The following is a 144,179-nucleotide window of genomic DNA, read 5'->3' on the forward strand; positions in this document are numbered from 1 at the left end:
AGCTCCCAAATATATTTCAGTGCCTGTAATTATCTTCACACATCATCACACTTCTTAAGTTTGTCTATCTTCCCTGCACCACGAGTGTGTTAAAGGCAAAGGTTATAGTTTATTCATCTCTGGCTTAGCCCTTCCCACAGGGCTTCATAACAATATTTATTTTGTTAAAAAAACAATTCTCCATGAAATGCATAGTAGTTTTATAGAATTCCATTCTAAAAGACAAAAGAAAAAAAGCATGATGTTTTATTTGCTTTGTAAAGCTTTACTGCTGATAACAGAATTTCAGATTAGACTTTTATAAATATTAAAAACAGCTCCCAGATCCCCATTATTATCCTTGTAAAAGTCTCTGTGAAATACCCCTGACAATGCCACGGAATGCCTGGGTGTTTCAGCTCCAGCAAAGCTCTGCTTAGGCCTCTGTAATGCAGCACTCTGCAAGATCCACAAGGGAGGCAGCGCTGATGGGGAGGATGGGAACCAGGGGACCATGGAGGCTGCAAAGACAGACATTAGGGGATTCTTTTTCAAGATGTGGGTAGTCAGTGAAAGAGACACATGAAACCAATAAAGATATGTAACGATGAAGATCTATCTATTATCTATCTTTATTTATCATCTATCTATCTATCTATCTATCTATCTATCTATCTATCTATCTATCTATCTATCGCACATGTGTGTGTGTGTGTGTGTGTGTTTTCATAGGCACTGTAAGATAGGTATTTTTAGTCCCACACATTAGGTTTCCACCACTGTGACAAAAGGTCCGAGACTCTCAAGAAGAAACAATTCTTTTGATTATCCTGTTCAGAGGTTTCAATCTGCAGTCCCTGGCCCTATCTCCTTTGGCCCATTGGTGGTGCAGGAGTGTGTGGCTGAGAAGGTCTTTTTACCTGGTGGCAACTGGGAAGTAGGATGAGGAAGAGAGAGGAGTTAAAGAGCCAGTCTCCACCAAACCTCCAGCCACCCAACTTTCTTCTGCTATGCCTCAGCCCATAGAGAGGTTCCAGAACAGCAGACAGAGCTGGTGAGCAGAGCTGTGTGAGCCTTCAGGGGGCCTTTACAACCCAAACCCAGCAGCTGGTTATCAGAACAATGCAAAGACAACCCGCAGTGTGTTGTTGAAGAAAGGGCTGCTCTGTTTTGTTTTCTAGAGTTTTAGATATACCTAGCCTATGTAGAAGCCACAAGGGTTCAGTCTACAGCTCCCTCCCAGATTTCATGCCCCGTATACTGCATTTTCATTTTTCACCAGCAGGATTCCACATTGGACCATTCTTCAGATGAGAAATGGGTGAGATGAGGTGACGTCAGAGACTTTTCTAATTTAGTATAGTTTAGGTCCATAACTCTATACATTTGCTTAACAAGAGGGCTCCGATTGGCACTGTATAAGCCATGAGGGTGAAGGGATGAGGAGCAGAGCACACACAAGGAAACCATGGCTAGGGAGGTAAATAGAAGAATAATGTTTTTCTTTATGAAATAAATTTCCAAAATATATACTCAGGTTTCTTCACACATTAATTAAGAGTAGTTGAGCTTCACCTGTCTCCAGTCCTGATAGGTTTTTGGCACCCAGGTAGAGTAACTATTTTTCCTCTTTCCTGGTTGCAGTTGGGAACATCTCTCTTCTAGTTTTTGTTTGTTTGTTTGTTGCTGCTGTGAGAAAATGCTCTGACCAAAGGCAACTTAGGGGCAGGAAGGGCTCATAAAGGCTTATACTTCCAGGTCACAATCCATCAAGGAGGAACATCAGAGCAGGAACTGAAGCACAAACCAGGGAGGGATGGCGCACAATGGCTGATGTTCAGCTAGCTTTCTTATGCTTGCCTGGACCCAGTTGCCTAGGGGTAGCACCTCCCACAGTGGGCCGGGGAGCCCTCGAATTTTAATAACTAATGAAGACAATCTCTCTCAGACATGGCCACAGGCCAGCCTAATGGGGACAATTTGTCCACTGAGGTTCTCTCTTCCTAAGTGACTTTAGGTTGTATCAAGTTGACAATGAAAACTAACTAGGACAGTTCCCTTTGTGTTTCCTCTCAAGAGCACACAGAGGACCTGACAGAGTTACTGGATCAGACTACTCATTGTGCCATGCTCAGAAAAGCTTGTTCTCATTCTCCACTTCTTCATCCCTCCATCTTGGGCTAAATGCTTGCTTCTCTCTTCTTGAAACAGTTACTTAAGTTCTCATCATACCTCAACTGTATGGTTTCTAGTCCCAAACCACACACATGCTCAACTGCATGCATATATGGACACACACACACACACAAACATGTCCAAACATAACAAAAAAATTAACAAAAAGTCAAATAATATTGAAAATAGAAATATTTTTATTGTGTTCATATTGGGTGTAATGAAGAGGCCCAGTGGCCCCTCCAAGTCCAGCTTTGGGGTTCCAATATAAGTTTTAGGGTTTTTCTGTTTTCTTTTGTCTGTTTTGGTTTTTGGAGATAGGGTTTCTCTGCGTAGCCTTGGCTGACCTGGACTAGCTTTGTAGACCAGGCTGACCTCGAACTCACAGAGATCCACCTGCCTCTGCCTCCCCAACTACTGGAATTACAGGCATGCGCCACCATACCTGGCTAAGTTTTAGGAACTTAGCAAGCGTTAGGAACAGTCCTAATGGTCAAGTCCCATCCATCGTCTCTATTCCTGTTTGTCTGCAAAGTTGCCATAGCAGAAATCTTTTCCTAGGATACAAGTTTCTCTTCTGGCTTCAGCCTTCTCCTTCTCCCAATGTAAGATTTCTGGAAAAAAATTCTGCTTTCTTGGGGTTCAGTGTTTCAATAGTCTCATAGTCAAAGGGAGGGCAGTGTCTCTCTAGACCTTCAGGCCTCCCAGTGTCATTAGGCATCAGTGCGGTTGTCTTCTGCCGGTGCGCTAACACAAGTGCCACAAGGTTGTCCTGCTCCTTCAGATCTTCTGGTAAGTTTTTCTCCTAGTAACTTCTCATTTATGTAAAAATTCTACTTTAATTGTGTGTGCATATGTGTGTGTGTGTGTGCAGACAGCACAGCTTCTGTGTAGAAGTCAGAGGACAACTTTCAGGAGTAGGCTCTCACTTTCTGCTTTGTTGAGACAGGGGTCTTTCATGGTGGGCTTGCTGTTTGACAGACCCAGGATTATCCTCTAGGTGAGCTTGGGGCACATTCTCCTGTCTCTGTTGTCCATCTCACCCTGGGTCTGCTGAGCTTATAGACTGCATGTGGCTGTTTGTTTTGTTTTATTTTTCTATTTTTTTTCTGAGTTTCTCAGTGTAGCCCTGGCTATTCTGGAACTTACTCTGTAGACCAGGATGGCCTTTAACTCAGAGATCTGCATGCCTCTGCCTCCTTTTTTTTTTTTTATTTTTTTTTACATTGATTCTGGGGATTGAATTCAGGTCATTAGGCTTGTGTGCAAAGAGCCTTTACCCTCTGGGCCATCTTCCTGGCCAAAAGCTCTTTCGTGATTTCACTGTGTTGCACTAGAAGTGTGTTTGTGTTCTATTTGTAAGACCTTGCCCGTGTAGATTCTTCCTCTTCGAAGACTTAGGAAGCAAAGAAGATGAAAAACAACAACAAAGTAACAGCAGCAACAACATGAGAGCCCAGGAAGGGACATTGTGATCCAAAGATTGCCCCAGTGCCGCAGTTTGGTTTGCTTACACGGAGCCCAGCTGCCCCTCTGACCCCGCTCTTTTTCTTTGAAATTGGAAGCACATGGGTTGTATTCTCGTTTCCCCCGGCCAGTGGTCTTTTAGAACATTGAAAATAGAAGGTGGTGGTTTGGAGAGGCCATTAGTCAACTTAGCTTTCTTGGCAGCATCTCCGCGCTGAGCCATTGCGCTCGCTTCCTCAGTGTCCTCTGACCTGCTTCGAAAAGGCAGCTGATGGACCAGGCTCTCTGTTCTTTCCCCGCCGTTCAGACACTTATTCTGGGTCAAACAGGAAATATAGCAAGGTTGTTCATATGCTTGCTGGTGTAATTCCTAATATTCCTTTGTCTACCTCAGCATGTAGAACTCATAATGGCTGATTTTATTAGTACACACACACACACATGCACGTGTGCTTGCATATGAATATTACAGACTTGCTTCCCAAATTTATATATTGAATTCCTAGCTCCTAGTATACCTTAGTATGTGATTGTGGATTAGAGCCTCTAAACAGCTTCAGTAGTTCTCAATATGTGGGTCATGACCCCTTTGGGGATCACATAGCAGAAATTTACATTACGATTCATAACAGCAGCAAAATTACAGTTATGACGAAATAATTTTATGGTTGGGAGTCATCACGACATGAGGAACTGTATGAAAAGGCCACAGCATTAGGAAGGTTGAGAACCACTGGGTTAAATGTTGTCATATATGTGTGGCCCCTAACCCAGGATGGCTGACATTCTCATAAGAGTGAGAGCCAGGTAGGGTAGCACATGCATGGAATTTTCATCCCGGAGAGGCTTAAGCAGTAGGGTCTTGAGTTCAAGGCCAGCCTGAGCTAACCATGAGACATAATCTAAGACAACAGGTAGGGAGAGGGATCAAGGATGTGCCTAGACAGAGAAAATGCCTTCACAGTGAGAAGGCAGGAGCAGCAAAAGAGAGACCTTCCTGATGTCCTGATCTTGAACTTCTTTCTATCCTCTGCAACTCTGCAAAAACATATTTCTGCTGTTGAAACCACCTACTTTACTTGGCAGACTGCGCACAAGAGGTCAAGGAGGCTGTGGAATCTTTACGCAGAATATACCTTGCTGTGTGTATCCTCACCCACTACAGGGGTCCCTAGAGAATCAGAGTCTTGCAGGCTCACTGAGAACCCCTTTGTGAACCTGGAGAGAGCCGGGCATGATCCTCGGATCAGTGGTGCCTCCTTTAGGGAGAGAAGCCCTCTTTTCTTTCTCTCAATTAAGAAAGATTTAATGGCCAGGTGGTGGTGGTGTTGCATGCCTCTGATCCCAGCACTCGGCATGCAGAGGCAAGTAGATCTCTGTGTGTTGGAGGCCAGCCTGGTCTACAGAGCTAGTTCCAGGACAGCTCTACACAGTAAAGCTACACAGTAAAATCCTGTCTCAACAAACAAACAAACAAAAATTAACATACAGAGTTTTGGGCTTCATTTTGGTGTTTTCCATGTACAATCTGTTAGGAGCCCGGGAGAGATGGCTCCATAGTTAAGAGCTCAGGCTGCCTTGGCAGAGGACCAGGATTTGATTTTCAGTGCCTACATCAGGCTCACAGCAGCCTCCAATTCCAGGTAATCCGACACCCTCTTCTAGCTTCCACAGCCTCTCTTACATACTCACGCATGCACTCATACACATAACATTTAAATAAAGAAAGAAAGACAATAACCCAGAATCTGTTTTTGTCGGTTCTTTTTCTACCCTCACACCTACCGCTCCCCATAGCCTCTTTTCTACTTCAATGTTATATGCGCCCTTTTGTCCTTCCCACCTTTCTTAACAGTTCTTTCTCTTTCTCATGGTCTCTAATCTAGTCTCACAGTCTACACTCACTCTCACACCCCTATCATATCACTTATATATATAAACATTAAAGGTTGTATTGTTGGGAGTAATGATACACGCCTTTAATTCCAGCGCTGGGGAGGCAGAAGCAGGCAGTTCTCTGTGAGTTTGAGGCCAGCCTGGTCTACAGATTGAGTTTCAGGACAGCCAGGGCTATGTATAGAGATCCTGTCTCAAAAAAAAAAAAAAGTCTTTTACTAGTGTAATTGTGTGTGTGTGTGTGTGTGTGTGTATGCGCATGTATGTGTGTTCCCCAAATTTATCTATCTTAAATCAAGTGCCATGACTGTTTCCCCTGATAGAAACAGGCTAGACTGGCATAAGCCTGGAGGAATTTCCATGTACCTAGACCGGGACCCTCAGCCCACACAGACTCCCACCCTTTCCCACTTAGGCAGCTAACATTCATGGAAGGCCTGTTATCTGTGGGCGGTGTTAATCTTTAGAAGGTGTCCTCTAGCTTTTTCATCTGTGTCTCTGTTTTCACCTTCTGTGACAGACCAGACAGACAGCAGTGTGGAGAATGTATATTTAATAATTCCTTTGAATGGTCTCAAGCTCTCTGTAACAATATGTAATACAGATACGGTTATCCAAAGTCCAGGGAGGCAGTGTCCAACCATACTTGAGGGTGGGGAGGAAGATGGTGAGAGAGTGTCCTTTGCCATCCAAACTTCATTCTTCAAGGCTTCATTTTAAAGGACATTGTTCCATTGTCTTTAGACATCTCTGTGTGGGCTGGGATGTAACTCAGTTGGTAGAACATTTGACAAACATATATGAGCATCCTAGAAATAAACAGAACCCCGGAATCCCAGAAGTCTTTGCACATTTCAATGAAGATTTGTTCTTGTTGCCTTAACTTGTGTTTTACCCAGACACGGTCTTGAGATCTAAAATCTAAAGCCTGAGAACTTGGAATGGAAATCAGGCAGCATTTAAGCCAAAGTTACTGTGTGCACAGAATGAAGGGAGAGGACCTCAGAAGTACAGTGAGCTGAAGACAATGCCGTGGAGAATTTCCCACATGGCTTCCTTGAAGAATGTCACACGAGGCAGAGACCTAGTTCTCTGAACTGAGGCAGTAGCTAGAGACAGAAATTGGTACTCACTGTCAGGAAGCAAGTGGGCTCGTTCACGCTCACCTCCTTCTGGATTTGCTAATCTCAAGGTGGTTAGCATTTGGAGTTGGATAAATTCTTCTCAGCGGGACATGTCCTGTCTATTGCAAGGTGTTGGATATAATCACTGAGCCCTTTCCTCTAGATACCATGAACCCTGTTCTCCCTCTTCCTTTAGTTGTGACAATTAAGTCTCTCTACATTGCCAGCCGTCCCAGGAAAACTAAGAAGGAGGAAAATCACCCCAGTTTACTGCCAGTGCTCTGGAGGTTGGAAGCTGAGGTCACAGCTATCCATGCAGAAACTTTCACACCTTATGATGACACAGGCCACAAGGCAGGATGAGAGATAAAGTGGCATTTGTTTGCCTAAGAGAGAACTTATTTGGAAAATCAGCATCACTCAACTATTTTGTTTGCCCTAAAATTATGATCACCCTCCCTACATCTTGGGCATTTGTCAGGTGGGAGGAGAAGCCAAAGTACTTTTGAAAGCATCCTAATGAGAAGCGAATCACTGGGCCTGTCACTCAAACGCCGCCACCCTTGAGTCGTGAAGTGGCGGCTGATTAGCAGCTCTTCACGACGAACCCTATGGTTTAATGTGCTGAATATGAAACAAGTATATGGCAATCGAAACCATCCAGGGACTTTTAGGGCATCATCATAGCAAGCCCATCCTTGGGAGCTGGTAGGCAAGGGACGGTTCCTGAGATGGGGAAAAACATCCATCTCTACACACATTTTAACAGCACTTTTACTGTCCTCTAGTTCAGTTGAATTATCTAGGTCCATCTTGTCCCTATTGGAGGCGTCCGAGGGTTGCTTTTGTTTTCTTTTCTTTTCCTTTTTTTTTTTTCTTTTTAACATCTTGTTCCTATCTGTTCATTCCAGACTTTCAGACACGAATTCATTTTCTCCCAGAAATATAAAACTAGGTCACGTCTTGTGGAAAATATTTCTGTAGATCCCTGGGATTCTGAAAACAACCGCAATAAGATATCATGATAGGACTCAGCTAATGTTTGCCCAGAGCCCAGCCTCCCTCCCCTTGCCTCTGCGTGAGTGAACCTGCTGTTTCAAAATGGGCTTATTTTTCTGTATTCTGCCATTCTACCGTGGTCCAAGGTCTATGGGCTGCTGGGGAAAGGTGATGGCTTAAATTCTATACTAAAGGAAGACCACCCAGCTCTCTGCACACAGGACTTAATAAAGTTAACCCTCAGTCAAGAGGCAGAGCAAGAGACCAGCTGACAGGGATTAAAGACTAGGAGGGACATTGAGCTGAGGGGAATATTAAAACAGTGTGTGAAAGTAGAAGGGGCTTTAGCTCTTTGGCTGTAGCTTTCTAGCTCTCTGGCTTTGTGGGCCTTTTGAGCTTTGAGCTAGCAAGCTTCTGGCCTTGGGTTTTTTGGCCTTTTCCTCCTAGGTTGTCAGCTGAGCTAGTAAGCCTTTTGGGTTATTTTGGGTTATCCAGACCTGAGCTGAGAAGAAAGGTCAGCTGGGTACTTTCTCTGCCTCTCTGAGCTAGCAGGTTTCCAAACCAGTGTCTGGCTCCTGAGTCTTCACTGGTAAACTAGAACGCTTGGGATTTTCACTTTTTAAAACTGAAGTGGTTTTAAAGCACTTTTAAAGCAGAAGTGGTTCCTCAATGCTGTAGAAACTGAGAGATGGAGGAAAGGCAGGTGTCTGTGGTGAGGTCGGAAGACACTGTCTATCTCTGTCTCCTAGCCAGAGAGTATATGGCCTAACACGCCATGTATTGCCAGTAACAGTGTATGTCTCCAGTAATGAGCTGTCCCTTTGCTTTACAAATCTTAAAGAAGAATAAAAACAAAACAAAAATCTCCTTAAGAAAAAAATCTATTTGGTTTAAAGTTATTCTATAGGGAAAATTACTTCTTATGTAGAACAAAGTAGTAGCTAAGTATGTCCGCAACTTTGTGTGTATAGTGTTTGATTGTTTTCATTCTGGCACCTAGTTTCCTTTCACCTGTGACAGAGAGAGAGGAAGGCACAGGCACACAAGGTATTAGAACTGGAGAGATCACTTGGTGGTTGAGAGCACTGGTTGCTCTTCCAGAGGATCCGGGTGCGATTCCTAGGGCTCACACGGTAGCTCACAACTGTCTGTAGCTCCAGTTCCAGAAAATCTGATACACTTTTCTGCTCTATCTGGGTACCAGGTACACGTCACCATATAGACACACATATTGCAAAACACCCTTGTACATAAAATAATAAAATAAAAACCTTAAAACTAGAGTTAGTTTGGATACAAGATTATAAAACAAAAACAGAACAACAACGACAAAATGATTGGGATCAGTCTGAATGACAACCAGGAGGAAATGCTGTAGGGTCCAGACAACAACTGACATGAAGGACAGAAGACAGTCAGGAGACCCCCTGGGACTGTGAGCCTCAGGCCTCTTCGGGATGCCTCAGAGTTCACGTGGGAGTGCTGACTGGAACCTCACAGCTCAGTTTTGAGCAATATTTACTTGCAGTAGAATATTTAGATGGAAATGTCCTACCAGTAATTGGAGCTAGAGAATACATCTCAGCGGGAGGGCTAGCTGGTGAGTCACACAGGCCCAAGGTGGACAGACTAGGGGTAGGGAAAAGTTCGCTTACCCAGCAGTGGCATGCCTTTCATTATGTCTTGTGAATAACATTGAAGCCCAGGGTAATTAGTCAAGGCTAAACAGAGCTTTGAAAAGGTAATTTTGCATCCACTAATGACTCAGCAAATGAACAGGTGTTTGAATTTACACAAATAGTTGGACTGTGTGGAGTTGGCTTTAATATCTGTCAGTCAGGACTGGGCTCTTGCTTAGTCCCTGGCCTAGCATCAATGCATATTCCTCCCTGTGGCTGGTCTGGAAGGGAGCTTGACGCTTGTTTCCTAACAATTAGTCTAGGGCTGGAGAAATGGCTCGACTGTCAGGAGTGCCGGCTGCGAGCCACCCGGCACACTGTCTGTGCTTTATCTCACCTGTTGTACCAGCAACTTTGCATGCTTTTGTATGGCCAAGGCCCCTCATCTTAGCATCAGGCAGGTGGAGAGGGACAAGAGTGTCCAGCCGGCTGCAAAGACTGAAGAAACCCACAGGGAAGGTCCTGAGTTGAGCAGCTGCAGTTGACTCCGCCTTTTGACCTCTGAATCTGTAAAAGCAGAGAGAAAAATAAAAAGCTCAGAATCACAGAGAGATGACGGATGGTCCCTTAGTATGACTAGGAAAGAGCACCTGAAAAAAAAAAGCAATTTGTTTCTACTGGGCAGTTCTCTTCCTCCCTCTCCACCCTTCCAGAATCGACCCAGAGGTTTCCCTTTCTACGGAGCAAGGCCCGTTCTGTGGTTCAACTCAGTGAGGACACAGTCCAGTGAAAAACTATACCAATGAAGCACCTCTTACAGTTACTATGTGGAAAAGGGAGCTAACAAAATGGCCCGAGCCAGTTCCTTGATTTTGGACATACTTTTTCCCTAGGCAGTGGCTTTTACAGGTTTTGTGTCATCAGATTTTATCACACCTCTATAAAATGATATGGAATTATCAATTTCATCTCCTACTCTTTTCTTCCTAGACAATCCAATTTCATGCAGCTATTTCAGTGCTGACACTCATTAGGTGTGTAACTTCAGTAAGTAACTCAATATACATTTGCTCCAATTTCTTTCTCTGCAAAAAAAAAAAAAAAAAAAAAAAAAAAAAAAAAAAAAACTAAAGTAAAAATGGCCTACTTCACAGGGTTATTAAAAGAATTCTTGAGTGACTTAGAACAGTGCTTGGCATACAGTCACTCAATAAATGTTGCCTGCAAACACTACAAATACAGTAAAATATAGTAGACCCACTCAAGCTCAATAGCCATTTTTCCATACCCTCATTTACAAATGTATTTTTTTCTTTTCTTTCTTCTTCTTTTTTTTTTGAGACAGGTTTTCTTTGTGTAGTCTTGGCTGTCCTGGACTTATTTTATAGACCAGGCTGGCCTCAAATCCCATAGATTCTCCTGTTCTCCTGCCTCTGTCTCCCTGAGTGCTGGCATCAAAGGCATGCACCCCACGCCCTGCTTATAAATGTATTTCTTTAGCTTACCTTTGTTTTAAGTTTTACATCTGGATTTATTGTTGCTATCAAATATGTCTGTTAAAAACATAATTATTCAGTAAGTATTTTCTGTTGCTGTTTACATTTTTTTTTCAAGCTGAGTCTGGCTTTTCTCTGAACTGGCCTCCTCCTAGGGTTGGCACAGCCTAAAGCACTGTGGGTGCTTTAGGTAGGTAAAGGGGATTCTCGGACAGGCTGTTAGGACTGGTAAGAGGATGCTTTAACCTAAGCTTTTCAGATAGTGGTCAATATTAGTGAGATCAGCATTCAGTCTCTCAATGGCCAAGTAAGACTGAGTCAGAGAGTACACCTTTGATCTTAAGATTCAAATCCTTCTCAAGGGCTAGTTGGGATCTAGTGAGTTGGGGGGAATTTAGGACATTAGTGTATCGGTTAAATATGTCACAGCTGTCAAATCATCATAGCGTCTCTGCACTACACCAAATTACTCCCACTGAGTTAGAAAGAGCCTCCAAATCCTTAAGCTCTCCAGAAAGCCAAGGAGAAGGCATGTGAGATAAAGTCAGCTGATGCCTTTTTTGGAGTGAGGAAGTTGAGACAGGGTCTCACTCTGTAGTTCTGACTAGCCTTGACCTCACTTTGTAGATCAGGCTAGCCTCCAACGCACAGAGATCCATCTACCTTCCAAGGACTGGGATTAAAGGCGTCACCATGCCAGGCTCAGTCACCCTCTTTAACCAATATGCTATAGGTATTGTGCTATGTTGGGTTTTCAGTTACATTAATCAGTGCCAACTAGAATCATGATCAAAATCTGTAGATCAGTGTTCTCAACCTTCCTAATGCTGTGACCCTTTAATGCAGTTCCTCATATAATTATTTTTATTGTTACCTCATAAGTGCTATTTTGCTACTGTTATAAATTGTAATGTAATGCAGATATGCACGCTGTCTGACATGTGACCTCTGTGAATGGGGTCACAACCCACAGGTTGAGAACCACTGCCCTAGAGGCTCTAGAGCTTTGTTTGTTTATTTGTTTTGAGACAAGGTTTCTCTGTGTAGCCTTGGCTGTCCTGGACTTGCTTTGTAGACCAGGCTGGCCTCGAATTCACAGAGACCTGCCTGCCTCTGCCTACCTGAATGCTGGGATTGCAGGTGTGCACCACCACACCTAGCTAAGACTGGGGATTTTTATGCCTGGGTACATATTAGATAAATTCAGTTTTAATCGACATACTATTTTCTCTCTGATAATACATGTGAAAAGCACAGAGAGGCATGCGGACGTGTTTAGGAATAGCCTGTTTGAGTGGCATGCCCCAGGTTTCATCTCCAGCAACACGGGAGGTGGGAGGCCTCAGGAAACCCACCTGTCACTTTGATATCCCCTGTGGCTTTGGCAATGTTGTTTTCGATCATACAGGAGTACGTGTTGTTGATCGTGACATTGTAGAGCACAGACACAACCTTCATAGTCACATTCTCAGAGTTCAACTCAAAGCTCGTGTTGGAGACTTCTGAGAAGTTGGCTCCTTGGTCAACCTGAGATGCCCAGGCCACTGTGGGCTGAGGAAACCACCGAGGGGCCTCACAGCGCAAGCTCTCGGAACTGGCATTATAGTCCACATTTAGCTCTGGCACACTGAAGGCTGCAGGGTCAAAGGCCAAAAAGGACACGTGTAAGTGCTGTAAATGCTAGGTCTTTTTCTTTCCCTGAGACAGGGTTTCTCTGTGTAGCCCTCGCTGTCCTGGAACTCACTCTGTAGACCAGCAGACCAGGATGGCCCCGAACTCACAAAGATCCACCTGCCTCTGCCGCTGCCTCCTGAGTGCTAAGATCAAAGGCGTGCATCACCACCTCCCGGCTAAAGTACTAGGTCTTAAAAAATATGAGCAATCACTTCTATCACTGAAGTGACTCGGTGCTTCCCCATGGTGATGTTTGTGTGTGGTCCATTATGCTGTGAGTGTAAATAAGGATTTGCTCAGAGCATCACTATGCACTGTAACCCTTTGGCCAATACTACAAACTCCAGGGCCCTGTGTTTCATGTATACCAGTGTTGACTAGATAATGTTCTTCATGTAAAAGGAGCTCTGTGAATGAAGGAGGAGAAAGAGAAGAAGAAGAAGAGAAGGAAGAAAAAAGAAGAAAAAGAAGAGTCTATTCCCTTTGGACCTTAGAGCCCTGGAAGGCTTCTGAGTCTCCTGTTTTCAGGCAAACAAGAAGGAGGAAGAAAGAACAGAATTCACCTTTCACCACAGAAGGCCTATTCACAGGCCTTGTGACCCTGGGGATTTGGAGTTTGCTTGGGTAGAGACAACAGAGTGGTAGGTATTTGTTTTATTCTAAGAAATGCTACTCACTGAATTAACATCTGGAAATTAGGACTTTCTTTCTCTTTTATATAGGTAGAGTGACACTTGCAAAAAGTGTTAAGGATAAGGGCTTATTATTATGCCAAAAACGCAGTCCACAATTAATATTTTAAAAAACTTTTGATGGTGGTGGTGGTGGTGATGGTGGTAGTGGTGGTGGTGGTGGTGGTGGTGGTGGTGGTGGTGGTGGTAAAGCTGCCACAACACACCCGTGAGGCTTGGAGGGTAGTTTTGAAGAGCTGGTTCTCCACTTACATGACATGGTCGTTTGAATGAGAATGGCTCATAAGCTCACATGCTTGAATACTTGGTTGGTGGAACTGTTTGGGAAGGACTGAAATGTGTAGCCTTCTTGGAGGAGCTGTGTCACTGGGGGTGGGCTCTGAGGTTTCAAATATTCACATCATTCCAAGATCCCTCTCTCTCTCTCTCTCTCTCTCTCTCTCTCTCTCTCTCTCTCTGTCTCTCTCTCTCTCCCCGTGCTTGTGAATCAGACCCAAGCTCTCAGCTACTGCTCTAGCTCCATGCCTGCCTGGCTGCTGCCATACTCCTACCATGATGGTCACAGACTCGCCCCTCTGAAAATGTAAGCCCCAAATAAACTCTTTCTTCTCTGGTTGCCTCGGTCACGGTGTTTCTTTAGAGCAACTGAAAAGCAACCAAGACACATAGGTTCCAGGTATCAAACTCGGGTTGACAGGGTTGAATGTCAAGCACCTTTACCTACTGAGCCGTCTCACCAGCCCCCAGGCAGTCAGCAATTGATTAAGCCATGTAGCTGCTTCTTCCTCGGGGTTAGGCTGGTGCTGAGTGAGAATGAGAGGAAATCTCTCCCGCACTGTTGTTTACTTGTGTCTGACACATTCTCGTGTAGCCCACACTGGCCTTGAACTCCCCATGGAACAGAGGATAGCATGGAATTCCTCATCCTCTTGTCTTCAGTGCCATGTACTAAAGATATAGGCATGTGCTGCCATGCCCTGCTCTTTACCTTACTCCCAGCAAGCCTGTTGCACAGCAAGGGAGATGAGATGTCTGTGTTTGGAGGAGGGAGGAAACAAGTCCCTAGGCAGGGATGTGTGAAACTAAGTCTGGAGAGTGCAGCTTGTGTTAGAAGTCTGTCCCAGATATTACTTCATTTTGATGCTCCCACCAATGCTGTGGATATCTATTATTATACCTTTGTTAAAACTTTCAAATGTTAGAGTTAATTTTACTTTCTTTAAAAGATGCATTTGTTTTTATTTTATGTATTTGAGTGTTTGCCTGCGTGTATGTGAACCCCCTGTATGCAGTCCCTACAGAGGCCAGAAGAGGGCATCAGATTCCCAGGAGCTGGAATTACAGGTGTTTGTGAGCTGCCATGTGCATGGCAGTGCATGTTGGGAACCAAACCCCAGTCCTCTGGAAGAACAGCCAGTGCTGTTGACCATTGAGCCATCTTTCCAGGCTGTCCTGTTTTACTAATTTTTTTAAGTTAGCATACAAATAGATTTCATTACATGAACAACTTTAGATTTACATAAAAGTTCCAAACACAGAATTCTGTAAGAGAGAATTCCTGTAGATTTCCCGGTCTGTTTCCTCTAATGTAGCATCTTAAATAGTCATTGTACTTATGTCAAAATCGAGAAACCAGCATTCCTGTTAACTAAACTCTAGGCTTTATTTGTATTTTACCCATTTTCCCATTCATGTTGTCTCTCCTATTGTTCTAGAATCTTATCTTGTATAGTTATCCTAGTCATTGTTGTCACCTCAGGTCCTTATGGACTGTGACATTTTGTCAATCATTTTACTTCTTATGGCTCTAACAGTTTCAAGGACTGGTCAGGTAGAGTGTAGGGTGCCTTTCTGTTGGGATTTACGTGATGTTCTTCTCCTGGTTACAGTTGGAGAAGGAAACAGTGCCAGGGTAAAGTTCTCCCGTCAACATGGCATGCTGCAAGGCGCTTGCTCTCCACACACCATTGCGGAGGGAGGGAGCGTCTGTTTGGTGTCTTTGGAAGTTGACAGTTAACTTCACTACTCCAACATACACTGAAGGAGCAGAGTGAGAAGACTGCTAAATGATGCTTCCACCTCCTAGAGAAGGGGAGACAGAAGTAAATCATTTGGAATTAACAGAATTGGTTTCATCTTCCTCCTTGTGTGCGCTTTAAACCCTGAGTCATAATTCAGTCCTGTACTTTCTTGTTTCACTGTTGTAGGTTTTTCGCTCAAGTTCATTCTGTTGGTCTGACCCTCTGACATTGCCCCACTAAGTCTCCATCTTCAGATGCTGAGGCTCACAGAGCTTGTGTTGTGTGAGCCACTGTCCTCATCTGGGCCTGACTCTAGGGCTGTACTTTGTACAATTACACATACACAGGAGGTGTTCAAGAAAGCCCACAAAGGCTAGATTAGACTAGGGGAGCACAGGCTATTTGCTGCCCGCCTCAAAGGCCTCCTTCACCTTCTCCATGGGGTCTGCTTATTCTTTTGCTTACATGCACTTGGGTGTGATCTTTTCCTTCCTGTGAACCCCTCAATTGTTTTATTTCTGCTCTCTTAAGGTGTTGCTTGTTATACTTTGTTATTTGTTACCCCTGTGCAGACCTTTAATTCTGTGAGAGCTGTACTAGAAGCACTGTGAAAAGAGGGACAATCATTTTTGTTATTAATCAGCTTCAGATCCTTCATTGTATCTCTCTGAATCCCTTGTATATAAATTTAGGAAACATTTGTTAGACGGGGTTGGCACAGAAGTGTTGGCTTAACTGAGGGGGCATTACTGAGATTGTATAACAGTGTTATTTTGCTTTGTCCCTTGTGGATCTCTCCTAAAATTTCCCTCATTGTCAGGAGTCTCTGGGGACACTCATTTAAGATGTGGACTTGGGCCTAATTAGTATAGAAACATTCCAGGACAGATTGTAGGTTTTTATTACCAGCAATGGCAAGGGCCTACCTCAAAAAGACTGCATCTGTTAGCTAGGAGTGCTGTTTCACGCCTTTAGTCCCAGTAGTTGGGAGACAGAGGCAGGCAGATCTCTGTGAGTTCAAGGTTAAACTGATCTACTGAGTGAGTTGCAGGCCAGCTCTACATTGGCTACATTGGGAGCCCTTGGAGGGGGGAGGGAAAAGAGAGGGAGAGAGAAGGGAAATAGAGAGATTATGTCTTTGAGAATACACCTGGAAATTCAAAGATGGTGATAGATTAGAAGAAAATAATTGAAGTCCTAATATTATTGTAGGCCACTCCGGAAGTTGTATGGTCTTGAGCATAACAACAAGAGGACACTCACAGAACTGAGAGAATTTTGGTCATTCATGAGCACAGGATAATATTTTATCAGCAACTCATGCCCTCAGACATTCTCAGGCATCTCAGGGGGTGCTCCCACCAGAAGCAACTCACCTCCAGTCTTATACTCAAGGTTTGCATTCCCCTTGCCTTTTGAGGTGCGGATGTAACACGTGTAGGTGCCCGCATCTGTGAGCTGCACGTTTCTCAGCCTCAGGGAAGCATTGCCAACCACCACTTGATCAGCAAACACTGCTGTCCGGCCTCTGAACATTTCGTGCTGTTGTGACAGGTCATCTTTGCCTTCTTTGAACTCATGGACCAAGCCTTTGAGACCTTCTTTCAGCCACTGGATGACAATCCCGTTGAGTTTGATGTCAGGCTCAAAAGTGCAGCTCAGGATCCCATCCTCACCGATGTTCCCCGCTGAGGTGAAGGTCGTGACTGTGATGAAGTGCTTGCCTGCGGTGCAGGAAGGACCAATGCTGGTGAAGCCCTGGCACTTTGACAGTCATGTTCTTCGTTAATGTAAGCTGGACAGAGACGTCCAGATAAATCACAGGTAGAGAAGGACACAAAAAGAAAAGACTAGCAAGAGCAGGAAGAAATGTTAATGTCGACAGCACATCTGCCACGCACAATATAGCTTTGATAAACAACAATCTGCCCAAACCCTCAGAAGCAGCAGAGTTGAGGGTTTGAACTTGAGTGTTCACATCCTGGCTTTGTTCCTTAACAGCTGTATGACCTTAAGTAAGTCATGTGACCCCTCTGACTCACAGGGAAATGGAGTTAATGGTATCTGTCTTATGTACCTTGAGAGGTTATTGTGAAGAACAAATCAAATGAGTGCAAACTTGATTTGGTAGATGGCAGTTACACAGGAAAGGTATCATCCTTAGCTAGTCAGAAGTGACACAAAGCGGAACTTCGTGTTAATTAATATGGCTAGTAATTCTGAAGAGAGTTAAATTCTACCACAGGGGGACTTTATCCTCCCCGTGATGATAAAGAAACACAGGCACTGAGGGAAAGGGTGTGGCTGAAGTTATAGTGTTATCTACATCATAATGAGGAGTGGTTCTTAGTGATGTTGCTTTGGTCCAAAATAGAAACTACTCTCCTCATCTCTTTGAGCCCACCACCGGAAGGGTCATTGACTCGGTTCTACCACCTTTCCTTTGGTTGTCCAGCCTATAGCCCACCCAGCTGGGGCTTCTTTGTGCCAGCTGTTCTGACCGAAGGCACCCTAAGATAATTCGACTAACTGAATATTTTTAGAGGGTCCCATGACACGCATGTGAAGCTAAGGAGATGGCCGTGGAGCCCGAGAGGATTATGGAGCAGATACAAGGAACTGTGGGGGTTAGACCGTAGGGAGTCTGATCCTAAGAGCCACACTGGCTGCTGAGGGTAGTCAAGGGGGGAAGGAGGTGCTCTCCAGACCTCTACAAATTCTTCACACACACATGGCTTAAGCATTCAAGATGGTCTTCACAAGCCTTTACGACATGCCCAGACATCACCATGGTGGGTCTTAGACATTCCTCAACTGTGTTGGCTTCCGTATTGGTTTTCCTACAGTGCCTGTCAGCCTCCACCCAACACGGTTTAAATGCATCCGTCGTGCAGGCAGCCTTCTTAGAGCACAACCCAAATACATCTGTCACCTAGCCACTAATTTCCCGTGGTTACTAAAAGGCTCTGGAATGAGTGGTAGACTTCCCAGCCTGGCCTTCAGTGCCAAGCACTGCCTGGCACACAGTGAATGCCTCTTGTTTCTGCCTGGCAGTTTCCTCTCCCGCTGTCTCCTGTCATCGCCTGTTTTGTCTGTGTCCAATGGTTTGTTGATTTTCTTTCTTCAATTTAAAGATTCATGAACAAATAGTACATGTTTCCTTTCAAATACAGAAGCAAGCCTTCTAGACAGAAGGGTGTCCTTGGCACTTCTAGCTCATTAAGGCTTGGGGTTGTCTAATCGACTCCAAGACCTTTGTAAAAGAGATGAGGGTAATGGATGGGAAATAGAGCCAAAGACTGAGCTGGAGAGATCTGCATAACAAAGAACAGAGGGCTAGGGATACAAGAATGAGTACAGCTTGAAAAAAAAAAAAAAAGCTGAAGAAACAAGGATGCCTAGGATGGACTGGAAGATATTTTAAAGGCTTGACCCTGGTAGAAAAGGGATTTGGGGAGCAGCTGCCAGGCGTGGCCTTTAGTGAGAGACATTTGGAAAGCTAGCTAGTAAATATAGTAAAAGGAGGTCTGACTGTGTGATAAAAATTCTGCACCCGTCTCCTGCCAAGCTTTTTCTTGAACACCACTTTAAAGATTCGGGTTATTTTCAATCGTCTTTGTTTTTATGAGGGCCCAAGCTCTCATGGGCTGCATGGTTACACTCTACACCCTCATTGCCCTGCTCATCTTCCTCCTATACAGTTTCCGGCTCTCCTGTGCCTGCTCACCCACATTCTATTCAAGTCAGTCGGCCTGGCAGTCCTTCTGGGAATTTCAGTCTGCCCAGGTGGAATAGGTAGGTACTTCCCCACCCCCACAACTCTTCTCTTAACTATGGCAACCACCTTCCTCTTTCTTGACTCATGTCTGGGCTTTTGCACTCATCTGTAAACTTTGTCCAAGGGGGAAACAGTTTCAGGAATAAGTACAGGTCTGATAGTGTTTATTGTTCTGTTTTTCAGAGAAATAATGTGTCATGGGTTTGTGAATAAGTGCAAATCAAAGCACTCCTTATGTAATCTATGTATTGCGAGAGTAAACCGCACCTGCCAAGGTCACCACATTCAAATCTGGGAGAAATGTTAACCTTAAAAAAAAAAACAAAATATTAACAGAACCAAAAATCCTGGGCCCTGGGGGCCCTGCAGAGACTGATACCCCAACCAAGGACCATGCATGGAGAGGACCTAGACCCCCTGCTTAGATGCAGCCCATAGACTCAGTATCCAAATGGGTACCCTAGTAAGGGGAGCAGGGGCTGTCTCTGACATGAACTCAGTGGCTGGCTCTTTGATCACCTCCTCCGGGTGTGTGTGTGTGTGTGTGTGTGTGTGTGTGTGTGTGTGCAGCCTTACCAGAGGAAGACAATGCAGGCAGTCCTGATGAGACCTGATAGGCTAGGGTCGGAAGGAAGGGGAAGAAAACCTCCCCTGTCAGTGGACTTGGGGAAGTGCATGAGAGGAGATGAGGGAGGGAGGGTGGGATTGGGAGGAGAGGGGGGAGGAGGCTACAGCTAGGATACAAAGTGAATGAATTGTAATAAATAAATAAAATTTAAAATAAAAATACATATGGCTTCTCAATGAAATCATAGAACAACTGGGACTCAGTCAGAGCTAGAGTGAAGGTGACTGTACTTGAGAAAGTGTCATTGAAGTTAATCTGGAAAATTACTTTTGAGAAAAAAAACCCCACATTATTAGCACAATTATGGAGGAAATGAGATGATAATGACATATCGCAGTTTGGCAATTGTGTTACGGATTTCATTTTAATGTGTTGGCCTTGAGCCCACAGGTAGGGAATCCACTCACACGTCTCCTAGAGAACTTGGTAATTAAAAATAGGCAGCTTCCGTGTGCCTGGGGATCTGCTGCAGCTTCAGGTCATTTGTGGTCCTGTTGGTGATGAGGCAGATGGGATGAGCATCACATTGATTGGATACTCATCCACAGGAAATAAAGAGGAGAAAGAAAAGCCACCGAGAACTTCAGAAATCACAGAGGTAGGCTTGCTTTGCATCCAGCTGGCAGTCGAGAAATACTTTGTTACATGTGTAAATGAAGATTCAAAGTGGTTAAATGGAAGTTAATGCACAAAAACAGTCTGCACTCAAATAGGCAAGCCCATCCTGGCCTAAGGAACATCATGTGGCCCGGTGTGATGCAGCTCTCCAGGCATTCTGACCACCAGAGGGTCCTGGTGTGAATTGGGGTGTCCTATAGAGATGGGTTAGAAGCCACTGTCTATTGTCAGAGAATCCCTGTGGCTGACACAAATTTAAATAGTCGCACTGGTCTCTAAGGTTGCCCCGAACTTGCCAGAAATTGGAAGACAGAAGAATTTACCAAAAATAAACAATTAGCTCATGAAGGTATCCTAGTTTGGTTTCTATTGCTATAATAAAAGTGTCCAGAAGCGACTTGGAGGAGGGAGGGGTTATTGAGCTTTGCTTCCGTATCACATTCCAGCCAGAGCAAGGCTGGGCAGGAATCTAGAGGCAGGAACGACAGAGACCATAGAGCGGCGGTTCTCAACCTTCCTAAGGCTGCAACCCTTAAACAGTTCCTCATGCGGTGATGTTCCCCAGCCATAAAATTATTTTGTTGCTACTTGGTAGCTGTAAGTTTGTTACGTTACGAATCATAATGTAAATATCTGTGTTTTCCAATGGTCTTATGTGACCCCTGTGAAAGGATTATTTGACCCCCAAAGGGTCATGACCCACAGGTTGAGAACTGCTGCCGTAGAGGAATGCTGCTTACTGGTTCACTTGGTCTGCTTGCTCAGCTAGTTTTCTTTGTCTTTTCTAATTAAATACACTCACATATATGTATTTATATATTCATATTGTGTTTATTTTAAATATATATGTATTTAATTATATTTATTTTTAGTGAATATGAGTATTTGTGTACGTTTGTTATATGGTGCTCCAGGAGGCCAGAAGAAGGCATCAGATCCCCTGGAGCTAGAGTTCCAGGCGGTTGTGATGCACTCTGTGGGTTCTGGCAACCAAAGTTAGATTCTCTGCAAGAACAGCAAGTGCTCTTAACTGGTAAGCCATATCCCCAGCCCCTCAGCTGCCTTTGTTATATAGTTCAGGCCCACCTGCCCCTGGATGGCACCACTCAGGGTGGGCTGAGCCCACTACATCAAGAAGCACTTAAGGAAATGCCTCATGGACACAGGCTAATGCCAGTCTGACCTGGGTAATACTTAAGTTGAAGTTCCCTCTTTCTGTGTGACTCTAGGTCTGTGTCAAGTTGACAGGTAAAGCTATGATCTGGGAGCAATTCCTACCATAGCTCTGGTCATGGGAGGAAAAGTGTGGGCAGCATCATGGGCGAGCAAGCTGAAACCTGGTCTCAGGTTTCACACAGGCAAGTAATGCTCAATTGATTGGTTGTCCTCTGTAGGAGCAGGAATAGTTGGGAATGGGAGTACAGGGAGCATGAGTGAGCATTCCATAGAAATTGTGATTGGGGGAGGGCTTGCTGGCTCAAACTTAGAAAATGAACTGTCCTTTGATACAGTTCAGTACGGGTTCAATACATTTCAGCGGCATAGAACAGAGTGGAAGCCTGTAGCAGAGGGTCCTTTAGTAGCTGCTGGAGCACAGCTGTGCAGAATGCATCACAGCACATGGCTTAGAGATAGAACCACACAGCCTCCTCCGGGCTGGGACGATCTTTGGCTAGGCACCATGCTAGCCAAAGAGGAAAAATAGGTGTGTGGCAGTTGCTCTTATGAAGAAATTAGGAAAGATCCTGGGTCGAAGGAAGTAAAGGGAAGATGTAGAGACGTGGCAGAGTGTGGGTGTGTGGGAACAGGGCAAAGATATCACACTGTCTGGGTCCTAGTTCTGTCACTTTCTGGATATGTGACGCTGGGCAGTATTTCCTTTATGTGAAAATGATGGTACACCCACGTGGAGTCCCTAAAAGGACTACATGATACAATGCAAATAAGAGCTTAACAGTGTACCCAACCTGTCATGCTAAACCTTAAATCACAGATATTGAAAGCATTAACTCCAACGATTTAGAAAGGCAGCGGATCAGGGCCTCAGGAGATTTTAAGAAAGGAAGGTCTCATTAAATGCTTTATCCTTAGTGGCTCATTTTAAGCCACAAGAGGCAAGAATGAGCACCAGACCCGTTCTATGAATGAGCATCTAGAAGCTCTGAGTCCTTCTACTCCCCCACTCTTTCCCATGACTCCCTGTCTCTGCTTATTTTTTGCAGTTTGGGTAGAGCACAGGTTTTTGCACATTGGGTACATGCTCTTGCTACAGAGGTCCATCCTCAGCCCTTGATTTTGTTTGTTTTTCCTTTTATTCATTAACCTATGTTAATTAGTGACATAGGATAATGGGTTTCATTATTTTCACACATGCATGTAAATAATTTTGATTATATTCACGCCATGATTCCGTTCTTGTCCCTCTACCACTCCTGAGACACCCTTCCACTTTCTTTTTTTCTCTGTGACCCAGTATCTTAACTAGGACTTCTTACAGGAGCATGGCTCAGAGATTATCCACAGAAGCACAGGTGACCTGGCAGTGGCTACACCACTAAGGAAAGAGTCTCCCCTCCCCCCAGAAACCATTAACTGTCAGTAGCTTCTTGTGGGAGGGGTGGGCTCACCAGCCCCTCACCTCTCGCAATTGTTAGCTGCATACAAATTCTCATGGAGGGAGAAGAGAAGAGATCACTTAAGGTTTAGGGATAGAAAAAAAGAGATGAAGTCACATAAATCAAAAAGGAATACAGAGGCTCTCTAATGGTGGTTCAGTTTGTAATTACTAAACTTCATGGTTGTGCAAAAATAATATGTATTTAGTGAAAAATATACTTCAAATTTTGACATTCTACAATGTTCCTGTGCTGGTGACAGATGGTAAGACACACTGTCTCAATGCTAGCACTAGTGATGACTTGTAGTTGGCTACATGATCATAGACCCAATGGCCTCACTCTCCAGTGTGCTGTGTGACAAGTATGGTGTTTGAAAAGCTGAGTGAGTTAAACTTTTGCACTGAGCTTGCAATGTTTTCAACATACAATTGGTACACTGGAATGTAGCCCCATGTTAAATCAAGGACCATCTGTATCAGAATGAAACAGATTGGCAAGTTCAGTGTATCACACATGAAAACACATGGTGTTCAGTGATGGAGGCATTAGAGGGAAGACTACATTTTCCATAAATGGTGCTCGGTCTTCAGGAGAGCCACATGGAAATGTTGAACCTTAACCCATATGCCATAAAATTCACCATAGATGGTTTTTAAGCATCCAGGCCAGAGGTGAAACAACAGAGCTTCTAGAAAATTAGATCTTCATGACCTCAAGGAAGATGAAAACATTTTTGTTGTTTTAATTGATTAGATTAAGGCCCACATATGAAGGGAAAAATTGATGAATTTGGTTATAAAATAAAGATCATTTGTTCATTGAAATCTATTAAGAAAATAAAAAGCCATAGATCAGGAGAAATCTGGTAACACACATAGCCAATACAAGTCAAAAGAAAACAAGGGCTGGGGACATGACTCCCTGGTTAAGAATGCATACTGCTCTTTCAGAGGACCTGAGTTTGGCTCCCCAGCTACACCAGACAGTTCACAACAGCCTGTAATCCAGTTCTCTGGGATCTAATGCCCTCTTCTGGCCTCCTTGGGCACTGCACTCATGTGCGCAAGAACTCTCAAACACATATCTACATAATTAAAAGTAAAACCAAAATCTTTAAAAAATAAAAATGGAGAATCTCAATTTTAAAATAAGTAGACTCTATTTTTGATGACAAGGAAAGTAGGTAGGAATGTTGATGACTCTCCAAGCAAACACACATATAGCAAGTCTTTCTCAGGGCAGGCCTGTGGCCACTATTTAACAATCACACACTGGAGGATAGTAATAGAGCAGCCGCTGAAAATATAAAGACTAAAATCATGAAGTGGCAGCTTGGTCATAGACAAAGGTAAAATAAGCATGTTGGCCCTAGTCAGGTGGTTTATGGGAAGCAGCAAATAACCAGCTTCAGAGAGGACAGCAGCTGGCCTAACTTTATTGTAATTAAAGCATTCATGATAGATGTTCTAGAGAATCAGCCTATCAGAAGAGGGCTTCCTGCAATGGCCATGAGCTAACTGCCTTTGAAGAGTGGTATCTGCTTCCTCCATGGTACAGCAGACATGGCCAGTTATCCCTTTACCAAAGGCTCCTGCTTAGAAAGGGCTGACGTCTAAGGAGTTAAATGTCTAAGGCCAAGAGGACACAGAGCATACAGCAAGTGCTCAACTTAGAAGTTTTCTGAGGAGAAATCCTGTTCTCCTTACATGTCATGAAGAGTAAGAAGAGGGAGGTAAGTTTAAGGGAGGTGGGCGCAGCATAAACTGTGTTTAGGTAGCACGTACCTGAAATGCCAAAGCCAATGATGAGTGCAATTGCTCCAGCCAGGATGATGATGATGTTAATAACACTATGGACGGAGATAGAGAAACAGGAAGTTACTTCTTTGTCCCATCTGACACCCTGCCTCACAACTGTCCCATATAAGACATGCTGTATAAGGAGTCTCAGGCCTTTTTCCCACAGAAGCTCTTCCTACAAATAGGTACTTTAGAAAGAAGTCTTAGCAGTCCCATCGGAATACCACTGAAGACCGGGGACTGGTGAAGAAACTTCCCTTTTCTCTGATAGCGCCATCGCACTTTCCTACTTCCAGATCAGAGGAACTTGTGTCCTGCTCGGCTTTGCCCTTAGCAACACTGCCCACCTCCCTGCATCACTGTTTTCCTTTCTTGCTTCTTTCTGGAGACTTTTACCTCCGCTTGGCCATGCCTTCTCGACTTTGCATGCACTCATACCTGGCCTTCCATGCCCGTAGGTTCAGTGACTATCTTCTGTCCCTTACTTTAAAGAAATGGTCTGGGATGTAGCAATAAAGCACATACTTAGCTCTGTACATCTAGGTGCAGGCCTGGGGTCCCTCTAGCTCTTTAATTCCTTTCTCTCCACAGCCTGCCTGCAGGAGCCCCACTTTCCACCCTACCTCCATTCCCTGAGGACTCCACCTCTTGGTGCAGACCCAGGGTCCCCTTAACTCTTTCCCACTGACCCCCTCATCCTTCCCTTCTAGGCCACCTCCATTTCTTGGTGTCAGCTGCTGATCTGCAGGAACACTTTCTACAAGAAAAACTGCAATGGTGGGAACTCAGCATCCTTCTTATCCCCGACTCCAGCCTCTATAGACTTAACTCTTAGCATGCCTTTAGGAGTCCCTCTTCCACCCTCTCTCCCCCCTCCCCCCACTCAAGAGGGCACTCTGCCTCTTGCTGTGGACCCTCCCTCTCCCTAGCTATTTCCTTCTGTCTCTTGCCACCTTTCCTCTTAGCCCATATTTGTATCTTTGTGTTACCTACCAACTGACAGAAACTTGAGACTCCCCTCAGCCGCCATACTTTCCTAGGATCTAGAGTAGGCAGGAGCAACCAAAGAATAGAACTATCCACTCAAAAAATACCAAATATCTATGCCAAGAAACACCCCCAGGCATTGTAACTACAGATGTCTACATCCCAGTGCAAAAATAAACATGAAGAGCCAAGACAATACCTTCTCTAAAAGTCGGTAAAGGTATTTCAAGAAGCCCCGAGAAATGCAGTTTACCTGACAAGACAGGGACTTCAAAAATAGCAATTATGGATATGTTTGAAGACATTAAAGAGGATATGAACCAATGCCCTAATGAAAATTGTGAAAACAAAAACAGCTAAATGAAATAGTGAAAACATCTTAAGACTTCATGACATGAAACTAGAAATAAAACACTAAAGAAAAACAAAGCTAAAATAAAACTGGAAATGAAAATGAAAAAACGTTGGAAGTCCAACAAAAACCACAGAGGTTAGCAGACTATAAGACATGGGAAAGAGAATTTCAGGCCTTGAAGACAAGGTAGAAGAAATGGACACCTCAGTTGAAGAAAATGTTAAATCTAAAAAAGTTGAGGCACAAAACATCCAGGAAATCTGGTACGTTATGAAAAGACCAAGCTGATAGTAGAAATAGAGGAAGGAGAAGAACCCCAGATTAAAGTCGCAACGAATTTTCAACAAAATCCTAGAAGAAAATTTCCCCAATTTAAAGAAGATTCCTCCAAAATGCACACAGAACACCAAATAGTCAAGATCAGAAAAGAAATTCCCCATGAAATATAATAATCAAAATACTTAATATACAAAACAAAGGAAAGATATTAAAAGCTGCAAGTGGAAAAAAAAAAAAAAAAGTAAAGCAGACTCAGTAGAATGACCCTGGACTTTTCACTGGAGACTTTGAAAGCCAGAAAGGCCTGGACAAAGATCTGAGAGACTGCAGAAGGCAACCTAGACTACTATAGCCAACAAAACTATCAATTATAATAAATGGAGAAAGAAAAACATTCCATGATCAAAGCAAATTTAAGCAGCATCCAACTATAAATCCAGCTCCACAGAAGACATAAGAAGGAAAACTTAGGTCAAAAGAGGCTAACAACATCCAAGAAAACACAGGGTATAAATACTCTCAGAACATTGCGACAGAAGGAAGGAGGGCAGGGACCCTCACAGCCACAACTGGTAACTCAATTTTAGTAGTATCAAGTCCCTAATAAAAAGACACATACAGATTAGATTAGAAAACAGGATCCACATTTCTGCTGTATCCAAGAGACACACCATCAAGGATAAACATCACCTCGGGGTAAAAGGATGGGAAAAGCTATTCCAAGCACATGACCCCAAGAAGCAGACAGAAGAAGCTATTTAAAAAAAATAGCTTCAAAGCTATTTTGAAATATAGTTTCTGACAAAATAAACTTCAAAGCAAAAACAGAAGAGACAGGGAAGGATACATGTGCAGCATTAAAGAAAAACTCAAGAAGACATTGCAATTCTAAACATTTATGCACCAATCACAAGGTCACTGTGTGTTTGAATGACAGTGGCCTCCATGGGTTCATATATTTGAATAGTTAGTCACCAGGGAGTGGGACTACCTGAGAAGGAATAGGAGGTATGGCCTTGTTGGAGAAAATGGTGTCCCTGGCGGTGGGCTTTGAGGTTTCAAATGCTCAGGCCAGCCCAGTGTGTCTCTTTCTGCTGTGGATTCAGATTAGACTTCTCAACTACTTCTCCAGTACCATGCCTGCCTGGGTGCTGCCAGGCTCCCTGCCGTGATAATGAGCTAAGCCTCTGAAACTGTAAGCAGGTTCCCAGTAAAATGTTTTCCAGTTGCCTTGGTCATGGTGTCTCTTTACAGCAATAGCACACTGACTAAGTCAGAAGTTGGTACCAGGGAGTGGGGTATTGCTGTGACAGGCCTCTCCATGCTGCTTGTTGGCAGAATATGGACTTTGGGACTTTGGACTAGGAAGGCAGTGGAATGCTTTAAGTGGCCATTCTAGTAGGAGCATGGAAGTCAGTGGGGCTGAAGGTGACTTGAGCTGTGGGGACTTTGCTCAAGAGGTTTCAGAGGGGAAGAAGATTAATAATTGTTCATGTGCTATTTTGAGGAAAATGTGGCTGCTTTCTGCCGCTGTTCAAAAAAGAAAAAAAAAATCTGCCTGAGGCTAAATAGAAGAGTTTTAGATTAATGGTGTTGGCAGAGGAAATTTCAAAACAGCCTAGTTTCAACTATGTTTTATAGTTATTAATGTCCACTCTTATCCAGACCTATAATTAAAAGGACTAAGCTGAGCAAGGAAAAATACAAAGTCTACGGTTTGAGGAGAAAAGGAGTACCAGGAAGTGTAATGGAGCTAAAGCCAGTTCTTGATATTAAACAATACAGGGAGTGGTGACCTCAGGGCAAGACCCCACCCAGAAAAGCCTCCAGTTTGTGAAGAGGAATTAAAGAAAGTCTGGAGCAGTGAAATTCTTAAAGAAACACAACTCCAGCTAAAATCACAGCTTGTCCCTCACACAGTGAGAGTGACTTCGAGACCCCACTTTTGCCAAAATGGACAGTTCATCCAGACAAAAACTAAACAGAAATGCTGTAGTTAAATAAGGTTGAGAAATCAAATGGACTTAGGAGGCATCTACAGAAAATTCCAACACTGACACCATATGAGGTCACAAAGTGAGGCTCAACAAAGATAAGAAAATCAAATGAGACCCTGCATCCTGTCTGACCAGCATGGATTAAAGCTGGATATCAACAACAAAACCAGCAGAAAATGTATAAATTCATGAAAACTGAACAACTCACTAATGAATAAAAAACAGGTCAATGTAGAAACGAAGAACGTTAAAACCTTTTTAGGACTGAATGAAAACGAAAAGACAACACACCCAACCTGTAGGACACATGAAAGCAGCTCTAAAAGGCAGGTTCATAGCACTAAGTGCCTCCATCAGAAACCTGGGGAGATTGCATATTTGTAACTTAGTGATGTGCTAGAAAGCTCTAGAACAACAGGAATAAGTAACACCACAAAAGAGCAGATGGCAAGAACCAACAAAACTCAGAGCTGAAATCAAAGAAATAGAAACAAGCAAACTAAAACAATACAAAGAATCAACAAAACTAAGGGTTAGTTCTTTGAGAAAACCAACAAGATTGAGAAACCCGTAGCCAAATTAACCAAAAGGCAGAGAGAGAAGATCCAAATTAATAAAAATTAGAGATGACAAATGCAGAGACTGTGGCTTCACAAGCTGTGAACAGGCTCAAGCCAGAGGGAGTCCTAGCACTGAGCAGGGAGTGGACATGGGACCCACCCTGACCAAGAAACTATCTGCAATTGGTAGCTGATGGAAAATCAGTTTCCTTCAATGGCATCTTGCTGGGTGTGTATAACCACACTTCCAAGCAGGCCACATGGCCAGCAGTAGAATGTCAACATAAAACAAATTCAGTAGTATTTTTGTAGAATTTTTGTTTCATTTTGGGCAGTTTTGTTATTAGCCTTCTGACTGTTTTTGTGGGGTTTGGGGGTTTTTGTTCTTTAAGAGAGAAAAAGAACATAAAGTTAGGTGGTTGGGGAGGATTTGGGAAGAATTGGAAGAGAGGAAAACATGATCAAAATATATTGTATGAAAAATGTTTTTCAATTAAAAAAAATACACGTTTTGCTTGCTCAAGGCTCTAGGTTCCAACCCCAACACTAAAGTTTTAAAAAGACATATGTGTGTATGTATATGTATGTGTTTGCTAAACAAAGTTTAGAATCTTAAATAATCAATCAAAAACAGGACAATAAAATGTCCACAGTTCCATCATCCAGATACAAACTCTGCTCGACTTTGACGTGTATCCTCACAGCTGTTAATTAACAGATTAACAAGTGACACTTGCGAAAAAAAATGCTAAGCAAGAGAGGGTTGCTTCCACTTACTGACTGCTTGAATCGTGTGATAGACAAGTTGTCCCACACAGCCCTCAGGGCTGACATCATCTACGCATTCAGTAAGTTTATGAGGCAAACAAGTGCGTTGCCTCCACTTTACGACCGACACGGAGCTTAGGCGTCTTCCCTGAAGTCACTTAGCAAGTGGCAGAGCCGAGGTTAGACTCTGTCTCTCAGATCTAGTGCTCCTCAGAGGAGACTGGAGATGAATCTCTTTTCTTTATGCCTAAGCAGTGGTTCTCATGACGTGGGGCATGATCCCTCTGAGGGGGTCAAATGACCCTTTCACAGGGGTCGCTTAGCACCATGGGAAAACACAGGTATTTACAGTCTGGCTCATAACTATCGAAGTTACAGTTAGGAAGTAGCAATGCCTCTAATTTTGTGGTTGGGGGTCACTGCAATACGAAAACTTATATTAAAGGGCTGCAGTGTTAGGAAGGTTGAGAACCACTGGCTTAGGGGAACTTGAGCTCCAGGAGGGAACTGGGTTTACCGGGCAAGTGAAGCAGGCAGAGCAAGAAGGTACAGGTCAAAGGGTGCATTGGCAAAGCCATTTCTGAGAAGCTCGCCCCCTGCTGCCTGTCCCTCCGTGTACATCATTGGGAGTGGGCACTGCCTGACTCAGCGGCTGGCGACTCACACACGCCCCACGCCCACACTGCGGTCACTCAACAGCTGGACAAAAGAGAGCACAGGGAAGCAAAGAATGATGTTACAGATCGCAAGAGGAGGCACACCGCGTTTTATTTTCTGGGCTGAATGAGCTCGTTGTTCCCGCCTCCTTTTGGCTCAGAGAGAGCTGATGTGCAAGGAAAAAACTTGAGTCAACAGTTGCCTTAGAGTGCAAGTCCTGCTGAGGTTCAGCCACAGGAAGGCAAGTGGTGCTCTTTAAAAATGGGACATCTGCTAACCTGCTTCCGTAAGACCTCGGTGGCCATGTCTTTTCTCCCTCTCTTTCTCCCGGGGCCTGAGAATAGCCCAGCAAATTGAGGGCAACTTGTGGCTCATCCTGACTGCAGCCACTTAATATTTGTGACATGATTTTTCACTTCCTTGGAATACCTGATAACCTTCTGAGGCTCGTTCCTTTTTATCTATCTATCTATCTATCTACCTATCTATCATAATTTATTCACTTTGTATTCTGGCTGTAGCCCTTTCCCTTGTCTCCTCCCGCCCTACCACCCTCTTCTTCTCCCATGCCCCTCCCCAAGTCCACTGATAGGGGCTGCACCTCCCCCCCCCAGGGAGAGGTGATTAAAGAGTCAGCCACTGAGTAAGTCAGAGACAATCCCTGTTCCCCTTACTAGGGCACCCACTTGGAAACTGAGTAGCCTATGGGCTTCCTCTAAGCAGGGGGTCTAGGTTGGGGCTCAGTTCTTTATAAAATGGGACATAAACAATTCTCGATTTACTTACTAGAAACACGTCACAGTTTGCATATATTCCCCCACTCCCAAATCCTTAGGCAGGTACCACAGAATGTGACTCTGCTTACAAACGGGCCCATTACCAATGCAATGAGTTCACATGGGATAAGATTGGAGTGGGTGTCCTTTCAAAAAGGGAAACAAGGCTGGCACATATTACCCCAGCTAGTCAGAGGCTGAAGCATGGAGCATCCCATTTTGCCCAGGACCAGGGCAGGGAACATAATCAGATAGTTTCAACAAGTAAATTAAGTTAAAAATAAAAAACTGCCAAAACATCCATGCACACATACACAGAGAGAGAATGATGAAAGCACGGAGGTAGGAATTGAGGAAAGCATGTTGGCAATCTCCAGGGTCTAGGGCAGAGGGAATGAATGCATTCTCTCTCCTGCCTCTCAGAAGTGGATAACCTTGAAGCCCAGACTGTGCGACAATGCACTGTTGTATAAGCCATGCATTTGGTATCACTTTGCTGTGACTCCCCCCATAAACTAACAGAACCATTGTTTGGGGACCAACACAGTTCATAATCAGCAAAGGGCTATCCATACATTACTTCTTGCTACATATAATTTTCACTTGTAGCTATTTACTATAAGTTCATTCTTTTAAGTTTTGTTTATTTTACTTATTTTATTATTTATTACTATTAAATTATGCGTGTGCAGACGCATATATGTGTACGTATATGTGTGTATACTCAGTGCTGGAGGAGGTGAGAAGAGGGTGTTGGAGCCCCTGGAACTGGAGCTACAGGCAGCTATGAGCCATCTGTTGTAGGGCAGTGCATACACTTTCTTTCTGAGCTATCTCTCCAGTCCTGTCAGTTCCTTTTTAGGATTTTATTTTATCCATTCTTAAGGATTCAGAGGTGGCCGGGCAGCAGCCAGTGCGCTGAGTCCTGCGTACTCACTGTCCTAGTTAGCTTTAACTGTTTGCGTCACACCGTCTGGAGTCATCCGAGGAGGGAGTCTCAACGGAGAAATTGCCCAGATCAGTCTGGCCTGTAGACATGTTTGTGAGGAATTGCACTGATGAAGTGATGGAGGAGGGCCTAGCCCACCATGGGCAGCACCGTTCCCTTGGCTGTATAAATAAACTGGCTAAGCATGAACCTGAGTGAGCCTGCTAGCAAGCAGCATTTGTCCACGGTTTCTGCTTTAAGTTCTTGCTTGAGTTCCAACCCTGCCGTTCCTCTAATGGACTATGCCCAGTAAAGTGAAATAGGCCCTTTCCTCTCCTAAGCTGTTTTTGATCGGTGCTTTATCACAGCGGCAGACTGAAACTGGAACACTTACCGAGAACAGGGGCCAATGGAGGTTGTGTATTTCAGTTAAAGGAGGTGAGCCCATCCCCATGCCTCCAGGCCTACACGTTTCCCTGGATAGCAGCACAGGGCCTTGCCATCTGTCTGTCAGCTAGTGTTCTGTCTAAGGACTCATCTGGAGGATTTTTTTTCTAAACTTGTAGTCTCTTGGGAAATTGGTCAGCCTCCAGAGTCTTGGAAAGAGAAGCAGGAACTGCCATAGCAGCCAAGCTAAATAATTCCTGTCTGTTGCTTATTAATTAAAAAAAATATACATTTTTCCTTAGGCCACTGTACTGGCTGGTCTTGTGTGTCAACTTGGCACAAGCTAGAGTCTTTAGAAAGGAGCCTGAGTTGAGGAAATGCCTCCATGAGATCCAGCTGGAAGGCATTTTCTCAATTAGTGATCAATGGGGAAGGGCCCAGCCCATTGTGGGTGGTGCCATCCCTGGGCTGGTGGTCCTGGGTTCTATAACATAGCAGGCTGAGCAAGCCATGTGAAGCTTGTGGGCAGCACCCTCCATGGCCTCTTCATCAGCTCCTGTCTCCAGATTCCTGTCCTGCCTGAGCTCCTGTCCTGACTTCATTTGGTGATGAACAGCAATGTGAAAGTATAAGCCGAATAAACCCTCTCCTCCCTAACTTGCTTTTTGATCCTGGTGTTTTTTTGCAGCAATAAAAACCCTAATTAGGACAGCCACCCATTTTTTAATGAATGAAGTCTATTGTACTATGGTCCTTTACTCTCTCATTCATTCTCCAGGTACTTCTGCGTATTTTATAATACATACTGATGCACGTAAGCTTTTTAAAAGAGTGAGTGCTGAGCATGCATGTGGCTCTCTTAAAAAGCTGGACACCGGAGAATTGCTGACAGACAGATAGAAGCTTCCATGCAGCATTCCTGGAAAACCTGCAGAATGGTTTTCTAGCTGCCAGAGAGAGCCACTTCCCTTATCTCCCCTTGCCTCTGGTGAATGAGGCATCCCATTCTGGTGTGTGCCTGTGGTGAGTGCCAAGGCTCATGCTAACCCTTGGCTCACCTCAAAGCCCATGCTGGCCTCCAGCGTCCTCTGTTATTCTAGTTCAGTAGGATTTTATTAGTGGCCTTACATAGACTGTCCCAGGGACCCTTTCTGGGGTCAGGGTGTTCTTAGTATGTAAAATAAGAAGCAAGCGGGCCTAAAGCTTCTGTGGTTTAACACTTCGGGGGAAAAAAAACCAAGAAAGAGTTTTATGTGAGATGTTCTTACCTTGTTTCTGGTTTTTACTTTCCCAGAATAGTTTCCAGAAACACTATGGGAAAATGTTAATGGAAAATGCTAATCTAGGGAGCTGGAGAGATGGCTCAGTGGTTAAGAGCACTTGTTAAAATCGCAGCAGATCCTTGTTCTGCTTCCAGCACCCATGTGGCTGCTCACAACCACCTGTAATTCCAGTCCCCCATCTCTGACACCCTCTTCCGGCTTCTGAGCACACTGTTTACACATGGTGCACAGACATACATTGCAGGCAAAACACTCACATGCATACAACACAAATATATTTTAAAAAAAAAAACAACAAAACTGTCTTCTATCTCTGTGAGTTTGAGATCAGCCTGATCTACAAAAAGAGTCCAGGACAGCCAAGGCTACACAGAGAAACCCTGTCTTAACACCCCCACCCAAAAGACAAAAACCCAAAAAACTCTATCTTCTAACCTGTGTTCTAGAGTTCACAGTACATTTTGTTAGGTACCCTTCAAAAAGAAACCCAAATGAAAAACAAATATTTTGGGGAGACTTGCTAATTTATACTTTTACTTGTGATTTTTTGAGATATCCCTGGCTGTCTTCCAACTTCCTGTGTAGGCTAGGCAGGCTTCAAACTCACAAGATTCACCTGCCTCTGCTTCCTGAGTGCCACTCAATGTGTTAAATATTTATTGTCTAGATTCACTATGAAAGGATGTGGTGTTAGAAAAGATGGATAAAAGACAGAATCGAGGTAAATAAAGTCCCTGTCTTCAAGGAGTGTTCATGGTTAAGGTAAATGTAAAGGCAAAAGGCCAACAGGAAAAACGAGAGTCTCACTTTAACAACAGGACAGCTTTATTTGGAACCTGACCTTAATGGTTTATGGTGCCTTCTATAGACACCTGGAGCCTAACTCCTAATGACCCGGGGAGCCCTGGGTGGCCAGTCTCAGGAAACAGCACACACTATAAAACTTATCCCTTAACAAGATAGTGAGAAGCCAGCCTGGCTGGTTACCCAGCAGGAATGCCATGTAAGATTAAGAACAGGCAGCCTTACCTCCTCCTGCCTGGTGATCCCTCGAAGCTTGCCTGCTGCCTCTTTGCAGTGTATTTCAATACATACTCCCTCTGTCTTTTCATGTTCTGGGTAAGTTCTTTTACCTCCTTCCTATGCCTTTCTTCATGGCACTGAGTTCTCAGACACACATACTCATGCACACACATGCACACACGCACACATGAGTACACACACACAGTCAAATCTCCACAGGAATTCCATTGGAGGTAGGAACTATTTAAGTCAGGGGGAAACAAGGACAATCAAAAGGCATTTACAAGCACAATTTCCAGAAACCTAGAAGGATTTCACTCGGAAATATATTTAGCTAACCCATGTTACGACACAGTCTGTCTGAGGTGGAAACACAAAGGAAGACTGCTATTTGACTACATGGGGTGGGTTCAGGGTCTTGGCATCTCATTTCCGCGCCTGGCTGAAAGGTGCTTTCCGAGGTGCTGAACCGAAGCCCTTCCAGGTGAGGGGACCAGCTTCTCAACATCCATCCAGCCCCCTGGACACCGTGTTTAGTTGTTTCACGTGTCTTTGATCCTACCATTGCTGCTTTCCACAGCGCTTGAAAGAAACTGGGCATTTGTTCAAATGTCTTGCACGAATTCCTGAAAAATCTCACATTCTGTATTGTAATCTCACATTACAATAAAGGTAATGAGGTTCATGGAAGAGTAGGGTGAGGGATGGACCACTCAGAACCCATGCAACTAATTGGTCTGTCATCAGAAACAGTAACCCATACCCTGGCCAGTGAGTTGGAAGCTAAGATAGGCAGACCATTAGAACCAGACTGTGCTTCAGATAATATCAAATGTGCACAGAATAGTGAACTGGGTACCCTGGCTTTCGGTACCATGAGCCAGTGGAACCATTGGGAAGAAAAGCACATGGAAGAAGTGAACCCTGAATGGGTGAGGCTGGGGTGCCCTTCTCCAGGGGAGCAGCTTCAGCTGCAGGTACTCATGCAGAATTAGAGAGAAAATGAAATGGAAAGCCGTGCAGAGCCTTTCCCACGGAGGCTGTTATTTTTCTAGTTCAGCTTTCCTTGCATTGGGTAAAATAAATCTGTGTGAAACAACACAGCTTCCACATAACCCCGTCAACAACCCCTGCTTTCTAATTACAGAAGTGCTCACTCCTGTTCTAGAAACGCGTTTCACGGCAGACAATATTGCTGCAAATATTAAGGTATGAACTAGGAGAGAGACCCCTATCTCTGAAGGATGGAATTTCATTACATCGGAGTTCTCACTCTTAAAATGAGTTTCTAAATTAGCACACAGACAAATGGGTTTCATTATGGCATTTCCATACTATTCCAGTTGTTCTCAGCTGTCAACTTGCTGAGACCCAGGGTCAGCTGGGATCCGGCCTCTGGGTACGCCAGTGGAGGAGCGTCTGGATTAGGTAATTGGAGTGGGAAGGCCTGCCCACGGTGGGTGGCACCATTCCCTGGGCTGGAATGCTAGCCTGAATGAAAAGGAGAAAGTGAGCTGAGTAGCAGTATGCATTCATCAGCCTCTGCTTCCAGATCCCGAAAGTGACGTGCACGGCAGTTTCAGTCTCCAGCCATGTAATCCTGCTGTGATGTGGAGCCCTGAACTGTGAGCCAAAACCAGCCCTTTCTCTTTCAAGCTGTTCTTTTGCCAGGGTGTTTTATCACAGCAACGGGAAAGGAAGCTAAGACATACACTGTTGTTTTTGTTTCTCATCGCTTTCTCCCTTTCCTATCCCCTTGCCTCCCTTTGGCTAGTGCTCCTCCTTCTTGCACACCCTTTCTGCTTTCCTTCCACATGTATTCTATTACGCTCCCCCCACCTTTACACTGCCTTTCCCCCTCTCTAGTGGACCTCTTTCTAGTTTCATGACCTGTACCTACACCCATACCCATACATATGTACACACATATAAAATGTAAAATCGAGAGAAATATGCAATAATGCTGGGATGCTGTGCTTAATATAACCATTTCCATCTATTTTCCTTCAAATGTCATGAACTCATGTTCTTCTACAACTGAACAAAATTTCATTGTGTCTGTGAACCACATTTTCCTCAAACATTTGTTGATGGACATCTAAGCTGGTTCCAGGTCTTAGCTATTGTGCACAGTATGAAGTACATGGAGATGTGTGTGCATCTCTGCATAGAACTTAAAGTCCTTTGCGTGTTTCCCAGGAGTGGTACAGCTGGGTCATAGGGCAGTTCTGTTTTCAGTTGTTTTTGTTTTGTTTTGTTTTGTTTGTTTGATTTTGAGAAGCCTTCATGCTGGTTTCCATGGTGACTGCACTAGTTTACATTCCCACCAGCAGTGAATAGGGGATCCCTGCATTTGTTGTCAAAAGGCCATAGCTCTTTGTAGGGGAATTTTAATTCAGAACGTGGCTGCTCTGGCAAAAGATCACATCCAAAGACCTTCTAGGTCTGTGTGATCTGGCTGGAATACAAACACATCTTTAATCCAGGAGACAGAGGCAAGCAGATCTGAGCTCAAGGCCAGCAGGTATAGAGCATATATATTTTTTCAGGTAAAGAAAGCTTAGATCCAGGCTTGGTGATAAACACCTTTAATCCCAAGCAATGAAGGTAAAGTTAGTTTGTAGAAGGAAGCACCCATGTTTGAAAGTGATGTCTAACTGAGTGGCAGAAACAGTGACAAATCAGAGAAAGACTTGACAGAGTAGGATACACCCAACTCTCATGAGAAAAGAGAGGAAAGGGAAGCTACTTGAGCGATGCAGAGAGAGAAGAGGCAGTTTTTTTTTTAAACCAGGATAGTAATTGACATGTTACAGAGAGAGAAATCAGCTGAAGATGGAACAAGCCAGAGAATGAGAAGGAGCCAGAGATTAGAGCAAATTGCTTGAATTAGTGTGAGGCCAAGCAGAGCAGCTCAGGGCCAGAGAGAAAAGCCAGATTGTGTAAAGTAGCTGGGAGAGGAGTTTGAGCCAACAGCTGAGTTGAACCAGCCAGCCCAGAGCTCAGAAAAAGCAAGGAAGGGCGAGCTTATTAAGCAGTAAGTCTCAGAGGCTGAAAACATTGTAGGCCTAGGTTAGATGGTACGGAGGCCAGAAGCTTCCAGGACTAGGCCTAGGTTAGCAGACAGAGGCAGTAATCCTCTGAGACAACAGTTGAAGCAGGAAAATGAAAGTGACTCTTACAGCTCTTTGCCGTGTTCTGAGTTTCAGTGTTCTGTACACAGTCTGCTGTTTAATCCTAATAACAACCCTATATAGTAGGCAACACTCCCATGACCTTTTTCACGTGGGGAACCTGAGTCTTGAGTTAAGTAACAGATTCGTACATTCACAGCTATGACTGTGTTAGGTTTTAGGCGTGGGAATTCTGGCTTACGAGCCTGTGCCCATGGCTATTTGCTGTAAGTCTAGAAAACAATCCATGTGAACAGTGGCCACAGCTTGGAAGGTTCCCCTGGTCACCTCCCCCACATATCATCTTGGGGGAAACAAGGGCTTTTGTAAGCTGCTTCATCTTATGTAGAGCCCTTGGTCTAGAAAACATAACTATTCTTTGTTTCACTCCAGTATGAATGGTTCCTGTTTCCTTCCCAAGCACTCATAGACACTACATTCCTAACAGGTCATCAGCTTAACCCCACTTGCACGATTGAAAGTGTTTAAAACTCTGAAAGCTAGGTCAGGTTAGCAAATGAAGTCAATCTGAACAACTCTACTTTAAAACAATATAAGAAAGGGGCTGTCTGAGTTAATAAAGTTGAGGACACGCTTCTGCTTTCTCATTAGCGTGAAGAAGGAATAAGGGGGAGTCCCAAAGCTCTGCACTGGACTACCTCAGCATCTACACACTCCGGAGCCTGTGTCTGTACTGAAATGTACACCACACTCATGCTTTATTAGGCAGCACACACCATCTAGAAATTTATTTAAAGCATCTGAAAGGTTGGTTGTGCAGCACACAAACCATGTGCCATTTTCTGTGAGGGACTAAGCTCTGCAGGTTTTTTTTCCTATCTGTGCAGGGAGCAGGTATTCCAGAACCAATCCTTCCTGGATTCTGGAGGACGATGTTTTTAAAGCACCATGTGGGACAAAGCATATTCTATTGATGCGTCCCAGTTTTAAGTTTCTGAGCCCTGCCTGGGATCCACTCATGTCTCCTTGCCATCCCCAAAGAATCCAGGGTGGCCAGCGTTTGCTGATCTCTGCTGCTCCCCATTATAACTCTTTCTAATGGTATAGACACACAATCAAGCTTTGATTCAGGAAACTGAAAACAGGAAGACTGAAAGCAGTGAGCCAAAGGTCATGAACTTGGAAGAGAAAGCGCTGTCACATGGGGCTTGGAGAGTGTGCGTGGAAGATGAAAGACATCCTTTTCTGCCCAGGTTGCTTTAATGGCAGTGGCTGGCCAGGTTTTGTGCCTAGCAAGGCAATTTTAGGGGCTAGCATGCATGAGAGTCAACTGCTGTTCATTTACGTGCTCTCTGTTCTAACTTCCCCCACGAATCATAGCAGAGTACCGTGGGCCTGTGATTACATCATGACTTGGCTCCAACATCACAAATCTAGGGAGAGAGACATGGCCAGGAAACAGAGTTCATCTTGCATGCCAACACCTATCTGAAAGGTGGGTAGCAGGGGCCCAGAATATTGTGCTGGAAAAGAGTTCAAGGTAGCCTCGGGGCTCCCAGGGAAGGGCGCCAGCCATGATAAATGTGAACATGCAGGCCCTGTGGATGTCAGCTGTGGTCAGCAATTCTAACATGAACAGTGCTTTAACTGACCGCAACTAAAAACTGCCAGAATCTTAGGCTGATTCAGACTACATTATAGCTCCAGTGATGGCAACACTTACTGACACTCTGTGCACATTTTTCAATATCCTTAAGAACTCTGATTGGCACAAGTAGTTAGAATGGGGTCTCCCAATCCTGGCACTATGGATTACTTGGGCCAGATGAGTTTTTGTTACTGAGAGTGACAATCCTGTGTGTGGTAGGTGTTTGTAGCCAGCTTCTTTGGCTTCTCCCTGTTAGCCCTTAACATTTATCCTCTTGGCAGCCAGAACTCTTTCACATACAAGGCCCTATTGGAAGGCGTGTCTTTTGAAGACCCGTTGAAGGAATAGAACTGATTTAATTTAAAGGGGGGTGAATTCAAAGGGGAGTGGTCATTTTAAGATTTGAGAGATGCCATATGGGTTTGTTCTCCACGACCCTGGAAGAGACAAAGCCCCGGTGTGAAAGTTCTGGGGGGAGGGTTGAGTTAGACCCATACAGAGCTCCCTGGCCATTACTCTGACCTAAGCTGGTGGCTGCCCCCTCACTAGATGCACATGCAAAGGTCAGGGTAAGGTAACCACAGGAACAGACAGGAGCGGCAAAGCGTTGGTAACATCCGATAAAAGGCTGAACGATGTGAACGTCCCTTTCTGCCGTTACGTCAGTCTGTGATTTGATAGTCCCGGGGATTTGCTCTGACCTTGTCCTTGCCACGGTCGTGTGCTCTGTCCCTACCTCCCTACACACTTGTTTCTGTTATAACAGTGACAATTCAGCCCCCACAGCTGCGTGAGACAGGAAGCAAGCCGAGGCCTAATGTGGAATAACTCCCTGAGGAAATCAGAGCAAGGTTAGACTGTGGTCGAGGACGCCATCACCATTGGTCTTCATTATTGTGCTGTGTTTTATATAAATCTAGCGCTCTGTAAACACTTGCCAGCCGTGTGCTCGGCACAATTCTAAGCAGCGGAAGGACACACAGGTACACACAGATTGAGAACAACGTTCGCGTTGCTTGGCAGGCTTGTTTTGTCTGGAACGGTGAAAGGAGTGCTGAAAAGGGAGTATCAGATGGAAAGTTTCGGAATGTTAATAAGCAGATACCTTTCCCTGGACTATATTTGAGTTGGCAGTAGAGCCGTTCTTTTCACTGTCCCCTGATTGCCACGGAGCATGCCTCAGCACCCATGTCATTGTCCTGGCCCTTTCTACCGCACACTCAGAGACAGACAAACGGCAGTGCTAGGCTGGTCGCTAGTCTAGTCCTTCCTGTATTTCCTGTTCTCAGGGCAGAAGAAAGGAAAACATTTCCAGGAGGTTCCTTCGGCAACATAACTGATTCCATTGTGTTTAAAAACAAACATTTCAAATATTTTATGACCCTCCCTTGAAGAAGGACCTGTCCTGTTAGGAAGGCCAGGTTGTCCATAGCAATCTATGCCATCTAAACAGAACAGTCTCCCAATTTTAAGTTCTCCAAATGGGAGGGGGGTAGGGGTCAGGGGAGGGGGGAGAGGTTAGGAGAGAGGTGCTCACACCACACCCACAACCGGGGGGTTTGGCTGAGAACAAACACTCCCTTTCCCTGACTGACTGCGGTTGTCCTGGGGGTCTTCTGTTTACTCAGAGACCCTCCACATGTCGACTCGCTCTCTTCACCTTATTCCTTCTTCCGGCTCAGCCATGGACGGGGACAGGAGCATGGCTTGGCCGGGCCTATCATGGCTGGAATTGAAGAAACAGGGGAAGGTGCTGCTCTGCCTGTCCTCTGTCTACTCTTCAAGGGAAGCTGGTTTTCTTCCTAACCAAGGCTCTCAGAGTTGAGCCACACTGATGTCATCCTATACCCACGTCTACTTCCAACATTCTTTCTGCAAGGTTGTTATGAGTAGCCAAATAAACACTTAAGCTTTCTAAAGTTTAAATGTTAGCTGTTATCACTAAACCATAAAATTAATATTTATTTTTATCCCTTCTCGCTATCTCCAAGTTCAAACGGAGGCTAGAGTTTAAGTCCATCTAAAAACGCCCCAAGCTATTTTTCTTACCTTTCCCTCCCTGGAACCCTGTGTGCTCACCAAACTAGTTTGTCCATCGGCTCCTTTTGTTCTCTGCTTAGAATAGCAATCTACCTCCTTGTGGATTTTCAAAAGTCATCCAAAGTCTATCTCAGCCTCAGGCACCTGCCCCAGTGGCCAGCCCATAGCTGCCCTCACTCTCATTCCTTCCTGAATCAGATTGGGGCAGAGGTGGACCTCAGCAGCCTAGACCTGTGTGAGAGGGCAGAGCAGACAGGACAGGCGTTAGGGCACCACTTAAGTGTACAGGGCTGGAGCCTGGAGAGAGGGGAAGGAGAGGGCCGGCTACCTCTGAAGAGAGCACAGTTCCACTTAGTCCATCCGCTCCACCACTCACAAGCTGTAATTCCTGTGAGCTAGGTCTCAGGCAGACATATGGCCTGGCAGAGCCAGTGATCTATAATTGAGGTTACCTTTGCAACACCCTAAAGCCACAGTGGCTCTTTTGACTTCTCATTTCTCTTCTTGCCTCCTGGGAATCCAGGCCTGTCACTGAAAAAGACACAGAAGCACTTGGGCGGGTTGCCTCTCACAGAACCTTGCCACAGGGAGTCAGTTCCTTGTTTGCTCATTAATAAAGCTGGGAACAAAGCCAGTCTGTCTCCCCTGGAGCCTCTCTCTGCCAGGTCACACCCTCTCCAACACCCCCTCTCCTTCGGGGTCTGGCTCCTCTATACTCTGAAGTCGGGCACAGTGTCAGGTTTTGTATGTTCTGAGGCCTCTCTCATTCACTGTGTCAGTCATACCAGAATGTCTTTCCCTGAAAGCAGACACTTGCATGCTGGGAGTCAACAGGAAGTCAAAATTTAAGATTTATTTATTTTTATGTGCATGGATGTTTTTGCCTGCATGTATATCTGTGTGAGTGCGCCAGATCCCCTGGAACTTGATACAGATAGCTGTGAGCTCCAACGTGGGTACTGGGAATCAAACCCTGGGTCCTTGGGAGCAGCCGGTGCGGTGCTCTTAACTCTGAGCCATCTCTCCAGCTCCAGCAGGAAATACAAGTCTTCCAAAAGGGAGTCTTAGTGTTCACCCTTAGCTGCTAGCATCTACATTCTCATATTTGAGAGTAGGGCACAGTCCTGCAGATATGGTTTTTAAAGCTTGTGAGAAACCAGTAGTAAATCAGGCCAGCCCCATCCCATGAAGGCCTGACCTACTGGAGCCACAGTCACCAGGGGCACACCAGCCCCTGGGAGTAGCCTGGGTCCTTCGATTGCCTCCATTTGCTCCATTTCCCTGATGGATCACATCAGGAGATGTTCTGACAGCCAAGACAAGGAGACACTTCCTGTTCTAGGACCAACAGTCTTAAGTCGACCCTTCCTTGGGTCTGGCCATCGGTAACAAACATAGAGCCGTTTCCCAAACCTCCAGCCTGCGATCTTGCCTCTCCCTCTTCCCTGGGGCCAGAGCTCACCTCATGACCTTAGGTTTTGTCACTTTGTCACTTTCCGTTTGTCCAGGCTAACTTCTGGGGTTTAGCCTTCTCCTCCAGATTCCCCCTGGTGGAAACCCCAAGGCTGACACTGAAGGCCCTGTATCTACCTATAATCCTCCTGTATCTACTCCCAAATTCCACCTCTGAGTTTTGGAGCTACCATGATCTAATGCAGCCAATGTCCTGGCATAGACCCAGTCATAGGGCTATAGGGCTATCATGAAATTAAAATTTCTCCTTTTTCCTGCTAAAAATGTCTGCACATTCAAATACCTTGCTTTTATTTTGAAAAAAAAAAATGATTTAAATAAAAAAATATTGATTTCACCGTAGGAAGTGGAGAATGTATACCAGTTCTAAATGTCTAAAAAAGTTCACATATATATAAATTCAAGAGTTTACATAGAGTGTGGGTACTTTATTCCATTTCCCCCCAGTTTGGGCTCCCTATCTCGATGCTCCAATCCTTCGACATGACATGCCCAGCTCTTTCTTGCCCCTATGCCCTTGTTCATCCTGATATTGGGGTTCAAAGAGTACAACATTTAATAATTTAAATGTGATTTTATAATGCTCGTTAAATAAAGGTTCTGCCTTGCAGACAGTTCCCTTCAGCGCATCGAACACATGGTTTCCTAAGCACGTTGGCTTAATAAATATTCATACTGTGCTACCACGGGAAACAAAACCACTCTGAGCTTTTGGAGCCATTTATGGTAGGAATTATCTGTCATCTTTCTCTAGAAAGGAAAACAGTGACTTTAAGACTGTGATGTGAAACCTTGCCGATGCTACGGATCATAACTAAATGTTCTGGAACGTTGGAATAAGAGAAACCTAGGTTGAGTACCATCAAAAGTGGGGCCTGGAGAAGGAACTCACAAGAGGGGTGGGTGATTACTTGTTAAAACCGAGTCTCCTTGGACATTTTCCTCCAGAAATGAGGTCCCAAATAAAGTTCTCTCCTAAGAGACAGGTAACATTGCAGAGGATGTAAGCTAAGTTTACCATGGTGAGGAGAACGAAATATCCTTTAAAAAAAATCAACTCTCTAAAACACTCAAAATGTGGAATTGAAAACCAAACTAAACCACACGTGCATAAATTTGAGTATTTGGTTTTGCTGAAAAGAGGAGACACAGGGGCGAAGAGTGAAGCAAACTCATGAATTCAGACTGGTGAGAAGGTGCTAAATGGGACAGTTGTCCATGTATGTCCATGTCCAGAGCAGCAAAGACAAACATTAGGGCCAAAAAACTCCAGGGCTCTGACTGGAGACTCACAGAAGTGAGAACCCTTTCCCCAAATGCAACTGCCCCATTTGAGACATGCATCTACAGAGCCTCCAGTCCCAAAGAATCCTAGACCTAGTTGCCAACTCTCCAATGCTTAACAGTAGCAAGAGTAAATGTTCTCTGAAGAAATGAACTTTTTAGCCCAAACCTCAAAGGATTTCGGCTGATAAAATTCTCACAAGTAGAAGAAGTTCATAATGATTTAAGTCAGACAACACACAAGGAAAAAACAATGGAAGAAAAGGATTAGATTGGGAGGGGGATACAGCTGGGATACAAAGTAAATAACCTATAATTAATATTTAAAAAAAAAATTAAAAAGTGGAAGGTGGAAAAAAAGATTAGATTTTAAATCAAAAGACTTTGGATACAGAAATCATTAGGTAGAGAATATAAAATAAGCTATACAGCATGTTAAAATAAGTAAACAAACAAACACCAACTGATGAGCTAGATTTAGGGAAAAAAAAATCTCAACAGACATCTTAAAAACAAACCAACTAATAAGCCCAGGGGTGGTGGCACATGCCTTTAAGCCCAACACTCAGGAGGCAGAGGCAGGTGAATCTCTGTGAGTTCAAGGCCAGCCAGGTCTACAAAGTGAGTTTCATGGCTACACAATGAAACCCTGTCTCGAAAAACAAAAACAGAAAAACCACAAACAAAAAAAAAAAACAAAAACAAGTAATCCAAACTTAAAACTCGGCAGTCAGGCTAAAGAGCAGAGCAGACATATCTAGAAAAGAGAATTACCTAAGCAGGGCTCAGAGCTGAAGAAAGTGTACATATGTGACACAGAGAACCAAAGAGAGCAAAATTACAAAGAGATGCTAAAATACATGACAACCAAAATGGGGAATTTTAAGTCCAGAAGGTAAGAGTAGAGGATGAGGCAAGATCGAGCTCTTTCCATGTTTATGGGAGAGCCATGTCTTCTGAAATTCAAGAAATTCAATAACTCTCCAGTGGGGGGGGGGGGGGGGGAAACTGTAGCCAGAGACTTTGACAGTGAAAACTGAAAAAGATGAAGACCCAAAATATTGTGTACAGTAAGAGAATAGACAGGTCGCCTAGAAACGAGTGTGTGCTGGACCAACAGCCAACTTTCCAAAGTTACAAAGGAAGCCAGAAAGGCGATGGAATTTCTCCAAAGTGCTGGGAGAAAGGGGAGTGTGGTTCCAAGTGTGCCTTTGTAGCACATATGCAGCAAGTACTCTGAACACCTACGACATAGAAGAAATGTAGTACCCACCAGCAAGGCTTCGTGGCCGTCAAGGTGACTCCTACAGGGGGCCATAAGAGATTAGATGTACCATCTATACCTTTAGCTATACCTTTTACCTATGCCTTTAGGTAGGAGCAGCCTCAGTGGACATGCAGAGAGTCTTCCTCAGATAGAGTGAATGGGTTGTGGAAGGAAGCCGCAGATGAAGCCTGGCTATCTGGAGACCCCAGCTACCTACACTTCGAGGAGTGAAGGAGGCATTTCTCAGATCAGTGTAGGGTAAGAGGAATCCAACTAAGCATGTTCTCCCAGCATCAGTAAATCAGGGCAACACATAGCAAGAGGCTAGGGGGAAAGTGAAAGTTTAGTGAACTCATTTAGAAATTTAAGATCAGAAAAACTAGAAGTTAAAAAAAAAAACCTAACTAACTCTCTCTCTCTCTCTCTCTCTATATATATATATACTGTTAAAACACCTACATGTATATAATTAACTACATGTATATAAGAAACTAACTACATGTATATAACATATGCATCACTATATATACATGTATAATATATTTATATAGTATATGAAATTACATATACATAGAATATATAATCTGTTTTCAGTTTGATCGTCTTTATGCTTTGGATTGTATAGCAGTTGGGATTGGTGGCCACCATTACCCTCTCAATTAAACGTAAGTGTTTGTTTTTGCCATTGCCATCTTTTTAAGGCTTAGTGTTGCTTTGGAGTTTAAGAGAGTGAGGGAGATTTGAGGTCCAGCAGGGAACTGGCCTGGCTTTGTATCTTTCTGCTGATGTGTTACAGCATTGTGCAGACACAGTGAAAATGGTAGTTCCCTTCATGTAGTTTTGTGCCAGCTTGAGACAGGCTAGAGTCGTCTGAAAAGAGGGAACCTCAATTGAGAAATGCCCTCATAAGATCTGGCTGTATGGCATTTTCTTCATTAGTGATTGATGGGGAACGCCCAGCCCATTGTGGGTGGGGCCATCCCTGGGCTGGTGGCCCAGTGTTCTATAGGAAAGCAGGCTGAGCAAGCCACAAGGAGCAAGCCAGTAAGCAGCACTCCTTCGTGGCCTCTGCATCAGCTCCTGCTTCCAGGTTCCTGCCCTGTTTGAGTTTCTGTCCTGAAGTTGGTGATGAACAGTGATGTGGAAGTGTAAGCCAAATAAACCCTTTCCTCCCCAAGTTGCTTTGGTCCTGGCGTTTTGTCACAGCCATAGGAACCCTGACTAAGGCGCTTTACTTCTGACAAGAGGGAAGAACAAGGATGACTCTGGATAGAAAGAACATGCAGTTCAGTGCTAAGAGGTGGAGTGAGGAGGGCCAGGAGATAAAAGAGTCATCCAAAGACTTAGAGGCATATTCCACTAGGGTCTGAGAAATGACTAGGCCCAAAAACCATGGCTTCTCTAAACTCCTCTTAGTCTAGAAGTCAATTAACCTTGCCTCTCACCAACCCAGAAATAGAATAGAAATAAATTAGGTTTTACATTTACAATGCTGCTAGTTTCTTCCACATCCTAGGCATATCTTACTTGAAACAAGGACAAAAAAGAGAGAGAGAGAGAGACATTCATTTGTCAGTAAAATGCAACAGTTCTGGCAGACACTGGGCCTGAGACACTCAGGAAAGCTCAGTGTCTGTAGCAGACAGGCCAGACAGGCCAGAGCTTCAGAAGCAAAGAGGCTGGAATGACTGGGGTTGCTGGTCCCTTTTCTATCCAGGCAACCCTCCAACTAGCTCATGAAAGTCAATCACAGCCCTTCCAGCAGAAGCTTTTATAGACTTGTGTTAGAATCAAAATCTAGTCAGATTGGGAATATCCACACCAGGGCCTAAAGTGGCATCGCTCGCACGGAATTTGGCTTCACTGCTCTGGACAGTGGTCCTGCAGTTAAAGGCACCACCTTCTCCAAAAATACTGAGATGAGAGGGGCTTTGAGGTGTCAGTCATCAAGAAAGGCCCAGTTGGGCTGGAGAGGTGGCTCAGAGGTTAAGAGCACTGCCTGCTCTTCCAGAGGTCCTGAGTTCAATTCCCAGCAACCACATGGTGGCTCACAACCATCTATAATAAGATCTAGTGTCTTCTTCTGGAGTGCAAGTATATATGCAGATAGAACATTGTATACATAATAAATAAATAAAATATATATTTAAAAAAAAAAGGCCCAGTCTGGACTCATTGCTGGTTTGACTTTGGAGCTATGCCGATGAACCTGTTTTAATTTCTGGGCTATGTCATTGGCTTGAAGGGACAAAAGGATGAAGAGGCTGAGCCAAGAATAAGCTTGTTAACTGTGGAGCACAAAGCCACACAGCCTGAGCCCTCAGTGGTAGGGCTCAATCTTGTGCCTGTTTGGACCGTGGAACAGCTCCAGGGCTCTTTGACCGTAACTTCAGGCCACTGCTTCCTGCTTCCTTCTTCTCTAGCTCACTGTTACTCGGAAACACACGTGTTCTCAAGCTTTGTCAGTAATTCCCTGGGTCTTTCATAATGCTACATTTTATGTTGGGACTGTAGACTAAGAATGTAAAATGGACTATTCATTTTAAAGCCCGTGTAGGGAGTTGAGTTGGGTAGAAAACAGTGGAGGGAATGAGGACAGAGCCATCACGGACAGGGCCTGTCCCTCGTGTGTTCACCAATGCCCATGGAGTCCAGAGCAACATAGTGGGGCACGTTGAAGCTAGCCATGAGCCCTGTTTTAGAATTCGTAGGCCAGACTCAGAGGTTTACTGTTTTCACATTTGCCTGCTGGGGCTTATGGGCCACTTTTCAAATTCTTAAAAAGAAGCTTTGGGAGCTGGAGAGATGGCTCAGCAGTTGAAGTGTGTTGCCACTCTTGCATAGGACCCAGGTTTGGTTCCCATGATCCACGTTGGGCAGCTCACAGCCTCCAGTAATTCCAGCTCCGGGTGTGTGTGTGTGTGTGTGTGTGTGTGTGTGTGTGTGTGTCTGTTATCCTCCTCTGGACACCGCAGGTACCAGTAGTCACCAATGCACATAACCACACACAGACATGCTCATACACTTATAATTAAACTAAAATAATTCTTTTTCAAAAGTGAATTTTTCCTATTCATTTTCACCAATCAGACAGTAGAGTCCCTGCTCTGTAATTTGACTGTTTTTGTTTTGTTTTTTTTTTGAGACAGGGTTCCTCTGTGTAGTCTTGGCTGTCCTGGACTCGCTTTGTAAACCAGGCTGGCCTCGAACTCACAGAGATCTGCCTGCCTCTGCCTCCTAGGGTGCTGGGATTACAGGCATGTGTCACCTCGCCCAGCTTGATTGTTTTGTTTTGTTTTGTTTTCAAGTATTTTGTTACCCTTTGCTCCCACTAGCATGCCACAGAGAAGCTTCAGCCTCCCTTTTCTTTTTCATATTTCCTCTCTCTAGGCAATTTGTGCAGGAAGCCAGTGGTAGCATCTCTGTGTCCTCGTTGTACCCGGTACACTTCTCTAGGTGGACATTATTAGGCTGTGTGAAAGTGATTTGTTTCTACATTTGAGTCTCCTCTAATCTTAGGAGTTTTTCAGGAGCAAGAACTGTATCTTTTCAGCATTGTGCAATAAGGTGTTAAATTTGAATTTCTGAACCAGAGTGCTAATATACAATAGAAACTGCATGCCAAAGAGGCACTTGCCTCATTACATACAGCTTAAAAGGAAATCTTTGACTCACTCCTATAATTCTTAGCTACATCATTCAGACAAAGGATATAAAAAGGGTTCAGAGTAGGAAGAGAAGATTAGTGAACATATTTCTTTGGAGAATCTTTTTTTTTTTCTCTTGTGCTGTGGGAACATCCTTCCCTCTCTCCCCAGCATACAGATATATGCTTTAAAGAGCTTGTTATGCACTTCCTGACAAGGCGAGCTGGGGGGGGGGAACATGAATTAGAGCCTAAATCATACTTGATAAAATTAATGTGATCTAGAACAAAGGAGAGAGAGGAGAGAGAGAGAGACAGATACAAAGGGCCGGAATAGAGATGTCCTCCTGGGAAGCCAATGCTGTCTTACGCAGAAGCAAGGTACATGGGTTTTCCTGGCAGGCCGGAATCCTAGAAGGGTGTAGCCTGCTCACCAATAGGGCACCTGGGAAGGGGGCTGAAGCAGGGAGTCATGCTGACATTCAGGGACTCAGGGACAGGCAACTGAGGAAGACAAGTTTCAGGGGTGGTCTGACTCACTAAGAAAGCTGAAAATGCTGAACTGGGCTGACGTTCTAATATTGGACCAAATTGTGTCCATGAGATAGCTAAACTCAACGACACTCCATCTCTTTATTTCAGTTAATGTCTCCAAAGAAAGAAAGAAAGAAAGAAAGAAAGAAAGAAAGAAAGAAAGAAAAAAGAAGAAAGCACCTTGGAAAGAACTGATTTGGACAGTTAACTAAACTATAGCACAGTGGTAGATGCTTGCCTAGCATGTGTTGGGCCATGAGTTGTCTCTCTAGTAATTTCCCCTCATAAACTCTTAGTTATTACGTACAAGGAGATGCTTTTCAAGATCCACAGAACTCATCTTATTGCAGCCATGTAAGCTCCAGACACTGAGTCAGTCACGGGAGCATTAACCACCAAGTATGGCAGCAACCTGTGCATGTGACCCCCCCAGCACTTGGAAAGCTAAGGCTGAGTTTCAAGTTCAAGGCCAATCTGGAAGACCTAAAGAGTTTCAGGCCAGGAACTCACTTACCATGAGTTCCTCAAAACCCCATCTCAAAAACAAGGTAAAAAGAATAAATACCAACACAGCAGGAAACTCTACGTGAAGTCAGTCAACAGTAGGTAAATACTAAAAGGCATTATATAGGCGCCGCGCAGCAAGCAGCAAACCTTTCTTTAAAAGATTCTGCTTTCTCAATCTCTACAAGATTTCTCCTCCACGAAGAAGCAACCTCCCCCAACTCTCTGAAAACCGTTTCTGGCTTTTTCCCTCTTAATATCCCCTGCTGTCTATTTTCTGTCCTGTCCCCACAGTCCACTCAGACTTCTCTGTGTGGCTCTCTCCTTTGGACTCGTCTCGGTGAGTCAGAGCATGGGGAGCAGGCAGAAAGAGGAGGCGCTGAGCATCTGTTTTCTACTGTCGCCCATGCCCTGGCTAAGTTCAGCATCAGGGGTTAGGGGAGCTGATGGCCCCGAGGCCCTGCAAGTCTTTTCCCACCTTGCAGTAACTTCTATTCTTTGGTTGACAATAAAGAAACAAGAAGAAGTAGCTGTCCTTGGTTTCATTCCCAGCTGCAGTATTTACCGTGATATTTATCTCATCAGCCGCTGATGCCCAGGTGAGTGAGAAGTACCTTACTAAGAGTGCAGTGGAGTGGTAAATTGGAGAAAGGAGGCCGAGGGATCGACATCATCAAAGTGGTGGAATTGGAGGGTCCCTCACATTCTCCAACAGCAACCCTAATTTGGTAGCCGTTGTGGACCATGGTGCCTCTACAAGAATTTTGACCTATGTAAGAGAACGCAAGGGTGTAACTAAACGCAAGGGTGTAACTATCAGGACTGAGGATTGTCATGCTGCAATCCAGAAATACCCTCCTCATACCTGCAAAACGGACTTGAAAGGGTTTACATCTCAATGGAAGACCCGAAAGCCTAAAAGGACTAAAAGAAAAAAAAATTTCTAGATGTTTTTGTGATCATTATTAAACATATTATGCTAAAAGCAAAAATAAGCAAATGGGAATACCTCAAACTAAAAATAGTTCTGTATCATAAAGGAAGCAATCAGTAAAACAAAGGGAAAGCCCACAGAAAGGAAGAAGTGTTTGCTAACTATATATCTGATAAGGGTTAACTCCAAAAGCGATAAGGAACTTAAATACAAGCCAAAGCAACCTCCAAGAAACCTTCTTTTGATAGAGGCCGAATGACCATCCAACAGGCATATGAACTGGTGTCCGACATCACTAATCCTCAAGGAAGTATTACCCCACCCCATCCCCCACCTTTTGAGAGAAGACCTAACTATCTTGTAGCATATGCTGACCTTGATCTCAAAATGTTCTTGCCTCAGCCTCTCGAATACTGGAGTTATTGGCATGAGGCACCCCTCCTGGCTGAAATGCAAATCTAAGCCTCAGTGAGATAGTTCCTCTGCTTCTTAGGAGAGCATTTATCAGACAGGCAAGGGGTAAGGAGCACTAACTCGGGTGTGGAGAAAAGGGAAGAAAACCCATACCATTTGTGAAAACATGAATGAACCTGGAGGACATTATCCTAGGTGAAATTTTATAGACACAGAAAGGCAAATAATATGAGCTCCTGTGTGAAATCTTAGGAGCAGAGAAGCAGTGGGGGCCGTGGAAGGTGGATATGGTTATAAGGTACCAGCTCTTACAGGTGAGGTGAACGAATTCTGCGGGCCTAACGCACAGTTATAGTTAATGATAGTAGACACTCAAAACCTGAGGAGAGACTAGATGGTGTGGTATACACATACTCACATATGCGCACACGAGCACACACACATACATACACACACATTCACAGGTCTACACAGGCATACACACACACACACAGGTACAAAAGTGGCAACCGGAGTGAAGCTCGTTAACTCTACATGATGTCATTCCACATGTAGGTCAGATAATCACATATGTGTTACATGCAGGTTCTATGTACACACGTGCACCTCAGCAGAGCTGTGCTGCAGCGGGGAGAAGAGGGGAAGAAGGCTGAGAAGCAAGCAGGGGAAAAAAACCTCTAATATTGTAAAAGGTGGGAACAGGAGGTGGAAAATGTGTTTCACTTTTCAGCACGTTGGCCTCCCTGTCTTACAAGCCTCCCCCTTATATTCCCTAAATTCTCAGATCAGATGTTGGACACCTCTCAATCTCACGCTTCCCTGGGACTCCTAGAACAGCCGGGTCAGCTGTTTGCCCTCAATAGGAATTGCACAGCAGGAGCCCATACTCAGGCACCCTGGGATAAGGGAGAAGCTGAGCTTCAAAGTGTGATGCCTTTGGGGAGACACGGAATCCACCATCTTGCAATTCCGTTCTTCACAAGTGTATTTGCCTTGAGGGCAGGAAACCGTAAAGCTAGCGGATAGTCCACGCGCATTAAACGTAGGTCTTGTGCTTTCTGCGTTGGAAAGTGAACATTTGCCATCAGACAAGGGGTTAATTAAGGTAAGTGGAGCCTGGGGGTGCAGCTCAGGGGAGGGACACTTGGCTTGCCTAGCTAGGTGCAGAAGCTGAGGGAAAAAGAGCAAGTGGCATTTATTGGTATCATGTAGTAATGTGTTTGCTACAAATGGGGAAGTGGAATGTTTGTTTCATTGATCTAGTCACTTATAAATACAGGAAAGCACAGCCAGTTTTTTGTGGTGGTGGTGGTAAGGTTGTTTGGTTAGTTTTGTTTTGCTTTTGGTCACAGTTTTAAATATTCTCCTGCATTTTCGGAGAACTCTCTCAGAGCAAGCTCTTTTGGTTTCTCAGGCGCTGCCAGGACTTGACTTGCTAACCCTGCCTAGCAGAGCAGCCTTCCTCACTGATCACTCCCCGCTGACACTGTAGAATTTCCCTCCTCAAGCGCTTTACAGGAAGGCAGCAGAATGAGGATTCCGGGTTTGGACTCCAAGGGGCTGCTGGGAAGTCACTTTTGCTGCCCCCTGAGCCCGGCTGAGGTGATCACCTCCTGAGAGTCATCTGACTAAGCTGGAGCACCGGACTTCCCCAGTGCCCGGAACAACCTCCCTGACAATACAACCACGCTGTTTCTAAACAGAAAAGAATGCAGGTTTTGGAGGCAGGTCAACCTAGACCTGCTGTATTTCCTTCGTGTTTGTTGTATTAAGCAGCGGTGCCCACGGGTAACAGGAAATTGCTGAACACTGGGAGAAAAATGGTCAGGAAAGAAACCGTGGGGCAAACCGAGTCCCCCCCATGGCTTTTAACTCTTTCTTCCCTTTTCGAATTAGCAAATTATTCTAAAATGATTTTATTTCATTGTCTAATCACCCTTCCAAGTGTCCTCTTTGGGTTTTCCCTGTCACCTTAAGCCTTAACCCACACTGAGAAATGAGAAGGGTAGAACCTGCCTCACCTTGTGGAATAGATCACACCTGTCTTGTGGTGACCTCCATGACCGTCACTCCTGGTACATTACAGTACACACACACACACACACCCCCCACAGATTTCTTCCTCACCCCCACCCCACCCCAGCTTACCCCACCTCAAAGTCTTTCCCATGTCTCCTTGCTTGGCTAATCCCTACCCAAATTAGACTACCTCCCCTAAAGTGTCTCTGGACACACTGTCCCACCATCACAACCAAGAAGGCTCTCCAAGGCATTCTGAGAGCAGCCTGGGGTGGCCATTGGCACAGAGCACAATAACTGTGGATTTGTCTCTCTGTCTCCTTTTCCTAGTCTGTTCATAAATATTAAGGTCTTATGCTTCATTCATGATCATCTCCCTAGGATCTTTGGTGTCAGGGTACAATAATAAATGTTCAATGAATACTTGTTAAATAAATAAATAATATATGTTAAAACTCCTAGAAGCTGCTCAACAAACATTTGTTAAATCAATAATGTATGGGGTGCTCTGAGAAAAATGCTAACACAGGGAAGGATCTTAACATCAGAGGTTGTGATTGTGAGGTGGCTGTGGATCAATCCCATCAAAAGGCCACTGCCAGAGGTGACAAAGAATTGGCTGCACATTTCAAAATGTCAGGCTGTGTCTCCAATACGACTCTGGAAACTGAAGCTATGGAAAACAAGCAGTAGGCTGGTGGGATGCTATCGCTATCCAAACTTCTGCTTATTTTAAAGTTCAGGGTAGAGGGGTCTTGGTACTCTTTCTAAACTTTTTTCCCCCCAAAGAATGGCATGTGGACACGCCTGGTCATATAAGAGCATAGTAACATCGTCACCACGGTCATCTCTTGTATGTCTCACGTCCTGCACTCGCCATCATCCATGCCTCCGCCTCAGGTTGCTTGAAGTTTGACATCTCTCATAGACAGCATGGAAGCCATCAGCTCTCTGAGATCCCATGCTCCCATGAAACTGTCAGACAGATGCCTGGGTCAGTGGTTTGCGCTCCGCCGAGCTCTCACAGGGAGAGCCTGCACATAGCAAGGGCCACTTCCTGTCTTTTTGACGGATGAGAATAAGAAGCTTGGAGAAACTGACTAGCATGGAGTCACATACTTTATGCCTGGGAAAGAGTGTCAGAAGAGGAATGGCAGTGTCCATGTCCTCCTCTCCCATTGCTACCACAGCCTCCTCCTGTTGCTCTCAGAGCACTTCATACATGCTAGAGCCGCGTTCAGGCTCGCCCCCATGGCTCTCACACCCTCCTCTTCCCATTGCTGCCAGAGGACTTCATGCATACTATTGAGACGATATTTACAGGACAAATGAGAGGTGAGGATCTGAAATATGATGTGGCATGGTCAAGATTCACCAGTGTTTGCTTTTGGGGGAGCCTAAGTCAAAGGCTTTCTTTGCACTTCATGAAAAAATAAAAGGGGCTTGTTGCTTTGGTAATCTTTTAAATCATATTTGTGGGACGGGGTATGGCTGTGTGTGTGTGCATGGGTGATGGTCAGAGGAAAACTTACGGAAATCAGTTCTCTCTACCATGTGGGTTCTGGGCATTGAACTTAGGTCATCAGGCTGAGCAGCCTGTGCTTGAACCACCTCACCGATCCCAGAGGGTTTTTCTGGTAACCGAGTGTGTACAGCAATTCCCTTGAGAGTCAGAGGCTGTCTGTCATAGGCACACCCTCTCTGGGTAGTGCCTTCTGCTGTAAGGGTGCAAACTTGCCAGGGCTCTATTTCATGTCACTTAACCTCACCAAGCTACAGTCAACTATTCTCATTAAATTAATTACGTGTTCCCATGGGACTAACACCTTTCATCTTCCATTTCCCCAGAATACCACTGTTATCCCTAAATGTATCTGACAAACACTGTCAAAACGCTTAGTCACTGGTGAGTGGGGGTCAATAGATGACCGTTAGGCAGTATGAGAAGCAGACAGTGACATTAAATGTTCTCTCCGGGGAAAGAATTCTAGACAGTGGGTTAGTGAAATGAAGGAGAGGAGAGAGAGTGGGAAGGAAGGGAAGGTCTCCAATGGAGCTGATTTAGTTCCGGCCAATTGCTGGCACCGCACTCTGAAGCTACCCCAGCCCAACACTTCCATTCCACGCCTTGGGCATTTCGCTACAGTGGCTGTCAAAAACCAAACTCAAGTTCTGGCTGCCTGAGTCTTCAGTGTCCACACAAGCAGCACAGTAGCCAGTGTTGATGCGTCTAGACTGAATAATGCAACTTGTGGTTTCAGGAAAATCAGACGACACCCAGTGATAAGCACTTCCTGACTTCCTGAAAAGAGGAACTAATTAGCAATTATAATAATGAGGGAGCAGTCAAGATAATACCCATGTTTATCTAGAAAATCATTTGAGGTGGGCCGTTAATGCCACCTAAGAATTTTCCTTCTGCTTTAATGAGGAAAGCAGGGCACTGGTTAGTCACGTGCCAAACAGGGCTAACCAAAAAAAGGCTTGCTAGAGAAGGGGAAGTTATAAAAGAGAGTGATGATTTTGGATATGAAACCTGTAAAAACACGAAAATCCTAGGAAGGAAGTCCCAACCTCCGTGGTCTCCTGGGCTCAGCCAGTACCTATGCCGTTTGGACGTCAGAGCATGCCCTGATGCTGCCCTGAGCTTTACTCAGTTGTATGCTTTCTAGTTTTTGCTCGTGATTGTTAGGTTGCAGACTCTCTCGCCACTCCTTTCTCTCTCCCCCAAATCAAGCCACACCCCCCTACAGCTTTCTCCAGAGAGTTGATAAGCAATGGGTGGTGCGAACCTGCAGCCCTTACAGAACCAGGGCCTATCCTCCTCCCCCTTTGCTGCTGCGAGCAAAGCCTGCCTACCTCCATACTGCTCAGACCCTAGATGGCCTGGAGTGATAGCTAGATTTGTTGTTGTTTTTGAGATAGGGCCTCTGCATATAGTTCTGGCTGTCCTGGAGCTTGCTATATAAACCAGGATGGCCACGAACTCATGGAGATCTTTTTGCTTCTGCTTCCGAAGTGCTGGGATTTAAGGTTTGTATCATCATGCCCAGCTGTCTTCTCCTATGTAGACTGGCTCACAGAGTATGAACTCATAGCCCCTGAAAACCTGTAAGAGCAAGCAAACGTCTTGATTCCCTGAAAATGAAGGGTCAGACTCTCCCTTCCAGGAGAAAACTCTAATTCTTCTTGTTCTCGAGAACAGAGGAAAACTGACCGGCATTGAAAACACTTTCCCTACAGCTATCCATGATGGCTATTTCAGCTAACGAAGCTCTTCCTGGGACCTGAAGAAGTGCTCTCCCACTCCAGGCCAGGAATCTGTAACTGCCAATAAAACACACATGTAGGGTGTATGTGAATATGTAAATATGCAGGGCATCTTCGCTTCCCTTCTACACCTGCAAATATGTAACAATGTATGTGTAACAATGCGCTATGTAACAATGGTTGCTTTTCTTTCCTCTGCCTGAGTAACTCTGAGGTGTCCTGAAGGATACTAAGAAGCATAATTTTAGAAGTTTGCATTTTCCTAACATCAGGCTCATCGTAATGGTTTCTTTGCCTCTGCAGAACTCTTCAAGCAGTTAGCACCGATATTCGTGATGAATGCTGCGGAGGTATCTGTGTTCGTTAAAGCATCTGAAATTATGGCTATATTGGTAAAAATAATGAGCAGCTAGGTATGGTAGCACATGTGCCAGCACCTGAGAGGGTGGTGAACACAGAATTACAGGTTCAAGGATGGGCTGAGCTACATAGCGAGGCCCTGTCTCCAACAAGCAAAACAACAACAGAAACTCAAACACTCTTAGCCCTTGGCAGTTTCACATGTCCAGACCTAACGTCATTCAGCACTTCCAAAGTTGCTTGACTACAGAACTCTTCCGGGGAAAACTTTGGGAGGCACTGTCTTAGGTACCATGTACAAACCCTACTGTGTGCCCAAATCATGCACGGCACTTGATGCTCACATCCAACAGCACTGAGCAGAATGGAAAGACTTCTAAAAAAGCAGAAGGGGAAATTCCACCAGGCCTTGAGACCACGCTTCCAGGGACAGCGGTGTCATTATGTTTTGGATCTAAAAGTCTCCTCCATGGAATCGTGTATTGGAACCTGTGATCCACAGTTGCTGTTACTGTTTGGGGAGGGAGGGGCTGTGAGGCCTGGGTTGTGGATCGCTGCCGGAAGGCCTTTGAAAGTTTTCTTTAGTTCTTCTTCAAGACGTGAACAAGCTACACTCTTGGGTTCCCATTGGCGTGAACCAAGCTGTGCCAGCCAACATGCCTTCCATGCCATGATGGAATCCATGAGCCAAAATAAATGACTTTTCCTTTAAGTTGCTTTCATCAAGAGTTTTCCCAGAGTGATGTCAAAACTAGTCTAAGTGGCCTAGCATAGAATTTTCTAACTGGGTAGGAGTGCAAAGGCAGATGGCTATCACTGCTGCAGCAGTAAGCAAAAAATTCTTTAATGGCACAACTGCTCTCAAATTTAGTCTTAATAACACTAAAAAGGAAAAGCAGTCTATAGAAGGATTCTGTGTAACTAACAACCATTTAAAATTATTTGTAGTTTAGCTTTAAAAGGGAAGAAACAACAAAGAAAACAGTTCCAATGATTAATTCATGGATGACTTTGGTTTGTTTTTTTTTTTTTCTTTTCAACACTTCCTTAAATTTTACAATTGTATTTCACAAAGAAACGAAATCACACATTACATCGAAGTGTTAAACACAGATGCTAAGAAGGGGGAAATGGGAAAAAATGGAGGGGGAACTTTAAGCAGGGAGGAGAAGGGAGAGGGAGGGAAGAGAGATAAATAACACTATGCATATTTTTAAAGCCACAGAGAAATGTATTATTTTATAAGCGTACACACACACCACATGCACACATACACAGAAGTTATACCACTTAGAATGACAATATTCCAGCAGCCACAGACTAACAAAACACCCCAGCGCCAGGCATGAGAAACATCCCTTTGCTTCCTGGTCATGGGAGTCTGAGGGACTCCAAAAAACTCTAGGCAGTTTCTATTGCCCTTGCTGCCGCTCAGAAAAGAATGTGAGATCCTGTCGCTCAATGTTGGACACAGGACTTGGAGGAACCAAGCTGCAACTAACCTTGGAGGCCGCCTCCCTGAGGACTAGCTCCCATAGCATCGGAAGGTGCTATGCAGCTCCCAAGGAGAAAAGCAATCAGCAGGCCTGCCCGGCTGTAAAGCCTATGACCCACCCGGCAAGATATCTCCAGCGGTGCAATTGTGATGTTTTTTTTTTTTTTTTTTTTTATCTTGGGGTACCCAACAGCTGTCCAAATGGATGTAAGGCCCATTCAACAGGAAGAAATCCGTGCATGATACCATAAACCTGGCCAACCACCAGTAGCCAAAAAGGTCATAGATCCTAGGGAAGAACTTGTTACTTACCTTTCTCCAAACTATTAAATATAGTTTCTAATTAAATACTTATCCTTATAGTCACACATAAATGTAGCCCTCACTCCTCATTAAAGAACCTTTTTTTTTTTTTTTTTAATTAGCAACAGATGGAGACTGCCACAGAGACACACAACCGGTGGAAATGCAAAGGACACATTATTCATTCAGGGTTTGAGGCCGTATCTGTCCTCTGAGAAAATCCCAACACACCTGTTCCCATCTTTCCAAATGGGAGAGTCATGTCAAATGCTACAGGCGAGTCCATGCTGAGACCTCCTAGCATCCTTACTGATCTTGGCAGTTGAAGACTGTTAATTTGCCGACTTGATTGGATTGAGAACACCGATGGCATTAATACAGGATAGCTTTGGAAGTACCTCTGAGGGTGTTTCCAGAAAGGATTGGCTGGAGTCTGTAAGACCAGCTTGGGATGCAGATGGCAGCATTCCACCGACTGGAGTCTTCAACCGAATTAAGAAGAAGAAGGCCAGCTGAGTCCCAGCATCTCCTCCCTGGTGTACTGGGATGTGAACAAGCCCCTGCCACACACTCCTGCAGTCATGGAACTACCTGCCATCTTGCCTCCTTGACCGTGCTGAGCAACCTAACCAACCACCCAAAGTGAAAGAAGTCATCGCTTCTTGCAGAGAACCTTCCATTTTCCTAAATCATAAAACACCGTTTCTAACTGTATTCTGAACAGCTTTCCTTCTACCCACGGATGAGAGCAGCTCCCACTGCAGTGGACCTTGAACCATGAGCCAAATCCTTCCCCTTTTAAGTTGCTTCTTGTCAAATATCAGGTCACAAAGACTAGAGGCACCTACTAGTGCCTCTTCTAAAGACCTAAAGGGAAAGTGTAACCCTCTGAGCAGCCCACCTCTCTCCTCACCCAGAAGAAGCCCACCCACACAGATTCCAAGACCTACAGGCAATCCCAGCACACAATGCTACTATGTGTGCGTTTAAGGTATGCGTGCGCATGTTCACGTGTGTGCGCATATTTGTGTGGGAGCGTGCATACACACATTCATGTTCAGTCTGTGAGGCTCAAGTCAGTGTTGGGTATCTTCTATTGTCCTTCACCTTATGTTTTGAGACAGAGTTTCTCACAGAACCTGGAGCTCAGAGATTGGGCAAGACTAGCTGCAAGGGATCCTGCCATCTCCACCTCCTCAGGGCTACGTTGGAAACGTGCAGAGCCTTGCTTGGCTTTTTAGGTGGGTGTTGGGTATTTGGGCTCAGGTCCTTGTGCTTGCAGAGCAAGCACTTTACTGACTGAGCTATCTCCTCAACCCCTAATAGCTCCTTGCTAAAGATTTTTCTTTGAAATAGCCACACTCTTTATGTCTGATGATTAGCTGTCTGAGAAAGGCCCCAAACACTGAATCTCAGTGTTTCAAAATTCTGTACATTTATTTATAAGGGTGAATGACAACAGAAAGCATTGGTAACGTAAGTGCACTGTTAGAGCTAGTACTCAGAATAATTTTGTGGGTTCACTTGGGCACCTGGCTGCCATTCAGAAAGCTGTTGCCTTGGACAATGTCCTCCTTAGGACATTGCTGCAGCAGTTGTAGGATGTTGGTGAAGGATGAACGTATTATTGTGCACAGGAGCTGCTCTGCCCATGCCTTCTGGCAAAGCCCAGCCTGAAGGACACCCTCAGTACAGCAGCACCACAGGGCTATTCAGAAAGGCCCGACTCACTGAAGAGGACGACTTTCTCCTCAGACCTCCATGGGGGAATTTCTCTGCATAAAGGATGTTCTGGAGATCTGATCTTCCTCTCCACAATGTCCCACTCCCAGCTGCAGCCTGCTCCATAAGCTCTGGGTCAGCAGTGATTGGCAAGCCCGCCCCCTGTGTTCCTTGTACACTGTCCTTGTGAGGGAGCTGACCTAGTAAAGCATCAGGCAGATCTCCTCTGCAGAAAGCTGGCTCCAAGGTAAAGGTGTCTGCAGCGGCGAGGCTGAGCTTGGCGTGGCTTTTGCTAGATTTCCACAAGCTTACATGGAAGATAGTAGATGGAGGTCATCTGGCCTAAAGCCAATAGGAAGACAGCACGACCTTCCCGTTGACTGGCTTCTGCTTGCCTGTAGAGACAGTCACCGAGACGTGTCCTGTCTTCAAAGAAAAGGAATGGATGGGAAATGTGTTCTCTGGACAGGCAGAAGCTAAAATCAAAGCTCAGCGTTCCTATGGAGCGATTCCTCACCTGACTCCCTCCCCAGGGCTTTCCCTCAGGACCTGCCTGGAAACATCTTAGGCTTTAAAGGCATTTAAGTGAGGCTGTTCTGGGGTTTGCAGAATGTGCCTTCCTATACCACATAGTGATTGCTTAAAAAAAAAAAAAAAAAAAAAAGATTCCTTTCTTGTTTTCTGAGACAGGTTTCACACTACTGGCCTCAAGCTCATGGTAGACCCCTGCCTTGGCCTCTCGAGAACTGTGATCAGACATGAGCCACCATGCCTAGCCACACTTACTACTTACTTGGCTAACCCTTCCACACCTTATAGCACTTTGGAAAGAGTATGCGAGCCACTGTAAAGAATGATGGTCCCTGTGCTGTTGCATTCTGCTCCCAGAGCCTGAAGCCTTTTGGCAAAGGAAAGAATCCATTGTCACACACAGGACAGGAGTGATGGGCTGGGTCCTCGTGCCAGAGGCAAGTTCTCTGGCTACAGAGTGCTAACTGTAGAGAAGTAGAGGCTGGCTTCAAGAGCTGGGGCCCATGTCATGGTGAAGAGGGAAGGGACGGGAAAGTAGGAGACTGTCACGGAAACCAAAGAAGGAGTGTTTCCAGGAGGTCATAGGGCATCTCTATTGAGAACTATTATAAAGACAAGCAAGAGAGAAGCAAGCACTGAACGTAGCAATGTGAAGTGATGCGAGGCACTGACAGGTGTAATATCTTGGTCCGGTGGGGAAGAAAAATCCAGCTGGAGGGACTGACAAGTGAACAGGTAGCCGGCAGGGAGGGGTTGGTAAGGGCTTTGTCAAACTCAGCTTGCAAAATTGCCACAAGATCTTACGGTATCAGCCCAGAGAGGGCTCCCAGATCCAGGACCCAGGCACGAAGAGGATAAGGAGTTTATCCAAGGCCACACAGCTAGAATGTAGTCTAGCCAATAATGGACAGGCAGGCTGCTGTGTTCAGAACCACCAGGATGCCAACCAGATCCATCCCTGTAGGCCAGTTTTGCAATGAGTTTGCTGAGGAGGCATAGAGCAAGATGGGGTGGGCAGCTGGAGCAGTTATGAGGCCAAGAGACGGTTTTTCTTCTTAAGATGGAATATCTTGACATCTGGGCTGTCTGTTGATTGGAGCAATCAGAGGTACAGGGAAGATGGATGGCAGCTGCTAGAGGGAGTGTGCGCGAGCAGGAAGATGAGAGCGATGGGGAGCATGTGGACTGACCTTCGATGGTGCTGGGTAAATCTGCACCCAGACATCTAGCCTGAGGCCAGAGGAAAGGGCATCCATGAATGTGGCAGCTGGGAAATAAAAAGATAGAGGAGTACCTGTCTCCTAGTTTCCATTTACTCAGTGAAAGATGAAGCCAGGCAATTATCTGCGACCAAGGTGGGGAGAAGGGACAGGTTTGTAAGAAGACTGAAGAGAGACAAGAGATGAGCTGTGTGGAAGGAGCATTCTGGGAACAGGAGTGAGAGGAAAACACAACTAGGAGTCAGGAGAGGCAGATGAAAGGCGCCATTTGCTGCCCTGAGATATCAGTGATGCCATTTCTCAAATCTTCCTTGGTTTTTATTCCATGAAATGTATCATTTTAAATCTGCAGAGAAAGAAAAAAAGGCAACTTTTCTCCTGTCACTGTCATGCCGGGACTAGCAGAAACCATGCTGGAAACGGTGCCGTCATAAATCGTGACGTATCCTACCTTGGGATTTCAAAAGGCGAATAGAAAGGTAAACTGAACCCGGGCTTCTTACTTGTGGAAACTTAAGCTTTTGCCTTCATTTTTTATCAAGACCCACCCATTACCCTTTTAAACATTTCTTTAAGAGAAATGAGGCCTGATAGTTGATCTGAGGGGGTCTCAGAGGTACCCAGAGGTCCTATTGAGTGCAGATCCCTGGGCGCCCTCCAGGTTAGTAGACCTCGAGGGGCTGGGTGTGCGGTCTTCCAACAGCTCCCAGGGGTGCTGCTGCTGAGGTCAGGGGAGAGCACCTGGAATGTTGGGGTGACTGTGGCAAGGTGTGTGGTTTCGAGTCCACCCAGTTCAGCATCTCCAAGGGCAGAGGGTTCCCCTATGTCTCGCAGAGCAAGGACTAAAAAGATGACAAGTCAGAACCAGGGAAACCTAGAGCATTCTGGACACGAAGGTTCTCCTTGGCATGGTTCTGACTTAACTGCCCTCAAAGTCACTGTTTTTCTCTAAAACCACAGAGAGGGGAACGTTCGGGAAGAGCAGGCAGGCCTCCTCCAGCGCCAACTCTGCAAGATGCAGAGGTCTGTCATTTATCAGTCCAGCTAGCTCTCACATCAACCCTAAAAGCTAGGAAACTATTGATACCCAATTTACTGATGAGGAATAAGGACTAAGACATTGAAGAGCTTGCTTAGGTCACACAGCAAGGAACTGGAAAGATGAACGGGTCAGACTAACTCCAGTATTTTTCCTTTCTTTCTTTCTTTCTTTCTTTCTTTCTTTCTTTCTTTCTTTCTTTCTTTCTTTCTTTCTTTCTTTCTTTATACATCAAAGAGAAATGTGAATGAGGCTTTGGATGCTCCATCTGACAATCCCTGATGCTTCGGTAAAGCAGTCTTTTTAGAACGGCAAAGCTTTTTATCCAAGGTCACTAGCATAATGGCACCTTAAAAATATCCCTTTCTAAAAAAAAAAAAAACAAAGTAAAAAAAAATCCCTTTCTGAGGAGGAGGTCCTCCCCAATCAGTGGACTTGGAAAGGGGCAGGAAGGAGATGAGGGAGGGAGGGAGAGATTGATTGGGAGGGAAGGACGGAATGGGATACAGCTGGGATACAGAGTTAATAAAATGTAACTAATAATAAAAAAAATTTTTAAAAATATCCCTTTCTATGATTCTTTAACTGCATGACCTCCAAGGAGCTGTGCATTTTGTCTCGTTGTCTGAAGGGTATACAGATGCAAAGTTCAAGCTCTGTGCTACATTTACTGTATCGATCAGTGGTTCTCAAACTTCCTAATGCTGCATTCCTTTAGTACAGTTCCTCACCTTACGGTGACCCCCAATCATAGCATTACTTTCGTTACTACTTCATAACTGTAACCTTGCCACTGCTATGAATCACATGTAAATACCTGTGTTTTCTGATGCTCTTTGGTGACCCCTGTGAAAGGGCCCTTCAACCCCCAAAGGTTTGCAACAGGTTGAGAACTGATTTAGAGCAACTACTGAAACAACAGGCCGCAAATCCGAGGCTTCAGCCTAGCGTCCCTATCAGCCAGCTGGAGAGTCGTCTACCCTGGCAGTCACTGGTCACTGAGCAAGTGAGCTTTTGCCAGTGTTGGTCTGCGTTGGCTTTAGTGGCAGGAGATGAAGCAAGTTGGTTGGAAGGAGAATTATCTTGTACTAAAGGAATTATCTCAGGAGACAGCAAGAGTTAGGAATGTGTGTTCCCAGGGTTGGCTGACAGGCTAAGTCACCATTACCGAATGCTTGGTCATTGGCCCATTGTTACAATTGCGTTCTGGTGGTTGTTGCTTTTGTTGTGAGAGCCTGTGTAAGACAGCTGTGAACTTAATGCAAACTATGGATGGACAGAGTATAAAATATTCTTCCCCCCAAGGCAGCCTTCTAAAAAATTTACATAAACTATAAGTAAAGACACTCAAAAACAAAGGCATTTTTAAAAAATTCCCTGACATGTCTACATTACCTCTGTGGAAATGACAAAGGCCTGGGAAAAAATATTCTTGGCTCTTTTCATATGACCAAAGATAATAAGGTAAAAGCAGGTATATCTCCTTACTGTACTTGTCTTTGCCAAAGCTAACTGTAAATGTCACCTCATATTTTGCTTGTTTTAACAATAAAAATAAAATGCACTTTCTTTGCCCTACTCTTGAGCTCAAATCACTAGCTTTGTGATGGACGTTATGTCAAGAAACTTGCATATAATGAATACAGTCACGTTTGACGTCTGTAGAACATAAGGCTGTATCTCAGACACACGACTATCACGTGTAATTCACACAACCCTAGCAGTTATGTACTGTCATCCGCCCTATTTTACAGGCAGGGAAACTGACGCTTATAGAGGCTACGCATTCACAATTGTGCAGGGTATCAGGCAGTCGAAAGCCACAGCCCAGATAAGATAGGCACCTACAAAGTTCAGATTCTTTTCAAGGAAAGCAGAAGCACACCAGGAACAAGACATTCATAAGCAGGTCTGGCTGGGAATGTAAAAGGGGCGATTAGGGTACCCAGAAAAAGCCCAAAGGGACTTTAAAGCTGAGGTGGCATCCGAACTGGTTGTTGAAAGTGAGGGTCACTGCGCAGGCACAGGTGGGAAGAACGAGTGTTCAGACGACACCCAAGTATTCATAGGGGTCGCTTCAGTTGAAGAGGCTCCAAGAGATCAAAGTTAGACTTGTCTTTTATGGTCTCTGTGGGGTTTGAAGTGTTAACCTGATCAAGGCTGAGCTCTTCCAGGTAAGGGCTCTCTCCCCATGCCAACTTGCCCGGTTCGGTGCTGCTAAGCATTTTGCCTGATTGTCATGTTTGAAATGGGAGAGAAGGACTCCAGAACAAAGCTCTGGGAGTCTCTTTTGCTCAAGGCTCCGTCATCATTTTAGCCACTTTCGTGGGATAAAGAGACAGCCACCCCCTTTCTGTCTGGTAGCCTCCCTTTTTGGATGTCTTCATCAGTCCTATGATCTTCTATAACTTCAGATAGAATAGAGAGGTTTTATGGAGCCAGTGACAATCTACTCTGCTGATATTCGTGATTTTTAGGTTCTGATCTCTCTACTTCTCTGGACAGTCAGTCTTCTCTTCTCCGCATGTCCCCAAATGTCAGTGTTCTTCGCTGCTCTGTTACTGTCCCTTTGTCCTCCTTAGGAGACACCCCCGTGTAACCAACCATTCCCTGCCCGAGAGCTGTTGACACGTTGAGTTCCTATCCCTGACCCTTCCTAGTTTCTTTCCTCCTGCTTTCTGTGCCTTTCTTATCATCAACTGCTGGTCCAGGGGAATCTTGAACTTAATACCCACCAAAGGTAAGGAACTCCCCTATTGCATTCCTCTCCTTGAAATCACTCTGCCCCATCCAGGGCCAGGGAACTCATTCCAGAATCTACCCTTTACCTCATCCTCTGCTATTTTGTACCCTTCTCTCCCTCAAGTTCCTTGAATCCCTTTCCCCTCCTCAAGTCTCTATTATCTTTCTCTCTCCTTATCATTCAGACAGCAACTGCCTCCCAACTGCTCTCATTGCCTTCAGACTTCTGCCTAAGCTGAAAGAAAGTTCACATTCCTCTGCCTGAGGCTCTTGAGGGCAATCTCCACTAATAACCAATCCCTAGCTCTCAGTCTGGTGAGTAAAGCCTAGTGTGACCTGGTGTCACTCTCTGCTCCATTCCTCAGCAAGTCTCAGGATTTATCTTGTGAGGAATGAAAAAGGAGTAAGCAGCTTTCTGTGCTGGCTCACGAGTTTCAGTTTACCCTGTTCCTTCTACATACAGTGTCTTTCTTACTCTTTTTAACTCGGTCCCAGCTAACTCATTTTTAAAGAAACAGCCCAGACTTGGGCTTAGGAAAACTTCCCCCAATGCACTGGGCAAGAAAGGACTCCCATGGCATTCTGAGTCTATTGTCCCATAACAAAGGGAAGCTTTGGGAATCTTTCTTTATTGTTAGGCCATTAAGTTGTCAGCATCTTAGTCCTTTTTGTCTCCGTGCCTAACATTATATTTTTCACTAGAACATAACACCCTCAAATGAGTGACCCTAACTTCCCCACCCTTGCTTGGACTCCAAGCAGCACTTGACAAATGTTCCGTGAGCAAATGCTGGTTCCATGCACAGCCTTGACGGTAGGAGAGTCTGGATCACACAGCTCTTCATGTGCCAGGGCATTCCACCCCTGGGAAGCATACATTCAGAGAGAGGGAGAGAGAGAGAGAGAAAGAAAGAGAGTTTCTTTAAAGGATTGAACTCCCTGTTAAGGGAGCAATCTCCGAGTGGGTTCTGTTTGTATCTAAGGGAAAGCCACTTTCCATTGGGATGGTCAGCGCCCCTTTTCCCAGTCTGTCACCTCTATGGTTTGTCCCTGTTTTTGCAACTGCAACATTTAAATGGTGAACAAGGCAACCAGGGTCAACAAGAAGCTCCTCTGTTGCTCCTGATGGGTCTCTAAACCTTAGCGAGTCGGGGAATCCACATTTTGAACACCCACCTCTGGCTGATGCTCCAGCAAAACCAGTCAGGTCGGTTGTAATGTATTATTAGAAAGCCCACACGCCTGTCCTTGGAACACTGGACACCTGTTTAGGGATTCCCATCCCGGGGATCTAAGATGGGGGAGGAGGCCGATAGTGGGGGCAGGAGTAAGCATCTCATAGGGTTTTCAGAGAGGGGGGATTAAAGCCGCCCCACCCCCTTATACCAACAGCCTCAGGGCTGTGAAGAACTGATTTCTCTGAGGCACTAATGAGCCTTCACAAGGAATGATGAGATTCAAGATGCCAACGAGGCACCTACTATACAGCAGGAGAAGGGGCGCTTGCAAAATGCTCTTTCCTAATACAGGTGCTTCCTGATGATAATTCACATGGGCTGGGATGTCCGGGTGGAGATGAGACCACCTCTTGCTCCTCCAGGGAGCTGGCCCAGCACAGGAAGGGAGGGGTGCTGCCCAGACTCCCCTCTGCTGATCCTGAGGAGCCTCTGTCCCACCTCGTGCTGAACATGAGTGAGGAAGATGGAACTCCCTTTCAGGGGAAAGAATTGTCATCGAGACTATCTGTGGGAAGCAATGCTCTCTTGGTGTCTTTACAGACTTTTCCTTATTAATCACTTTCCTTTCTAACATCTCACCCTTCTCTTCCTCCCCCCCCCCTTTTAAACTGGAAAAGATACATCAAAATTGAAAGCTTGGTCCTTCAAATAACCCCTAGGACCAGCATGCATGTCTTCCTAAAAACTGTAATGAGTTGGGACTGACATTGAATCACCACCTATTTCAAAGGGGGAAAAACAAAAACAAGCCCTTTCATTTTCCATCTCTTTCCAATCAGAAAGGTAAATGATGTCCTGAGGGGAAAAAGGCAACTGGAATATAGCTGGGGTGCAAAAGGGTGCTTCTTTTTTTATTGTATTTTGTTTTTATTTGTGGGAGTTGGGCAGCAATAACAGCCTGGCTCCTCTCCAGCTCTCCTGGGAAAGTGAGGGATCCCATCTTTCAGCCGGGGCCGGGCTGGAGCTGGGTGTTGGTGTGAGAGTACAGAGAAATTCTACCCACAGAAAGAGTCACAGCACATTCGCCTGCCGCTTAGGTGTCCCGTGTGGCCCCCGTCAGCAGTCCCTGCTCTCCATCTGTTCTGGGCAGCTCCGAGCCACCGCGTTTAGCACGCCCGTACTCTCAGTGAAATCCCCAGCGTGGCGCGCATAGTTTTCAGTCCACAGCTGCCGAAGTAAGGATGAGCCTTCCGAGACAAACCACCGGCTGGAACCTTCCCTGAGCAGGTGCCCCAGAGGCTGCTGAATTTGGTTATTAACCTCTTCCTGACCCAATGCTGGATAGGATAAGGGAGCAAGTGTGGCACATCCCAGACATTCTTAGCACCTCCAAAGACCCCATCTCTGTTGAGAGAGAGAGAGAGAGAGAGAGAGAGAGAGAGAGAGAGAGAGAGAGTGTTACCTCCAAAAGATGATCTGCCCCAAGGAAGCCATGGCTTCCCACGGTCCCACTGTGTGGGGGGCCGGTTCTGCCGAGTGGAGCTTCCTGCCGCTGCCCTCCTGGGTGCTGTGACTCATGCAGAGCTCCTGTGTGCTGGCTTTAAATAGTGCAGGCCAGGAGGGGTGTATGCAGCGGTGGACGGCTCAGGTATGAGGAAACAGCTCTGTGATGCCAAGGCCTTCCAGGCCCCGACCTGTGAGAGGGTGAGGAGAGGTTTTCCAGCCCCCACCTCGGGGCTTGAATTCAAACAGATCTTCATCTTCCAACTGCACAAGGGAGACCTAACTGAGATCTAAACTCAGGGTCGGTCGGAGGAGTTCCGTGAGGCTGCAGGGTGGGCAGAAGTGCAGGTCTCCCCCTCCTCTCGCCACCATCTTTGAGATATGTCTCACACACTGAACCCTAGCTGGCTGACTTGAAACTCAATATGCTCACTATGTAGCCCAGGCTGCCTCACACTGCTGTCAATCCTCTGCCTCAGGCCCTGAGCTCTGAGATTACAATCTAGGATGCTTCCAAAGGAATAAAGCTTGGTTCCTTCATGCTGGCTTCTCTACCCTTGGAAGGGGAAAGCTATTGATGGCAAGGTGACTTCATAAGGAGAGGTACCCCAGGCCTTCTGTGGTCTTTCCAGAATGGACCAGGGGCTCTTGGAACCAAAGGGTGGAGCTGAGAAGGAGGGAGGACTGAATGGCAAGAGAAGACCATGGAATAGAGGAATACTGCACTATGAACTTATCTTTACAGTCAAGCACGGGTCGGTTCGTTTCCTGGTAGTTTCAAGATGAACAGTTTGCTTTTCTCTGAAGCATCTCTTCTGGTGGGGTTAGTGGGTTTAGGAGAAGATCCTTAAAGGTCCTTGCAGTTCCTTAAGATAACCTACGAGCAATGTCCTGGAACCTATGAAGTGCCTGTGGAGATGGGCAGGGAAGCTGGAGTCACCAGAGGCTATAGTTTCCCTAGATCTACACATTCTGACCACCGGCACAGAGCAGACATTGCCACAGCATGGGCGAAAAGCTGAAAGGCAGTCTGCCGTTTCTGGAGAAGCAAACTGGCACCATTCCAGTTCTACTGTGAAACTGGAACAGTAAACCTATAAAAAAAAAAATGGGAAGGGCATTGTGGTGAGCATGCGTGAGTGTTTTGTGTGTATGTGTGTGTGTCTGTGTGTGTGAGCGTGCGTGTGGACACAGAGAGACAGACAGACAGAAGACAGACAGAAGCTTTGATCTCTCTCCAGCACTTGAGGGACATGGCACTGTTCCCTGTGACACTCTGCTAACACCCTAACCCTGTCCAGGTCATCTTCACTCTCCCACAAGTGTGTCTGTGATTCTGTCGTCACACAGTACCGTGTCCCTAGAGAGCCCTCAACCACTGGTCTGCGTCAGCTGCCCTGCACGCTCCAACACCTGCATCCTCGGCTCACGCCCTCTGAGCTCCGGCTCCACACAGCCAGCGGCTACCTGAGCATCTCTCCACTGAGACGCCACAACCAGGCAGTACCTCCTGCCGCCCCACCCACCTTCTTTGTCACACCTCTCGGAACACAGCAGCCTTGCACGCCATTGTAGAGGCAAAGGGAAATGTGGCCTCTGCCCTCTGAAAGGTCAAAGGAATAAGCAGGCAAGGAAAGATTAAAAAGAAAAGACAATCTTAATTAACATCCGAAAGGACAAAGGCACTCACGAGGAGGCTCGCAGGAGCGATTAGTCACTCACTTAACATTATTAAAAACCGTCATGTCCTGTTTGCTCTGAGGACAGCTTCAGAGGCTCATAGGTACTTATTAGAGAACCATGAGGTTTCCAAGTGGCCTCTTTGGAATTTGAATGTGCAGAAGGGAGAGTTGTTGTCTTCTCCGTCTTACTGACCTTGGTAAGTCTTACTGACTGGCTGAGGCTTCACAGCAGGGATGAGGCAGTGCACTCTGAACAGATGGTGGGCTGGTTTTCCCTCAGCCTTGGGTGAGCAGAAACAAGCTTTCCCTTCGGGTCCAAAGCTTCATGTGTCTCCACACACCACACTGGGTGGTATCATCCTCTGAGGCTCAACACGAGGTTGTACAAGTCAGAAACTTCAGCCTTCCCCTTTCCTCCCTCTTCCCTTGCTGCACACATCCCTACATCTCCAGGCTCTTCCTCCTGGATTGCTTTGCTACCATGGCCAGAACAAAGTGATGAAGGCAGGCCGGGCAGCCCAAACAACAGGATCTTTTCCTTTCTAGACTCTGAAGGTGTTAAGTCTATGAATGATGTGCTGTGGGGATCCGTGTCATCTGAGGCCTGTCACGTCACCTTTGGGTCTTTTCCAGAGTCTTCCTCTGCAGCACAGTTTCCTAATCTCATCTTCCCACAAGGCCAGTGGCCATATTTAACCAGGCCCTAAGAACCTCACATGAACTTCCTGGCTTCGTTAGTGGCTCTGTCTCTGAGTGTGTGACATTCTGGGGTTCTTTAGAGCATGAAGCTTAAAGAGTCTTTGAGAGAGATGATTCAAACTGTTACACCCAATTCACGAGCCCCCAAAAGATCTACAGGAATCGACTCCATTGCAAAGCACATGAGGGTCTTTTTATTGTAAATTACAAGCTGCAGCTTGGGCCCACAACACCCACTGCCGAAGTGGTGGGAGCTGAGTGCGCTGCGCCCAGGTTAGTTGGGTAATATATAGATTCTGGCCCCTCCCAGCATGCCCAAGGCAGGGGCGATTCCTGCCTGGCAAGTATCTATTGGTCAAAATGTTACATTTTGAATTGATTGGCTATAGGAAGGTCCCCAAACCATTAATGACCTGGTGACCCTCCCTAGGGGGATGGACCAGTTTCCTAGCAACTGTATCTCTAGTGGGTGGGGAAAGAATGCAGTAAGACGGTCCTTCCCCTCAGGGCATTACTAGACTTCTCCACCCACATAGTTCAGGCCTTAATAATAGCTGCTAATTTTTAATCTTTTTGGTCTCTCACAAACTATAGAATTCCTTTCTGCATTCAAACCTACCTGTCTTTTACTCTCCAATATGACCAGGCCTAAATGCAGCAGCTCCCACTAGTTTCCAATTGACTTAAATTATTAAATTTATTAAAGTAATTTAGTGGCCTGAGGAGATGGCTCAGGAGATAAAGCATTTAACGGTGCAAGGGCAAGAGCCTGAATTTGAACCTTCAGAGCCGAGGCAAAAGCCAGACGTAGTAATTTGCATCTGAATTCTCATTACTGCAGTGAGATGGCAGAGAGAGAGAGAGAAAGAAAGAAAGAAAGAAAGAAAGAAAGAAAGAAAGAGGGAGAGAGGGAAAGAGAGAGACAGAGACAGAGACAGAGAGACTGGAGAATCCTGGGAAACTCACAGCCAGCTAGCTGGCCTGCTGTAAACAGCAGCAACAAAGTGAGCCTGACTCAAACAAGGGCCAACACTGAAAGTTATCCCCTGATCATGTGCCAGGTCACCGCCACACACACACAAAGTAAGATCTAAACAAAGTTTTCATTTTGGGGGAAGTTGGTGGAGCTGGAGAGAGGGCCCAGCAGTTAAAAGCATTTATTGCTCTTACAGGGGACCCACGTTCCGTTCCTAGCACCCACATGGTGGCTCCCAACCACCTGTGACTTCAGTTCCAATGTCCTCTTCTGGTGTCTGTGGGCTCATGCACACACAGGGTGAATATACATACAATCAGATACACATAGACACATAAAAAAATAAATGAAATAAAATTTAGTTTACAAGTGTCATTGTTCCCCAAGGCCACCCCTACAGGCGTTTGACACACCTCTGCAACAATCTCTCTAAAGTGCAGAGGCAGAGGCTGCCTCCCTCCCTGTGCTCTGGCCTCTGCCTGTCTCTCCAGATTTTCCTTTCCTGGGCCCCTTCTCTGTCTGTGCACCAGGCACGCTCCATCGCTTTCTCTAAACTGCCATACTTTCCCTGGCCAACCAAGCTGGCTATATGTTGGTCTCTCCGCTTGGAGTCCATCCCTGCCTTTTTCTGGTTTCATGCCAACTTGTGGGAAATCTTCCTACCACTTCCTCCCTGATCCCATGTGATCCTGGTGCCGACTTCTGAGCCTCTGAATCGCGACTGTTGCCTTGTCTGTCCTATTTACTAGTCACACCATAAAAACAGAAGAGTATCTTAGCCTCCTCTGTGTTTCACGCTAACACGAGACATGCACAGAACAAGCGGTCATTAAATATTTGTTGAATAAACATGTCTGTTCCTTTCAAAGTGTACAATCGTGGCACTGCCGCTGTGTCTAGATCTGTCTGGTTGCTGGTCTACAAGCTCCTGGAGGATTAAAGCCATCTTCTTCTTTGTCCTAACACCAACCCAGACATAAAAAAGTACTCGGTAGCACTTGATGGATGGGTAAAGGGGATCAGCTTGGACTGTGATCAATCGAGCACTTCCTGGAGCTGTCTGGAGAGCCGATTGACACCGTTAGAGGCAGAAGAGAACATGCTTCATTGGGAAAGAAAGAGCCTCTTAGGCTTGAGCACAAAAGAGAAAGCAGAAATAATGTAGTTTCTTTCTTTCTTTCTTTCTTTCTTGGAAACAAAATCAGTTTCCTTTTTATTGATCTTGGGGAAAGAAAGTGACAGAGACAAATTTAGTGCAAGTGGACTCGAAAGTCCTCTTGTGAATTTTTTAGGTGAGTTACACAGGTGGGCCTCAGACTTCTCACAGAGGATCATACATCTTCCGGTGTGCCAGGCTTTATGCCTCCTGGAACCGCAGGTCCTGGCTGTGACTGGGAGAGTATCCACACCGGTGTGAGGCTCCTACAGTTTTCACAAAGACCCTGAGCTCACATGACCCTTGCCACAAATAACCTCGGGAAGAAGTTTTACAACTGGCGGAGAATAAGCCTCAGAGACAAGAGAGCTGTTCAAAGCCAACCAATTTGTGTTTTTCCAGGTCTCTCTCACAGATGTATATATGTGAGACCATATGAACAAATGTACCCAGAGTTTCAGAGCTCCTAAACATGCATTCTAACACTAACCTTCCAGCTTACCTACAAGTGTTATCTTTCATAGTCTCAGGACATGGCCTGGGTTTCTCAGAAAAACTGCTGAGGATTCTTCTACCAAGGGCCTCCACAGGATTACATTTTCCTGCACTGGTGTCTCTGAGCAATCCATGCCCTGTTGCTTGGCCTCTGTAACATTAGCAGCCACGATACAGGTAGAGTAGCTCAGCATTTGGGATGTCCTATCCGGCTGTCTTCTGCCACCATATGAAAAAGAGGAAATGAGCTGAGCTATTCCAGTTTCGGTCCCAGGAACCAGCCCAGCCAAGCGACCAGCTGATTTCAGCCACACAGATAACCTCAGGTGAGAAGAACCCTCCAGCTGAGCCTTGGTTACATACTGGTGAACAAATAAAGTGGCTGTTGGCTTGCGGTCCTGCATTTGGGGGTGGTTTGTTACATAAGCAAAAAATAACTGACAGCTGTTCCTTCACCACTCCATATTCCTTATTCTGCTTCATATTTCTCTCTGATGTTTTCTGCTTCTGAAGCTACTTCCTGAGCCATTTCACTATTGCCAGGACACAGTAAGTCAACCCAAATATCTATAGCAAAAAATGTTGTCTTGGAACTGTGCTAAAACATGTTACATACACCTGTCCATTTACAGCCATCTGTATGCAGGCCATGGAGTTTTAAGAAAAAAAAAAGTTACTGAATCTGAATGCAGCAAAGCAGTGCAGAAGGGCCCTGTTAGTTAGGTTTTGTCTTTGTGACAAATCCCTGAATGTGGAATAGGAAAGATTTATTTTGGCTTGTGCCTTCATGGTTCCAGTCCAACATCAGCTGTCTCTGCTGCTGCTTTTACCAACAGGCAAGGTGCAATGTTGTGGCTTTCAGATATGGTAGCAGAGAGAGAGGCTCACCTCGTGGCAGCCAGGAAGGAGAAAGGGGAGTAAGACAGGAATGCCAAGGCATGATAGACTCTTCATAGATATGCCTAATGACCTACTTCCTCCGGCCAGGCCTTTTCTCCTACTGGTCCCCTCTCTGAGCTGTGGAGTAAGCCCTCAATGAAGGCAGAGCCACTAACAGGCCTTCAACATATGAACCTCGGGAGGACTCACTGTACAAACCAGCCCCAGACCCTCCGCTGTACTAAGCAATTTTAAGAAATTCTTTACTCACTCTTATATCCTAGTATAACTCAAGACTGGCTCTAGAAGCAATAGCTCGTGGTTAGCAAGGTGTGGTGGTTTGAACAGCTCATTCAAACTGTTCCCCACAGGTTTGGGTTTTTGAACACAAGGTGCTCAGTTTGGTTGGGGAAGGCTTAGGTAGCGCAGCCTTGTGGAGGAGGCCCATCGCTAGGGACAGGCAGTGAGGTTATACAGCCACACCCTCCTTCCAGTCAGCTGTCTCTGCTTTGCTGCCTGCATTTCAAGCTGGAAGCTCTCAGCCTCCTGCTCTGCCGCCCTTGTTCGCTGCTTGCTGCCGTGCCTTCCCACAGTGATGGAGTCCTGTCCCCCTGGAATTGGAAGCCCAAACCGACTCTCTGTTCTGTCAGTTGCCTCGGTCATGATGTTTTGTTTTTGTTTTTTTAAACACAGCAACAGAAATACAACTAATACACAAAGCTTTGGAATTTTAAGATAGTTTGCTAGAGGATATCTTTACAATGTAAGCTGTACTCGACACACAGAATTCATTGTAGCTATTTTTATGGAGGACAGGGTGACATTGACTACATGTGTGCCATTTTAACAGATCAGAGCAGGGTTACCGGCATCTCTGTCACTTCAGTCATATGTCCTTGCTTTGTGCGGATAAAGATTCGAGATGATCTCTCCTAGCTATTTTGAAACACACCACCAATTATTGTCAAGTGTATTTAGAGGAAAGATCTTATATTCGGCAGAGCTAGCAAAAGTGGACCTTGGAAGCCTTTTGCAGCAACCCCCAAAGGGTTCAGTGAGGGTTGCTGTTACCTAGTCAATATTAAAGAGTTGGACTGGAAATATAGTCCAGTGATAGAGCACTTGTCTAGCGAGTACAGGGCCCTGGCTTCAAGCCACAGGCTGGAAAAAAAATTAAGGAGCTATACTTCATCTGAGGAGAGCAGAGTCTGAGGCAGATGCCATGCCTTCTATCTTCCCTTTCTGCTCAAGCCCCCAGACATAGACTCTTGGCAGCCCACCCACAGGCTTACCAGTCTGTAACTGTATGCAGTCCTAGCAATCCTCACTAAGGCAGAATGCACTGGAGTCTGGGTGAACTCTCTGGTCATCTGACTCCCAATTCAGTGCTAACCCCACTGGGTCTTGGGGGATGTTGCTATCTGACCACAGTTCTCGCTCCTGTCAGAGTGGGGATGGTGCTGGTGAAAACAGCAACCAGGCATCTCCTACCGAGTAGTTGGCGGTGGCTGCTGTGGTATGGGGAGGTAGTCAGACAGGCCACGACAGAGGCTGGCCGATACACCTGATACATCCACAGAAAGGACAGCCCAGAGCAGTGAACTGTTGCTGTCACTCAGAGGAGGAGGAGGAAGAGGAGGAAGAGGAGTAGTCCTCCCCGCCCTCTTGATGGGATTGATCCCTGTGTCTTCCTAGCCAATGGGATGCTGCAACCCTTTAATACAGTTCCTCGTGTTGTGGTGACCCCCAACCATAGAATTATTTTCCTTGCTACTTCATAACTGTAATTTGATACATTAGGAATCAGAATATAAATATCTGATATGCAGGATATCTGATATGTGACCCCTATGAAAGGGTCATTCAACCTGCTCCCAAAGGGGTCACAAGCCATAGGGTTTGACCTCTCTTGCTCTGTGCCAGATTCATTGTTCTCTACATGGGGGTGACTCATCAGCATGGATCTCGGAGTAAAGCTGGTGACTGGAGTTTATGCTCTCCCATGATGGGAGTGTAGGCAAGAGCTTGGAAAACACCTTTTGTGCCAAAGCCACTGAGATTTAAGAGTTGTTGGTTCTTGGCCTTGTTTCACTGACAAGTGTCCCAACATTCTCAAATAGAAAAAACTATGCTTTAATTAGTAACGGCAGTTCTGTGGCTGCACCCTAGCAGTAAAGCCTTGCCTGGGAGACAGCACGTCAAGACAAAGACTATAAATACACAGCTATGAAGCAGACACAGGGGAAATTACATGTGACTCAACAATTAGGTATAATTTATGACTCTATGACAGGACTAGAAAGACATGGCAATTACCCTTGTACTATTAGAATGGGGAAGGCCTTCTTAAACACAGCTGCAAATCCAGAATCCAAGACCACAGAGCCACGGTTCTCAACCTCTGGGTCACATATCAGATATCCTGCATACCAGGTGTTTACATCATGAGTCCTAACTGCAGCAAAATTACAGTTATGAAGTAGCAACAGGACAATTTTCTGGTTGGGGGTCACCACAACACGAGGAACTGTGTTAAAGGGTCGCAGCATCAGGAAGGTTGGGAACCACTGCTTTAGATAAATCGCACAGAACCAAAAAATAGGCCAGGAGAGTTACCAAGAAGATGAACTTAGGCTGAGGATAGCTGGTGGGCTGGCTGACCTCAGATGCCTTTTCTGTGCCCTCCTGTCCTGTCTTGTCGTGTTGTTTCCAGCCTCAGCCCTCTCACTCGCTATGGCCACTGGGTCAGCAGCAGACTTGATGCAGACTTCAAACACGGGCACTGGTACTAGCTCACTTGCTGCCACTTTTCCTTGTTTTCAAACTTTTTAACTGTCTTGGGACCATGAGGTTTCAGGGCTAGCAGGTAGATGGCTACATCCAGCCCCTCTCCTGACACTGAAGGACAAGGGCATTGGCGGAACACAGATGAAGGGCCTTAGCTGAGTCCCCTAGAGCAAAAAGTGGCCATTGTTTCAAGATAATATTTTCTGTTGTGGTTGTGACACAGGAAAAGTATATCATTGATGCAATAAACAAAATTAGAATCAAAAGACAAATGGCAAATGGAGGAAGCTCTCACAGTTCATTCCCTGAAGGGATGTTTTTCATATATCAAATTCCCTATAATCCCAGAAAGAAATGGCTGAAGAATATGAGTTTATTGTTTGTTGTAAAGAAATCACAAATAGCATTCAAAATGTATGAAAGCATATATCTCAGCCATAAGATTAATGCCAAGAGAAGCTATCGGGATTTTAATTTTGCAGACTGGCCAGCAGGCTGTGGTGTGCTAACAATTCTACAGCGGGACAGGCACTCCCGTATGCTGAGGGTGTAACCAACTGGACAATGTGGCTGACAATTCTAAAACACAGGTGTTAGTCTAGTCATTGTCATTCTATAGGTTTAGCCTGCAAATGAACCAACAAACCAAAGGCCCAGTGTGATTCCCTTCAGCATTTCCAATAGCAAGAACTTGGCAGCAACCTGAAAGCACTCCGAAGGGAGATACAGGTGAGTAAGAGCCACCCAAATTATAGAATGCTATACAGATACAAGAAGGGATAAGGAAGCTGACGGTTACTGATATGAAAAGCTAGCCAATCAATGAATGAATTCATTAGTGAATGAAGCCAATCACAGAGGGACACACACATTTGTGTTTGCTTGTGTCTGTCTCTCACTGTCTTCTAGACACTGGTGAGATTCATTCTTGTCTTTAGGTTTGCTCATGCAACACTCCTGGTAAATGATCTACTTTTCTTCTCTCTCATAGCCCAGATATTTCCCATCCTTGAGAGTCACATCCCCAACTTTAAAAACATTCATGACCATGTCCCTTAGCATTAGCATCTTCTAAATTCTCATTGCTCTTATTGCCATGACTTCCACTTGCCATGTATTTGTAATAATTCACCATCTTTTGGTGTCTGTATATTTTCTTATGTTCTTTATGGACAAGAATTGGCTTTATTCATCTCTGCAAATGAGGCAAAGTATGTAAACAGGCAAGCTCAGAGCTTGGTGCATAGAAAACGCCCAGCAGCAGTGAGCAAAGATGGCGGCACCTGCTACATGCCTGATAAGCCATAGGCACCCGGGACAGGGAGATGTGTGAGAAGGCTGCAGTGGGTGGAGCAACATGTCATTGCTGAATAGGGCCGACAGGGTGGTGTATAGCAGCCTGGAGCTTGCACAGGCCTAGCCCCCAAACATGCTGTTCAGACGCACAACCGCCCCGATTCTGGGCAATGGCAGGATGTCAGAGATGAACTGTTCATTTCTGGATTAGACCTCCTTGAAAGACCTCTATGGTCCATGCTGTGCCTAGAGGCCATATTGGCATTTGTGGTCTGCTGTCCCAGGCTGTGTTGAAGCTCAAGGTTCATGTGGATGTCCCTGGTCATGGCCTGTGTTACCACTGAAGGCCACGTGGGTGTCCGAGGTCTGTGCTGCCACCGGAAGCCATGTTGATCCATGCTGCTACCAGGGGCCATATTGATGTCCTCGGCCTGTTACTGCTGCTGAAGGTGTCTGTGGCCCGAGCTGTGGCAGAGGTCCATGTTGATGCCATGGTCTATACTGCCACAGGAGACCACGCTGAGGTCCATGGCACTTGCTGACACTGGAGACCATGTGGACGTTCATGTTCCATACTGTCACCAGAAACCATGTGGAAGTCCATGATCTGTGCTTCCCACCAACTGTAAAGATGTAAAGGACAAGGAACCTACTTTTACAGTGGTGTCAGTGACTGCACACTTGCAGTGTAGAAAAGGGGACATAGGTTTCTGTGACAACCACTACCCCTTCCCCCCAAAAAAAGTAACAGCCTAGAGAGAAAATGTTGAAGAACACTTTTAAATTTTTTATAAAGATGCTGAAATGTAGGTCTCTACAATTGATGGCTTGTGGTGGGGTTACAGGCAGGAAGGACTCAGTCTTCTTTATGGGGAGCTCCATCAGGAGTCTGGCCATGCTCCAATTAGTATATGAGCAACACAAATTAGACATGTCTTCTTTCTTCTTCCTCTTTTTCTTCTACTGCTACTTTTGGGGGACCACAAGGGGGTGTGAACCTAGGTGGACTGAGAAGTGGTTGTGGTCAGGGTGCATGATGTGAAACGCGCAAATAATCAATAAAAATATTATGGAAAATGTCTCAGTTAGGGTTTTATTGCTGTGAAAAGACACCATGACCACAGCAACTCTTAGAAAGGAAAACATTTAATTGGGCCTAGCTTACAGTTTCAGAGGTTTATTCCATGAGAATCATCATGGCGGCACACAGGCAAACATGGTGCTGGAGAAGGAGCTGAGAGTTCTCCATCTTGATCTGCAGGCAGCAGAAGGAGACTGGCTTGAGCTTCTGATATCTCCACGTCCACCCCCTAGTTACCAACCTCCTCCAAGCAAGCCACACCTACTCCAAGGCTACACCTCCTAACAGTACCACTTCCAAGGGGCCTATGGGGGCCATTTTCCTTAAAACCAAAATGAAGAAGAAAAAAGAAAAGAAAACTCTCAGCACACGGTAAATCTTCCGGTCTTCCTCACAGTCCATCACACAGTGTCCTGTACCTGCTACCGGTGGAGCAATGCCAGCTTACTGAAAATGCAGGTGCCCTGAAGGAGCATGGGACATAAAACAGGGAGGCAAACTGACTTGCATCCAGAGAAGAGCTGGCAATTCGATGTCATCAACTGCAGAGCTTGTGTCCTAATGGGGAAACGAGGTGTCCCGCTCTACGGCAGTCCCCATGACTAGCAGTGTCCCTACTTTCCAGTGTGCAGTCTTACATACGGGTGGCTGAGGACACGTTTACCTGGTACACGTTGATAACAGCGGGGATAACTCGATGGTTGTTGAAAGACGCCTGTGAGTTCACATTCACAAGCTTCTTGACTGAGGGAGTCCTACTGTGTGCCACAGATTCTCACATACTTATCTCTTTCAACCTTCCCAGCAAGCCTCAGGGTTGGAAAGACCACCCCACTTTATAGACAGGAAATTTCAGCATAGACTAGTCAGCAATCAGAGGGTCGTTGGGGTGCCAAGTGCCAAGCATCCCGGGATGTTGCTGTGTTCCCCAGTTGCTGCTGCCAGAGGCTTCAGTGAAATACAGAAATACTTCAGAGATATCCCATAGCCTTCTAGACTGAAGAATGGGAGCCATCCAACTGGGAGACAGAAGGGAGGAAAGAGGAAGGAGGGCGAATGGCGGGAGGAAAGGGGGTTACAGCGGAAGTCTGGATGCTTTCTGCGGGATCAAAACCGTAGCATCCCAAACTTCCTCATCCTCCCTGGATGGATGCTGTCCTAAGAGTCCTGGATATCCGTGAGCACCCCAATTTTCTCTCTTCTGCGCTTTTTGCCAGTGCCAGTCACAGCTAATGTCTAACCCCTACTTGTTTCTCTCTGTCTCTTCCCAAATGCCACTCAGGCAAATACGTCTCGTGCCCCGAGACAGGTGAACGCGATGCTTGCAGGATGAAGTGTCTCACATGGACTCACACGTCATCATGTCGTCACCATCAGGACGCATCTTGGTTGTTTCTTGGACAGTATTGGGGACTGAATCCAGGGCCTTACACATGCAACATAAGCCTTCTCTCATTGAGCTACTCCTCAGCCCAGCATCTTAGTTAAATCTCAATTTTGTGTGTTGGGGGACAAAGAAGGTGTCAAGTGGCCCATTTTGTTCTTAAACTCATGATGTCTTGAGGCTGACCTTGAACTCTTGTCACTACCTCCTGAGTGCTGAGGTAATAGGCATGTCTCCCCACATTCATCTTGCTTAAACATGAATTTTAAGAAAGAATTAATTGAACATGTTTCTAGCCATGTGGAGAATAAAAGGAAGAGGTAGGTAGCACACAAAAAATGGGCTAGTGTCTAGCCTAGCTAACCTCTGAATCCTACAATTTGGCAAAGGTTGGGTGTAAAGAAGTGAATGACAGGGAGGACAGAACACGAGAGGCTTAGCAAGGGACCTTCTTCCTGGATTGGCTTTTAGTCTTCCCGGTGAGTCCACCTGCCCTATAGCTGCTGCTGCTGATGATGATTCTTTCACTGATAATAGAACCAGCGTCTTTTGGCTTCTGATGCGGACTGAAGGCTAGAAACTGTCCAAGCTTTCAGCACCAGAGTAGGACTGGTGAGGCATCGCGGTTCATGATCTGAATGCTACTGGGGTCTCAGCCCCTCTGGTATGAGGCAGCCATAGTTGACTACTCTGGCGTTACTGTGTAAGCCTTTTAATAGATAGTCATTCTATGTGTTCTGCTCCTCGAGTAAGCCCTGACTAATACAAGTGGGTATAACTTTTTGGTAAAGCATTTTTCAATAATTACCTAATGTTACAGCTTGGGGTAATTATATATTTATCATCACCATCATTATGTGTGCCCATGAAGGAAGAAGAATGTCAGATTCTGCAGAGCTGAGTTACGGGTGTTTGTGAGCAGCCAGCGGTGGGGGCTGGGAACTAACCCTGGACCCTCTAAAAGAGCAGCAGGTTAAGATGGCTCCTAACCACTGAGCCACTTCTCCAGCCCCATGGTTTAGATTTTAAATTTGCATCCAACCTCTTGTGTTAAAAAGACTTGGTTCACAAAATATTGAGAGGTGGAACTTTGGGGAGGCAATTAATGCAGGGTCTGACCTCATGGATAGATGAATCCACTTGGGGATTTACAAATTCATGGGTTATGGATAAGTAGTGTAAACTTTAGATGATGGGACCAAGTTGGAGATAGGAGGTCCTCGACTCCCTATCTTTCCTCTTCAGTACCCACACATCATGCACCCCCATTCCCAGCTGCTATGAGGTTGGTCCCACCATGTGTGTCCTGCCATAATGATTGCCTCACCCTCAGCCTGAGAACAACAGAGCCAACGAGCACCCACTGAAACCATGAATTCAACTACATCTCCTTGCTTTAAGATATTTATCTCAGGCATTTTTTTTTAGAGTGATGGAAATTTGACTTATTAAAACCTTCAATCCCCTTGTAGCAAGCTGCAACTTACTATCACACAACAAAAGAATTGTGTAACTGTTTCTGTCTGGTCTTAACACTTGTGAGATATATCTGTGACATTTGAAGCTTGAACACAATTCCATAAACTTTTATTCTATTTAAGTCTCATTTCAAAACTAGCACTGCACTATGGAGAACCTTTACAGACAGACCAACAGGTATCAACAAAGTCTCTACATGGGCCTGGCTTCTGCCAGAACTAAGAAGCCAAGTTTAAAACTCTCAAATGTCCACAGGTATGGCTGAGAGATTCATGTGGTACCACAACTTTATGATCTCAGCCCTCAGAAGGCTGAGGCAGGAGGATGAAAATTTTGAGGTCAGCCTTGACTGCATAGCAAAACACTGTCTCAAAACAAAACAAGAAGACTCAAGTGCCTCATAATCAGGGATCCATGACCCCATGGATTGCTCTTGAGAAAAAAACCTAAGTGTGTCTTTTCTTCATCAGTGAGAAGTCATCAAAGTTGGGGAAAATAATACACATTAACTTGTTTTCAGGTTTCTGGAGTCCCAGAAAGCACTATTGTTTCATTCCAGGTTGCCCACACACTGAAGTCACATTTGAGGTTACCCAATGTGCACTTTTCTCTCCCTTCTGGTCACAAGGTATCCCAAACACCTTGAGTTAAAATGAGGTCGATAACCTCACAATCAAAGAGATCTAGGTCCCTAAGAAATCCCAGAGTCATTTGTGGAAGGGGACTGGAGAGACTGTGCCAGAATCCTATCAGGAAGTAGGTACCAGGTTGACTAAGTTAAGCAAACAAATTAGTGAACTGGTGGGAAAACACACAGCCAAGCTGGAACCTCAGGCTGAAACTATGGTTTCAGGTCACTGTGGTATTTGTCACTCTCTGGGATTACAGGCTTTGAGCAACTTCTTGTTTTCCATCATAGCCCAGGCTGATGACCTCTGCCAGGCCCTTGTAAATCATTCTCTTACCCCAACAATAAAGCCCATAGATCATTTCTCGCTTTGCCGTCCATGAGCTCCAGAAAAACAGCCTGCAAAACTAATTCCTCCACAGCCATCCCTCTGTGTAGTGATTACACTTAGATCAGTGTGGCCATTTGACCCAGAAAGAGAATCGGCTCCTGTTGCCAGTCATTAAAGAAAGAGGCTGGTAGGCTTGGCGAGGGAGCCCTGGCCAAAGATTTAGGAGGTCACTGGAGGAACAGGGGCTACGTGTTTATTGGTAGGCTTCACCTCCAATATCAGTGGGCTGTGTGACCTTGGAGATGCCCTTTTACTCTCCTCTGCCTCAGTTTCTTCATCTGCAAGGTTGCACTAGTGAAGAGCTTTGTACCTACTTTACCAAGATTCTAATGTGTTTTTTTTTAATTTGCAGTGCATACACACAAGTGCATGTGTGTGTGTGTGTGTGGTGTGTACATGTAGAAGCCAGAGGTTGATACCTAATGTTTGCCACAATCATTTGCATGTATATATATTACATATATATTATATATATATGGAAAGAGAGAAAGAGAGAGAGAGACTCCTTAAACCTGGAGCTCACATTTGCAACTAGACTGGCTTGCCAGCAAAATCCAGGGATTTTCTCTCCCCTCCCCCCCATCGCGGCAGTACTCTACGTTCATCTGGGTGATGCTGCCAATATGAACTCAGGTCCTCGTGCTTACTCACTTTACCCACTGAGCTGCTATCTCTTCCCAGCCCCGATTCTAAACTTCTTAAGCCAAAAGGAGCCAGCACAGCACTTTTCTGTATGACCCTCACTCTGCTTCCCAACACAATGGTCCGTTTTATGGTTTGGGTGGCTAGCTTTACCGGCTGACTAGCGCTTTAAAAGCAGCAGTCACAGGGAATGGATGGCTCCCCCTCCCTCCCCTTCCCCCCCACCCCATGAGCCTGAACAGTCAGCAGGCTGGAAGGCAACACTTTCACTTTCCAGGGTTTGACTTGAACAACCAGGTCCCGCGGCATCTGAGGGATTTGCAGTCGATCCTTCAACCTCAGAGCCCTGAGACGGTTTGGGCCCGTGGCTCCGGATTTCCTACAGTTGAGCCTTTGTCTGTGGCGTCTGTGCTTGGAGCTGCCTCTCCTCCTCCTCCTACTTCTTCTTCTTCTTCTTCTTCTTCTTCTTCTTCTTCTTCTTCTTCTTCTTCTTCTTCTTCTTCTTCTTCTTCTTTTTCTTCTTCTTCGTTAAAGATTTATTTACTTATATGTATACAGTATTCTGCCTGCATGTGCACCTACGTGCCAGAAGAGAGCACCAGATCTCACTATAGATGGTTGTGAGCCACCATGTGGTTGCTGGGAATTGAACTCAGGACTTTGGAAGAGCAGCCAGCGCTCTTAATCTCTGAGCCATCTCTCCAGCCCCGTTCTCCTACTTCTTTACTTAGCCTTACCCCTTGCCCGGGCCACAGAAGCCACAATGATTTTCTCAGTTCTGCTCCCTCACTCCCCTAGCTGAGGTGGGGTTTGCACCCTCTTTCCCTCCTGTGAGCATTCACTTATGATACACGCTAAGTTGCAAGGCATTGCTTTGTAGCGTGGCAAGTGTCTGTGTCCACACAAAAGCAAGATAGGCTGCCATGTGCCTATAACTTCAGCACTGGGGAGGGGGAGACATAAAGATGGACGGCTAGCCAATCCGACTGAAGCACCAGGTTCCGTGAGAGGCCCCGTCTGGAAACGGTAGAGCAAGCATTTACATTGGTAAGCGCCACCCCCAGACACACATGCACGCGTAGACATACCGTACTCACATACACAAACAAAACAAATGAAACTTTGAAACATCTAGGCCGAACTAAAGAAAAGCACAGATGCATTTATTTGTTTACTTTTTGGTACTAAGGATGGAACTCTGACCCCACGTTCGCTGGGTAAGCGTTCAACTGCTGAGTGACGCGCAGAGCCTCTGGGTTTGTTTACTGAGCCCGCACCTCACTTACACTTTTCTTAATGTCTTTATGGCCGCTGTGGTGGCTAGAGCTTTCTGGTCTTAGCTGAACAATTTCAACAGTCTTGGCTTATGTCTGTTATTACCGTTTCCCCCTATAAGGCAGTCTAGTGAACCTAGTTAGATTGCTTTTCTGCAAATGTAACCACCAAAGTATGACTCTCCCTTCAGGTTAAAGTCAACTTTGTTTTTATTCTCAGCCCTCTTCTCGGTCTAATCCTCAGTTCACTTATACCATTCTTTTAAAACAAGACTTCCTGTATTCTTAATTACGGGTGTGCACGTGTGTCTGTGTGCGTGTGTGTGTGTGTGTGTCCATGTGGCTGTGGGTGCCCAGAGCTGGGAACTGAGCTTATGTGCTCCTAATGCTCTTAATGGCTGAGCCATCTCCAGCCCCGCCCGCGCCATTCCTGAACGCACCTAAGTTCCTTTCCGGCTAGTCACACTCCACTGAGAATGGTGTGCTTGTTGGGCTTCCCCGGTTGTGTCAGCTTGACAAGAACCATGCTTTTCACCTGGAACCGTGACCTGCGTGCCCATCCTAATGCAATTACCCTTGCTTCCTGGACCAGTTCAGGAAGCACCTGTGGTCCCTACCAAGCCCTGCAGTGAACACTGCGCCGACCCTGCACACTAAGCCTCTAGGTGTTTATATTTAGGTCTCTTACACTCTGCTGAACTTTTATCAGCCATCTTTGACGTGTCCACTTCTCACCTCCACTTCCAGATGATGAGCTCTCAGCGAGCACAGAAGGTCCAATCCATCTCTGTCTGACCCTGAACGATTTTGCACTCGAAAAGTCAACTTTTTTTTTTTTTTTTTTTTTCCAGCATTTGATTTTTGTATGCTGACTCAGAGACAAAGGATTTCATCAGGGAGCCTTCAGCTGACACCTCTGATTGGTGATTCCAATTATAGAAAGCTCGGAGAAGCCACCTCCTATTTGTTTTCACTCCATTAGGAAATTCTTTGTGTTAATTCAACATTTTGTCCTACGACTCATTAAGTCAAACTATGTTGAAAGCAATTTAATTAAAACTCTTGTGATTTTGCAAGATTGCCAAAAATTCTAGTCTCTCTAGGCAGATCCATGGATTATAAAATGCAGCTTTGCCAGACATCAGTGCAGAAGCCAGCAACCTGGCAGCTCAGGCTTGCTCAGCAATGAAATTCTCAGATGTTATATATGTCCATTTCGCCCAACATTGGTCACAGCCTCTTGGTTGGTAGATCTGACAGCTTATAGACTTCAAACTACAGTCCCTACCTCCCAAAATAAGATAAAAAGTGAAGCAAAGGCTAAAATTCAAGTAAAGTTTAAAAGTAAATTTATATAAGCTAGTTTACTTATCTTTTTCTTATTGTAAAGGATTTCCTTTTGTAGCAGAATCATGAAAGGGTTTGTGATACGTACTGTTTAGGCTTAGGGATGAGAGAAGAGGGCTAAAGTGGTCTAACCGCAAGCATTATGGTTCTCAGTAAGTGTTAGGGCAGCAATAAAGACCCCTTTGGGGAAAGCCCTGGTCAAGAGACTTAAGATCCCTGTCCTGGTGGAGACTGGAGCGACATTCCGGCTGAAGGAGCCACTCCTGGCCAAGGGACCACACCCCTCGGGCGGAAGGGCTGCCCCCTACGAGGGTAGAATCACCTTAGCCACGTTAAAGAAATAGGCAAAACAATTACTCCTTTGACGAGAAGCTGTACTTTTCCTCGCCAGAAATCCCACCCCGAGCACAGTCTCTTCAAGCTGCCTGGAGATTGCTCATTGGGTCTGCCTGCTGAGTCGGGACTCTGTAGCCTTCTCTTCTGTTTTTCTGTCTCTTTCTCTTTCTCCAAAGCCCCACTTCCATACCACGTGGCGGACCGTGTAACCTGGTAACCCAAGCACAGGAAGTCCACCCTCTGTTTTCTTCCGGTCTCCTCCTAAAGGCAGCTGCTGAGACTTAGACTTGTCCTGCCCTGCAGTTTCTCTTTTAAACTCTAATAAAAATGTTGCTATGTTTCTGAGTCCAGTCTTGACTTCTTTTATGAACCAGGTTTAGAACCCCAGGAGAAGACCCCAGTTTCCCCCAGTGTCGTCAGCATAATTTGTTTGTTGTTTTTTATCATTTTTTGATTGAGATGTCCTTAGGAAAGTATACATTATCTCTGTATAGGCAATTTGGGCTTTATTAGTTATGTTGAAGATTTATTTTTTTAAATTATCAGTCAATAGGACAGGCAAATTAGATCCCAGAGTGAGGGGCCTCTTTCCTTTTGCTTGTTGCCTTAATTTTCCGTCTTCCTCTCCTTCCCCAAGCCCTGGAAGGGAGGTCTGTATGCTTTTATTATTTAAATTTTTAGCATAGTCTCAGCAAGGGGCCTTGTTTTACAAGACACTCAAAATCAGTTCAGTAGCCCACTTGGGCAAAGATTAAGTGTAATGTTCCAGAATCTCACCGTGGTCTCCCCTCAGCTCTCTAATCCTTGCGATCCCCGTTGAAATAATTTAGACAGGACACCGAGGTAGACGCGAGGTAAAGCAGGCATTGCGCTGACCTGCATTTCAAGCAGGCTTTGTACTATGTCTAAGGTCTCTCCATCAAATAGCTTTCCTGGTGGTGTTTTCCTGTCCAGAGGACTGACAGCGTTTGCCTTTTGATCAGAAATCGCATAGCAGAGCAGACTGAAAAGAATTAAAGAGAGAATAGAAATGAAATTATAAAAATAGCCATGCTTTATCGGGAGACAGTAGCCCTCCCTCCACAAAGCCCTGCTGCCTCCACCTTCCTCCCCTTTGTGTAGACTGTAGCTGTCATTTCACCTGGAGTTTTACTTTTTTTGAAAACATCATACATAAGTACAATGATTTTTGTCATGTCCCCTCCCCCCTCCCTTCTCTAACTCCCTGTGCACCACCCCACATCCCATCTCAAATTCATATGCTCTTCTTCTATAGTTATTCTTTCTCTCTTTGTCTCTCTGTCTCTGTCTCTCTCCTGAGTCCAGTCAGTGTTGCTGATACAGACATGGATGTAGGACTGACCACTCAGGTATGGGTTCATCCCTGAAGAAAACTGTCTCTTTCACTCAGCAGTCACCGACTGCCTATAGCTCTTCACCTAGGGGTGGGACCTTAGGGGCCCCTCCCCTGTCTCTGCTGTGTGTTAACTGGTGTGGTGGGTTTGCAGACATAGCCGTCGAGAGGAGAGTTTGTCCAGAAGACACTACGCCACAGCAGTACTCCCAGTCCACTGGTTCTTACAATCCCCGTTCCCTGCTTGTCTTTTATGATGTCCTCTGAGCCTTGGGGTTTAGAGGTTATGCTATAAATGTCCCATTTGGGCTTGGGGACCTCAAAGCCACCTATTCTCTGCACTGTGACCAGTTGTGAGTTTCTGTAACAGCCTCTCTCTGCAGCAAAAGGACGAGAGGTGAGAGAGTATAGCATTTCAAATTTGAAAGAGAGGTAATTGTGATGCTCTCTTCCCTTCTTCATCTGCTGTCTCAAATCCTAAGAAGAGACAACTGTTACGCTTTCCCTTTCATTTACCTATGGCTATTTTTTGCTTGCAAAATGAGTGTGTTAAGAGGTGCCGTGAATGAACTATGTCAGGAGCATGGGAAAATATGGTATGTTTTCTCTCTCTCTCCATATCAGAACTGAATGACCAGCAAAACGTTCACAAGCTGTATTGGTTCACTGGCTGCAATTTGCTAAACAGTCCCAATTTCCTTGATATCTGGCCAAGGCGAGTCCAGGTTCTTTTTCTCCAATAGTGGCTACTAAATTTAACTCTGAGATCACACACTACATATCACATAGTAAATCTATCTGTATATTTGTATTTGTGAAGGTTAAAGAGGGCTACAACGGGTTAAGTAGGGTGCAGCATAGTTGGAAGAGAGCCTAAGAGGCCTTATTGTGAGACAGATGCAGAAAGCTGACAGGGGCACAGGAGTACCGTCACTGAGTTAAGACACAAGGTCAGAGTTGAGCTGAGCCTTGAGTTAAGTCAGGCAGCAGTAGCAAAGAGGCAGATGTGGAAGCCACCTAGGGAAAGCCAGCTCCAGACGGATGAACAGACGAACGGGCAGACAAACGGACAACTGATTAGGCCACATCAGTAGTGGAGAGAAAGTTAAGCTAAAGTCCCTGGAAGAGTTGAGAGTTCTCTCATGGCTAGTGTCTCAATGCACACATTGGATGGCCAGATGACGGGTCAGCAAGGGACATCATCACACCACAGGGTCTGGAGCCCTTCTCTTTGTGGAGTCCTGGCAAAGGCGCCACACTTTCCCTTGGTCTGGTGTGTGACAAGTTCTCAGGCCTGGTTTTTCTGACGAGATTTTGGTCTCCATAGACTTACATGATTCCAATTTGTTTGATACATTTACTGGATGGCACCCATTTTATTTTTAGGGATCAAACCATCAGGGTTGGACTGGATAGTCAGTGCTGTTTACACACCCACACAGGTACAGAGTCATCCTGCTTCTTAAAATGGAACCAGAGGTCACTTATAATGTGGAGTCTCTCAGGGCAAGCCTGAAGAAAACCAATTTACACAGTGGCAAGTAACTTAGAGCAGAGCCCAGTCTAGCCTCAATACAAGAATATAGAGCTGATTTTCAAGAAAACTACAGAGCAAGCCTCTGGCCTGCAGGTCAAAGGGATCAAAGAGCACATGGGAAGAAGGACTCTGCCAAGTCTGGGGATCTTAAGCCAACACCTATTTAGCCCCAAACTTTCCTTTGGAAAATGGGAAAAACTTTCTTTGAGATGAACAGTGTGGCCCCACTTTCCTGACCCCTGATTTAAAGGAAGCTCTCAATGTCCGTCTACTGGTTTGGTTCAGAAGAGGTGCCAGGGAGCTGCTCCTCCAAGGCCCACAACAAGTAGACCCCTGCAGCTTCAGGCCTGTCTCACAAGCTGCTGCTGTTAGGAAAGAGTCCACCCTCCATCACCTTGAGGTTTCTGGTACCCACGTGGCAATTAGGCACACAAACTGCTTCTTTAGAACCCTGGCCTCTCTGCAGTAATGGATGCTGTTGATTGATGCAGGTGAGCTTTTAGAAACCATTTTAATGATAAATATGGCTCAAAGGAGTTCATTTGTGTTTAACACAATCTCAGTGCCCTGTTATTCACACAGTAGACTCTAACTTTTAGGAAGCTCTTCATATTGTCAATGAGCCATGTCCCATGGGACCCTAGGCCATGTTAAAAGTCAGGCACTGGCCAGAATTCCCACCTTCCATTTGATTAAAGGGGTATTTAAATCAGGGTCTCCTTCCTTAGGATCATTTTCACTCACTTATTGAACATCTTTAAAGCCAGGCAGGCTCATTGCTGCAAAGGGAGTGTGTGAGGCTCTACATATGAATAAGTAAAGAGAAATGCTTGTTGGGCATGCCGGCAAATGCTGGTGACTCAGCTGCTTCGGAGATGAGGAAGGAGCTTGAGCAGCAGAGCAAGGCTTTGCCTCAAAAACAACAACAGTAAAAAGATACAAAGAATGTGCTTTTAGTCAAATACAGCCGAAGTAGTATCTTTTCTACATACAATTATTATGAAAGTTATTAATGAAAGAATATGCATGGGAAGAATGAAAAGAAAAGGGGGGGGAGAGAGGAACAAACAAATAGATGGGACAAATTGCTCAAAAACAAACAAACAAACAAACAAAAAAACCCCGGCAATTTACTGACACAAATCTATCTCCACAAATATAATATACTCTCTAGTCTTAAAAACACACTGTTCTCATATTCTCTCTGTTCTCCCCTCTACATACACACAAACAGAGAGGCATACTACACACATGTGCACACATAGAGGCATGTACACACACACACACACACACACACACACACGTGCACAGAACCAAAACCCCACATACCATAAAAGCAAAAAGGATCAAGCTTCCTCTAGGTCGGTGGATCTCAACCTTCCTAACACTGTGACCCTTTAACGCAGTTCCTCATGTCGTGGTGACCGCTAATCAGAAAATTATTTTTGTTGTTACTTCATAACTGTAATTCTGCTACTGTTAGGAATCACAGCATAAATCTACGATACACAAGATAGCTGATATGTGACCTCCCAAAGGAGTTGCGACCCACAGGTTGAGAAACGCTGTTCTAGGGGGTCAGATGTTTTCCCTGGGGCATGGTTATGATCCTGCCTGAGGCACAGAGCCCTGCTGCCTTTCTTCCTCTGAATGAACTAACTCCTGCCGTGGCCCATTCTCTACTCCTGACTGTTCTAGCATCTTTATATACTACCTGCAATCTTCTGGTCCCCAAACCATAATTTCCTCTAGTGTCAGCTAGTTAACAGCAACATTCTTCACCCCTCTCCTAACAAACCTACTCACATCCACCAGAGATTCTTTCCAATCCACACCTCCTTGACTTTGCTGATGCAATGAGTCATTGATAATTTATTCAAGAAGTATTTGTCGTCAGGTACAGTGGTGTGCACCCATGTGACTGAACACAAGAACATTGCATCTCTACAATCAGGAAGTCAAAACAAGCAAGTCTAAGGGCTGAGAGTGTGGAGGGAGATGTGTTTCCGGTGGAAGGGAAGTAGTTCGCTGGAGCTATTTTCAAACCAAGGCCTTCTCCAAACCAAAGTCATGGTGGCTTCACTTAGGGAGTCTGTTCATAGCTACACAGGAATGTCTGAGCATGCTCAGTTAAACACAGCTCGTCAGTAGGTTGAGGTGGACGGGTCATTTGAGGCTAGGAGTTGGAGACCAGCAAGGGTAAAGCAGTAAAAGTCATAAAAACAAATAGATAAACTGGATATCAGAGCTTCCCATGAACTATAGCGAGAGGTATTAGGGGCACCAAGACTGTGGCCTCGTCTCCCTCCTCCCCCAGCTCCTGTCCCATCACACAGATCGCCCCTTACATGTTCAACAGTTCCTCCAAACAATAACCTAGGAACTTCCCTCACCCTCCACAAGTATTATCTCTAGCCACTTGTGTCATTTCTCCCTTCCAGACATGTCCCCGTGCTACTCTCTCTGGACTTTTCCACAGCCTCCCAGCTGGCCTCTCCTTCTCCTTATGTTCTCCATAGCCTACAGCAGGCCCAGGGGCCCTTTCATGTCACTCCCCCACCCAAGGTCCCCAGAGAGTTTCCTAACACACCTTAGAATGAGTTTCCTAGTGTACCAAGACTCTTACTGTGACCTTTAATACCAGGACGAAGCAGTCTTTCTTCACCACCCAGTCCTGTTTGCTTTTCTGACCTCTTCTCCATCCCTCTCACCTAAACTGTGCTCCAGGTCTGGCCTTGTAGCCTTTCCCCAAACACAGGCTCTTTCTTCTCTCAGAATTTATACAGACCCTTCTTCCGCCTGCTGTACTCTCCCTCCAGATTTTTCTTGAAATCCCTCCCCATTTCTACTCAAATGTCCTGTCCTGAGAGTTCTTTTTTAATTTAGAGACTTTCTTACTTAATCTTTTCACCCCCCATCATCTCACACCCCAGTCGCTCTCTATGCTCTCTGTTTGTTCTGTTTTATGTTCACCATGGCTTATAAAAACCCGTAAAGTTTATTCATGTGCTTGTCTATTGTGTACATAACTTTGCCCTGGAATGTAGGCTCCAAGAAGACAAAGTCATTGTTAGAAGAGTAGAGACCATCATGGTTCGTAGTAGGAGCTTTATTATGGGTTTCCCCTCCTCTTCCTGGCTCCTGGCTGCAGAGGATTTGCTAAGGGTCATCACCAGGCATCTTACATTCTCTTTCCACTGTCTTGGTAACCCCCTTTTCCACTGCAGGGTTCTCCAAGGCGTAACAAATGTCCAAAATCACAGGACAGGACCTGTGTCCAGACCCTCCTGGGACACTTAAAAGTTATGACTCCTGTGCCCAGCGCTGAGTCTGACTGACACTCTCCACACAGTAAGCCTGATTTCCTTGGCTTTTCTTTGACTTCAAGAATTTCCCGATCTGTGCCTCCAACCCTTGTTTCCGCAGATCCCCAAGGTTGGTTGATCCTGTCTGCTGAACAACCTTCAGAGCTGGGGCTCTGCACGCATTTGCAATCTTACACCTGGCTCAGCTTTTAGACATTTGAGCCACTGAAGCAGCCACCGAGCTCAAACCTGTGCTTTCCCCACCACATGGGAAACCCGAATCATAGCTAACCAGCCTGCATACCTATCACAGCTACCCTCTCTATACCATATCACAGCCATTCTCTCTATACCACATCATGGCTACCCTCTCTATCTACTGTATCACAGCTAACCTCTCTATACCATATCACAGCTACCCTCTCTATACCATATCACAGCCATTCTCTCTATACCACATCATGGCTACCCTCTCTATCTACTGTATCACAGCTAACCTCTCTATATACTGTATCAGAGCTGCCCACACCATGTCTCCTTCCTAAAAACACCCCTGGCTCTCTTTTTCCTCCCCCTTGAAGCAGCTTCTCATCACTCTCCTAAAGTTTGACTCTAAACATATATCATGTGCCAACTTCCTCTGGAATCTTTTCTCTCAGCTGAACTTGGTCCCATCCTCCTTGATGCCCAAAGCACTCTGTCATCTAAGGCATTTGTTCATTTTACTTTTATTATAGCTATTTACCCATCTGTCTTATTTCCTCAAATTCATAACTTCCATGAAAGTAGGAAAAGTGATTTATTCCCCATCACAGCCTTCAGAGCACTCAGCCCAATTGTTGATATTCAACAAAGTTTATTGAATAAATGATTGGGTTCACAATTGGTTCAAAATATGCTTTATCATTCTCTGTTTTTCCCTCTTGCTGTAGTTAAAAGTGAAACTCAAAAGATATTAATTTTAAAATTTTAGTTTATTCATTTCTTCCCAAAGAAAAATACTAACAGCAAAACACCAACACCCATTTGTGATGATGATCAATTTAAATATTATAATGAGTTTCAAAAACAAATTTGTCATAATCAAGGAACAAAAAAAAAATCTACTAATCACAACAAAGGACAAAACAAATCCTTTGAATCCTCAATCAGGGTCTTGAACATTCTAAATAAATGCATAGACAAGCAGCTGCTTATGGGTAATCAGTTTACAGCACATTTGAAACAGGAGTGGGAAGAGCTGGCCTGTAGAACTCCATCTTACAGAGCATTCTTTGTTCTCTGGTTTGATTCAACTTTGCCTTTTTATGTAGATGCAAATTTGGGTGAATCATGCCTGGCTGCAGCCACGTGATTGGATCTCTGACCACAAACCTCAGCTTCCAGTGCTGAGCTAGGGGAGGCAGATATGAAGCCACAAAGGAAATCCTTCCTTTCAAGACATTATAAACTAATCTAAGTGTGTAAAGATAAGAAATTTGAGTGATCCTTGTAAAGTTATGGTTAAACAGACTCTTGGAATCTAGCCTGATAAACCAACCATGGATCCCTGATGGTTTAAGAGAAAACATCTTTTAATTTCAGCCCCCAGACACAGCTGAGTCCAGGAAAGTAGTTACTTTTCTACTGCTGTGATAAAACACTGTGACCATAAGCAACTTGTGGAGAAAAGGGTTTGTTTCAGCTTACAACATTCAGGTCACACTTCATCACTGAGGGAAGTCAGGGCAGGAACCTAGAGGCAGTAACTGAAGCAGAAGGCATGAAGGAAATACTGCTTTCCATGGCTTCCTCATGCACTTTCTTATACAACCCAGGACCACCTGCCAACAGTGGGCTGGGCCCTCCCACGTCAATCATTACTCAAGAAAAGGCTCTACAGGCCAGTCTGACAAAGGTATTTTCTCAGTTGAGGTTTCGTCTTCCCAGAGGCTTTAGCTTGTGTCAAGCTGACAAAAAAACTAACTAATTAAGTAAGTAACTAACTAACTGACTGACTAACAGCTAACTAACTAACTAACTAACTAACTAACTAACCAGTACAACTTTCATGCTGGACATACTTAGCAGCTAGGAAAGGTTTCTCCTTTCCTCATTTGGTCCTGTTGACCATACAGAACAGCTGTCAGTTGAGTGTTACAGCTCTGAGGAAAAAGGCTTCTCCAATGGAGGTAGTCCAGTTCTGAGGGGAAAGGTATCCTGGCAGTTGGGAGCCAAGGAATACTGCAAAGTCACACCATACAACAAATCTCACACAGGAGATTTACTGTGAGAGACACAAGACGGTGGCCGACTCCGCTTGGGCCTGAAGCAGCAGGAAATGAGCAGGAAGAAGACTTTATTTAGATGGGGTTTCTTGGGGTGGTGGTGGATTTTTCAAGGTGGTCATTTCCAGGAGGGATCGGTGGGTTTCAATTTTAGGGATTGGTGGGGTTTGGTAGGTTTTCAAACCCAGAAGTGAGCTTGGAACTTTTACCCTACTGTGGCCTCTGTCCTGAAGGGCTGGAAGAGACGGGCCATTTGCTGAGTGACTCCACCGAAGCACCATTTCTTAGTGAGCAAGAAAAGTGAGCCAATGCCAGTCCTAAAGCTTCAGGGATAGCTTCTGAGGTTTTCTTTTTAAGATTTGTTTCTCTGTTGCTCTATTTATTTGTTGGGGGGGGGGGAATCCTTAATTTATTTCTTCCACAATTCACCTGAAATTGCTCTCATCTGCCCAGAAACCATAAAATTTCAGAGTTGGAAAAACCCTTGGAGATCTTCCGGTCCAATGCCCTGTTTTACCTACAAACACGATGAAATTGCTCCAGCTTCATTTTTGTCATATATTCTATATGCTGTGAGCATCCTGAAAATTACCCACGGGTACTAAATGCTGCCTGTTGAGTTCCATATTGAACGAGAGCTGTTTCTAAAGCATAGGAGGAATTAACACAGATGCCTGTTTGAACAGTGCAAGGAAGGAAACTGTAAGGGGGCTATCTGGAGATCATAGACCAAGCTCCAGCTGCTAAATGAATCTCCCTATGGGGAGCGACATCAGGGGACGCACTGAGGCAGCCGCTGCACACCCTCGCTACCTTGGTGACGACAGGCTTAGTCTTGCACCTAACATTTTTGGAGAATAGCCTAGTAAATTTTGCATAGGATCCTCTTTACAGTGACTGTCTGTCTCTGTGCTGAGAGATGGTTGCCCATAAACTTCTTTTTGGGTGAATAGGAAAGAAAGCTGGAACAGAGGCACTTGATAACAAGCTAGCTGGCGGGGCTAGCTTGTAAAAATAGAGGAAGTGGCAGGTACCTGTGGTACGCTTCTAGGTTGCCTAGCAACCTCTGACGTCATCACCCGCCGCCAGGTGCATGGGGATGTAGCCCACCGGCAGGTGCATGGTCTCTTTCTGTTTCCTCCTTCTCTCTGTCTCTGTTTTTCTGCTCCCCCTTCCCTTCCCACGATAAACTTTCTTCCTCAAACCAAATACGTTGCGGCGGATTTTTGTTACTATTACACCCTAAACTAGAAGAGGAGAGGAGAGACCTCATTAGAGGACAGAGGCGATGAGAGAGGAGGCGGCGAAAAAGCAAGCAAGCCCCTCTTGAACACGAAGCAGATGAAAGAAAATAGTATGAGCCAGAGAGACAAGGCAGCTAGCATCAAGGTCACTTAACTTGTTCTTTAACTCGGTTGGTTCTGTTATCAGGCGAGCATGTCCTTTGTCGCTGCTCCATTTTGTGAACCATGCTGGTCTCTAGGCCTAGAAACTTGAGTGAATCACACCTTCTGCTCCTCATCTTATCTTCAGTCACACAGCAGAGACGATTGGAGCTACAGGACCCGATCCAAACAGACACCAAGGGGCACTGTGTGGACCTTTAGCAGGTGTGGAATTTACCAGGGAGACACATGGGGAAGAGGAATGCGGAACAACCCTGACGGACATGCTATGGTGCGATGACGCTGGCTGAGGGATGGTGTTAGAAATTTGGGAAGAGGGTCACAACATGTGCCCTAGAGACCAATTGCAAGAGCCAAATAAAAAGCAAAAAGCACAATAAGGAGATTCATTCAGTGTGGCTGCCTTGGGGAGGGGGACCTAGAGATCCGGCAGACTCCCCAAGTCTGTCTTTCAGGTTAAAGGTTGAACGGAAGGCCCAGGATGTGCACATTTAAGCAGACCCACCAAGGTGTGTCCTGCCCACCAACTCAGCGTTGTCTGGCCTTCAGCCTCATCCTGTAAGGTGGTCTGACAAGTTGTGAGGACGGAGCGAAATCATGCTAATAAGCAGGCACTTAGCTATTACCATCCCCAAAGCCACTGATCCGATTTCCGTTACACAAATCTTCACTCTCAAGGCTTTTTTTTTGTCCGAATGGAGTTCTTCCATCTTTTGCTCGCATTGAGAGCTTTATAATTCATCCTTTCACTGCCGAGCAGGGCTTCACAAGCTGCTTTTTCTGGGGTTCCCTTTTCCCCATCTCTGCCGCTTGCCAGTGCTTGCAGCAGGAGCCCTGTCCACCCCTGCCCAGCAAGTCTGAGCTTCACGATTTATGCTTGCCTTTACCAAGAAGCGTTGGGGCGCACTGTGTGATGGTGAGTCTCTGTTGTTAGCTCTGTGCCAGAAGAGAGCTAAGACCCACCAGGTTTTCTATTTTGTAAATATTTGCTCTCCCTTACCTGCCTAAAGCGATCTACAATTGTATTTGATTGGCTTTAATAAAGACCTGACAGCCAATATCTGAGGCAGAAAGGGAGAGCAGAACTTTCACGCAGAGAGAGGGTCTCTGGGAGAAGAAGGCAGACGTGGGGGATTTGACAATAGGGCCCGGAGCTAGACGGATGTGAACAGGAGAGAGAGGTAAAGAACTAGCTATGTGGCAGATTGTGGGTGAGGACAGTCGGGATAATTTAGAGGAGCTGGCTGAGAGTCTGCCCAGCTATAGGCCTAAGATTTAAAATGTTAAGTGTTAGGCCTATTAAAATATCAAATCTCTGTGTCATTATTTAGCCACTGGTGGGTTCAAGAAGTCCCGCTGTAAAAAACTACATGATTCTCTTTTTTGTGTGTGAGTTCTGGCATTCCTAAGAGGGGCTCAAACTGGCTCCACGTTCATTAGGTATTCCTGGGTTCAAGACTTGTAGCTGGACAGGCAGGGCCACGTGAGGAATGAGGCAAAGCTCAGATGTGTTCAACTCCACACTCCAATTCAGGGCAGCGTCTTCTGACCTCCTGTGCTCTGCTTCCAGTTTCACACTGAAAATCATGAAAAATATTATTTATTTATATATTTATTTATTTACTCCTCTCCCCCAACTCCTGAGACAGAGTTTCTTTCTATAACAGCCCTCGTTGTCCTGGAATTCATTTTGTAGACCAGGCTGGCCTCGAACTCACAGAGACCCGCCTGCCTTTGCCTCTTGAGTGCTGGAATTACAGGCGTGCCACCACCATTGCCCAGCTGAAAAATATTCTTTTAGACAATGTCTGGTTCAATATTATTTTCATCTTCCAAATGTCTTTACATTTTCTGTTTTGGCTGCTGTCTCAGTGATTTACACAGTTTCAACTTTTCTTTTTTTGACAGATCAATAAAACAGAATAAAAATTTAGAAGTGGACTCAAAGACCTAGAGAGCCTGGGTACGTGATAGACTTGCCTTTTCTTGAGTCAGTAAGGAAAATGATCAAGTATTCAATATACAGTGTGGAAGCAACTCTGAGCCCATGTAGAAAAAAAGAAAATTGAATCATTCCTCACACATATACAGGATTCTTTCCCAATGGGTCAATTATCAAATAGGTCTTCCTTGAATCAACAGTGGGAAGGACTTCTCTATGAGATACAAGTCTATAAGGCACAAAGAAAAGGTTGTAAGACTAAATTTATACAATCCCTGCCTGGCAGAACCTAGTCCAGCAAAGTCAAGCAGAAAAGTGGACACACACTGTTTACAACTCATAAATAATTCAGTTAATTTTGAATCACAAAAATACATTATTCACCTTAAATATTAAGTTCCCTACCTGCCTTATATCATCACTGAAAAAAAATGGTCTCCTCCCACCCCGCCCCCCACCCCCCGACCAAGTGCTCCACCGGAACCAGGTTCTGATCTCTGTCCTGCCCTAGAACGCTGCTAGAGCCTCAGGTTCCTTAGAACAGAGCTCTGAGGAACTTAGGTGGCACACGGGATAATAAACAGTCACTGCATCTGTTAGATCCATAACATATTCCAAGCAGCTTTTCTGTCATTTCACTTGATCTTCATAGCTTCCTTGGGCGACTTCATTTTGCAGATGAGCCCACATCACAAAGCTGGGGAGAAGCCAGTATCTTTCAGCTCAGTCTGATCCTAGAGGCTTGACTCTGAAGTACAGTACTCCTCCAAACACACAGGAGAGAAGAGTTTGTGCATAAGGTTAATGTCCCCAGCAGAAGGAGCAGGGGCTCAGCTCCTGCTGCTATGTCTACAGGCAGAGTTCTTTGCACTGCCCTCAGTTCAGGTAAAGCCAGAATCTTGACTTAAAGAAAATAAATGAAGCAAAGTTGACGTTTATTAAGAATATACATACTAATAGTTAAGTATTATGTGTGTGTGTTAGACAAAGAGGAATGGGGAGAGGGAGGAGAGGAAAAGGGAGAGGGATGGGGAGAGGAAGCAGAGAGGGAGGGAAACTCTTAAGAACAGGAAAAGGAAGTGCAGACTCCTTGTATGGGAAAATTCAGCGGAGGGGAGGCATATTTGTGAGTTAAGTGAGGGAAAGGTGGGGAATTCCAGAAATGGGTCAGGACTTTTCCAGAATAGGGTTTATTTCCCCCTTTCCTATCCTTATATTAGTCCTTATTATATCCTTATATACCAAATATGTCATATGTCAGATACAAGATGGCAATACCATTATAATGAAGTAAAGTATGTTTCGTCAGCCACCTTGGTCTGAGAGTACTTTGAGTGGCCTTGTGCCTTTAGTGTTTGAATGGTCACATGACATCTGATTCTAGAACATCTGTAAGGTTCCCTCAGCCTCGAGCCACTGTGCATTTAGCCTCTTTTCCTCTCTAAGCCTATCTCGTTACCTCCATGTTCTATACATATTACTTACTGTTTTTATAGCCATTGTTGATAAAAAGCTAGAAGTTGTTAAATGTTTGTGCTATGTCACAGAGTTCAATATATAATCCTTATTTAACCTTAGTTAACTCTGACTATATTACTGTCCACAGAATTCTTTTTTTTTAATCCAGGGTGATAGCAAAACCTGCCCTACTTATGACTACATTATTGCTGCTTTTATGGTCTGAGTCTGAATGTCCCCCATAGGCTCACAGTTTGAAAATTTGTTCCTTGGCTTGTGAACATATTTCGAGGGGGGGAAAAGGGAAGATGGAACTTTATGTGCCTACTTAGCAGAACTGTGTCTTTGGGGATGGGCCTGTGATAGTGATTCATAGCCCTTGATTCCTGCTTCTTACTCCCCGCTTCCTGGTCTGCTGTGATGGGAGCAGCATCTTGTATACATTTTGACAACGACGAGCCAAATTTTTTTTTTCACAGAGCGTGCGCGCACACACACCCACACACACTGACCGCAGGCAAAAGAAGTCTTGCCTCCCTTGAGTTGTTTCTGTCAGATACTGTGGTTACAGCAGTTGAAAGTAACTAATGTAGAAAACTGATACCAGGAGTGGGGTGCTTTGTCTTACCGCAACCCTAGTGACCCCCTTCAATTGCTTTCTGCAGGCTTCAGCATCTCCCAGAAGAGTACTGTCGGTTTGACAGTACTATTCAAAACATGAGCCGGAGGAGACATTTCAGATACAAACTGTTAGTAGTTGTTTTTCCGAAGCTACATGAAAAATGTTTAAGGATGTGTCAATACTTATGACTGGATACAAACGGAGAATGGCACTGTCTTCATTCTGTGAGAGGTTACACTAATGCTGGTGCGGCTCTACTCTGGATTTTAACACGTCTAACTCCACCACAGTGACAGGTCTCAGCTGCTTGATGGTCTGTGCTTTCCCTGCTGACACCACCAAGGATCAGGCAGCCAGCGCTGTTATTAATTTAAATACGCTTTTCCTTTCCTGGGCCTCCGAGCACATTGTCTGTTCCACCAAACAGGATGGTGTGGCTTTTTCCTGCAGGGATTTTCTTTTCACCTCCCACGGAGGCATGTTTGTGTGTAGATACACTCTGAACTCAGCTGTGCGTGGAGAAACCATCCCTAGCCGCCGGGAAGCCACATGCGGTCACACTACGACCGTGGTTCTATTCATTTTCCCCAACCACAAAAATGTAATTCAAGCACAAATTTCACATGCCTATAAAATTAATCCTGAATTGTACTTTAAGATTAGTGAGAGTAAAAGAGAGCCCTTCACTTCATATTTACAAAATTCTCCTTTTTCTAAAGCCGAATGCTGACACAGGTGTGTTTAGGTCCCAGACTCTGCATTATTTTAACCGTCAGAGACTATTTATGCTTCATAGAAGTTGCTTTAGACCATCTAGGGGAACAGCTCAGCAGGTAGAAGGTGTGTGCAGCCTGCATGTAGACCCTGAGCCCGAGTCCGAGGACTACAGAGAAAGAGAGACAAGGAGACGCAGAGAGAGAGACAGAGAGACGGGGTGGATGGGAGAAAGAGAGGAAGGAATCCACTAGGCTGACAACAATTTTTATTCCGTGTAAAGCTCCTACTGTGTGACAAACACTCTGCCCTTTGCCAAGGATACAGAATGGCAGCTGGTTCTTCCGTCCAGGATTCTGTCCAATGAGCAAGGAGTCCTTAGGGCAGAGCTGGCTGTGAGCCGCAGGCATCCCTCCCGCATTTCCAATCCCCGGAAATGGGTTCACAAACCAGGCAGCTTGCAAAGGCACAGGTAGGTGGCTGTGGCTGAGTTTGCCACGCCCTGGTTATTGTTCCGGGTGAAAGGCGGGAGAGAGAAGAGGCAGAGAAATGGCAGATGACTCTTTTTAATTTTCTGGCAATTAATTCTTTCACTTGCTTTAAATTAAATGTTCAGCTTTTCCAAGTCACTCATCAACAACTGTTAAAATCAGTCTCTTCAGCGTTTGGAAGGCACTGAGTATAAACAGCCCATTACCTTGCAGTGAAAGATAACTTGTAAAACCTTGATTAAACAGAATGCTCTGGAATGAGTTTTACTGGTTCATTGATTCTTCCACTTATTAGAGCCTTAGTCAGAAAACTGTTTTCCCTCTTTAACACACACGCCCATTTATTTGTTCATTCTATCAATTAATCAACATGACATAGCGGAGTGGCTATGCATATTTGCAGGAGCCAGCCAAGCTGCCTGGACCAATACTATCATTTGTTACTCTGGCCAGATGCTTGCCCACTCTATGCTCTGTTTCCTTGGGGATGGAATGGAGATGACAGCCTTTACAGATTCACATACAGAGTCCACAGGATATGCCTAGCACACAGTAGGTTGATACAGTTGCTATTGTTGTTATTATTCACTTCCTCCAGTGTACGTACAACAGAGCAAGGAGCTCAATGAGCAGGTTTTCCATGATTATTAAAAGTTCAAATATATAGAATTATATAGGCAATATGAAAATCTACCTCACTTCTACTTCAGCTAACCACAGGTCATCACGTTAATACTTGCACGATTCTCCTTTCATACTGTTATTCTAGGCATGTGAAATATACATAATTGTGTCTATTTTTTAGGATATTCCTTTTTCTATATTTTCGAATGGTAAATCTGGAGGAATGGTGACACATAATTTCAAATAGCTTTATTTTCTTTTCCTTAGTGCTGGAACCACACTTATATATACAAGTATGTGATAGAGTAAGAAGAGCAAAGAAATGCACATTCTTGCAACATTCTCAATTGAGCTATAGATTTTTTTTTTAAGGTTTTCCACTGATAGACTTTTGTTTTGTTTTTGAGACAGGGTCTTACTATGTAGCCACTAGTTGGAACTTGCTCTATAGACCAGACTGGCGTTGAACTCATAGAAATTCACCTGCCTGCCTACTGATTGCTGGAATTACAATCATGTACCACCACACCCAGCCCTACTAATGGACTTGGAAAAGTGCTCTAGTCATTACTTATTAATTAATTATACCATATGAATTGTATGTATCAGAGGCCTTTACTGTGGCATGTCCATTCATTCACAGAATGCATTAACCATCTACCCACCATTCTTCTCAACCTCCCCTGACCTCAGTACCCTTCCAAAGCCACAATCATCCTGTTTTCAGGCTGACTCTTTAAAGTTTCTCTGTGGGAGAGAGACATGCATACGTATTTGTCACTCTGTGTCTATCTTTTTTTGCTTAACACAGTACCCTCTGTGGAAAAAAGATCTCCACAGAAACAATAATAAACAAGAAAGGCTACAAAGAGCTCAATCTTGCCTCAGACCTCAGTAAACTCCATCAGGCTTACAGGCAGGGAAGGTTTTCTCAGAAGAACTCTGTGTTCTGGGCTCTCTGGGTGTTGGTGGGCTCTCTGAGAGGAACTGGAGACCAGGAATCAAAAGGTCCTACTGACATGACCCCTTAAGGTTTCTACCCTGGAATTCCTGGGTTTAGGAGGCAACCAACAAACCAGCCCTTGGCTTACTCAGGTCCCAAGTGACAGCAAGAGTGTGGTTGCAGCCCGCAGGATGGCAAGTGACTGGCTCTAACGTTACACATCCTCACGCCAGCCTCGTACATGGTGACCCTTAGCATTTCAGGTGCCACAGTGGCTGTGAAGGCCTTGACCGCCATTAGTTCTTGGCAGCAGCCAGCACTGCAGTACTCAGCTTGCAGCCTGAGACCTTTGCCTTAAAGGCTGACAACTCTCTAAAACTTTTCTGGAGACAGTGGTTTGCTTGCAGCCCCTCTTCTCCAGCTGTTTGCAGTCTTTCATTAGCCCTGCTCGCTCTCCCCTCACCTTTCTATTTGTGCTAGAAGGCTCTGCTTTCTACTCTGGCTGAATGTGAGCATTCAGCTGTTTCTTCACTGTGAGCAGCGGGGGCCGGGCACACCGTGGGTGGGTCGGGAATTGGACACCTGGCACGGATGGAATCACTCCAGCCCAGGCTTACTCTCTGGCTAGGCAGTGTCCACTGTTGGTCAGTGGCTTCCTGCTCTGGCACAGCTGGGTAAATTCTGAAGCTTCTGGAGGCTGCTGCTCCTTTATGTCCACCTTGAGGATGGGGAACTCAGGCTGGGGTTTGGGAATTGGCCACTGGGCAGTCACAAGCAGGAGTCCAGCCATTAGGACCTCTCCAACTGTTGTCATTGCAGAAAGCCAGGTGCCCTGAACCCCAGCAATCCACAGGCATCAGAAGTAGCACTGGGCACAGAAGCTACACCCACAGGCGGGGGGGGGGGGGGCGCAGAGAGGTTCCCCCAGGGCTTGGCCAAGGAACAGTCATCTGTCAAAGTGCCAGATCATTGTGCAGGCCAATACCACCATGCAGGCCTTGTTTCTTTGGCTGCTTGTTTCATTAAGGCTTGTGTTTTGGAACAATCACAGCCTCGCCGCCATAGTAGCCACTCCACCAGGGGAAGCAGCACACACACACCCTCCCCCCCCCCCGGCCAAGGTGGAAATGGTTTATTAAGGTCTGTGAGTTCAGAAGTCAGGTAGAAGCCACCCAAACAGAGCTTGCTTGGCTGTGCCCTTTGGGAGCCAGGGCGATCAGTAGCAGCCTTCCCTGAGTCACCTTCCACTGAAGAAGCCGTGATCACTGAGCAGTTCTGTGCCGTTTGAACCTAGGGGACCATTCACGTCAGAGGCTATATGTGGTGTCTTGTTTTACAATCCCCGGTGCTCTGCTCACAGAGGATTTCACACCACTAAGGGTAGGGTGCCGTCTGTGCTAAACGGTGTCTTAGCTGCTTTTCTACTGCTGTGGTAAGACACCACGACCAGAAGGACTTACAGGACATCGTATTTGGGGCTTACGGTTTCAGATGGCCCATGACCATTGCCGTGAGGAGTGTGATAGCAGGCATCCAGGGGCTGGGGCGGTAGCTGAGAGCTTACACCTTGATCCTAAATTAGGAGGCAGGCAGCAAATTGAGGATGGCAGACTCTTCTGAAGCCCCCAGACCCACCCCCAGTGCTGCCTCCTCTACCTAGGCCACACCTCCTAACCCTTCCCAAACAGTTCCACCAGCTTGGACACAAGTATCTAAATATAGGAGTCTACAGGGGCCATTCTGGTCACACCACCACAGACAGTAAGCTCCTGTTTGCTCATCTCCCTCCTCTACCAACTGGAAGTATCTTGAGGGACAGGATTTTGATGTTATCACTGTCACTTCCTTGGGGCCTAAGACTGACTTCAGCACTTAGCAAGCACTCAACAAACACTTGCTAAGTGTCTTACAAATATGGACGTATTTATCTGTTTACTTACTTATACTGACAGTTTTATATATGTGTAATGTATACTATATCTAGTCATTTTCACAACACATCACCCTTCCTTATTCCCCTTCCTTTCCTCCTGAAACATTTCTTGTTCTTACCAAGTCCTCTTCCCACTTTCATGTGCACACGAGCTTAGTTAAGGTCGCTTGCGTAAGAATGAGAGGTCATTCATTGCAAAGTGGAAAATGACCCAGTGCCTACACCACTGAAAAGGTGTCATGCTTTCCCTCAGCAACCATTAATTGTCAGTAGTCCCTAGGGAGAGATGGACTTCATGAAAGCTTCCCCTTTCAGGGCCAATCTTGTGCTGGTAACTACAACTGTAGTGAGCTCTCCGATTGCTGGCGATGTTTAAGTTTTCAAACATGGTTCTTAGCCACTTACATTCCTTATTTTGAGAATTCTCTGTTCAGCTCCCAAGCCCATTTTTTAAAAAATGTGGCAGTTTGTTTTCTTGATGCTCAGTTTTTCAGTTCTTGACATATTCCAGACACTAATCGGTCAGCTGTGTTGCTGGCAAAGAGTTTCTCCTACTTTGTAGGCTGCTGCTTTGCTAGGTAAGTTTCCTCTGCAGTGAAGAAACTTCGTGATTTCATGAGGTCCCACCTGTCAATTGTTGGTCTCATTTCCTGAGCAACTAGATCCTGTTCGGAAAGTCCTTCCCATGCCTGTCTTGAGGCATACTTTCTCCCTCCTCCAAAAGTTTCAGAATCTTAGGTCTAACATTGAGGCCTTTGATCTGCTGGAAATGGACTTTTGCACAGGGTGAGAGACATGGATCTAGTTCCAGTTCCTCAACAGGAATGAAGTAGATGCCCAGTTCTTCCTGGACCATTCGTTGAACGTGTCTTTTCTCCGATGTGTGTCTCTGGTGTTTTTGTCAGGTGACTGTAAATGTCTGGACTTATATCTGCGCGTTTGACTCTCTCCCATTGACCTGCATATCTGCTTCTGTGCCACCATCACGCTGTTTTTATTTCTGTGGCTGGGCAGTGTAACATAAAATCAGGTATGGTGACAGTGCTTTTACTGTTCAGCATTGCTTTGATTCTCTGGGATTGTTTGAGCTTCCTTGTACATTTTGCTACTTTTTTTTTCTATTTCTGTGAATAACTGCACTGGGCTTTTGATGTGGATTGCATTGAATCTGTAGATTGCTTATGGTAGGATAGACATTTTCATGTTAATCTTACTGATCCATGAGCAGGAGAGGTTTTTCATCCCCTAGTGTCTTCTTCAGTTTCTTTCTTTAATATTTTAAAGTTTTTATTTTGTAGGCCTTTTGTTTTCTAGATTAGGCTCATTACAAGATTTTTATTATTGTTTTGATTTTTGAGGCTTTTGAGAATGAGTTTGTTTTCCTTATTTCTCAGTATGTTTTTCTTTGGTACAGACCTTTTTTTTTTTTTTTAATTACTAAGCCCACAAATATTCCAAACCAAGGTTCATCACCTCTTCTGTTTTCTATTTAATGTCTTTCTACTTTTTTCTCTAATTGCCTCTGCTACTCTCAGAACCCTAAACTGGAGCCTTTGGACACTGTTGTTTATCATAGTGTGAGGAAAGCTTTCCATGGTTGGATTAATTTCTGAGGGACGCTGTCACCTCCAGGTCCTTTTCTCTTTCCTCCCACTTTCCCACAGGGTTCCCTAAGCACCATCCAGTGCTCAGCTGTGAGTCTCAGCATCTGTTTTGAAGCAGAAAGGGTCTCTCAGAGGACAACTCTGTCAGGCTCCTGTCTGCAAGCTTAGCAGAGTATCGGTCATAGTGTCAGGAGTTGGCATTCTTCCATAGGCTAGGTCTTTGGTTGGGCCAGGCATAGTTGGGCATTCCTTCAATATCTGCTCTATCTTTATCCTTGCGCATCTTGTAGGCAGGGTAAATTTGGGGTTCGAGTTTTTGTGGGTATGTTGGAGTTCCCCTTTCTTTACTAGGAGGCTAGTCTAGTTAGAAGGTGTCCTCTTCAGTCTCTATGGCCTCTGATACTAGGAGTCTCTGCTTGAGTCCCCCTCATACCATCCCAGGGGCCTACCCTGACTTAGGTACCCAACTTATCACAGAGATATCCTCACCCTCCATTTCTCTTTTCTCTACAGACCTTCTGTCCTCACTCTCCCCAGGTCTGATCTCTACCCTCTTAACTCTCTGCATTCCCTCTCCTACCTTGTTCCCTCTCTTCAGCCACTACCTCTGTCTATTCTATCTCCCCTTCCAGAAGACCAATAGGGCCAACCAGCCAGGGTCCAGAGGGGCTTGCTAAAGACTGAAGCATCAACCAAGGACCATGGAGGAACTAGGCCCCCTACAAAGACATAGCAGACGGACGGCTTAGGCTTCATGTGGGTCCTCTAGTAAGGGAAGTGGGGACTGCATTGGACAAGGACTCACTTGCCAGCTTTTTGATCACTTTGTCCTGGCAAGAGTACCTTGCCAGGCCACAGGGGAAGAGGACTTACTCAGTCCTGATGGAACTTGATGAGGTACACTGGATGGGAAAGGGAGCTCCCCTTTTCTCAGGAAGAGGCGAAGGGGGAGAGGAGAAGAAGGGAGAACTGGGAGGGGAGGAGGGATGGGGCTACAACCAGCACGTAAAGTGAATAAAAAATAAATAAATTTAGGAAAAAAATTCTGAGGTATGATACAGTAATGTGCCATACACCTCATGATTCATGAGAATAGAAATGTATTGTCTTATAATTTTAGAACCTAGATGTTATTTTTGTTTGTTTGTTTGTTTGAGAGAAGGTCTCACTATCTACCCTGAGGTAGTCTGGAACTCACCACGTGGAGTAGATTGGCCTTGAACTCTGAAAGATCCACTTGCCTTGGCCTCTTTAGTGCTAAGATTACAGACATTCATCACTGCTTACAGCTTTTGAAGTTTAAAATCATGTGTTGGTAGAACCTTGTGCCCTTTGAAAAGTGTGGGTGAGGATGTTTCATCTCACCCAGCTTCGGTTTCTTTGGTGTTTCTTGCACACTGCCACGAATCGCTCTAATTTCTGCCTCTGTCACTACGTGGCCATCTTGTCCCTGTGTCTTCACACAGCCATCTTCTAATCAGTATACTGGTCATATTGGGTTAGGCCTGCACTGATGGCATCATCTTGATCGAGCCTTTGAAGACCCTATTTCCTTACAATGTGTGCATGAGTACTGGAGGCTAGGGTTTCACAGGGTCGCTTGTGAAGAGAAAGAACTTAAACCGTAATAATGATATGGACAGAGACATATATATATATGTCAGAATCACCTGGAAGCTTTGTTCTGTATAGCTTGCTGGGTCACATGGCCGGCATTTCCAGTCAGAAGGTGGGGTTTGGCTAAAGAGCTGCACTTCTAGTGAGCGTCCACATGAAGCTGTAGGTGCAGAGCACTTGAAAAGCCATGACTCCTGCAGCTTCAAATTCAGCTCCTGGGTCAGCAGCATCGGGCCATGGTAGGAAGGCACTCTCCTGGCCTAACCCGAGACTACAGAAACAGAATATGTACTGTGCAAATGCTGTGGGTGCTGACGTGTATGCGCACATATGGGTCCTTGTGTGCATGTGTGTGCATGCATGTAGAGGACAGAGACCAATCCTAGGAGTCATTCCTCGGGAGTCATCCACTTGTTGTTTCATTGGGACGAGAGCCTCATTGATTTGGCTAACCTGGCTGGTCGGCATGTCCCAGGGATCCTCCTGACTCCTTTTCTCCAGCTCTGGGATTATGGGCATCACCACACATCCAGCATTTGTCTGAGCCATGGGCTGTCCTGGTTAGTCTTTTATTAACTTGATACAAGCTAGTGTTATCTGGGAAAAGAAACTTTAATTGAGAAAATGCCTCCATCAGATTGCCTGTAGGGATATCTGTAGAACATTTATTATTATTGTAGATGTGGGAGAGGCAATGCTATCTCTGGGCAGGTGGCCTAGAAAAAAAAAAAAATATATATATATATAAAGCCAGGTGGTGGCGGCCACACCTTTAATTCCAGCACACAGGAGGCAGACACCAGCCTGGTCTACAGAGTGAGTTCCAGGACAGCCAAAGCTACACAGAAAAACTCTGTCTCAAAAAAACAAGAACAAACAAACAAAAAAACAAAGGAGAAGAAAAAGAAGAAGGAGGAGGAGGAGAAGAAGAAAAGAAAGCGGCTAAGCAAGCTATGGGGAACCCCCAGAAAGCAGCTTCCTTTATGGCCTCTGCTACAGGTCCTGTCTCCAGGTTCCTGCCTTCACTTACCTTCATGATAAATTCTATAACCTGTAAGCCAAATAAACTCTTTGCTCCTTAAGTTGCTTTCGGTCATGGTGTTTTATCATAGCAATAGACTTGGGGATCAAACTGAGGTCTTCTTTTCATGTTTGCATAGCAGGCACTCTCTTGTGTGAGCCCCCTCCTTAGGGCCTGGAATCTGTATTCTAAGGGGTGACGTGTGTGCATGTTAAACTCTGAGAGACCCTTCTCTAGGAGACACACCGCCCCAGCACAATCCGGAATGTCCGTTAGCCCCAGAAGAAGGCCTGGCTCTATGAAATCAAGCCAGGAAGCTCAATCAGGTGTAGTTAGTTCGCATTAAAGAGTCAGATTCTGTCCATTAATTCTCATCCACATCCCCAAAGTGCCCATGCTTGGGAGGTACCAGGAAGTCATGATCAAGTTCAAGTTTTCAGATAAGCAAATGAACTAAACATCAATTTTCCATACTATGTTGCTGAAGTAAAAAAAAAAAAAAAAAAAAAAAAAAAAAAAAAAGAATATTCTAAGAAACTGAAATATAAAAACAGAAATGATGACAGATTCGGGGAAATCATGAGGCCCACAGCAGTGTAAAAGGACATACTGGAAAAATGCATCATGAGGACTTTTTCTTGGACTTGGGCCTGATCTCTGTTTTGATTTGTTTTAGGCCAGTTCTATGGATAACTATTTATTTTCGTGATTGCTCTAATTAGATAAACGGGCTCATTTTTCTGTGGTAAGATTTCTGTTTTAAAAGATGGATGGAAAGCATATACAGCCGTGTTGTCCCTGTGGGGTTTCTGGATGAACTGAATGATTGTGCAATTTTCTCAAATGCGGTTCCCAGTGATGTGTTAAACTGAGGGATGCGGGGGAGGGGGTTCGGGGAGGTTACTCTGGTAATGAATGTTTTCAGCAGTTCCTATTATGGCTTCCAGACAAAGAACCAGGCCCAAACCTGACCCCTAAACTGATGAAAAGGAAAGTCTGGCGTTTAAAATGGCTGCAGGAACCCTAGCCAATTGCTCCATACTGGTCTGGGTCTACCACATCCAGCTGCTAAGAACCTGAGCCGGCCAACCTTGCTTGCTGACCTGTTCACTTCATTCCATTGTCTCCATCTAGAAGATCCGCTCCTGTGAAAACTGACTCCAAAGCAACAGCATCAGAGAATCTTGGAACGAACAACATCATTAGCCCATCTCTGCCTCTTAAAGATACAGAAGAGGGAAGTGACTCGTTTTGGTTCATACAGTAGCTTGTGGCAGGTGACAAAGCAATATTCCAGGTCTGTGACCATTTCCCAGAACCTTCCATGCCATCCCTTTATCCTGCTGTTCTCCTTGTAGATGAACTGACTTTGGGAATAACCAAGAACTCTCTGCAGTAGCCAACGGCTTATCCTTTTTTATTTTTCTGCTCAAAGAACCTAACCCAGAATCTTATTTGTCAGTCAGTTCAAAGTAGAGAACACATTTGACATCCAAATATCATGGCTAAAGAGTCAAACCAGCCAGACTGGGCATTCAGGAGCATGAGGGAGTCAGGCCAGTATCTGGACAGAAGCAGCCTGCTGTCCTGGGTTCTATTGGAAATGGGAGTGCATGCTCTCCTTACAGGGCAGCTGACGCCTCCAGAGGACAGGAGAATGTGAAGACTCAAGGTAGCCAGACCTATTTGTTTGTAAACGATGTGGAATTTTGTATATGTAATGATAGGTAAAGTCTTTTACATTTTAAATATTGGCTTATATTTAAAATATTAAAAAAAAAACATTGGTAGGTTAAACAAAATGCAGGTGCTGCCAATTGGCATCTGCGCTGCTGTGACAGAAGGTGGCCGCTAAAAGCAAGCAGAGAAAGTTAAGCCCTAGCTTAGGCCCTCTGACTAGACTGTTGCAAGGCAGCTGTGCTGTGGAGCTCTTACTGCCAATGTGACACGATCTAAAATTACCTTGGAAGAGAGTCTTGATGAGGAATTGTCTAGATCTGGTTGGCTGGAGGTGTCCCTCTGGGGAATTATCTTTGGCTCACAGCTTCAGAGCTTCTGGTCAATGGCTGCCTGGCTCTGCTGTTTTTAGCTCTGTGGCATGGTTGGGAATCCATCTTGGAGAGTATGGATGGAGTACTCACTCACCTCGTGAGGACCAGGAAAGGAAGAAAGGAAGAAGAAGAGAGAAAGGAAGGCTCCAGACTTGTGATCTCTTTCCTCCAACTAGGCCCATGCCCTAATGCCTCACGGTCTTCCAGTGAAGTTATGAATCTGCAATGGATTAATTCATGCGTGGGGTCAAAGCCTTCATAATCCAATGGTCACCAACTTGCCTGCCTCAGAACACTGCTGCCTTGGGGACCAAGCTGTCAATACATGAGCTCTGGGGGCATGGCAGGAGGGTGACACAAATTTAAACCCTAACAGACAGTGTTGGAATTTATGACTAGCTCCTTGCCTCTTGGACAACAAACAAGGTTTATTTTCAAGATGCACTCTTCCTGTCAGGCGTGGTGAGCCATACCTGTAACCCCAGCCCTGGGGAGCCTGGGGCAGTGGGATGGTGACTTTGAGCTCAGCCTGAGCTACAGAGCAAATTCAAGTCTAGCCTAGGTTACATAGCAAAACCCTAAAAACAAAAGAAACAGAGCTGGTAGGGTGGCTCAGCTGTAAGGGTTCCTGCCACCAAGCCTCGTGACCTGAATTCTACCCCCTCGACCCACATGGTTGAAGGACAGAACTGACTCCTTTAAAGAAAATATTTTTTAAAAGTTCTCTGATCTCCGCTTGTGCTTCACGGCATACAGACACAAACACACACACACACACACACACACACACACACACAGTAGATAAATAAAAATGGAAAAGACAAAAGAGATGGATTATTCTGTAGGTGTTAACGTCATAATCGTTTTGTACATTTGAATACTGAGAAATGTGTCATATTCCACTCATACTTCCTTCATAGGAAGAAAATAGGCCAAGAACAAGGACTGTTTATACTGATACCTCTGCCCTGATTTTTGTTCTCGGAAACATACCGAATCACACACACACTCGCACACATATACACATGCATACCCCAACATACACACACACTCACATATACACACACACTCATGCACACACATATAGACATATACTCACATATACACACATATAGACATATACTCACATATACACACATACGCACACACTCACACATTCACACACATACAGACTCTTTCACACACATGCAGATACCCACACACACTCTCACATGCACGCACATTCACACTCTCCTACACGGACCTTCGAGCTTACTCTCTCTCTCTCTCTCTCTCTCTCTCTCTCATCACGAGCAGATGGGGAAGCGTGTGGCTGTCGCAGTTTTCGAGGCTCATGTGTGGTTGTTAATTAGCCCTCCTTTCCCCTTTGAGTCAGGCAGAACTAGGTTTCAGATCTCACTCCACCACCTCCTAGATGGGAGTCTGGGCCAATTACTTAACCTTTCTCAGCTTAGGTTCCCACAGCGATAAAATAAAACCAATAATAGAGTCTCTCCCAGGAGACTGTGCTGGGAGTCAAACGAGACAAAGGACCGACACGATTGAGCAAGTCTTGGCCCACATTAAGTGCTAAATTAATAATAGTGGTGGTTATGCTTTCTCTCCTATTAACTCCTCATTAAAAATCCACTTTTCTCTTTAAAGAAACGTGTTTCCTTAAAGGATATATCTGTACTCAAGACACACTGAAGTTTCTGGTGAAGGAATATTGGAGAAATAACCCCCCCACACACACACCCACACACTCTGCCTCGTGGGTTCGTGTTGCAGTTAGAGTCCAGCCTCAAATCTGGCTGGGCAGTCCCAACACCAGCCTTGATGTCAGGAGCCAGGAACTTAGACTGGCCTGCAGTTTCTGAGTTGGAGCAAAATCTGTCAGGGCAAAGGAGAATTGAAAACCAAAGGTTTAATTCTGCCTGTTAGAAAGTGAAAGATGTGGGGCTGGAGAGATGGCTCAGTAGTTAAGAGCACTGTCTGCTCTTCCAGAGGACCCACATTCAATTCCCAGCACCCACATGGCAGCTCACAACTGTGTATAAAGCCAATTCCAAGGGATCTGACACCTTCACACTAATGCACATAAAATAAAATTAAATAAATTATAAAAATAAATAAATAAAATATGTTAGTCAAGTGTGGCGGTACATGCCCTTAATTCTAGCACTTGGATTTACTTGGCTTTGCGAGGGGTAAAATTCCGTTCTGTCTCTTGAAGCTCTCACTACGTTAGGAGCTTTTCTGTGAGGAGCATCACGTTCTGGTTTAATATTTATTCATTCTCACTCTCTTTATACTTTTGGGGAGGCTTTCTAAACTGGGCACAACTTTTTCTCATGCTTCTTTGGAGACACCAAGTCCTTTAATCCCTCTTGCAATCAGTGACAAGTGCGGGCCACCCTGACCAGCTGGCAACAGCTGCCAATAGCATCGAAGGGGCAGCTGGGAAAGGTCCCAGGCATCGCTATACATGGACCTTCTGCTTTGCTCTGTGTAGCTGTACCAGTGCAAAGCATGCCCAACCTTGGCCTCTAAATGAGCTGGGCATGTTCCTGGGCAGACTGCTACATCCATGCACCTTCAAAGAAGCCTTCCCTTTATTGTCAGCTAAAACTTTATGGTACGAGCTGAGCACGCCCAGAAGTGTTATCGGCCATCATTTTACTCTCCATGACCGGAGCCTGCTCAGGACCTACTCCTTGATCATGCTTCAGAATGAGCCACTCCTACATGAATAGGTATAGGCCTGAACACCACCCTGTGCTTCCATTGCCCTAGATTCCAAAGAGTTGCTTTGGAAATAACCCGGGGCTCATCCCTGCCTGCTGCAAGCAATAAATATCTGGTTGCTCTTTTACGTATTGGCTGTGCTTATTACTGCTCCACACTCCCCAAGATACATGCTGCTGTATTCAGTTATTCTGGCATTTCACAAACCAGCAATCTCCCCGCCCACTTTCAGAAGGATATTGAAAAGTGAAAGGGGCTCAGACATGTTCATCTCTACTGTAGTGTAAAAGTAGACACAGCTGTAGAATTCCTTAAGTCCCCTACGACAGAGCTGCGGTTATTCGATTTCACTGTCATCTGCTTCTCCTTTCACTGCCTAACTGGATGCTATGACTGCAAGCCCGGGCGCTGTTTGGGGCCTTGTTTCATGGAGAATGCTTTCTCAGGGCTCAGAGAGCCCTTTGGGGACATCATGAAGTTTTCAGGCCTTTTCCATTCCGAAGCCCCAGGACTAGGACTAGGCTTGGGTAAGTTGTCTAGTACCACAGCAACTGGATATATAGGAATACAAATAAAAGATATTTCTTTATTTGAATGTATCATATTTTATATACATTTTTTATGTTTTTGAGTATTTTGTCTGCACGCATGTATGTCTGTGTACCATATGTGTGTCTAGAGCCCAGTGAGACCAGAAAGGGGCATCAGATCCCCTGAAACTGGCCTTACAGATGGCTGTGAGCCAGTTGTGAGCACTGGGAATCGAACCAGGGTCCTCTACAAGAACAGACAGTGTTCTTAACTGCTAAGCCAAAATCACCTCAGCCTCCCCAAAGATATTTATTATGACACTGGCTCATACTATCACGGAGCTGAAACCCAATCTGCTGCTTGTAAGCTAGTGGCTGAGACAAACCAGGGGTTTAGTTCTAGTCCTAGGCCAACAGAAAAAGCATATAAATCTTGGTCCACTTCTGGAGATTCCAGAAAGAGCAGTCCTGGTGTCTGAGGGCAGAAGGTGCATGTCCAAACTCAAGTGCAGAGCAAAATCGGCCTTTCTCTGCCTTGTTCTCTTCAGATCCCTGTAGGCTGGATGGCTTGGATGATGTCCACTGCAAGGTCAGAGAAGATCTTCCCTCAACTCCTGATCAGTCTCTCCTAGGAACAACCTTCACTGCCAAGAATATGTTTTAGCAGCTCTCTGTCATCCCTCAGCCCAGTCAGGCTGACACATAAAATTAATCTTCACGGATGTCATGATCAACTGTTAGCCACACTCAGAAAGAGGAACCAGGATTTCCTGCCGGGTCCTCGTGCCTTTTTATGCCTTGGCCCTCACCCTTCACCTTTTGTATGCTTAGGAACCTGGCTAGCTGAGTTGACATGTAAGCACCAGCGGCTTCCAAGAATCGATCCTGTAGTCTGGGGTGAATCTCACACACAGCTACAATGGAGGAAATTTTGATGCCAGGACGGTTCTAAGCTGGAGGGCGGGTGTGTGGTTTCTGGGTCCAGTGGAGTTGTGATTTCCTCATCCCTGGGGGTGGGGGTCCACAAACCCATTCTTCTTTGTCCCCCGTCACGTTCAGCTGGCTTTGGGGCTATTTTTTTCTCCTCTTCTGCAATCGAAAAAGGGTCCTGAAACTGTGAGAACTCCCGGCCAGAGTTCTTAGATTGTCTCGTCAGACAGCACAGATTGCCGGGCTGGTTTGCTTCAGATGGATAGAATTCATGACAAAGAGCTTGAAATGGGTCAAAGAAAACATTTTATACTGAACAAAGTTACAATCTATAATAAATATCTAACAGCTGGAAACCTCTATGTGACAGTAATAAAGTATTTTGGAAACACCAGAAAAAATGCTTGAAACACAGTATTTATGGGAGATTTTAAAATGCATATATCTCAACCCTTGACAGCTTAAATAAAATAAACAGCTAAAATAAAAATCATCAAGAAGCAGAAAACCTAAATCACAGAATTTTTTTTTCATTATAAAGAGAAAAATATGCCATCACTTTAAGCTTTGGCAGAACATCTACAAAAAAAAAAAAAGATCATAAATAGGACACAAAAATAAACCCAATAAGTTTCAAATCATAAAAATTTATTTGAGTCATTTTCTCATCTCACAAAGTAATAAAACTGGAAATTAAACAAACACATAAACCACTCATTTCCAGGTAGAGGGCAAACTCCCAAATACTTATTATGTCAAAATAAACTAAAGGTCACAGACATAGTCTGCTTCAAAAATAATGAAAACGAGAACATTCTTCAGGCAGTTTATGTGGTTGGCCACACATAGCGAAAATTAAGCAGAATGAGGTGATAAGCGAAGAGGAGACAGCACTCAGACCTCACTGAGACGCATTTACGCGCAGCTTTAAGCACCAAGGAGAATCCCCCTCTGAAGAGTGTATGGAAAGGGCAGGTCCCGTCAGAGAGCAACCTTCCTTCTGCATCTGAGTTGGAGCAGCAGATGCAAACATTGACAGTTCTGTATTTTCTAACGTATTGAAGAAAAAACTGAATCATCCATTTAAGAAGCTAGAACAAAAATAAAGGGAAAAGGAGAGAGAAAAATAATGAAGACAGCAAGTGATACACTGATGAAGATAATAAGAACAGCCAGGACTGAAAACCATGTCCAAGATTTAAGCTTCTTAAAAGATTTATTTCTTTTGTACTTATGTGTATGAGTGTTTGCCTCTGTGTCTGTAGAAGCGCTATGATGACTCTAATATAAAATCTGACCAAAAAGAAAAAGAGAAAAAGCAAGGAAGGAAAAGCATATTGTGTATCAAATTTTAAAGCAATCTTAGTTGTTAATCTGGAGTCACAAACCAATTAAACTGAATTTGCATTAAATGTATCATACCTCATAACTAAGAAATGTTCATTCCCAGTATGCAAAAGAATGGGACTGGAAAAAATGTTATCACTACATAACATATCATTTCTTCCTGGTGGGTAGGAATTTGCTTACAATTACTATGGATGAAGAATAATGTTTTGGAAATATTTAAAACTGGGTGTTGGTAGCCTATGCCTGTAATCCCAGCACGTGGGGAGGCAGAGGCAGGGAGATCTCTATAAGTTCAGAAATGCCTGGTCTACAAAGTGAGTTCCAGAGGAGCCAAGGCTGTACAGAGAAACCTTGTCTTGAAAAACAAAAACAAAAACAAAAACAAAAACAACGACAACAAAAAAACCAAAACAAAACAAAACAAAAAAACTTGGGCTGAGGATGTCGTTCAGTAATAGTAATTTGGCTGGCATGCATAAGGCTTTCTGGATTTGATCCCTAGCATTGCAAAACCAAACCAAACCAATACAATTTTTTTCTGCTTGAGTTACTCTGTCAACTTGGAAAAATAAATAAATCCACTGGCACCTCTGGCTGCATTCAACATGAAAAAGTGATCGATGATAAATAACACAAACAATAAAAAGAATAGTTAGGCGCCTAAGGAAGAAATAGGAGCCACTACAGTAATGAGCAAGGTTTTGGGGTAGGTAGCAGTATCAAACCCGACAGTGGCTCTATGGTCAAAACTCGGCATTTTCTGTCTTTTAGGAGGTAAGACTCACGTGGTTTGCAGTCTACATAAACTGGGAGGCTATGGCTAAGATCACTGCATAGAATTAGGTCTTTGACAGGTGCCAGCTAGGCACAAGGACCACACATTCTTGGTACAGAAAGGTGACAGGAAAATGTGAATCTACAAAAAGTCTGATCAGAAGCAAAGCTCCCCCTATTAGAAAGCCAGCCCTAGAGCCCATACTCTGCTAGAGTGTAGAAAATGTAGCCAGATGCTGTGAGCATAACAAACCAGCAAATTCCTGGGGCGGTCAGCAAATGAAAGTGACATTCTAACAGCTGAAGCACCTCCAGGCAGGTTCAGGGCCATGGCCTGGTTTAGTGGGAATTGGGTTTAGTGTGGTTGTTACTCTGCGTGTGTGTGTGTGGGGGGGGCAAGAGCAAGAGAGAGAGAGAGAGAGAGAGAGAGAGAGAGAGAGAGAGATTGTTTATAAATGAAAGAGGTAGGATGGGGGCCTGGAGAGATGGCTCAGTAGTTAAAAGCACTTGCTGTACTATCATGAGGACCAGAGCTCGGATCCCAGTACCCAGGAACAAGCTCAGTGCCCTGAAAAAATATCTGTCACTCTAGTGAACACTTTTTTCTGGCCTCCACATTCATAGGCACACACAAGCACACATATTGACAAACATACGTGTGCACACACATGCACGCATACACACACACACACAAGCACATACACTCACAAGCAAAACACACGCACGGCATGAGTCTTTATAAAAGATGCTTTAAGGGAACAGGAAGAGCTAGAAAGTGTACACAGCTGCGGTGCCTAACGTTCGTTCCCTGCTTGCCAGTCTCTGAACGAGACATGAAAGCAAGCCCAGAGAGGAAGCTGTCTCCACTGCAGATCCATTTACGACGGCTACATCTGTGCACACCTGTCATCCCCAGCCCTAGGAGCCGAGGCCTCGGCTCACAGAGCCGCTGCGTAGGTCTGCTCCCTTTTAACCTGTATGCACTGTTTGTCTCAGCCAGCTCCTTCTTGATAATCTCCTGCTGCTCTCATTTCCTCCGGAAGCTGGCAAATGTGTAATGGTCTGAGGCTTCTGACAGTGAGCGGCCTGTTCCTGGGAGGACATTTGAACTGTGTGTGGATCACACTGTCAAACAAAGGACGGTCTTTCCAAGAGGAGCCTCCAGACTCAGTGTTCCTATGGTATTCCCAAGTCACTTGGGATTTCACGTGCCATCTCAGGTCCTCTGCTTCCCTCTTCTGGTCAATGGAAAGGAATCTTTTATAGCTGTTGACAGCGTTGGGGTGGGAATAAATACTAGTACCTAGCCCTAACAAATCGCTTTTCAGTTCATAAGAAGGTGACACCGGGAAGTGGGGTGAATAAACACAGCGTCATCGTGTCTTAAATATATTCACACCAGAACCATCATGATATCTACTTACCATTCAAACTGAAGGGAAATTGTTAACCCAGCTTGTCCCAGGTGTACCATTAAAATGTATTTGCTGAAAAGGTTGTGTGATTAAACACACATTTGCAAAACCAGGGTGAAGAAAGTTACCCAATTTTTTTTTTACTAACAAAAACCCCCCCAAAAAAAACAATGTACTGAGAGCTTTAAATAGCACTGTGAATGTCTAGGGAGACAGAGCCTGTAGTTATGGATCAATGAACTCTTTTAGAGTAGCATCCCAAGGGCTAAAATGCCACACTGCAAAACACTCCAGGGAGCAATGTGGCTATAGACACTGAGCAGTGAACTCAAAAGGAAAGATCACGTTAGAAATGACAGCAGCCTGAAGGGATCGAATGACCAACCACACCCTTTCAGTTGATAACAGGCTTCATTTTAATCACATCGTTTACAGCTGAAAAGGGCTCTTTAAAGGCCCCCAACCTTGTTTCTCAACCTGTGGGTCCCAACCCCTTTGGGGACCAAATATCAGATATTTACAATATGATTCATAACAGTAGCAAAATTACAGCTATGAAGTAGCAACAAAAAATAATTTTATGGTTGGGGGTCACCACAACACGAGGAACTGTGTTGAAGCATCACAGTGTTAAGAAGGTTGAGAACCACTGACCTAAGTCTTCCTAGGGTTCAGCGTTCTTGTTTTGTGGGTGAGGGAACTGAGAATAGGAGGTGCAGAGAACGCGTGGGCCATAAACAATGGAACAGCATTCAACTGTGAAGAAAAATGAACGGACGTGTGGGGAAACGGATGCAACTGACATCATTATAGTGAGGAAAATAAGTCAGACTCAGAAAGACAAATACCAGTTCCCCTCACGTTCATACTTCATAGTTACATCAATCTACCCCCTGCACACACAGTATGTGTGTGTGTGTGTGTGTGTGTGTGTGTGTGTGTAGGTAATGAAAATTTTAAGGAAATTAAAGAAAAGGAGGAAATCTTAGGGAGTTGGGGAAGGGAGCCATGAAAGCAGAGGCAGGTGTTACAGGGTGTGGGGGAAGGGGCCAGCAAGACAGGGGGAGGGCAGGGGAGGACAGGAGGGTGATGAATAAGAACGAAGTGTAATGGATGCCATGTGTGCAGCATAACGGTACGGTTAAGCCCAATGCTCTGTATGCTAACTTTAAAAAGAATGGGAAAAGAAAAGGCGATCGGGATGATATTTGGGAAAGAAGTGAATCCTGGGGCCTTGGAAAGGGGTCTCACAGCACACAGAGTCGCTCAATCAGACCAGCAAAAAGTCTGCTGCCTGCTGCTCGGGCTGAGGGAAGTCTGATTCATCCAAAATGTCAGCTCGTGCATCCGTTCTCTAAGAAAGTGCATTTTAAAGGGTTAAAAGCCACGTGTAGGGTTGAGTGGTGCTCTGCTGGACACTGTGGGGTGGCATTGTGGAGGCATTTGGTGTAAGAGGAGAGCATGGTGCGTGCTGTTTTGTGGATTAGGGAAAGGTGACATAAATGGGGTGGGGAGATGTGTGCTCAGGGGCTCAGCCCTTCATTTGCAGCCGCTCACCCCAAAGAGGAAGGTTAGAAAGTTGCTTTTAAAGTGTAACTTCCAGTGATTTTGCTGGTGATGACTTGCAAAAGATTTCAAAGATGAAATACAACGTGTGTATGTATTTGTAGTAGTCAAGGGTTCATGAGCAAAGCACAGGCACTCTGACATACTGGGTCAGCCAGTAGACAAACAAAACCCAAGCAGCTTGGTTTAGAGAGGAGGCACAGGGCTTCTGGCTCCCTAGAAAGACCTTCCTAAGATGCTGCAGTGTTTGACAAAGGAAGACCTGACTTACTCATTTACGGCCTCTGTGGCACTCTGTGGCAGTCGTCACTCCCATTCATACACACATCAAATTCAGTCAGGAAAAATGCAGCCTGTGAAACTCCAAACTTGAAACTTTTCATAAATGTTGTCATCTTTGGGAGATACCGCCATCTTCCCTATCAGCTCAGACTGTTCTGACAGGGGTCAAAGAGTCAGTTTAGGACAAGAGGTGAATGCTCAAGGTATACCATGTGCCTAGTATGTTTCTGGGCCCTGGGTTCCACCCCAGTACAGAAGGGCAACTCAGTTTGACCTAGCTTAGGCAAAATAGAACGTAGAGAACATTGCTTGGAAAGCATGATCAAAACCAGAAGGGCTGTGGGCTAGTGAAGGGGCTGCTAAGAGCCTCACCTTTATCCATCTGCTTCTTCCTGTCCAGGAAGCTTCAAGTCCTACTGCTGACAGTTTCTACTCTCCCATGAGCCCACTGGCTCAGAGCATCCCATCTTCCTCACTAGAAAAGAATCATCATCTTACTGTCAGGGTCGGAGGAGATTTCTAATTGGCCTTACTTGTTGGAGAAGCATGGTGGATGAAAATGTGGGTTTTGAAGTCAAACTGCTTAAGTTCAAACACAGACTTCCCTTTCTTTCTACTAACTCAGTGGTTCTCACCTTCCTAGCACTATGATCCTTTCATACAGTTCCTCATGTTGTGGTGAGCCCAGCCACAAAATTATTTTGTTGCTACTTCATAACTGTAGCTTTGCTACTGTTATGAATCATAATGCAAATATCAGATATGCAGGGTATTTGATATTGGAACCTCAACAAGGTTGCGATGCTCATGTTGAGAACCGCTGTACTAGCTGAGCTAGATGTTTCTTAAGCTCTTTCGCCTCTTCTTGGTGTATTAGTCACCTTGCTTTCCAAGGCTTTGAGAGAATTCCATCCTGATTAGCTTCAAAATAGTCCTTTCATCAACCTCAGTGTATTATCAGATAAGCGAATAAAAAGAAAATGTGGTTACTATGTAAGAAATAATACTTGGCTGTAAAAAGAATGAAATTCTAATTTAAAAACACTATATTGAGGTTGGAGAAATGTCTCAGAGGTTAAGAGCATATATTGGATCCTTATGAAAAATCTGAGTCCGATTCTCAGCACCCAGATTGGGTGGCTCATACCACCTGTAACTAACTCTTCGTCCAGAGCAGAGGTCCTCAACCTTCCTAATGCTGTGACCCTTTAGTCCAGTTGCTTATGTTGTGACCCCAACCATAAATTTATTTTGTTGCTACTTCATAACTGCAATTTTGCTACTGTTATAAATCTTAGCATAAATATCTGTATTTTTGGATGGCCTTAGACAACCCCTATGAAAGAATTGCTTGAGTCCCCCAAAGGGTTGAGAACCTCTGATCCAGAAGCTCCAATGTTCTCGTCTGGTTAATTTGGGTACCGTACTCGTGTCCCCATTCCTCCACAAAGACACTTAATAATAAATAATAATAATAATAATAATAATTAAAAAAATGAATCTTTAAGAAAACAGCTTGAGTTCTCTCATGATTGGAAAGTTGGTTCTACAAAAGTATAGTATACAATAGCGATTAAGTTTTAACAATTACCAGAGTATGGGGTAGAACACAAGGACATAAAGACGGTTGGTGAGTTTAGGGCTGCAGTTGAATAAAAGGGGTGACTTCTAATGCTGAACAGCATTAGGACAACTCTGATGGATGGCAGCTAGTCGTGCATTTAAAACTTGTGAGTTGAGAGGATTCTAAACACTCCACCCCCCTAAATGAGAGAGGCTTGTTGTAAGTGTGTGTATGTATATATGCAGATAGATAGAAAATATGTTAATTTCAAGCAAACAAAAAAAAACAGTATAAAATCAGTTTCAAGCTATCATAAATGCAGGGAGAGAAGCAAAATATCCAAGTTCCTAGCAGCTAACAGAGTCAAATAACTTTATAAAATTTGGACCAAGAAACAGCTCTTAAATACTACACTCAAATGGTCATTTTTATAAGTTTAGCACCCTCGCCTCCTACCTCCAAGTCTTCAGTATATCCTACCAGTGTATACTGTATCACCACAACAGCCAGAGGACCTGTCTTCAGTTCCCAGCATTTACAGGTGGCTCAAAACCTCCTGTAAGCCCAGCTCCAGAGGGGCCAACATCTCTTCTGGCCTCTTCGATGGGCACTCACACAGACACGGCAGACACTCACACAGACGCACATGCACAGAGGGAAAAATAAAATAAATCCAAACTGAGTATGGTCATACTTGCCTTAACCCACCACCCAGGAAGCAGAGGCAGGTGGATCTCTGTGAGTTCCAGGCTGGCCTGGTATATGTAGCAAATTCCAGGTCAAATAGGGTTACATATTGAGACCTCGTTTCAAACTCATCATCATCATCATCATCATTACCAACATCATCATCATCTTTCTTAAAGTGTGGGGGAAGAGCTGGTGCATTTTCTCAGCAGTTAAGAACACTGGCTGCTCTTTCAGAGGATCTGGGTTTAATTTCTAGCAACTAAGGGTGGCTTTACAACCATCTGTAATTCCAGTTCCAGGGGATCTGATGTCCCCTTCTGGCTTCTGCAAGTATCAGGCACACATGTGGTACATAGTCATACAAGCAGGCAAAAACACCAAGCACATAAAATAAAATCTTTATTAAAAACACCAAATAATACAAGATAGATTCTATATGATATAATAATTTATATACAAATTTAAGAGGTAAGATTAAGCAGCTTTTAAACTAGCACTATGAAGAAGAGTAAGGAATAAAGGCTATAAGAATCCAGTGAACATTTGCCTTTCCAGGAAAAGCAGCATGAAGTTCTGGAAGGAGCTTTGGAAACTATTGTAATGTGAAATGGCAGGCTATACCCAGGACGTTCTGCAAGTTTTTAGATCGCATACTTACTTGAAAAAGCTTTTTGTGTGCCTGTTGTATTTCATGCATATCCCCACAAGTTGTATACTCCGCACAGAGAAGGGAGCTCAAGCAATGAGAAAAAGAATGGGGCTGCTTGAGCTCAAAGTTACACAGCCCAGAGCTGGGGAGGTGGCTTGGTGGTTAAGAGAGAATGCTGTGCTTGCAGAGTACTGGGTCACAGTACCTGCCTAAGGTAGCTCACAACCACCTGTAACTCACCTCCAGGGGGATAGGATGCCTCTGGCTCCCATGCATACACCCACACACATACACATAATTTAAAATGAGTATTAAACCATGTTTTACAAAGTTGCAGAGCCCTGGAAGAGAGGGAGCGTTGAAGGCCATCTGCTGAGAGATGATCACCCATCTAAAACAAGACTCCATATGACTTTTGGCTAAGTGGAGCAAGTGGTGTGTGTATGGACATTACACATTCTCTCAGCATAACTTGTAAAAAAAAAAAAACAAATTTAGTTAGAAAAGCATAGTTTTCTAGTCTCATACTGTGGCTGTGAGAAAATACTCTGACTAAAAGCATCTTGATGAAGAAAGGGATTATTTCACCTTACAACCCCCAGGTAACAAATCCATCACTGAGGGAAGTTGAGGCAGGAACTGAAGCAGAAAGCCTGGAGGAATGCACCTTACTGACCTGCTCACGAAGTTCATGCTTGGCTAGCTTTCTTGTACAGTCCAAACCTACCTGCCTAGATAGTGCCGCCCACAGTGGGCTGGGCCCTCCGACATCAGTTAAGAGATTATTTTACAGACATGGCTACAGGCAAATCTAATCTGGACAATTACTCAACTGAGGTTCCCTCTTCCCGGGTGACTTGAGGTTTGGTTAAGGTGACAATAAAAATGAATTAGCCACAACGCAAACATTAAGTTCATGGGTTAAGATCATCATGGCTAAACAGTGTCCCAGAAACCCTCTCAAGATGCATCGCTGGAGGGAAGACTTATTTGTAACTGTGGAAGTGCCAGTTACAGGATCCTCCCTGGTCACTCTGTCTAGTCTGCCCTCCTTTACTGGGCATATGACTGGCTCCTACAGAAGTGCAGGAGCCAGGCCTAGGAGGTGCAGGCCTAGAAAGGACCTGCACAGCCCATCACCTCCAGGCCTTTTGACAGTGCCATTTAGGTTTCCTCGTCTTCCTGGCAATGCTGGTGTTGCCATAAGGTTTCAGCAGCCACGGACCTTTCCTTGCAAGCTGAACTCTGCAGTATCATCTAGAACTGGAGCACTGTCCCAAGTGGACTTAGAGATTAAGTGATTCATAACCAAGATAACCTCTCCTGTACTATTGGATATTCAGGCTTTTCCATTTTAACTGACAAAGATCATATGAAATGATAGGTTTGTTAAATCAAAACGGAAAATCTTACATTTGCCATTGTTAAATTTAACTACATTCATTTTGGCTAATTACCGCAACCCATGAAAAGCTTTTCTGAATTTTCCTTTGCTATCTAATACGCTTGTGTGATTCACAGACTTGATGAGTCACTTAGGCATTTAAAACGACAGAACACAAGGCAGACATTTTGTATATGTACAAAAGATATATACTAAAATATTCAAGTAGCATCTGCAGTAGTTTCAAACTAGTGAGAGTCGAAATATACATAAGTTACATTTTCAGAATGGACTTGAAATGAATAAAGTAAAGGTAAGGTTATTGGACAAAGCACACAAACATTAAGCAAAACAATATGTGCTCCCTTACGCCATTTTTATAGAATTGTAAAACTGACAAAACTCACATATAAAGGGAGGTTACATCTAAGAAGGAAGGGAAAAAAAATCACACAAGGTTGGCCTTTGGGAGGCTGATAATGCTTTGTTTCTAGACAGGGATGAGAAGGGTGAAGGCTAAATTAATTCATGGACCTGTGTAGTTCGTATTTGTGACTTTGTATTTTGCATTTCAATAAAAATTATCTTAATAACAAAGAGGATATTGAATGTTCACAATTGTACCAGGAATAGCAATAAAGAATTTATATACATAATCAGCATGTTAATGAATGGGTTTAATAAGATTGCATATATAAAATATAAGTTACACGTGTGAATCAATAAAAATGACAAAAGCACGAGACTGAATCTCAAGTCAGTTTTACTGGGTTAAAATGCAGGTGCTGGGAAAATACATAGGTGGAAAGTGTGCAGCAAACATCTGTATAAAAAGGCTGGGGAATTGGAGACTTGGGCTGGGATTGAATATTTGGGAAACACCAGTGTCTTGATATGATAGTAGTTGAAATCACGGAAGTGGATGAGACCATCTACAGACCAGAGAAAATTTGCAGGAGAGAATGTTAAGGGATTAGCGGTGTTGTAAATAAAATTGGTGTTGGGCTAACTAATGTTATTTATTATTTGACCTATAATTATTTCAGTGGTATTATTTAACCCGCTATCACAATCAATAAACCACAGACACCTGTTAGATTTTATAACTGCCTTATTTCCTTGGGCTGGGCAGATATTCCACCTCTCTGTCTCAATAACCTCATCATCCACCTCCCAGTCCCTGTCCAATGCCATTCACCTTAACCATTCCTATCTGGGCTACCTTCCATCCATAATCTTATGAATACTTGCTTTTATTCTTCATCTGGGCCTTTCCACACCATTATTGGAGTTTCTTCTCCTAGGCCACGTGATTCCTTCTCCACACTAACCCGTCCTAGCATCCTTTTTCCTCCTCTCTCCCTATCTGTCTATCTCTGTCTCTGTTTCCCATGAATCTCCTGTTCCCAAAGCCTGGGAACCTTAGCCACGCCTACCCCATTCTGCCCTGCCCAGGTTTGAGGCCTTTTAATCAACCAATCGGGTGTAATGTCTTAAGCAGGTTTACACAACAAGGATAGGTGTATCCAGGCAGTAACCAGATCTTGAGGTCCAGTAATTAGCATCAAAATACAAGTATCAGACCAACCTCCCCCAACAGATTAGCAAGATTTACAGGAAAGAAACTCTCGAATAAGTTGAAAAACAACCATTGCAAGGGAGAAAGAATGTATTAGAGAACAGGTAAAGATACTTTTGGGGGTCGAATGGCCGATGGGACCAAATGCCAGAGATACAGAAAGGAGGGTGTAGGCTGAGAAGGCTCTATGGATTTAGTAACTAAATTAGGTAACTTTGATGAGAATAGAACCGATGGTGTCGTGAGTCCTAATACAAGTGGTCTCATATGTCATCTAAGAAAATGGCAGAGTTTTACAAAGAAGGAAGAACTTGAGATTTTGGTAGCACTGAGGGAAGGGAATTGCAGAGAACAGCCTGAATTCAAGAACATAAAGCAGTGAATGTTTGAAAGAAGCCTGGAGCACTAAAGGAGTATTGGCCAACCGCCTCCCTCCCTCCTAGGTAAACAGGAGATTTCTCAACCTTTGCTCCGGAGCCTATAGGAGTCATGCTGTGAAGGGAGAGAAGGCCTTCCTTCCAGTTGGAAGGTGGAGAAAGCATTACATGAGAGTCTTTTTAGCATAGAAGGTAATTATGCTTGACCCTGAAGAGCAGACAATAGCCCGCCCTGCTTGGCTGCTTAAACCTTTGTCCTGCAGTCTGAATGGCTGTCTTTGTTACAAAACACGTGTCCTCAGCTGATGTCATTCTCCTGTCTTCCTCTGTCTGGTAATCTTTCCTAACCCCAGTTATCAGTGACTCTGCGGTCTTGTGTGGCTTAATCTTCTGAATCTACATAGTTTCTTTCTTCTGCCACAACGTTCAGATTCTTTTTGGAAAACCAGTTCCTCCTGCTAAAGAAGACTAAGGTATGTTCTATTGACTTAAAACATAGCAATTACACAGAAAAGCCTGAAGGCCCAGACGCTATGGTAGACTCTAAGAAAACACTGAATTTTGTGATTGGTCATGGAGAAGTAAGCTGAATGTCCAGGAGCTGGTTTTAGTTCTGTGCTGTCACAACACAGGGCTGTTGTGACAAGAGGCTCCTGTGTCCATGCCTTACATAGTCATGCAACTTCGATTTAGGAGACAAGGGAGCAGAAGGAATGTGAGCTGTTGCTCTACTTTATTTTTATAAAGCTTTGCTCTCATCCTTTACCTTCTGGGTAAGAGAAAACCCCCCTGACTGCTGTCCCACTTGTCTGTTGACTGGTTACCTTATTCCCTGTACATTTCTCCTTTCGGGGTTCTAGCAGATAGAGAAAGGCAGAGTGACAATTTAGTGACACAGACTTTAGAGAAATCCTACATTAAATAAATGGTGGTTGCTTTCCTTCTCATTGAGAAATCTGGTGTGAGATACCTGTTTAATGAATGTATGCAGCCATAAGTTTTGGAGATCTGGGGCTCATTCCATTGAAGGTTAGATTCAATTAAAGAAATGTTTCCAAAATACAGCTATTGTGCATGAATAACATCATAAGAAATATGTATGTAAAAGAAGAATTTTTAATAACATAAATAGCATTACCCAAAGGGATCAGAGCCCAATGCCGAGAACCTGGAATATGATCTAACTTAGACTATGATCTTTGGAGATGTCTGTTAAGTTAATGTTCTTGAAATGAGTAGATCATTCTGGATTAACTGGTTAGAGCCCAAACACAATAATATGTAGCCTTGTAATGGAGAGGCAGACGAAGAGTAAACACACACACACACACACACAGAGTAGAGAGAATAGCATAAAGATGTAGCCAAGAAATATTGTAGATGCTCACCTTCAAGCTTATAGCAATGGTGATCACAGCCAAGGATTTCCAGTAGCCACCAGAAGCTGCTAGATAAAAGGGTTGTGTCATAGTTAACTTCAGTTGTCAACTGTGGGCCATTTTCTTGAATTCTTAATTGATAGAGGAGGGCTCAGCCTACTGTGGGCAGTCTCAGTGTTAGGCAGGTGGTCCTGGAGATGTAAGCTACACTTCTTCACGGCCTCTCCTCAGGTTCCTGCCTGCAGGTTCCAGCCTTGAGTTCCTGACCTGACGATGTCCCTCCTTGACAGAGATGTGATGAGGAAGTAGAAACCAAGCAAACCCTTTCCTCCCCCGGTTTGCTTTTTGTCCATATTTTATCACAGCAACCAAAACCAAACCATGCTCGCACAGATTCTGGAATCTTCCTTAGAACTTCTGGGGGGAATGAATCCATGCTGACAGCTTGATTTTGCCCCAATGTTACTTATTTCTTGAACAGCAAGGAAAAATTGTTGCTGCTTCATGTCACCAAATATATGGTCACTTGTTATCTCAGCCATGGACAAGTCATACATCATACAACAATTTGGGGAGAAACTGCGTTAGTGTTCTACTGCTTTGAAGAAACATCATGACCACAGCAACTTTTGCACAGAAAAACATTTAATTGGGGCTGGCTTATAGGACAAAACTTTAGCTCATTATCATCATGGCAGGAATCATGGTGGCATGCAGACAGACACAGGCCTGGAGAGGTAGCCAACAGTTCTAATAGAAGAATTTTAATCCAGCAACATGGCTACTCTGGTTGGAATACAGATACTCCTTTGATCTCAGGAGACAAAGTTTAAGGCCAGCCTGGTATAGAGCAAGTTTGAGGTAAAGAAAAGCTTGGGTCCAGGCCTGGTGGTACAAACCTTTAATCCCTGCACTTTGGAGACAGAGGCATGCCGAACTCTGAGTTCTGTTCAGGCAGTTCACTAGAGTCAGTGAGTTGAGAGGCAGGGCAGTGGTGTTGAGTTTGTGGCGGTTCAGTTTGTGGAATTCAGTGCAGTTTTTACCGGGAGAGTTTTGCAGAAACAGGTTGAAGAGGGACAAGCTAGACACGGGTGAAGACAGAACAAGCCAGAGAATGAGAAGAGGCCAGAAGATTAGAACATACTGAGAAAGTTAGTTTGAGGCCAAGCAGAGCTCTTCAGTGAGAAACTGAGAGAAGCCAATTTGAATCAGTCAGCTTGGAGAGAAGTTTGAGCCAGAACAGCTAAGTTGGACCATCCAGCCAGAGTTCAGAAAAAAACTAGAAAGAGTGAGCTTACTCAGTAATAAGTCTCAGAGGCTGAAAACATTCTAGGCATAGATTAGATTGTATGGAAGCTACAAGTTTCCAGGACAAGGCCTAGGTTAGCATTCACAGGCAGTACACCTGAGAGATGACAATTACATCAGGTGAATAAAAATCACCTTTACAGTTCTACATCTGGATCTTCAGGCAGCAAGAAGAGAGATTCACACTAGGCCTGGCTTGAGCCTTTGAAATATCAAAACCCACCTTTAGTGGTCTACTTCCTCCAACAAGGTCACACCTCCTCATCCTTTTGAATAGCGTCACTCCCTATGAGCCTATGGGACTCCTTTTCATTTAAACTAACACACACACACAATCTCAGGAAAAGAGGTGGAAATGGGTATGCCAACTTACACATACATACACACAGGGAGAGAGAAAAGTATAATAATAATAATAATAATAATAACTACTAGAGAGTGAAATCCAGCATTGTCACCCCACACTGGTACGTAGCTCTGTGTCTCAGATGATGAAGAATGGCTTGTGGTCATTCAATGCCTCTCAGTAAGTGGGCACTTCCTTACAGGCCCACCTCACATTTGATGGGTGGTGTCCCACCCATCATAAGCCCTGCCCCAGACCGCATAGAACATGGAGCCCAACCAAGATAAGAGTTGTGTTGGCGCTCTGGAGAGGACACTGTTCTCTGAGATCTTGTCAGGCCTGGAACTCTGTCAGGGGTGAACAAGAAAGAACAAGGCTTACTTCTGTTTTGAAGGGCTGAGCTGGACAAAGTGTAAGTCTGATGAGCAGGGTTCCACTGGTTTGCTGTCCTTGGGTAGAATTGGAGTAACTCAGCAAAGGAGAAAGCAGAGGACTCCTGGGGGAACAGGAGGCTTGTTTGATGCTGATGGCTAGATTGCAGGTTGTAGTTCTTTGATTAACATCAGAGCCTAAAGAGTAACTAAGATTTATTTAATCTTTAAAGGGCAAACAGTATTTCATCTCAGCAAAAAAAAAAAAAAAAAAAAAAAAAAAAACAACAACAACAAAGAAAGAAACAACTTTGGGATAGTAAGAATGCGAGGAATGTCACTCTAGTCATGAGACTCTCCCTCACAGCCTCACACCCCCAAAGACACTGCCCTGCCAAGTATCACCTATAGGCTGACAGACATCTATGGAGGTCTCTGGGTAGACATTCCCAAAAGGTCAGGGATACGTACAATTCTTCCTGACCACCTCCAACTCTTCCAAAGTATGACTCGTCAATGCCATTAGTCATAAGTTCTTTTGATTTGAGTACTTAGGGTAAAAACTTTGTGCAATATGCTTTCTGCTTTGTTACAAAAACAAAACAAAACAAAACAAAACAAAAAACCAAAAACACACACAAGATACCCATTCTTAACTGGGAATGATCATTGGTACCTACTGAACAGCCCCAGATAGAGGCAGCTGCCAGCCCAAGCCTTGTGTCAAGTGACCTTATTTCCTGTTGCTCTCCACCGCTGAGAAAATGGGAGCCTGTCCCCATGCCTGTCGCTATATATCACACCCCTCCTGATTGTGACTGCACAGCCTGAATGAACCTCCCTGAGATTTAGAAGTCATGGGTCTGAGTTTCATTATAGATACCACTTTCAGGCTCTCCTCCTCTGAGGCTCCGGGACTCAGTGGGAAGGGTGTTATAATTACTCTGCAGATTGCTCTCCTATCATTTGGTTGAACCTTTGGGAAGAAAGAAGGTCATTAATGTAACTTCTTCCTTAATTTCTCATCTTAGAAAATCCGGAGGCAGAGTCACACAATCACTCGGTCCAGTGAGCCACCCTCGACAGAGAGTACCCATACAACCCAGAAGCACTGAAATGGATGCTAACACCATGCCAGAGGAACTCTCAGAGCACTTTTTCTCTTAGAAATCAGTTTGCCAAAGGAATCTGGATTCATAGCCGCAGATCGAGGTCTGGGTTTCTGAACCCAGTTTTGGTGATTTTTACCTGCTCTATCACCCATCCAAGCCTGTGAAGTAAAGTCTTTCTCAGCTCATGGCTGGGCCTGAGGGTGGCCATGGGAGAGTGATGTCACTCACCACTCGAGGGCTTTCTTCAGAGAAAGGGCTACAAGGTACATCAGTAAAGCAAGTGTGTTAATGGCAAGAGGCCTGCCAGGTCAAAATGCGCTGTCAAACACCCCCAAAGCAGCTGGATGGACATGTCTTCTGCCTTTCACTGCCAGCCACGCCCTTTGCAGCACAGTTTGGTTAGGTTCTTGCTCTTTGACTGTCTTTTCCAGAGCAACCCTCACACTCTGACTCCCTATTGTGGGTCATAGTCCAGGCCAGTCACTGCCCAGGTCTGGAACTCAAGCAAATTCTCCCTCATTATCAGACAGGTCTGTGAAAACAGCAGACATATTCATGTTGCCCCAACTTCGGCATATTGCACATGCCAATATTGATCATGCGTTGTCTGTGGACAGGCAGTTCTCCATTGCCCACACAAATGGCAGTGAGCATTGGCACACAACATTCAAAACAGCAGATGATCGTGAAAGATGGCTTTCGGGAGCTGTCCCTGGAATGTAGTCGGTGATTCCGGATACTATAGATTACTTCCACCCAGATTTACTTGAATGAAAATTGGCTCCTAATCTACGTTTCCTGTCCACTGAATATAGTAAGACTGGCACGTGCTGGGGAGACTCCCCCCAGTGACTGAATTGACCAGAGAAGGGAGATTTGTTCTCGATGATCTGTTTGAGGGAGGGTGGGGGCTGAGTTAGTCACATTTAGAAACACATTCAGGTTTCCAACAGAGTCACTTTTCTGCAAAACACGAAATTCAGCCCAAGGCTTTTTTTTTTTTCCACACAGTTTTCTTATCTGTAAAAACAGTGTGTGCGTATGTGTGTGTTTGTAACGTGGGGGGGGGGGGGGAAGAGAGGCACACACACACATAAAGGCTTGTACAAAGTACCCAAAGTTTCTTACTTCAGGATTAGCTCCTGACATGCTAGCCCAATATTCAAAAGGAAACAGCAGCAACACTTAGTACTATCATGAATTGTATTGTTACAACCACAAGCATAAAGGAAACTTCGTGTTTGAAATTTTTTCCAGGTTTTAGTTTATTTTTATTTGTGGATATGTGTGTATCTGGGTGTATGGCACATCTCCAGTGAAAGGTGCCTCACTCCCTGGACCTAAAATTACAGGCAGTTGTGAATCACCCGCTACTGGATTCTGGGAGCCAAATTCCAGTCCTTTGCAAGAATAGGAAGCACTCTCAACTGCCAAGCCATCTCTTCAGCTTTGACTTCACATTTTGAATGTTGATTTATCGGCTTAGGCTACCAGGAGAGAGAGTATCGCTTTATTAAGATTCATTTTATTTTTAATGATGTGTATGAGGGCATTCATGTGAACGAATGGAGGTGCTTACAGAGGTCAGAGGCTTCTGAGCTCCTGGAGCTGGTGTTACAGTCAGTTTCCAGTCACCCGACTTGGGTGCTGCTGTCCAAATTCCCAGGCCTCTACAAGTGCTTGCTCTTAACTGCTGAGCCACCACTCCAGCTCTGGCTGAGTTTAGTTTATTGCAGAGCTGAGGATAGAGCCCAAGGTCCCGTAAACGCCAGGGAAGCACCTTACAGCGGCAGCATCAGCCTTGAGAATGGAGTTTTGCAATATTGTGTTTATTACGCACATGTGCATTCGTGTATGTGTCTCTGTGTGTTTGTATTTTTGTCACACCTGATCTAGGGTCCTAGTGCCTTTGAGCTGAGTAATTTATAAATTGTACGTATACAATTTATTAAATCAGCTCACATTAAAATAGTGCCAATAGTTGTCTCACACCTGAGAGGCCGAGAACCCAGAAGTCGCTCAGTCCTTGAGGCTAGATACCTCAGCAGTCAGAGTGGTGTCAGAGTGACAGTCTCACACTGGGGGGGGCGGGGGGGCAACAGACTGGTAACTGTTCAGTCCACAAGGCTGAGTCCTTGGGTAGTGCCAATCTGGTGCCAAAACTGTGGAAGGTTGCTGGAGAGCCACTGGTCCTCAGGGCACGGAGAAAGCTGGAAACAGCGGTTCTGATATCAGTGAAGGAATCTGCAGCAGCAACAGGGTATGTCAATGCTTGAGCTAAGGGGAAGGCTGAGTGGGCCAGAGGGAAGGCTGACTGAATGAAAGGCAGTAATGTCTCTTCTGCCAGGCTCTTTTTATCTGGCTGTTACCAGCCAGCGCTGCCCACAGTGTGGTTCCTCCCACATCAATTAACAAAGTCAGGACAAATTCTTCAGGTGAGGTTCCATGTGCGGGTGAATCTTGTTTGTAGCAAACTGACACTAAAACCAACCGTTACAAACCAACCCTTGTCTACTTGACACACAAACATTTCACTTTAGAAACCATCATAGAAGAATTTTAATTCAGAACATGGCTGCTCTGGCAAGAGGTCTCGTCCAAAGACCTTCTAGGTCTGTGTGATCAGGCTGGAATACAAACATACCTTTAATCCAGGAGACAGAGGCAAGCAGAGCTGAGTTTAAGGCCAGCCTGGTATAGAACAAGTTTCAGGTAAAGAAAAGCTTAGGTCCAGGTGTGGTTGTACATGCCTTTAATCTCAAACAATGAAGGTAAAGTTAGTTTGTAGGGGGAAGCACCTATGTTTGAAAGAGATGCCTAATTGAGTGGGAGAAAAAGTGATGAATCAGAGAAGATTCGACAGAACAGGATACCCTCAACTTTCATGAGAAGAGAGAGGGAAGAAGAGTTGCTTGAGGGGTAATACAAAGAGGAGAGGAGGCAGTTTTACCGGGAGAGTTTAACAGAGAGAGGTTGAATTTGAGAACACGCTAGATGCAGGTGAAGACAGAATGAGCTAAAGAATGAGAAGGAGCCAGAAGATTAGGAAAGATTGCTGGACATAGTTTGAGGCCAAATAGAGCAAATCTGGGGCTGAGAGAGAAGCCAGATTGAATAAGTCATCTGGGAGGGGAGTTTGAGCCAGAACACCTGAGGTGAACTAGCCAGCCCAGAGCTTAATAAAAACAAGAAAGGGTGAGCTTATTAAGTAATAAGTCTTAGAGGTGGAAAATACTCTAGGCCTAGGTTAGATTGTACAGAGCCTAGAAGCTTCCAGCCTCTGGGATGCTGGTCTCTCCCTAATTGCAGCTGATTTTTCAGCGTTAGCTCATCAGCAATGTGTCTCACTCCCAAGGATTCTTAATTGAAAAAATGTCATATGATGGAGTCTTTGAGGTAATTCCTGATTGTCACAAGCCAGGCCTCTATCACGTGCATTGCTCTGAATCACCTTCCAAGCTCCCACTGAACAGCTCTCTAACCTCTGAGCAATCAACAGCTACTCCAGGTCCAAGTTCCAAACATTTCCACAGTTCTTGCCAAAAAGACATTGTCACTTTTATCACAGCAATAGCCCCCAGTCTCTGGTACCTTGCCTATTTGGAGAAGAGTAATCCTCCTAAGACAGAAGTCAGTTCACATTTCCATGGGCCGGCTTATCCCCTCCAAGAAGTATACCTCTCTAAGAAGTGTCGCCTCGATTGTTAGGGCGCACTGACAGGCAGTGATTTCTGTTCCTTTCTATTTTCATGCAGCCTCTACTGCCCCACACCTAGAGGTCTGCAGCTTGCTCATGACCCCACAGTTCACCACTGAGGAACGGATCGGGGCCATCGGGGCCATTAAGACACACAGCTTGTAGCTCTTGAGATAGGTTTGCCAGGATGGAAATGTCAATTTGAGCAGGCGTCTTTTCTGCTTTGATTATACGGTTTTGGTTGTCAAAGTGTGGGAGCCTTTCAGAGAAGGAACTGGAGGTGAACACACTAGCATGGGTTGAGAAAGACACTTGATAATTTATCGAGAGACAGAGGCTTCTCCATCTTCCACTGCGAACATGCTTTCAAAAGCAGTGATGACAGCACCAGTTGCTAACGGCGACGCCATGCAGAGGCTGCCAGAGTTGTAAACAGATGAGATTGGCTAAAACTAGCCTATTGCCTCATACATCCGAGAAGGGGTTGAATCAAGAGTTGGCCGGCTTCCGTGTTAGGTCCTGCCACTTAGCTATGTGACAGGAGGCCCTCCTCTTTGCCTAAAACAGAACTTATGAAAGTGCCACCTCATAAGCTGATTAAGTAGAAGATGGGTTGTAAATACGCAAATGGTTTAGCTAGGGCCTAGCACAAAGCATGTGATCTGTTAGAAGTTGGTCTTACATTCCACTTATGTGTTTTAGAACAGTTTACTGTCTTTGAAAATTATTTAACACGTTTATTTACCTGTGTGTGAGCTACAGAGAGCATATGGAGATGCGAGGAGAACCCTGGCAAGTCAGTTCTGTCCTTCCGCCACGTGGGTCCCTGTGATGGAACTCAGGCATCAGGCTTGGCAACAGTGCCTTTACTCAATGAACTGCCTCACTGGCCCACGGGTTACCTTCTCAACGAGACTAAGCCTCTTAAATGTTTTTTTCACCAAATTCTCTTCACAGACAAGGTGCAATGAAATCATCCTAAATTCCATGGTTTTTGGGTGCCTAAGTAAATGATGTATTGCCTTCTGTTAATAATGTCCCTCTCCATCTTGACAGATAACTGCCACCGATGTGGCAGTTATAAAATGTAGGAGCGTTAATACCCAAGTAGAACTTTATCCGAGGTGTGATAAAGGCGAGGAACTGGCCTGCAAACAGAGCTCTGTCCTCACATCACATCGCTTGTCCCTAGGGGTGCCTTCCAGTCGCCCTGACAGACAGGCCTGCCCCCTGCAGCCCCAGGAGCCTGCTCTGCCACATCCACAACACAACTGCCAGCTGAGTTCTAATTGCAGAACCTTCATTACCAGGGATGATTGAAACTATAAAAAGAACCCAGCTGAATTTTCTGCATCCTGCTGGGTGAGCACAGGGCTGGCTCTCAGGTCCCTGCCCTCCTTTCCCCAGCACTTATCCGTGTGGTGGGGAGTGGGATGGGGTGGGGGGAAGGTCTGGTTTCATCAGGAACCACTCAGCAATTGATGGATGTTGCCTCCTTTCTCCTCCAGACCTCTGTCCGTGGGAGGTGAACTGAAGACTGTGACAAATACCTCTGGCCTTCCTGGAAGCTAGAGACGGGAGGTTAGGTTCATTTTTTTTTTCTTTTAAAAATTTTTATTATTATTATCTTTTATTACAATTTATTCAATTTGTATCCCAGCTGTGTCCCCCTTCCTCATCTCCTCAAAATCCCACCCTCCCTCCCACCTCACCTATCCCCAAAGTCACCTAGAAGTAAGTGACAGTAGAGAGATAGTAGATTTTTTTCCCCTCTAGCCTCCCGGGCCTTTGTGACAACTATTAGAAGCCATCTGTGAATGAGTCTTCTTCTGTTCCATCCTTCCCATCAGTAAGCAGTTGAAGTACCTGGTGAGCTATTGGTACTGAGTTAACGGCAGTAAAGGGGGTCTCCAGGAGGCAGAAGGCAAAGTCACTCAGGACTGACCCTGCTATTGCAGCTAGTAACTTTTAAGAATCAAGGCAGGTGAGGTGGCACATGCCTGTAATTTCAGCACTTGGGAGGCTGAGGCAGGAGTGTGAGTTTAGTGGCCAGCCTGGGCTGCACTGTGAGCCCTAGCTAGAAAGAGTGATATATGCTAGTTTTATGTAAAACACAGGCAAAGCTTTTTTAAAAAAAACTATGTTGAGGGGCAAACATCTTTGTACCTAAAAAAAAAAAAAAAAAAAAAAAACAAAATGTCTGGAATAATGTGTATCAGTAATGTTTGGAAAGCCAGCTCCAGAGGCCACGCAATGAGTGCTTGAGAAGGTGGTCTCAGAAGACAGAAAGGTATGTTGCCTTAGATGAATTATGTTTTGCCTTGAACTTTTATCTTCTTGGGCTAGGAATAGAAAGTGCTTGCTTAGCACGTCCTGGGCTTGATCACAGCATTGCAGGGAAAAGGTCTTACATTCTTATCTGCAAAATGGGATGGAATAGTAGCCCTGCACTGGGCTGCTGTGGGGATGAGCTAGCCGATCAGCATGCTCAGCAATGCCTGGCGCTGGACAGTGATCCACGACACTAGTTCTTTTTAGTTGATGAGATATCAGAAGAGGAAAAGCATGGGTGCAGAGGGAAGGAAAGACCTCCCTTGTAGATGGAGGGCTTGGGTGGTCAGAGAAGGCCAGGGACATTCTGGGTCAGGTCTGAAGCAAAGGGAGAGGTGGAAAGGAGCCTCTACTGTTCTCTAGGAGAAAGCTGTTCATAAGGTGACACACAGGCTGGATAGGAAGGGGACACGTGGTAGCCCCCCCACCCCCCACATCAACACCCACATTTATGGGTTTGGAAACAAATACAAAATGATTCATTTGTAAGTATGTGGGTTTGTTTGTTTGTTTGTTTGTGGTTTTGTTTTAAATTTCTTCGACTCCTCTCCCCTCCCCCAGCCAAACAGAGACACAGACAGGAAGTTAGGGGAAAAAACCAAAATAATCAACAGATGACACTGTCAAGGCAACCAGGGATCAAGTTCATTGATAATTTACCCCTAACTTCAAAAGTCCACAAAGGTGGCAAACAGAACAGACCCGGCTGAGACAAGATTCCAAAGGACAGTTAGGGTTGGCAAGATACCAATTCCCCTTCAGATGAGAGCCAACTTTCAGAATTATTTTGCCCATAGAAAAGTGCCCCGACGGATCAATCATTGCCTGCTCACCGAGATTTGTTTTGGCTCATTGTTTCAGCCGGATGCAGTTCACCCTGGCGGGAAAGGCATGGCGGAATGGTTCCAGAGGGGTGGGAGCTTATGGGAGCTCCTTGCAGAAGAGATGTTCAAACACCCGTGGGAACTTTTAACGCTCCAATATAGTATTCGCTAAGCCCTCAGCAGTCCTGAGGTCAGAGGTATGGGGCTTGGCTTATAAAGGCAGGGCTGTCTTACGCAGGGCGGTCATACATGCTCTGACACATCCGGCCCGAGGGTACTTCCACATTCTCTTCAAAGTCAGTGAAAACCGCACAAGTAAGTCAACTTAGGTTACTCTGCTCTGAGCCTGTTATCCTGCCGTATAGCTGACACCTAGGAGGGAGAATGAAATAAAGAAAAGAAAAAAAAAAAAGAAAAAAGAAAACAGTTAAACAAAGAATGATAATAAATGTAATTGCCCACATTAGGAAGAATACATTTTTAAAGTCAAATTAAGCGTAACATACACTATAAAAGAGATGATAGGATATTGTTAATGCTAAGTAAATACAATAAAAATTTAAAAGAGCAAGTAAAAATAACAGTTTATTTAATGAACATAATTGAAGAAAGAAATTACAGAATAGGTACAAATTTGCATTTGTAAACACAGGATGAGGCTGAGGGATCCAAAGGCATCAGGAAGAAACAAAATGAGGGAAATCAGTAGTGTATTTACCACCCATGTAACAGGAACCTCAGGAGGGAAGGAGCCGGTACAGAGGCCAGTGTGGTGGGCTGTGACTCACACCTGTCTGTCACAAGACACTGTCCGCCCCCTCACACCGTGTCCAAGCTCCATCATTCACCTGATTTGGATTCCTGGGAGAACAACAAGCATTGTGAGCGCCAGTGTGTTAGGTGTGTGTGCCTGGGGCTGGAGTGATGGTTCAGCCATTAAGAACTTCCTGAGGATCCAGGTTCAATTCCCAGTACCCACACAGGGCCTAACAACCATCTGTAACTCCAGGTCGAGGGGCTCTGACACCCTTTTCTGGCTTGCTTAGGTCCCAGGCATGTACATGGTGCACAGACATACATCCAAGTGAAACACCCCCACACATAAGCTAACCTAAATAAAGAAAAAAAAAGGTGCTTTTTCCTTTTTTCTCCAATTTTTATGTTTTTAAATAAATTAATCAAAATATAATTATATCACTTCATTCTTTCCCTGTCTTTCAAATCCTCCATGATCCCTACTCTCAAACTGCTAGACTTTTTTTTCTTTGATTATTATTGTTATACGCCTTAAGTTTCTTTAAAAAAATAAAAACAAACAAACAAAAAAACACAAGACAAGCCCATGTGATCACGTGATTTACCTTAACCAACTTAAGCAATCAGTACATTTGACGCCAGTATATATGAAACAGACACATTCTTAGTAAGTAAGCACTTTCGCCAAGCACTGCTCTGACTGTGTGAGGCCTCGTTCATCCTCCTTGAGGAAGAAAAACATCACAGAGAGAGATACAGTCCTGGCTGTGCACATGAACTCACGACTACCTTGAGCTGAAACAACCCGTTGAGTGTGCTTCTTTGAAGTGAGTCCAGCCACACAGCCAGCGCACACAACCTAAGAAACAGCTGTTGTTCTTTTAGATTTCAGGTAAATGCATGAAATCTAATCCAATAGAGATAGGAGATAATGTATGGATAAATAATAAATGAAAGTTCCCAAACAACAATTTGTTTGGCTGTAATAAAAAATATTTAGAAGGGAAGGCCAATACAATGCTAAAGAGATACAAGGATGAGAGAAAGGAAGGAAGGAAAGTATGGCTTAGGATGTATAGTACAACCCAATAACTTCTCATTTCAAAATGCAATGCTAAAATCACACAGAAAATAATATTTTACCAAGTAATATGAGTGGGACATCAGATTTCTCAGTTGTGACACTGAGTGGAAGAAATCAGTGGAGCACTGTTCCCAAAGAGAAAAATCTGAAGGATGTCCCTTCTGGAGCTGCAACCTTCTCCAAAAAGGGGAGAACTGGTCTTCAGTTAAGGGTTCAAATGCCCCCATGTTCCCTTGCCAGGACCTCCAAATATGCTCTCAACAATGACTTGGTGGGGTTAAGGTGGGTGGCAAAGGAGACACATTCAAGAAAGCTCAGTTCCCTCCATTTTATTTTTAGGAGTGTAGCGATAGCTGTGGACACCACAATAGAACTCTCTGAGACCACCATTTTACGCAAGCGTTACTGTAGCTCTGGATGCACAAATGTCATCCCTTCTGATCATGCTCTATGTGTCAGATGAATGAACTTTGATGTGGGATAAGAAAATGGACTCAAGACTCTAGTCAGACTTGGGGGAAAGAGTTGAAGTTGTGGAGATTTCATTGGGCGTGAGCATGGAGTGATTTCAGGGAATGAAGTTCTCCAGGACCTACCTCGCAAAGGCAGGATCCAGTCCTGTTTTTGAGGGGTGTAAGGAGTGCTGGGGAAAGCGAGAACCACATTTGGCAGCTGTCAGCTCACATCTGCCTCCTGTGGCGTGGTTTCCTTTCTGACTGACAGTCAGAATACATAAATATATGTGACACATCAAACACACAAACCTACTCACACAGTTCTGCCTAAATATTTAGACACAACCAGGCGGTGACAAAAATGATTAAGGAATTAAAATTCTGATCACTAAAGGTGATTGGCGGTGAATGAGAGCAGATCTCAGTTCGGACCCGACTCATCAGACCTGTGCTCAGCTTGTCCCTTCTAGAATGAGAAATGAGTCATTTAGCACCCGTGGAAGACTCTTGAGCTGGCAGATGGTGTCTCTGTCGGCCTTCCTCTCTCCTTCATGGTTTTTTCTCTGACATCTGACCATCGTGAGGGTGGAGGAAGAAACATGAAGTACATAGGTGAAGTTAAGAGATTAAAAAGCCTGATATTTAGCATTGGGCGGGATTCAATTCCCAGGACCACTGGGCCCCACCTGTGAGACATAGCATCTCTGAACCTATTCTTGTTGGTAAAATACTAGTTCTGACTGACCTACCTCATAGTGAGCATGCAGAATGAGACCCAGTGTGTGTCAGAGGGTTTGGAGCTGTGTCGTTGGGGTCACCCACCCCAGGGGTCCCTTGGGGGGTGCAGCTTGCAAGGGCTATGAAGGTCAGAGTGACCCTGGACAGGGCGCTGGCCCCAGTGTCTGCTGTGGCAGTTGCTGTTGAACCTGGTTTATATACTGGCATTCCGGGGAGACCTTGTTTGATTCTGTATCTGCTGCCAACAGCGTGCTTTAAAAATACTGACATGTATGAAATACCCATGAGTAAAAATGAACTGTTAGTGTTAAGACTAAATTCAGGGGCTGGAGAGATGGCTCAGTGGTTACGAGCGCTGGCTGATCTTCCAGAGGTCCTGAGTTCAGTTCTTAGCACCCACATGGTAGCTTGAGGACACCTATAACTCCAGTTCCAGGGGATCTGATGCCTTCTTCTGGCCTCCATGGTATGCAAGTGGTGCACAGACATGAATACAGGCAAAATACCTATCCATGTCTAAATTTTTAAAAATTTAGAGAAATAAGTTCATTGCCTTAGATGAACACTGGCTAGAAACGAACATGTACCTAAGGTGAGTTTGGGGTTCCTGAGCAGTGCAGATTGTAGGTATGCCCTCTTGGCCCTTACTAGAATACAATTAAGAGCAGATTGTAGATGGATTTTCATCACTTAGCTTCTACTACTACCTTAAATGACTTACCCTCCTACGGCATCACAGACCGAGGCTGGTTACATCTGGGGACCGCCCGCTGGGTGAACACAGCTACCGCTCTCTGGCCCACCTCCTTCCAGTCTGCTTCCCCGCCCCGCAGCTCAGAAACTCGCTGGGAAGAGGCAGATGCCCCAGCTGTTCCCTCCCCATCGAGACACCATTCAGGAGCACCCAAGTGCTCTCTCCACTGAGAGTTTCTGTGGGAGAATCAATTCCTCTTGAAGTTTCAGCACATTCTTCCACCGCATTAGACCAAGCTCCGTCTCGGAAGAGGGTTCGAGGGATGAGAAGTGGAGCTGAAGGTTCCATTAATGACTTTGCTTCATGTGACTTAATAGGGTTCCCAGGCACTCAAGATCTGAGCAATCTACAGAGGTCATCTGCCAAACAACAGGCACAGCTTGGCAGAGGAAAACCTTCAGGTCTGCTTTGGGGGAAAAAGGGACATATAAATTCTGACCAAGGATGGAGACCACAGGCGCTGGGAGCTCATTGATCATTTCTTGTGTATGAGAGCATCTTAAGATACACATGAGTCTCCCCTCTCAGCAATTACACCCAACAAACGCCAGCCAGAAACAAAGGGAATCTTTACGGAAGCGCTTACATCCAAAATTATCTTGGTCTCTGTTGACTTCAGGGCTTTCTTTCAATCAGCGTCTCTCCAGGGAGATACTCTTTAATCAGCCACTTTTTCCAAGGTCTGTTCTTTCCACCTCAGGACGCTTACCTCTCCTCCAGTGTTGCTCTCTCTAATAGCACCGTGTCATCGAGCTGGGACACCCAGGAAGAAGAAATGTGGGAAAGGGAGCTGGATCGTGATTTTTGCTTCTCCGTTGACTGTTTCATACACAAACAGAGAGCATTCTGTCTATTCTAACACCCACCCTCTCCTATCTCCCTCTTACCTCTCTCAGTCCTTCCTCCTCCCTCCAGGTCACTTTCTCACATTCATGCCCTTCTG

At 44.9% G+C, this 144,179-nt stretch overlaps 1 protein-coding gene across 1 annotated transcript; it reads right to left on the reverse strand.

Annotated features, from left to right (window-relative positions):
• Positions 1-6,053: 6,053 nt before the first annotated feature.
• Vtcn1 (V-set domain containing T cell activation inhibitor 1) lies at positions 6,054-68,923 on the reverse strand. The gene is made up of 6 exons (XM_021650499.2): positions 68,803-68,923; positions 24,569-24,633; positions 16,519-16,866; positions 12,111-12,389; positions 9,657-9,826; positions 6,054-7,637 (listed from the first exon to the last, which is right to left on the reverse strand). The coding sequence occupies exons 1-5, from the start codon at positions 68,916-68,918 to the stop codon at positions 9,702-9,704; spliced, it is 933 nt and encodes a 310-aa protein (XP_021506174.2). The 5' UTR covers positions 68,919-68,923; the 3' UTR covers positions 6,054-7,637; positions 9,657-9,701.
• Between the last annotated feature and the right edge of the window lie 75,256 nt (positions 68,924-144,179).

This window comes from Meriones unguiculatus, chromosome 10, assembly GCF_030254825.1.
Source record: "Meriones unguiculatus strain TT.TT164.6M chromosome 10, Bangor_MerUng_6.1, whole genome shotgun sequence".
Lineage (NCBI taxonomy): Eukaryota > Metazoa > Chordata > Mammalia > Rodentia > Muridae > Meriones > Meriones unguiculatus.

Coding starts and splice junctions, on each gene's coding strand:
- Vtcn1 (XM_021650499.2), bottom strand. CDS start 68,918: ATGAGTCACAGCACCCAGGAGGGCAGCGGCAGGAAGCTCCACTCGGCA. Junction 16,867..24,568: donor CATTGGCTTTGGCATTTCAG/GTACGTGCTACC, acceptor CCTGCACCGCAG/GCAAGCACTTCATCACAGTC. Junction 12,390..16,518: donor CCTTGAGTATAAGACTGGAG/GTGAGTTGCTTC, acceptor TTGACCCTGCAG/CCTTCAGTGTGCCAGAGCTA.